Source organism: Orcinus orca, chromosome X (genome assembly GCF_937001465.1).
Source record: "Orcinus orca chromosome X, mOrcOrc1.1, whole genome shotgun sequence".
Taxonomy (NCBI): Eukaryota; Metazoa; Chordata; class Mammalia; order Artiodactyla; family Delphinidae; genus Orcinus; species Orcinus orca.
Window position 1 is genome coordinate 42499815 of NC_064580.1, and position 140691 is coordinate 42640505.

General features: G+C 48.0%; 5 protein-coding genes across 20 annotated transcripts; 4 read left to right on the top strand and 1 right to left on the bottom strand.

Moving 5' to 3' along the window:
- Window positions 1-14306: 14306 nt before the first annotated feature.
- Window positions 14307-16670, bottom strand: NDUFB11 (NADH:ubiquinone oxidoreductase subunit B11). The gene is made up of 3 exons (XM_004282001.3): window positions 16318-16670; window positions 14689-14819; window positions 14307-14534 (listed from the first exon to the last, which is right to left on the bottom strand). The coding sequence occupies exons 1-3, from the start codon at window positions 16522-16524 to the stop codon at window positions 14408-14410; spliced, it is 465 nt and encodes a 154-aa protein (XP_004282049.2). The 5' UTR covers window positions 16525-16670; the 3' UTR covers window positions 14307-14407.
- A 479-nt stretch (window positions 16671-17149) lies between these two features.
- On the top strand, window positions 17150-46605 carry RBM10 (RNA binding motif protein 10). 11 transcript variants are annotated; one of them, XM_033409679.2, is made up of 24 exons: window positions 17150-17607; window positions 19457-19598; window positions 31398-31623; window positions 33099-33329; window positions 35183-35252; window positions 37166-37239; window positions 38653-38739; window positions 40810-40870; window positions 41014-41190; window positions 41572-41732; window positions 41908-42005; window positions 42091-42178; window positions 42784-42970; window positions 43074-43216; window positions 43303-43420; window positions 43505-43596; window positions 43684-43848; window positions 44840-44989; window positions 45086-45151; window positions 45227-45415; window positions 45492-45566; window positions 45857-45963; window positions 46039-46168; window positions 46243-46605. In XM_033409679.2, the coding sequence occupies exons 1-24, from the start codon at window positions 17292-17294 to the stop codon at window positions 46363-46365; spliced, it is 3276 nt and encodes a 1091-aa protein (XP_033265570.1). In that variant the 5' UTR covers window positions 17150-17291; the 3' UTR covers window positions 46366-46605. The 11 variants fall into 11 exon arrangements, with proteins under 11 accessions (XP_033265570.1, XP_033265567.1, XP_033265571.1 ...); XM_033409676.2 differs by having other exon boundaries at window positions 46263-46605; XM_033409680.2 differs by having other exon boundaries at window positions 42856-42970; window positions 46263-46605.
- Window positions 46606-51932: 5327 nt separating this feature from the next.
- On the top strand, window positions 51933-74429 carry UBA1 (ubiquitin like modifier activating enzyme 1). 2 transcript variants are annotated; one of them, XM_004281996.3, is made up of 26 exons: window positions 51933-52086; window positions 60003-60119; window positions 60249-60307; window positions 60408-60576; window positions 60664-60798; window positions 61762-61868; window positions 62128-62218; window positions 62325-62457; window positions 62942-63039; window positions 63134-63280; window positions 63410-63586; window positions 63712-63816; window positions 63904-63984; window positions 64351-64506; window positions 66172-66337; window positions 66511-66707; window positions 68709-68773; window positions 69015-69210; window positions 69932-70006; window positions 70126-70315; window positions 71675-71763; window positions 72056-72148; window positions 72276-72467; window positions 73656-73757; window positions 73862-73962; window positions 74100-74429. In XM_004281996.3, the coding sequence occupies exons 2-26, from the start codon at window positions 60003-60005 to the stop codon at window positions 74233-74235; spliced, it is 3177 nt and encodes a 1058-aa protein (XP_004282044.1). In that variant the 5' UTR covers window positions 51933-52086; the 3' UTR covers window positions 74236-74429. The 2 variants fall into 2 exon arrangements, with proteins under 2 accessions (XP_004282044.1, XP_004282043.1); XM_004281995.3 differs by lacking the exon at window positions 51933-52086 and adding an exon at window positions 55314-55518.
- Window positions 74430-74570: 141 nt separating this feature from the next.
- Window positions 74571-89790, top strand: CDK16 (cyclin dependent kinase 16). Of its 5 annotated transcripts, none has more exons than XM_033409717.2 (16): window positions 74571-78206; window positions 83070-83277; window positions 83881-84014; window positions 84116-84241; window positions 84330-84386; window positions 84485-84599; window positions 85305-85399; window positions 85498-85560; window positions 85826-85949; window positions 86152-86272; window positions 86382-86479; window positions 86564-86669; window positions 86751-86793; window positions 86945-87035; window positions 88332-88409; window positions 88501-89790. In XM_033409717.2, the coding sequence occupies exons 2-16, from the start codon at window positions 83076-83078 to the stop codon at window positions 88536-88538; spliced, it is 1491 nt and encodes a 496-aa protein (XP_033265608.1). In that variant the 5' UTR covers window positions 74571-78206; window positions 83070-83075; the 3' UTR covers window positions 88539-89790. The 5 variants fall into 5 exon arrangements, with proteins under 5 accessions (XP_033265608.1, XP_033265607.1, XP_004282039.1 ...); XM_033409716.2 differs by having other exon boundaries at window positions 88815-89790; XM_004281991.3 differs by lacking the exon at window positions 74571-78206 and adding an exon at window positions 78222-78647.
- A 145-nt stretch (window positions 89791-89935) lies between these two features.
- USP11 (ubiquitin specific peptidase 11) lies at window positions 89936-108425 on the top strand. The gene is given in 22 exon segments (XM_004281993.4): window positions 89936-92814; window positions 92816-92976; window positions 100339-100448; window positions 100622-100752; window positions 101098-101215; window positions 101354-101499; window positions 101623-101684; window positions 101809-101908; window positions 102268-102441; window positions 102524-102682; window positions 103068-103292; window positions 103434-103517; window positions 103636-103730; window positions 104467-104673; window positions 105349-105401; window positions 105589-105831; window positions 105922-105992; window positions 106146-106258; window positions 107215-107364; window positions 107453-107568; window positions 107741-107829; window positions 107903-108425. Coding segments are annotated over 22 exon segments (2862 nt in total). The 5' UTR covers window positions 89936-92697; the 3' UTR covers window positions 108041-108425.
- Window positions 108426-140691: the final 32266 nt, after the last annotated feature.

Below are 140691 nucleotides of genomic sequence, written 5' to 3' on the forward strand. Positions count from 1 at the left end.
ACATGCTGTGGAGCAACTAATCCAGTGTGCCACAACTACTGAACCTGCGCTCTAGAGCCTGCGAGCCACAACTGCTGAGCCCATGCACCACAACTACTGAAGTCCACACGCCGTAGAGCCCGTGCTCCGCAACAAGAGAAGCCACCGCAATGAGAAGCCTGCACACTGCAATGAAGAGTAGTCCCCGCTTACAGGAACTAGAGAAAGCCTGCACACAGCAACGAAGACCCAACGCAGCCAAAAATAAATAAAATTTTTTTAAATGCTCTGTAAGAGTAGATTTCAGGGGCTCGTAGCACACATACACAAAAAGGTAACTATGTGAGAAGACAGATATGTAAATTAGCTTGACTGTAGTAATCATTTCACTATGTATATCTAATTGCCTAGTGGACATTAACAATGGCCTATGAAAAAATATATATCTCCAAAAAGAGAACCCTCCTACACTGTTGGTAGGAGTGTAAATTGGTACAACCACTATGAAAAATAGTATGGAGGTTCCTCAAGAAACTAAAATAGAGTTGTCATATTATCCAGCAGTCCCACTCCTGGGCATATATCTGGACAAAACTATAATTCAAAAAGATACATGCACCCCTATGCTCATAGCAGCACTATTCACAATAGCCAAGACATGGAAACAAGCTAAATGTTCATTGACAGATGAATGGATAAAGAAGATATGATATATATACATACACACACACACACACACACACACACAATGGCATACTACTCAGCCATAAGAAAGAATGAAATGATGCCACTTGCAGAAACATGGATGCAACTAGAGATCATCATACTAAGTGAAGTAAGTCAGAAAGAGAAAGACAAATACCATGTGATACCACTTGTATGTGGAATCTAAAATATGACACAAATGAACTTATCTACAAAACAGAAACAGATTCAGAGACGTAGAGAACAGACTTGTGATTGCCAAGGGGGAGGGGAGGGAAGGATTGGGAGTTTGGGATTAGCAGATGGAAACTATTATATATAGGATGGATAAACAACAAGGTCCTACTGTAGAGCACAGGGAACTATATACAATATCCTGTGATAAACCATAATGAAAAAGAATATGAGAAAGAATGTATATATATGTATAACTGAATCATTTTGATGTACAGCAGAAATTAACACAACATTGTAGGGACTTCCCTGGTGGCACAGTGGTTAAGAATCTGCCTACCAATGCAGGGGACACAGGTTCGATCCCTGGTTCGGGAAGATCCCACGTGCCGTGGAACAACTAAGCCCGTGCGCCACAACTACTGAGCCTGCGCTCTAGAGCCCGTGAGCCACAACTACTGAGCCTGCACTCTAGGGCCTGCGTGCCGCAGCTACCGAGGTCGCGTGCTGCAACTACTGACGCCCGCATGCCTAGAGCTTGTGCTCCGCAACAAAAGAAGCCACCGCAATGAGAAGCCCGCTCAACGCAACGAAGAGTAGCCCCTGCTCGCCACAACTAGAGAAAGCCCACGCACAGCAACGAAGACCCAACGCAGCCAAAAAAAGAAAAACAAAACAAAAAAAACCCCACAACATTGTAAATCAACTATACTTCAATAAAATAAATTTTAAAAGAAAAAGAAGTCCAAGGATCAATATCAGTATCAGACAAATTTTAACATAATATCATTTCAAGTTAAATAAGAAAATAACATCATGTAATAATATAATAGATGTCTAAAAAGTAATTGCTAACATTTAAAACCAAATCCTAATAAATGCATTTTACAATATAAAAAAGCCACTCCCTATCCACACTGTTACCCCATCCTCCAAGTCCTGAATCCATAGGGGTTACCCCAGTGTATTACTGTCCCTATTCCCCCAAATTGTGTATGGTCTTACACTACAGACATGCTGAGCATTTTCCACAATAATACTAAGATATTATACATTTTATATACTATATGTATTATATATTATCTCCATCTTACAGATCAGGAAACTGAGGCTCAGAAGGAATAAGGAATTTAACAAAAGTCAAACTATGTTGGTGTGAAATAAAGGAAAATAAATATATTGGTCTCTGCCCCCAGTTCCTGACACAGAGCTCCTGAAACCCTTGTAAATTCCTACGTGATAAAAGCATTAGCAGCACCTTTATTTTACTGAGGCGACTCTGGGTGGGCTCCCGGATGGTCACCAGAAAGACCAAACCACGATTAGGAGTTTGGCATTTTCAGCCCCAGGCCCCCATCCTCCAGAGAGGGGAGAGGGCTGGAAATGGAGTTAATGATCAATCATGCCTACGTGGGGAAGCCTCCATAAAATCCCAATAGCATGGGGTTCCAGGAGCTTCCGGGTGGGTGAACACATCCACATACCAGGAGGGTGATGCACCCCAACTCCACAGGGACAGAAGCTCCTGCACTAGGGACCCTCCCAGACCTCACCCTATGTATCTCTTCATCTGGCTGTTCATCGGCATCCTTTATCATGTCCTTTAATAAACTGGTAAATGTAAGTAAGTATTTCCTTGAGTTCTGTGAGTTGCTGTACCAAATTAATCCAACCTGAAGAGGAGGTCGTGGGAACCTCCAAGTGCAACCAAATCAGACAGAATTTGTGGGTAACCTGGGGACCTACTACTTGCAAATGGCATCTGAAGTGGGGTGGGGGGCAGTCTTGTGGGGCTGAGCCCTTAACCTGTGGGATCTGATGTGCTCTCCAGGTAGACAGTGTTAGAATTGAGTTCAATTGTAGGATACCCAGCTGATGTCACAGAGAATTGCTTGCTGTGGGAAAAACCTCCACATGTTTGGTGACCAGAGTGTCAGAAATGCCATCCTCTCCCTTCCCTGTGTCTCCCTGAAGTAAGGGAGACACAGGGAAGGGCGCGGGTGGGATATTTTTTCCTATACGCAAGAGGGAGAACTGGGTGATTTTTTCTAACATAGTTGGTAAGTGGTAGAGCTAAGTAACAAATGCAGGTAAGTCTGAATCTAAAGGGTGACTATTATCTAAGAAAAATCCTATCCCATATCTTCCTGAAGATTGCATATCTTCCTGAAGGGCAGCTGTATTTCTCACAGGGTCCTCCAAAATCTCCAAACACCAATGACACACAGCCCCAAACACTGACCCTTAAAGAATCCAATTAAGGAGCCAAAGAAACCCCCATCAGAGTGTCGCTCGTCACTGGCCCACATAAACACGAGCAGCACAGCCGCTCTCCCAGTGATCGACAGTCACGTATCCTCAATCAGCAGCCTCGCAGGCCTCAATCACTATTTCCCTCAGGACTCACTAATGGAGCCACATTCCCAACATCACTGGCAGCTGATCACTGACCTTCCAAAACTGCCAATGGCCAAATCATAGGGACTATCAGAGTATACAGAACAATCCCTCAGTCCTTGACTGTCAGGGTCAAGATATTTTTGTAAAGGGTCTGAGATTTTACCCTCTTAGAAGACAGCAAGTTTTAGAGATGCTGACAGAAGACATGAGATTCCTGGGGCAGAGACAAAGGAGTTTGCTATTCACGGAGCAGCAAGCAGCACGTACATCATATCGGCACCCCATGTCCTCGAAGTCCCACAGGGGTGACATAGAGGGACCCTGGTGGATGCTGCACACACAGTGGGTTTACATCACAGCCATGAAAAGCTGAATTTGGGGAATCCAGCCTGCTCTTTGTCCCAGAGGGAGATATTACCTCATCCCTCAAGGTTCCTCACTGTCAACACAGCCCTGAGAAATGGCCAAGGTATTAAGTGGTCAGAGTCCATCTTAGACAACCAGGAAGTAGTCTATGGTCAGGCTATTATACTGCACCCAACACAAAGGAGCTTAGACTGACTTTCGGATGTTTGGTGTCAGCATCAATAATGACAGCATCCAAAAGCAAACCCCATCCCCAGTGGAGAGACGTTCTATGCCCCAGTCTTTCCTCCATATACAAACACATAACCCAAAGGAACACAGTTCATTTCAGTTCAGAATTTGTTGTTAGACTTGACTGGGAACACCATGACATTGGTTTGGTGAAGTCCAATAGGTGGTAACATCAATCGCTAAACACAGCATAATCTGAGACCATTCAGGTGTTGGGGGAAGCAGATGAATTTGTATCGGTCAGATCTAAACAAGGTCATGCTGGCCCATGTGTTTGTACAGTTATGAGGGAGGTCTGTCTTCAGGAGTTGACATTGATGGCCTCGGGCACAGTAGACTAGTTTAGGACCAGCCATGTTCTCATGAGTTTTTCTGTTTTTGTCATCCCAAGGAAGTGATGACACACCTGGTAGCAGGTCAGATTGCCAGCTGTCTGCTTGACTCGGGGAAACCACACGATTGTTTTGCCAGGCTGTAGTGCTCAATCTAGGGGACAAAGAACATTAATTGGCTCCCCATCTCGCACCTCTCAGGGTCTAAGATGTTCCTTCCCCAAGTACACTCCTTCCATAGCCATGAAATCGCTGTGTCCCATCCCAGTGCCTATAACTTCACTTTTATTCAATCATTTCCTGTTTGCACACAGACCTTTCATCCAGATGCAGGGTCAGGTGCAAGAGGACAAAAGGCATTTTTATAAAATTTACAGAGTTTTTTTAAAATGTCTTCTATCTTGGCCCCTGTGGGCCACTGGAGGGGAATTCGGTAAGCAGTGTCTTCAGTCAAGTGGTCAGTGTTGTTATGATCTACAACCACGTCCATCCAACAAAAGAATCCAGGTGACTGAACCAGAATGAAGTTCAAATCCCCTAGGTCCCTTTTGGGCTGAGTTGCCACCCCTTTTGTCCTGACCATTACCCAGAAGGTATCCAATAGGCGATGATCCCTCTCTGGTGGCAGCCACATCCAGTGACCAAACTGACTTACTTAAGTGTGTGGACCAGAAAGAGGTAGAGAGAGGTAGAGTCTGAAATCCTTTTGAGTCCATTTTTGAGGAGGCTGTTCAATGTTCAACAATATAAGATACCTGCTGATGGTAGGGAGCACTGTTGGGTGCACCACTGTCAGACTGCAAACAGTCTGCATCAGAAACATAGCGATTTTTACTTTGTACCCAGTCTCTGATGGTGGATGTGTTACCATGTCCAAGGGACAACGGCAGTGATCTGAGCAGCACAGACTCCATCTGCTGCTTGATTCTAGTTGGTCTCATCAGAGAACAGGCCCATACTATGGGCGTCTACATCAGTCACCCAGACTGACCTCAACCACTCACCATCTATTACAGATTCCCACAGGCCACCATCATTGTCCTCAGAAACCCCCATTCACTCTCACCAGAGACCCTCTATCAGACAACCTCCTCCATCACCATCTCTCAAGCCCTAAAATTCAAATCAAGTTCCAATTCTATGCCAACTGCTGTTCAGCTGCTTCTGAGAACCACTTCCATTTCCAGATCACCTTTTCTAAGGGCTGCTCTTTTTTTCACAGGTATAGTGAGGCCACCATTTCTGTCCAGCATGAGAAAGCTAAATTGCTCTAAAGCTGTGATTTTCCAACTTTTTAAAGTATCATAGCCTTTTCAAAAACAGAAAAGGGGAAAAAATTAAAATAAAAAAATAAAAACAGAAAAGGGGGAGTGCTACTTGTGGAATTTGGTTTTCCTCGTTGAGCAAAACAAGGGTCAGTCAAGGACAAGACCCTGCCTTTTCTGCCACTAGCCGCCCCGCCCCCAGCTCAAGTAGACCTGCTTACTGGATGATAAATGTGTCAGTCAAAGCAAGACCCTCCCCTCAACTGCCAATAGACCCGTGCTACGCAGGGCCCCGTGGCTCAGACATTCTGACTCGTTGGAAAGGCTATCAATCAAGTCCCCACTCCCGCCCCCTGCTCGCAGATGAGCGGCGGGTCCAGAGCCTGCACTCACAAACAGGCTGGCTGGTCAATCAGTCCTCCACCCTCTCGCTCAGCACACCCAGTGCCCCAGGAGCAAGAGCTCTTGATTGGCCATCTGCTGCCCTTTCAGATGGAGAATCCACCCTCTAAAGGTGGCAAAGCTGCTGTGATGAACAGCTGATTAACCCAAGGGCTGTCACTGGCCCACAGATCTGTCACGACTGGCTCCACCTCTTCCCAGACATCTATTGACACGAAGACGGGCGTGCCTGCAAACAGGCTCTGCGCGCATCTCAGCTTCCCTCCGCTGGTCCTTTTAAGGTGTCCGGTTTGGAGCCCAGTCTCCACCAGGGAAGAGAGACCGTGGCGCAGTGTAGGTTTCCCAGACTGTAAGAGCGCAGAGGGAAAGAGTCCCTACGCAGCCACATTCTGGAAAAACAAAAACCTGGGGGTGGGTCCAAAACACTTTTAAAGATTAACTCAGCGAGCTGCTTCTTTGGAGTTCTCACCTAGCGCTTAGGTATTGGCTTTCCTTCAGACTGCATGGGAAATTTTACCTGCATGTGTGCATGTCTGATTTTTTCAAAATATATTTGAACTTTCTGTAATTGTGTTTTCTGTAAGATTCTGTAATATGGTAATGGTGGTGAGTAATTCACTTACAACTCTAGTTTGAGTTGAAAAACAAAAGTAGTAAAAATAACCATAACTACAATACTCTTATTGGTTACACAGTGTAAAAAATATATAAACTGTAACATCAAAAACCTAAATTGTGAGGAAAAGTGTAAAGTTTAGGAGTGCTATTGAAGTATCAGCTAAAAATAGGGTGTTATAATTTCAAGATAATTTACGAGCCTCGTGGTAACCATAAGGGAAAAACCTGCAGTAACTACACAAAAGAACATGATAAAGAAGTCAAAACATACTGATACTGAAAGAAATCAAAACACACAAAAAAGACAGCAGGATAAGAAATAAGGAACAATGGATCTACAAAACAGCCAGAGAATAATGAAAATGGCAATAGTAAATCCTTACCTACCAATAATTACCTTAAATGTAAATAGATTAAATACTCTAATCAAAAGACATAGATAAAATAGATTAAAAAATACAAGACCCAACCATATGCTGCCTGCAAGAGACTCACTTTGGTCTTAAAGACACATATAGACTGAGAGTGAAGGGATGGAAAAAGGTAATTCAAGCAAATGGTCACACACACACAAAAAAAGGCAAGTGTAGCTATATATCAGACAAAATAGACTTTAAATTAAAAATGGTAAATTTTATTAATCAAAAGCCTTTTTCAGGGTCAGATCCCAAATGGCCCCTCTGAGCTTGTTTTTTCAAAATGAATCTCCCCCCAAAGAGGCCACGTTTGTAGGGCAAGTGGAATTTTCTGAAAAAGGGAGAAAGTGGATTCTAGGTTAGAAAAATAGCGGCCCAGAGGTTGTTATGACTTAGAATCTTGGCAGAAACAGAGGCTGGAAACTGTGCAAATAATGTTTTTCATTTAGATGGAATTTGTTCAAATACACACACACACACACCAAACCTCGGTGTGACACCTGGCCCCAAACCACCATTCCTGCCACGTCTTGATGGGTTTAGGGTTTTTGAAGATTTCCTCCATCTCCCCTTCCTCTCTCCTCTTTCTCCTCTTCCTTTCTCTCTCCCCCTCATTAAAATAACAACCTAGTTTATTTTTGTTTAATTGCTGGTAGCATGACCTCAATTACAAGGACAACACAACTAATGCAGTTTGTGTGTGCTGTGGGGGGAAAAAAACTCCAAAAGAAAAAAAAAACCTAGAGAATGAATAGTAAGGGGGATTGTACCTTTAAACGAGGGGAGTCCTCTTTGAGAAGCTGATGTTTAGCAAAACACTTGAAGGAGGTGAGGGAGTTGGAAAGAGGATAAAAAGACAAGGCTACAGCATTTCAGGGCCCCAGTTCAGGGCCTCTAATTGACACCTCGTGGCATTTGTTGATGGCTGCTCTGCTCTTTTCCTAAAGTTCAGCTGAAACCCTGGATCCTCATTCTGACCCTGTCAGAGTTCCCCAAACTCTCTCTACCTTTGAAGCAATTGACTCCAAGAATCCTGCAGCTTTTCTGACAACTGCTACCTAAAGTACCTGACTGGCCTAAGTAATTTTTCAGACCTTGCCTACAGGAACCACAACTTTCAATACCACACCCTAAACCTCTCAGTAGTGACTGCCAGGTTTCCAGAACCACCTTCCATACCGAGTCCACAATCTGAACATCCCCAAAACCATAGTTACCACAAGTTCATTTTATAGGGCACTTCCATGGCCATTACATTAATATTAATGAGGATTCATTCATTCAACCAATATTTACAAACACCTAATCTGTGGCAGGCAGTGTTATAAGTACTCTCAGATTAATCCTCTCAAGATCCTTAGGAGGTAGTTAATGTCATTAGCCCGAGTTGATAGAGGAGGAAAATGGGAATATAAGGTCACACATTGGATGTGGAGAGGGCTGTGATTTGAACCCAGTCTGGCTCTAGAATCCATGCCCTTAACCCCTGTGACTGTCTTGCAATCATGGGTCTTGTTTCAAAGTTCTCTCTTCAGTTAGGCACTTCCCTTATGTCTTTCTTAAATGTCAGCTCAGTGAGGCCTTTTTCATGGCCATTCTAGCTAAAATTTACACACACACACACACACACACACACAAACACTCACTATACCCTTTCCTGCGTCATTTTTCTCCTTAACATTTATCACTATATTATACATTTTATTTATCTAGCAATTATTACCCCAAATTGTTATTTGTTCTTTACATTTAATATCTGTGTCCTGCACTAGAAGTCAGCTGCAAAAGGGCAAGGATTTTCGCCTGTTTTATTTGCTGCTGTATCCCTTGTCACACAGTAGGCACTTGGTAAATATTTGTGGAATGAATGAATGAACCCTTCCCTTGTGGAATGAAAGAATGAATAAGTGAGTGAATGAACCCTTCCAATGATGGCTGATTCCAGGCTGCCTTGCTTGGATCCTGGTTGGCTCTGGATTCACCCCTCTGACTCCCATGCTTTCGACCGCAAGTGTATTGGCTCTGTTTACAAATGTTAACGTTTAAAATCAGAATTATACCAATTCAGATTAATTTCTATTGAGGAAGTTTGCCCTGGAGTTAATTCTGAGTCAATGTAAATTCTTGTTCAATGCCGTACAGTGGCGAAGTTAACCCAAAGCCAATTTTGTCCATTTTCACTTTTCTGAAATTGTTTTCAGTGGGATGAATCATTTTCGGGTTAATATTTACAGTGATTATTAGATCCACACATCAATATTCTTATCTGTGTCATATTTCAGCAATAATAGCTTTGCCCCTGATATCTCCTTGCCCTCAGGCTGCTCTTTGAACAGCTCAGGCACATTCTTGCTTTGGGGACTGTACTGGTTGTTCCCTCTGCCAGAAATGCTCTTGCATCTGTAGTTCATCTCTTTCTTTCTTCACATGTTTTTCCTCAAAGAAAAATCGCCTTTCAACAAGTCCTAAGCAGACTACCCTATTCAAATACAATCTTCTCCCATCCTGCACTCCTGATCCCCCTTACTGCTGTTATTTATTTTTTTATTAGATATAATTGATTTACAGTGTTTCAGGTATACAGCAAAGTGATTCAGTTATATATATATACATATGTATACATATATATGTACGTATATATTTCAGATTCTTTTCCATTATAGGTTATTACAAGATATTGAATATAGTTCCCTGTGCTATACAGTAGGTCCTTGTTGTTTATCTATTTTATATATTGTAGTGCATATCTAATCCCAAACTCCTAATTTATCCCTCCCCCACCTTTATTATTTTTTCTTTTTTGTGGTACGCGGGCCTCTCACTGTTGTGGCCTCTCACGTTGCGGAGCACAGGCTATGTCTGAATTGCAAAAAGTGGTAGCTCCCTTGATATCTTTTGAACGGAATGTTGCTGACAACAGGCAAAAGTGGAATTCAAGAGGGAATCTTATGCTAGAGAAAGAAACATTGTTGCAATAATTCAATTCTGTCTTCTTTTTTTCTTTTTCTTTTTTTTTTTTGTGGTATGCGGGCCTCTCACTGTTGTGGACTCTCCCGTAGCGGAGCACAGGCTCCGGACACGCAGGCCCAGCGGCCATGGCTCACGGGCCCAGCCGCTCCGCGGCATGGGGGATCTTCCCAGACCGGGGCACGAACCCGTGTCCCCTGCATCGGCAGGCGGACTCTCAACCACTGTGCCACCAGGGAAGCCCCCCGCCTTTATTTTTAATTTAATGCATACTTATCACCTCCCAATACACAGATATAATGTAATTTATTGTCTTGTTTATTGTCTGTCTCCCTCTGCTAGAATAAAACTCCACAAGGGCAGGAAGTTTTGAATCTTTTGTTCTCGGCTGTATCCCCACTACCTATAATAGTGCCTGGCACCCAGTAGGCACTCAGTAAATATTTGTTGAATGAATAGCTCCTGTTCTTCTGAGCTTTATTTGTGGCAAGTTTTCACCAAGTCTAATATTTCAAGATTGCAGTTTGCAGGTTCATGTTTGGTTGAGAGCATTGGTTCTGTTTTCCCTTAACACATTTTAAAGTTCACGGTTTTAGCTGTTGTCAGTTTGTTCTGCAGTGATTATGTCTATCAGTAATAGTCATTGTGAATCCGGTAAGATATTTTGTTTTTATTTCCTGGGTAATCCAGGAGAAAAACTGTACGCAATCCCCTTAGACAGTCCAGAATTGTCTGGGATGGGCTTTGCTAAGCTGGGTTTTCAGTCAGCTTCTGGTCAACTTTGTGTAGTGTGTAAAATCTAAACTCCTTCCAACAAGGACCTGCTGTCTAGCACAGGAAACTGTATTCAGTATCTTGTCGTAACGTATGATGGAAAAGAATCTGAAAATATATATAACTGAATCACTTTGCTGTACACCTGAAACTAACACAACATTGTAAATCAACTATACTTCAATTTTTTAAAAAAATCTAAACTCCTTCTAACCATGGCCCATGGGGCCCTACAGATCTGGCCCATGACCATCTCTATAACCTCGTTTCTAACCACTCTTTTGCTGGATGATTCCAGTGATTCTAGTAAGCACAGTATTCCAGCCACACTCGCTTTCTGGCAGAATTTATCTCATCTGTTGGTTTCCATGCTTGTTTATCCTCTGTCTCACCCACAGCCTTGAGGTAAAGTCCATGAGGACAGAGACTGTCTTAGTTTGGGTCCTTCCAGAAGCTGACCCTGAGACAAAGATTGAAGTTAAGTAGTTTATCTAGGATGTGATTCCAGGAAGCACCTGTCAGGCAGTGGGGAAGTGAGGAAGTGAGACAAAGAAGGGAGGGCAGCCGATGAAGAGTGTTATTAAACGACTTAGTGCTGTGGGCAACTGGGACTTGTTCCCACTGTGGAGTTCTGGAGGCCAGTGGAGAACACACAGCTCGGGGATGTCCCATCTGAGGGGCAAGGGGGCAGGGGTACTTATCTACCAGCTCTCGTCGGTCATTGGCTGAGGGCTGCTGCCAGGAGGTGTTCATTTCCTGGCCCCTACAGCCTGCCAGGCCCAGAGGCAGAATGGCCTTATGCAGCTTGAGAGAAGCCCTCCAGCCAAGAGATGCAGACCCTGGCAGTTGGCAGTTGGCCAGTGCACACCGGAGCAGTGAGGGAGCTGACAGTGTCTGCCACAGCGACTATGGTTAGGGAACTGACAGTGTCTGCCACAGGGACTGTGACTGTCTTGTTCACTGGGCCTTGCACATGGTACGTGCTCTATTAGACTGAAAGGTGAAGCTGGTTCGTACCTGTTATTTTGCCAGAGCAAAGCTGGGCCCCATACATCAAGGTTCAAATATCCTTGGGGCCAAACAGTATGGTGAAAACATTGAGTGTAAGGTCTCTGACCACTCACACTGGCCTCCACTCCTACCCTGGGAAATTCCTGAGGACAGGGATCCTGGTATCTGTCATGCCTGGCACTGTCAGGGTTTGACACATAGTAGGCACTCAACTTCCACCCCTTCATCCCAATGTGGTCCTTAGAATGTCAGTCAGTCACCAGAATGGCTACAATGAAAAAGATGGGGAGTGCTGAGTGATGCTGAGGATTCACCACTGGGGAAGTGTAGATTGGAGAATTGGCATGATTTACAAAGCTGATCGTATGTCTACTCCCATGATTTAGTAATTCCATTCTTAGGTATATGCCCAAGAGAAATGAGTGCATATATCCATCAAAAGATATATACAAGAATGTTCACAGAAGAATTATTCTTAATAGCCCCAAATAGAAAACTACCCAAATGCCCATCAACAGTGGAATAGATGAAGTGTGGTCTATTCATGGCAGTGCAAGAGAATACAGCAGTGAGGATGGGCAAACGACTAGTTACATAACAACGTGGATCCATCTTGCAAACATCATGAGATTGAACGTTGTTAGAAGTCCAGAGAGTGATTACCCTTGGGGGAGGGGGGTGGACTTGAAGGGAGCTTCTGGCGTTTGTTTCACATTCTCTTTCTTGACCTGGGTGCTGGTCATATGGGTGTGTCTAGTTTGTAAAAAGTAAATGAGCTCTGTAAACTTACGGTGTGTACACTTTTCTGTATGTACATTTTAATTTAATGATTTAAGAGGTGGCCAGTGTGGCTGGGGCCCATGAAGGAGAGGAAAGGTTGCTGTCAGAAAGGGGGCAAGGACATGAATTTTAGGATTTGGTCTAAGTGCAGCTTCTTGTTTGACCAGAATGGAGGTTTCTTGAGAGCTTGAGAGCTTGATGAGGAGGCGGGGGGGGGGGGGGGCAGAGGGGGTGATCAGAAATGCTCTTCCTCAGGGGCTGTAAGCCTGAAGGGCATTGATGGTAGGGAATGGCACCTATACCAGAGGTAACAATACCAGTGTGTTGCAGCACATACTGTGCCAATCCCTGCTCTAAGTGAACAGATATACCCAAATACCTGCCCTCGTGGAGCTTACATCCTGGTGGGGGTTAGTGGGGGGACATATTCTCTGGGCCAAGGGTAGCTATGGCTGCAACAGGCTGAGGTTTATTATGGGGGTATTCCCCCCATATACTCAGGTACTTGGTGGCTGGGATAACACGCCCCTTTCACTTCCACAGTCCCCGTAACTGTCGGCTGGAGAGTGGAGAGTGCTCGCTTTACACATTAGTACTCTCTGCTTTGGAGCTGCCCTCGAGTTGGGAGACTGGCTCCACAAGGAGCATTCAGGGAGTGACACTGCTCACTTGCAGGAAGGTTCACCTGGATATCACTCCCACCTTAGCCTCATACAAGTGAACTAGGACTCCTCCTGACTCAGAAGCTAGGGTTAGGGGCATCACCTGTAGTGGTGGGTCCATCAGGCCAGATGTTCTTCCGGTAGCCAGTGACTGGGGGCTCCTGCCCTCTCCGACACCCCAGGCAGGGACATGCACAGAGATGGCAGCAATGAGCATGTGATATGGGAATCTCATAGTGTGAGCTGTGGAAGGGGGCCACAGGGGAGAGGGCAGAGATGCCAGGGGCACGAAGGGGAGCCCAGATGCCCAGACTTAACGGGGATCTAGGAGAGACTCCCTGGAAAGAAACAAAGAGCCAGAGCAAGTGTCCAACTCCATCTGCCAGATCCAGAGAGACGGAAACAGAGAGAGCCTGAGAATGAGCCCCTGACGCAAGGACATGGCCTATTCCCAGAGAAAAAGAATGGGGGATGGGGTGGGCAGTGGAGAGAGACTTCCTGCTCGAAAGAGAGACACAGAAAGACACAGAGAGAGATAAGGGGGCAGGGAGAGGAACAGACACACATGCACACACACAGAGATGTGCATCTTGAGTTAGAGACCATCCAGATTGGGGCAGAGGGGAAGAGAGAGGCATCCACACTCACCAAGACACAAGACGGAGGCAGAAACCCCAGAGATGAGAGAAACAGAGAAGAAGGCAGGGAGCGAGACAAACACTCATCCTCAGCAATAGAAAAGCCCTGCTCTGACCCACCACCCTCAATCCCTGGTCACCCTGGCCCTTCTTCCAACATAGGCGGTCCCAGTGTGGTAGCTTTTTTCTAAATACGGCTGCCGTCAATTTCTTCTCATATGCTACACCTTGATCCAGAGAAGGCCTGAGCCACCACATAAAAAGCCCAGGCTACTCTGCTGGAGAGAGAGGCCACATAGAAGACTCAAGTACCAAACATGGGAATACAGAAGTCATCTTGGATGTCCAGCCCAGTTGAGCCTCCAGATGATTCCAGCCCAAGCCACCCAACACCCCAAGAAGGACCATCTAGTTGAGCCTGGTCAACCACAGGACCATGAAAGGTAATAGTAAATTGTCGTTTTAAGCCACTGAGTTTTAGGGTGTTTGTCACATGGCAACAGATAACCAGAATACCCAGAAAAGGCTTTTAAAGCCTGACATCCCACTCCCACATCCCCCTTACAACAAAAGCAACACCAGCCAGTCACAGTTTCAGTCCCTTTAATTAGGTGCTCTGAAGAGAGGGCAGAATGGCAGACAAGGGGTGGAGAAGGTGGTGCTTCTTAAGCCCCTTTCAGTAACCGGTCAGTCCTCATCCTCTGGCAGCTGGATCTTGCTGGGGTCGAAGCAGTTGGAGTCCATGATGGGGAGGCCATTGGCCTCTCGGTATTTTACAAGCCTCTCAGCTTCCCGGCGGGCCCACTCCTGCATCCTGGAGGCAGCAGCATGAGGGTAGACGTGAGGGAGCTTCAATGGACACCAATCCCCATCTTAGCTCCCCAAGGACAGGATTTCTGGCAGTCTCCTTCAATCTCCACCCCTGCTTCTGCCCCGACCCGTCCCACTCTCTTTGACACCCCATGCACCTGTAGTCAGGCAGATAAGCCACAAAGGTGCTGCCAAGGACCAAGATGATGGAGAAGCCAAAGAAGAAGACGACCCGCATGTTCCAGAGGTCCACAGCAGGGTCCCTGTCATAACCGTGGGAGTCTGGGTTCTATGGCAAAGAGAAGAAGAGGTCAATGAGGGCTTCCTGCTGCTCCACAAAGCCTTATGCTGGCGCTGCATAACCTGGTCTCCAATTTCACCTTGGACCAATCTCCCCTCCCTCCCTAAATTCCTCTCTATTCTTAGGACTTGTCAAGCTCCTTCCCACCACAGGGCCTTTGCACCTGCTGTTCCCTCCGCCTGGAAAGCCTTTCCCCCAGATCTAGTCATGGCTGGATCTGTCTCCTCATTCAAGGTTTTGGCTTCATCATCACTCCCCTTAGGAGGCACTCCCTAGTCACCTTATCTATTAAGTTGAACTACAGAAAATTGCCATTTTTACAGGTCAAAAATGGCTCAACCTATTAACTCCCTACCCCCAAGTCACTCTCCATCCTCTTACCTTGCTTAACTTTCTAGCATTTACTAGTTTACCAAAGTAGCATATCCTCCAAATCCTCTGATCACATCATCTTATATTATTGATTACATACTCTATATTACTGTTTTCTAACATTTTACATGTTTATTTTCAGTATTCTCCACTTCCACGTAAGCTCTGTGAAAGCAGGGGCTTTATCTGATTTCCATACTGCTGAATCCCTAGCACCCTGAACTTAACCTGGCATTACAGCAGGCCCTCAATACATAGTTACAGAATGAATGAATAAATGAATAAGCATCCTATATATCACAGCCCCTCAACCAGAGATTAGTATTAATGAAGTACCTATTATATGCCAGGCCTTTTCACAAGCACAAACTGCACAATATCCCAGTGAAGTGGAAAGTGGCAAGAATAATTAACACCTTCTAATGGTGAGTACTTACTAAGTGCCACCTGCTGTTTTGAGCATTTTGATTCATTTAATTACACGAGGCAGGTGTACTGTAGTATTTTATTTTTTTAGAAGGTGTCCTAACACTTTCCCCATCTTACATAGAAATTGAGGCACCAAGGGGTTTAGCTACTTGCCCAAGGTCACTGCCTGTATTCCAACTCAGGCGTTCTGATTTCAGTCTCTGATATCGGTATAGCACAGCAGACCTGGCTCCACCACACATTCAGTTATGTGAGCTTAGACAAGTCACTTAACATCTTTATGCTTCAGCTTCCTCATCTGTAGAATGGGTACACTAATACTACCTACCTCGAAATAAGGTTGTTATGAGGATTAAATGAGTTAATATATGTAAAGTGTTTCAAACACCTGAGCAAGCACTATATCAGTGTTTAGTATTACTGTTGTTATATTGCTTCAAACGTGTTTTGAGCACTGTCCACTTCAGGGTTGATATCTGTCTGCAAAATAAGGCCAATCTCGCCTCTGGCCCTGAACCCGAAGGTGATCAGGGGACAAAGGAGGAAAACAAGCTAGGCAAAATTCCCAAATCTTCGAGGATTTCGCCGGCTGCGCAATCTTCAGCCGACTAAGAACGTCCTCTATGGCGCCCATCCGCCGGTCTCCGATTGACCCTTCCGGCGTCCCGTATCCCCTCCCTCTCACCTTCTCGTAGAGGTTTTCGTCCTCGGGATCTGGGTCCTCTTGCCAGCGTAAAGTCGGTTCCGGCGGCCGCTTTCCCGCCACAGCGGACGGGGCGATCACAGCCCTGGAGGAGCTGGATTCCCAGCGAACACGGGCAGCCGGGAGCCCTCGCTTCGCCGCCACAGCCAAAAGGCGGCGGCCGCACAAACCTAACATCCCGGCCACCATGACAGATCGTTCTGCAGCTTATCGGGGGCGGGGACGGAAATGTGACTGCGCAGCTGCAGCTGGTCCGAGCGCGAGAATTGTCGCTCCGCCCCTACCGCAATAGGTCCCGAGTCGAGATTTTGTTTTCAAAAGGGCGAGGCGTCCTCTTTCCCTCCCTCTGTCACGGCCTCACGGAAGCAACCATCTTCTTATCCTCTCGATCAGGCTATGGAATTTCTGACCGAAAGGCTGTGGAATTTCCTTGAAAATAAAGCGGTAGCACGCGTGTGAATTCCGTTCCCAACCAATCGCACGGAGAGCTCCCTTGCCCTCTGGCGAGAAGGGCGGAGCTTCCGTTGCTCTTTCATCTTAGAAGGAAGCCAACCTTTTTTTTTTTTTTTTTTTTTGCGGTACGCGGGCCTCTCACTGTTGTGGCCTCTCCCGTTGCGGAGCACAGGCTCGGGACGCGCAGGCTCAGCGGCCATGGCTCACGGGCCCAGCCGCTCTGCAGCATGTGGCATCTTCCCGGACTGGGGCACGAACCCCCGTCCCCTGCATCGGCAGGCGGACTCCCAACCACTGCACCACCAGGGAAGCCCGGAAGCCAACCTTTCTTAAAAGCGCCTCGCCGGATTGGCCAATTGCTGCTCCTTTTCTCGACTTGTGGGAGTTTGCATGGGGAGCGGGGAAATGGCGTACACTTGCCAATCAGAGCAAGCCGGGGCTGGCCGACGGCGGACGGCGACCAATAGACTGGGCAGGCCAGAGCGCGCTCCCTTAGTAGGTGGATGGTGGTGGAAGCGCCGGCTCCCGTCTTGTCGTCGCCATTTTGTGCTGGTGATCGCGGCCGGCTGGGAGTAGGCGGCAGTGGGTTTCCAGGAGAGGGTAGCGCGCCTCGCGCTTCTCCCCTCCCTCCCATCTCCGCCCTTCCCCCCCTCCTCCGCCCTTCCGCCCCTAGCCTCGGACTTGGTAGCTGCGCGGACCGGCTCCGGCTGAGCTGCGAGAGTTGGAGGAGGTGGCGGCGGGCCGAGGTGATGTCCGAGAGCCCTCCCTTGACAGCCCGGGCCGAGAAGGTGAGCGTCGACGCTGGTCGTGGGGGCGGAGGTAAGGGGCCGGGGTGGGGGAGGGGGTGCGTAGAGGAGGCGGGAGGGCGGACTGCGGGTGGCGGATCTGGGCTTCGCAAAGAACCGATCGATGCTTGCACGGTCTGAGCCGGGGAGGGGGTGTCTTTTTGTTTTTTGTTTTTCTCCTTTAGAGAGCAGAGGCGCGTGCGCGATTGGGACACTGGATGGGTGCACGCGGGTTGGGGGAAGGGAGGGACGAATGGGAGTGGGCTACTGTGGCTCACTGTGTCTGCGACGCCGAACTTTATCCGTGGGAGGCGGGTGTCTGCGACTTTGCTTTTTATTCATAGAAGTGTGCTCTCTGCAATCGTGTGTGACTTTGGTACTTACCTACCCATGGGGAAGTGTTTTGTGGCTCTGGTCCTTATTCTTGGGTGGGGGAGGAGGGAGAACGTCGGTATGACTCGGGTCTCTATCCTCGGAGTGTGTGTCTGTAACCCTGGTCCTTATCCATGGGGAGGGGTCCTTATCCATAGAAAGTCTTCTTACGATTGGCCCTAATCCACTTACTGGGTGGGGGCGGGGAGTGCAAGGAACGTGTGTAAGACTTATTTCCCCGTCTTTTTTTGGGGGGGGGGCTTCGTATCTGTTACTCTGACGCTCATCCTGTGAAAGGGGGCCTCAGTGTGTGATTATGGCCCGTGTTGATTGTGAGTTCCTGTCTGTGATTTTGGCCCGTAGTTATTTGGGGCTCGAGTCTGTGACTTTGGTCCCTATCTGTTTTGGATACCAGTGTATGACTCTGGCCCCTTTGCCAGATCTACTGAGGGTTTTGTCTCTGGCTCTCATCCACTGGGGCCCCTGGTTGTGATTCTCTTACCCATCTGGGAGCAGGTAACTCTGGTTCCCTGTGGCTTGAAGAGGAAGAGAAAATTGGTGTGAGTGTATACAAGGAGGAAAGGTGTGGTGGCAACCTAGTGTTGGGCAGGTGCTGTTAACGCCTGACTTTGCCTGATTTTTGTTTAGAGGGTGGGGCCTGAAGATTCTGGGATACTTCGTGGTGACCCCTGGCCCGGTCACATGGCTTTCAGGCCTTCCTTCGTTCTCACCGCAGCCCTGAGGGTTGCGGGAAGGGACTGCCCTTCCGTCCCAGCAGAGTAACAGTGGTTCAAAACAGGCTCCGAAAGGGCTCCTTATTACCTCTGAATAACTTGGGCCCAGAGCCCTGGAGAGGGAGCCGCCTTGGGGGACCTGGCTGTGCATAAGAGACAGGGCTCAGGGCTGAGCCAGTTGCCCTGTGAGGGCCAAAACTGTGTTAGCCGGGAGCCTAGGGAGGCGGCAGCTGTCTCATTGCCAAGTTACCCTTCACCCCCTGAGCCTTTCGTGGTCTCCTGCTGTCTCATAGTGGGCAGCCAGCATCTTCTTGGGAGGATGAAATGGCACCTGAGGGCTCATGGAAGAAGCCTGGTGGGTGCCTGGGACTCCCGCTGTGAAGTCTCGCCTCCATGCCTAATGTGCCTGATCTCAGACAAGTCATCCAGCACTTAGAGCCCCCTGGGCAGGTAGCTCCGGGCTTGACTTGTCTACCAGTCTCAGGTGGCAAAGCCCTGATCACAGAATTGGTGGCACCACCGGGTCTCTGCAAGATGCTGTCTGCTGAAGGCCATGCTGTTTCTAGGGCGGCCGGCTCTAGCCTCATGTTTGTAGGGAAACGAAGCAGCAGGCCAAATAGGGACTGCCTTCCTGCTCTGGTCCACAGGAGCGCTAGGAGTTGGGAAACAGCGTCGCTGAGCTCAGGGACAGCAGAAAGCCTTCGCAATAAGCGTTTCTCAAGGAGGCCCTCTCTGCCCCAACTGCCTTGACCCCTTTCTTCCTTCTGCTCTCTCCAGAGTCCCTGCAGGAGGCATCACCCAGGCTGGCAGATCATGGTGGCAGCAGTGGGGGTGGCTGGGAAGTGAAACGGAGCCAGCGGCTGAGGAGGGGCCCCAGCAGCCCCCGCAGGCCCTATCAGGACATGGAGTATGAAAGACGGTGAGTTACCTGCTCCCACCTTTGCCAAGAAATCTAGGCTTGTCCCTGTGTGAGAGTTGATCCAGGAAAGTGCTAGGAGGGGGCTTTTGTGCAGAAAAAAACAACAACAACAAAAAACAGCACAGCAGATAATTGGTTTCTTTTCAGCAGACATTTACCTTGGCACTTGTGAGCCAGGACCTGTGCTAGGCTCTGGGAGTGCATTGGTGAATTGAGACAAATAAGATTGTAGCCTTCTCCTTACTTAGGGTCTCACAAGGGAGACCACACAGTTTACAGATCATTACAAAACAGCTTGATAGGTGCCATGTTTGGTTGCAGAGTGGGAAGGGATCCAGAGAAAGGGAGGAATGGAGACTGATGCCTAGGTTTCCAGTTTGGATGAGCCAGATAGGTATATGGTGCCATTCACCAAGGTGTGGACAGCCACTGCAGGAGGAGAGGCAGAGGTGCATGACAGATGGGCAGTGGGTGGGTTGTAAGTGCTGTGGATTCTCAGGAGAGAGGTGTGGGCTGTAGCTTTGGGTTTGAGGGATGAAGAGGAGTGGTGCCTTCAGAGTCAGGAATTTGCCCAGAAAATGTATGGGGCAAGCCAGGTCAGATAGTATTACTCAGCACTGCATTTTTAAGATTTAGGATTCAGGGACAGGGTGGGCTGAAGTTGCTGTGATACTTGTCTTGGAATGGGACACTCTTATACAGTTATTTTTAAACTCTGGTACGAACAAGAAACAGTTGGGACACTTGGTGAAATACAGAGATCCTGGGCCATACCCTTACCATACGGGTGGATCACCTCGCTTGATTCTAACGAAGATGATTTGTTCCTGACTTTTAAAGGTTGTATAGGAAAGTAGACCTAATTGTCCCAGAGAGCCTCTATTAAGAGTCAGTAGATTTATGAAAAGTCAGGGAGGAAATAATTTTTTTAATGTCTTACAAAGGGTTTCTGCTACCACCACCTTTTCAAAAATATAGAATTATAATATTTTGTTTCTGAAAAGTGATGAGCCCAAACTTGAGGTGTGGTCATCCTCTAGTGTTATTCAGCCTTGACCTTATTTCAGAATGTCTTTTGAAAGGCATTCGATTTTGGATGGTATTCACTGGAAGAGCTCTGTGGCAGTTTCTGAGTTTGAGTAGGTAAGATACTTGCCTCAGACTTTATTACCAAATAAAGCCACTGGCTTTCTTTTGGCTTTTAAAGGACCTCAAGTGCAGAGGTTTGAGTTAATCATACTTTTCCAGTTCAAGGTACATTTCTATCATAGGTTGGTACAAGACCTTCTCTTGCCATATTTATTTTTTCCTTTTTTATTTCCAATACCCATAGCTGTAGGCAGCTGCTCTGTTGTGTTTGAAACGTATCCTTCTAAAATATGTAGTGTTGTTTCGAGTGTGTGTGTTTTCAATTTACACAAATGGCAGAGTATTACAGTCTTCATTCTGTTTCCTGGACTTTGTATTACTCAGCCCTGCATTCTTAAGATCTGTCTGTATTGCCATGTGTATGTTAGTGCTTTGCTTCTAGTTGGTCCCAAAGACACCATGGGGTGTGCCTACTGCCTTTTACTTAATGATTCCCTCAAGGATGGATACCTGTTTTTAATTTTGGTGTGCTGAAATTCATCACTTTTTGTCCTATAACCTTTCCTTTCAGAATCTTCTCTATTCCTATCTCTGGATCACAAAGATTGTTCTCACTCTATAGTTTTACCTTTTGCATTCACATCTTCAAATCCATCTAGAGGCCACTTTTGAATATGTTATAATGTAGGTTCTGGTTTTATTTTCCTCCATATACTGGGCAGTTTTCCCAGTACAGCCCCCCAGATACTTACTTTGTAAGTAGTCATCTCATCCTCTGAAACAGGTCACAAAGATCTATAAAATTCGTTTAAAGGACATAAAAATCTGAATAAACCAAAATACAGGTCTTTGGTATTCCTTTTTTTAAAATTGATATATAGTTGATGTATAATATTATGTAAGTTTCAGGTGTGTAGCATAGTGATACAGTTTTTAAAGATTATATATTCCATTCATAGTTATTATAAAATACTGGCTATATTCCCTATGTTGTACAATATATCCTTATAGCTTATTTATTTTATACATAGTGGTTTGTACCTCTTAATGCCCTACCCCTATCTTGTCCCTCCCCTCTTCCTTTTCCCCACTGGTAACCACTAGTTCTCTAATCTGTGAATTTATTTCTGTTTTGTTATAGTCATTAGTTTGTTTTAAGTTTTAGATTCCACATATAAGTGATATACAGAATTTATCTTTCTCTGACTTACTTCATTTAGCATTAATACCCTCCAAGTCCATCCATGTTGCAAATGGCAAAATTTCATTCTTCTTTATGGCTGAGTAGTATTCCATTGTATATATGTACCACATGTTCTTTAGCCATTTATCTGTTGATGCACACTTAAGTTGCTTCCATATCTTGGCAGTTGTAAATAATGCTGCTGTGAACATTGGGGTACATGTATCTTTTTGAATTAGTGTTTGCATTTTTTTCAGATATAGACCCAGGAGTGGACTGTTTTTAGTTTTTTGAGATGCCTTCATACTGTTTTCCACAGTCGCTGCACCAGTTTACATTCCTACCAACAGTGTACGAGGGTCCCCTTTTCTCCACATCCTCACCAACGTTTGTTGTCAGTGTTCTTTTTGATGATAGCCATTCTGACAGGTGTGAGGTGATACCTCATTGTGGTTTTAATTTGCATTTCTCTGATGATTAACGATGTTGAACATCTTTTCATGTGCCTCTTGGCCATCTGTATGTCTTCTTTGGAAAAATGTCTATCAGGTCTTCTGTCCCTTTTTTTTTTTTTTTTTTTTTGCGGTACGCGGGCCTCTCACTGTTGTGGCCTCTCACGTTGCGGAGCACAGGCTATGTCTGAATTGCAAAAAGCGGTAGCTCTCTTGATATCTTTTGAACGGAATGTTGCTGACAACAGGCAAAAGTGGAATTCAAGAGGGAATCTTGTGCTGGAGAAAGAAACATTGTTGCAATAATTCAATTCTGTCTTCTTTTTTTCTTTTTTTTTTGTGGTATGCGGGCCTCTCACTGTTGTGGCCTCTCCCGTTGCGGGGCACGAACTCGTGTCCCCTGCATCGGCAGGTGGACTCTCAACCACTGCGCCACCAGGGAAGCCCCTTCTGTCCATTTTTAAGTTGGGTTTGTTTGTTTCTGTTTGTTTGTTTGATATTGAGTTGTATGAGCTGTTTATATATTTTGGATATTAACCCCTTATTGGTCATATCATTTGCAAATATTTTCTTCCATTCAGTCGGTCGTTTTGTTTTGTTGATAGTTTTCTTTGCTGTGTAAAAGCTTTTAAGTTTAATCTGGTCGTGTATTGTTTGTTAAAGTAATTCCTAGATGCTTCAGTAGTTTTTATTCGCATCTTGTCTTTTTATTTTCCAAGCTGATATTTACTGGGGTAGAAGAAAGCTGTTGGTTTTTTTAAGTTATCTTATCTCTGCTGTGTTCCATTGTTATTTCTACTCATTCATTGTTGACTTTGATGGTCTTTCTAAGTAGTTAGCCATGTTTTATACAAACCAATCCTGGCTTTTCTTATTTCTTTTTCCTCACTTATAGCACTGACCAGAACTTTTGATACCATGTTAAATAGTATCTGTGATGCTGATTAAGATTCATTTTAGTTAAGAGTCACAAGTATAGATTCATTTTGGTAGGTTGTAACTGAAAATCCAAAGAATAATGGCTTAAACAATATAGTTTATTTTCTTTCCCATAAAGGACATCTGCAGACAGACAGTCAGTCCAGGCCTGATAGGCAGCCCCTTTTGTTTAGCCATCAAGTGTGATGTGTACTGTAGGCTTTTAGAATATAGTCTTCAATAAATCAAGAAAATTCTCTAGTTTTAGTTTGCTAAGACTGAACAGAAATGAGTATTGAACTTCATAATTACATGCTTTTTTCCCTCCTTTTGTCCATCAACTTCATAAATTGCATTCAATTGCATCCTTGATATTATTGAGATATACCCTCCTTGATCATGGTATGTATGTGTATGTTTATAACTTCTCATTTTGAAAAAACCTCAGATTTACAAAAAAAAAATTGCAAGTACAACGAACTCCCTTAATCCTCTACCCAGAACCACTAATTGTAAACATTTTGCCACATTCGCTTTACCTACCTACAAGCCTACTCCTTCCTCCTTCCCCCTCTTTTTTCTCCCCTCTCCCTTTTCTCCTCCCCTCTCCCTTCCCCTCTTCCTTCTCCCTTCCCTCTACCCCTCCTCCACTTTCTATACATAACATTTTTTTCTGACTCATTTGAGTTAGTGGCAGACATGACCGGTAAGTACTACAGCATGTTCGTCCCGCTTTCTCTTTCATAATCACAGGATGCTTATCAATATCAAGAAATTTAACATTGATACAATACTTTTGTCTTAAAGTCTATATTCAGATGTCATCAGTTCTTCCAAAAATGTCTTTTATAGCTGTTTTTCCCTAATCCAGTATCCAATCCAAGATCACACATCACATTGAGCTACTTTGTTTTTTAGTCTCCTTTAATCTGGAATAGTTATTCAATCTTTGTCTTTTATGAACTTGATGTTTAAAGAGTACATGTCGGTTGTTTTGTAGATGTTTCTCAATTTGTGTTTTTCTCATGTTTACTCATGAATTTTTGGAAGAAAAATTATTTAAATAATGTGTATACTTTTAAAACACTGTTACATTTAATTAGATAATTGTTTTATTTAGGATATTTGCATCTGTGTCCATCAGTGATGGGGTCCTATAATTTCCTTTTCTGGTATTTATCTGGCATTGAATCAAGGTGGCCTCATGACATGAATTGGGCATCTTTTGCTATTTCTCTGTTTATTGGAGGAACTCATAAAAGACTTATCTGTCCCTTGAAAGTTTGGTAAAACTCACCTTTAAAGGGGCCTGGGTTTTTGATTATCATTTTGTCTACTTCTGCCAATTATGGCATTTTATGTTTTCCAGAAATATACTCATTTTGTGGAGATCCTCTTATATTGTGATTCAGTCCAGCTTCCTAGAAATGTATTATGAATGGGGACTACCTTTGGAAGGTATTTAGTCAAAGTGCTCTGTGGCCAGTGAAAAGTATCCCTTACTATCTAAATCTTTTCCCTTCCTGAGTTTAGATAGCAAGAGTTCAGTATTCAAATTTATTTGGTTTAGATGCTGGGTGTCAGTTAAGGATTTCATCTGAACATTTATTCAACTCTATTCGGTTGTTTTGGTTTTTATTTTGTTTTTTGTTTTTTGTTTTTTTGGCTGTGTTGGGTCTTTGTTGCTGTGCGGGGGCTTTCTCTAGTTGTGGCGAGCGGGGGCTACTCTTCGTTGCGGTGTGCGGGATTCTCATTGCAGTGGCTTCTCTTGTTGAGGAGCACCGGCTCTAGGTGCGCGGGCTTCAGTAGTTGTGGCACACGGGCTTAATAGTTGTGGCGCATAGGCTTAGTTGCTCTGTGGCATGTGGGATCTTCCTGGACCAGGGCTCGAACCCGTGTCCCCTGCATTGACAGGCGGATTCTTAACCGCTGCACCACCAGGGAAGTCCCCAAATCTGTTCAGTTCTTAGATTCTGATAAGTAGAGTCCAAATATCGAGGAATACCTACATTAAGCAACAATGAAAAGCATTGTTCATATCAAAAACCTTAAAAATACTCATCTCTCTCACACCAGCTGCTTCTTGTCTAGGTATTTATCATTAAGGAAACAATTTGGGTTCTAAGCCAAGCTCACAAGGACAGAGACTTCATTTTGTTCACAGCAGTATCCTCAGCACCTAGAATAGCACCTGACACATAGCAAATGTTACATTACTATTTGTTGAATGAATAAATGAATGAACAATTTTGAAAAATTGCAAACCAACTGAAATGTCTGGAAACATTTTATTTTTCCCATTTGTTAATTACCTTTTAGCTTTTTGGGGGTTTTCCAGTATTTTATTATGAAATTTCAAGCATACAGCAAAGTTGAAAGAATTTTACAGTGAACACCTCTATATCCATCCACTGGATTCTACCATTAACATTTTATCATATTTGTTTTATCACATGTTTATTTGTTTATGGTATTTTTTATACTCTAGATATTTAAAATTTTTTATGAAGCCAGATTTATCTTTTTTTTAAATTTTATGACTTCTGGGTTTTGCCTTACTTATAAAGGTCTTCCCCATTCTTGAGGTAATCAGTTTTTTCTTACATTTTCTTTCTAATATTTTTAAGGTGTCTATTCAGGGACTTAAATTTTTGATCCATCTAGAATTTACTTGGTGTAAGAAATGAGGTAGATAAACAACTTTATTTTCTTAAAGGTCAACAAACTTTTTCTGTAAAGGACCTGATAGTAAATATTTTTTGGCATCGAAGACCATACAGTCTGTCACAACCAGTCTGCGGAAAGCAACCACAGACAATATGTAAATGAACAGGTATAGCTGTGTTCAAGAAAACTTTATTTAGGTGACTGAATTTGGCCCCCTGGCTGTGGTTTACCAATTCCTGAGCTAGACAGTTATCACAACTAGTATTTATTGACTAATCCATTTTCTCCTTGTTCATTTGAATTGCAACCTTTGCCTGATTCTAAATTTCCATATGTGTGTTTGTGTACTATGAACTCTGATTTTACCGGATCTGTCCATTTGTGTTTCAATTGCTCCACCTTTATAATATGTTTTAATATTTGGTGGGGTTCCTCTCTCCATCATTAGTCTTTTTTTAAACAGAATTTTCCTGACTCTTCTCTAAGTTGTTTCTTGTCCTTTGCTGTTATAAACAGTGTTGCATTGAGAGTACTGTTTCTGTATATGTGCAAGTGTATCAGTACATTAAATTCCCAGAAGGAGAATTGGGGGTCAGAGAGTATATAGATTTTTAGTTTTGCCAGCTATTGACAAATTCTCCTCCATGAGGATCGTTCCATTTTCACTCCTACTACCAATATGAGAGTGCCTATTTCCCATACAGCCTTGCCAACAGTTTGTTGTCAAACATTTGGACTTCTGCAGATTTGTTGAGTTAAAAACATTCGATCACAGATCTTCCTTACAGAAGAATTCCAAATAATATATGTAGATACTCCCCACTCTAAGAAGTAGAGCTTAATTTTCCTCCTCTTGAGTGTGGGTTGATCTTAGTGACTCGCTTCTAAAGAATAGAGTGTAAGAGAAAAAGAAACTTTACAGCGGAGAAACCGGGCAGACCCCACCATAACCAGATGATCAAGTTCAGTGTCACCAGTGGTAAGTCACATTGATAGCATGCCCCTGAGATCTGATGTGATCAGAAGGGCACCTCTATTGTATTCTTCAAAAAACCATAACTGACCAGTATGCTTCAAAATTGTGTCAAGGTCATAAAAAAACAAGGCAAGACTGGGAAACTTTCACAGGCCAGAGGAGACTAAGGGGGCATGATGACTAAATGCAATGTGGTATCTTGGATTAGATCCTGGAACAGAAAGGGGATAGTAGTGGAAAAACTGGTGAAATGCTAATGAAGTCTACAGTTTAGTTAACTTTTTAGTTCTGGCAAATGTACCATGGTTCTCTTCACATTAGAAGAAACTGGGTGAAAAGTATATGAGAATTGTATTATCTTTGAACTTTTCTGTAAATCTAAAATTATCATTTCTTTCTTTTTTTTTTTTTTTTTGTGGTACGCGGGCCTCTCACTGTTGTGGCCTCTCCCATTGCGGAGCACAGGCTCCGGATGCGCAGGCTCAGCGGCCGTGGCTCACGGGCCCAGCCGCTCCGCGGCATGTGGGATCTTCCTGGACTGGGGCACAAACCCGTGTCCCCTGCATCTGCAGGCGGACTCTCAACCACTGCGCCACCAGGGAAGCCCAAAATTATCATTTCTTAAAAATAAGTTTGACTTTATCAAATTAGAAACTTTTATACATCAAAGAATGCTATTCAAAAGAATGAAAAGACATCCCACAGAATGGGAGAATGTGTTTGCAAATCATATATCTGATAAGGGATTAACACCCAGGATATATAAAGAACTCCTACAAGAGCAACAGAAAAACCTAATTCAAAAATGGGCAAAAGACTTGAATAGACATTTCTCCAAAGAAGATGTATAATTGGCCAATAAGCACATGAAAAATGCAAAATAACAAGTGTTAATGAGGATGTGGAGAAATTGGAAGCTTTGTGCATTGCTGGTAGGAATGTATAATGGTACAGCTGCTATGGAACACTGTTTGGCAGTTCCTCAAAAAATCAGTTACCATAGGATTCAGCAATTCCACTCCTGGGTGTGTACCCAAAAGAACTGAAAGCAGGGACTCAAACAGATACTTGTACACCAGTGTTCATAGCAGCATTATTCACAATATCCAAAACAACCAGTAGGTGGAAACAACCCAGGTGTCCATCAAGAGATGTAGCATATACCATACATACATATATGGCCATAAAAAGAAATGAAATTCTGATGCATTCTACAACCTGAACCTTGAAAACATTCTGCTAAGTGAGATAAGCCAGACACAAAGGGACAAATGTTATATGAGTCCACTTTTATGAGGTACCTAGAATAGGCAAACTCATAGAGACAGAAACTAGAGTAGAGAGTGCCAGGTGGTGTGGGGAATTATTGTTTAATTAGAGTACAGAGTTTCTGTTTGGGGTGATGAAAAGGTTCTAGAAATAGATAGTGGTGATGACTGTAGAACATTTTGAGTGTACTTTGTGCCACTGAGTTGTACACTTTAAAATGGTAAAGTCCTTGGGCCTCCCTGGTGGTGCAGTGGTTAAGAATCCGCCTGCCAATGCAGGGGACACGGGTTCGAGCTCTGGTCTGGGAAGATCCCACATGCCGCGGAGCAACTAAGCCTGTGCACCACAACTACTGAGCCTGCGCTCTAGAGCCCACATGCCACATCTACTGAAGCCCACGCACTCTAGAGCCTGCGCTCCGCTGCAAGAGAAGCCCGTGCACCGCAATGAAGAGTAGCTCCCACTCACCACAACTAGAGAAAGCCCGCGTGCAGCAACGAAGACCCAACACAGCCAAAAATAGTAAATAAATAAAAATAAAAAAATTTATTTAAAAAAATGGTAAAGTTCTTGTTATATATATTTTATCACAGTAAAAATGATTTAGGAAAAATATACAAAAATAAATTTTAAGTGTTATAAAAATGACCTATCCAGTATAGTTTTAATTTTCATCTTTCATTATGAGTGAGATAGAGCATCTTTTCAAATATAAACCATCTGTACAGTTGACCCTTGAAAAACACAGGTTTGAACTGCATAGGTCCACTGATACACAGATTCTTTTCAATAGTAAATACTACAATGCTACAGGATCCATGGTTGGTTGAATCTGAGCATGTGGAGGAACCACAGATACAGAGGCCTGACTATAAGTTATACTCGGATTTTCAACTGAGCAGAGGGTCGGTGCCCATAACCCCTGCATTGTTCAAAGGTCAACTGTATTATTTTCTGTGAATTCAGTTCCCTTTTTCTTTATCCCTTATCTTTTCCCTGTTTATTGTTTGTCTTGACTTGGCTTGTGACGGTTTTTGTTTTTTCCAAGCAGAAATGTTTTATTTTTATGTAGTCAGATTTAATAGTCTTTTCTTCTGTGGCTTCTGGATTTGGGTCATAGTTTACCCCATTTCAAGATTATCAAAAAACTATCTCGTGTTTTATTCTTCTTTTCCTCTATGGTTTCATTTCTTCCATTTAAATCTTTGACCCATTTCAAATGTATCCTGGCTTATATGTGTGAAGTATAGTCATAAGATCTTGCACATGTCTAGGTATTTAACCTTTTTGATGCAGTGATCCTTGGGATCTTCCTATTTCTGAACAGTGGCTCTCTGAATACAAGCACAATATTTATTTCTGTGTATTAATTTTGAACCCAGCATCTTTACTGATTTATCTTATTATTTATAATCAGTTCTCAGTTGATTCTCTTAGGCTTAGGCAGATACATTCTCATATCATCTACAAGTAATGGTAATTTTACCTTTTCCTTTCCAGCTCTTAATCTTTTTTTCCCTTTGTTTAATTGTTTAATAGCGAGTATCTTAGAATAATGTTAATAATGGTGTGGATAATGGATATTCTAGTATCATTTCTGACCACGATTGGGATCCTGCTAGTAGTAGTCTATGGTGATGTCCATTTTTGTCTTGTTTTAAGTAGATATGTATTGGTTGCTTTTAGAATACTTTTAGAGGGAGTTTCCTGGTGGTCTAGTGGTTCCTCAGTGCTCTTTAGAGTCATTATTTTATCAAAGAATAATTATTGGGCACCTGCTGAGTATTAGGCACTAAGCTAAGCTTTGGGGAATAGGGCAGTGAACCGAACAGGTGGTTCCCTCATCTCCCAAAACTCAGTCTAGTAATTTTTTTTTTTTTTTGCGGTACGCGGGCCTATCACTGTTGTGGCCTCTCCCGTTGCGGAGCACAGGCTCTGGACGCGCAGGCTCAGCGGCCATGGCTCACGGGCCCAGCCGCTCCGCGGCACGCGGGATCTTCCCAGACCGGGGCACAAACTCGCATCCCCTGCATCAGCAGGTGGACTCTCAAACACTGTGCCACCAGGGAAGCCAGTCTAGTAATTTTTTAAATCATCAAAGAAATGCACATTAAATCAATGTTGAGATAATTATTTTACAGTTATTGCAGTAGGAGAAATTTTAACAAAACAGCTGCCAGGGGCTTCGCTGGTGGTGCAGTGGTTAAGAATCCGCCTGCCAATGCAGGGGACACAGGTTTGAGCCCTGGTCCAGGAAGATCCCACATGCCGCGGAGCAACTAAGCCCATGTGCCACAAATACTGAGCCTGCGCTCTAGAGCCCACGAGCCACGACTACCGAGCCCATGTTGCTGAAGCCCGCATGCCTAGAGCCCGTGCTCCGCAACAAGAGAAGCCACCGCAATGAGAAGCCCGCGCACCACAACAAAGAGTAGCCCCTGCTCGCTGCAACCAGAGAAAAGCCCACGCGAAATACATACATACATACATACATACATACAATGAGAAGCCCACGTACCGCAACGAAGAGTAGCCTCCTCTCACCGCAACCAGAGAAAAGCTCACGCGAAATAAATACATACATACACACAATGAGAAGCCTGCATACCTCAACGAAGAGTAGCCTCCGCTCGCCGCAAGCAGAGAAAAGCCCACGCGAAATAAATACATACATACATACATACAATGAGAAGCCTGCGTACCGCAACAAAGAGTAGCCTCCGCTCGCCGCAGCCAGAGAAAAGCCCGCACAAAATAAATACATACATATATACATACGTGCAAACAGACAGCTGCCAGTGCTAGCAAGGTGACCGTGGAACAGGGGGGCAGGGTAGCACAGTGCACGATGAGGTGGAAGGAAAGAGGTCAGCAGGGACCTCATCCCGCAGGACCCTGCAGACCTTGTAGGACCTTAGTGAGCATTTTGGTGTTTTGTAAGGAGCAATATGGTTGGGCTTGATTGACTTTGCCTTGTGAAACCCTCACTCACATTTGGGGTATAGAGAGTAAACTAGGGGAGGCCTGGGTGGAGGTGAGGAGACCAGTCAGGGTTCCACATCTAAGGGCCCAGTGAGGGAATGGAGAGGTGGGGAAGGGAAGGAGAGAAGTGGGTTGAATTTGAGGGAGAGGTGGGAGCCAGTTGGCCCCACGGGGTCAGCATGTAGGGATCCCTGTCAGGGGTTGGGGCTGAGGGTCTAGGGAGGGGGGTGGGTGGGGTCACTCTCACCTCTTGCACCTTTCAGAAAGGATTGCCCTCTCTTCCCTCCCCATCCTTCTTTCCCCAGAGGGGGTCGTGGAGACAGGACTGGCCGTTACGGAGCCGCCGATCGTTCACAGGATGATGGTGGGGAGAACCGCAGCCGGGATCACGACTACCGGGACATGGACTACCGCTCATATCCCCGCGAGTATGGCAGCCAGGAGGGCAAGCACGACTATGATGACTCGTCCGAAGAGCAGAGTGCAGAGGTGAGGGCAGGGGAGGGCCAGCTCCTGCAGGGCCTCTGTCTGGCTGTAGCACCGTGTGCAGGTAGCTCTCAGCTCCCATGCCTTCAGACTGTGCTCGGTGGCTTTGCCTCACCTGGAGGGTCTGTCCCCACTCCCCTCTCTGAGGGCTCCTCTCCCAAGTTGGGTCTCCCTAACTTCCACGTGCTTGGCTCTATACTTCTGAGGGCCCCTGGCCACCACCTGTCTCCCTTCTTCCCTGTTGTTCAGGGTTCACTGCAAGCCCTATACTGCCTGCTCCCAGCCAATTTGGGGACCCGGCATCTAGGGTTGGGAGGGCACTTGGATATCACTTGGATATCACCAAGCAAAGCAGCTCTGGGGGGCTGACCGTGGGCATTCCCAGTGGTGGCAGAGCCTCTAGACAGAAGGGGAAGTCCCCTCAGGCCTCTACTTTGAGCTCAGAAGCTAGCCATTTCCATGTTGTATAGTTAGCCCTGGCCTGAGTGGGGAGGCATGATGTTCACCATCAGGGAGCCCCCATCTGACGGGAAGCAGCAGCCTTGCCTTACGGGAACCCCAAGTTGAGGGGGCGTCAGGGCCCTGGTCCACACAAGCAGACAGCTCTCCTTTCCAGTGGGAAGCAGAGTGTGGGCTGCCGGCCACCCTCTGGGGGGTCCAATGGAAAGACCCCTGTGGTGGGCAACCAAGCTTCCTCGATGGCAGCTGTGAGCTGTGCCTGGATGTCTCCAAGCACTGGCTGGGCCCTGGGTGGACCAGGAAGAGTGGAGTGCTGAGTTATCTGGCCTCCGTGAGGGCAGGAGGGGTGTGGACCCAGGCCTGGCTTGCTTAGTCCTGAAAGGATGGTTTGGGCAACGCCCAGGAATCCAGTGACCACACCCTGTTAGGAGAGAGCCTGGTGGTGATGGAGGACTGGCCAGGCAGAGGATCAGGGACCGGAAGGCAGCGCTGTAGCCCTCGCACCTTTGCCAGGCCCTGCTGGCTGGCTCTGGCTGAGGTCTTAAGCTATTCCTAAACCCACGACTTGGTGGCAGGGCCCAGGCTGGGAATCTTAAGCGAGGTGTGGCCTTCCATGGCACAGGGAAAAATTGTGCACATGCTAGCTGAGCTGGCGAGGGAGGAGGGGGGAGAAACAGAGCAGGGTTTAGTGTGCCAACCCCAAATGGTCTCTTCCCAAGGAGGTTTTAAATGGTGTCTGGTCACCTGTCTGTGGGAGTTCCTCTCCCACACCAATACTGCCACCGGCCTCTCCCCACTCCCCACCAAAGCAGCCCCCAAAAGCATCCTGGGGAGAATCTCCAACCCCAGAAGGGTTGCAGTCCAGGGCCTGCCCACATTGCCTGCCCCAAGCCTTTAGCCGGAGCCCGCCCACCCCTGGCTTTCAGAGCCTGCCTGCCTCGGAGAGCCAGCGGCCAGCTCCTAGGCCCACCCCAGACTGACTGCCCGTCTGGTGTCTCTCGTCTCATTCTGTTGGCCAGGATTCCTACGAGGCCTCCCCGGGCTCCGAGACTCAGCGTAGGCGGCGGCGGCGGCACAGGCACAGCCCCACCGGCCCACCAGGCTTCCCCCGAGACGGCGACTATCGGGACCAGGACTATCGGACCGAGCAAGGGGAGGAGGAGGAGGAGGAGGAGGAGGAGGAGGAGGAGGAGAAGGCCAGTAACATCGTCATGCTGAGGATGCTGCCACAGGCAGCCACTGAGGATGACGTACGTGCCCCCCGTGTCCCTGGGCAGGTGGCAGAGCAGGAGGCCAGGCTGGGTCTCCTCCAGGGCCCTCAGCTTCTCCCTTACCCCCAACCTCAGCACTTTTCATGCCTTATCCCCACTAGCTTCTGTCCGCCAGCACTGATCCGTCCCCCGATAGGCCTTGTTGTCTCCTAGTCTGGAAGGGAGGAGCGTTGGATAGGCTGACTTGGCCCAGGGGCTGTGGTGGTGGGTGGGGGAGGGAACAGAGCATTCCTTCTGCACATTCCACTGGCCATCCATCCATTCTGCAAATGTCCATCAAAGGCCAGATGCTCACCAGTCCCAGTGCCAGATATTTCTGGTGACAGAGATGTTGTGGAGACCCTGCAGCCTGGGCGGTGGGGTGGTTCCCCGTGGGATTTTCTGAGGTTTTATTCTCATTCCCCGCCCTCCACCCTCTTTTGCCAGCAGCATCAGATCTCCTCACTGGCACGACCACAGAGCCTTGGGTTCTCCTTTGACTTCATTGCTGCTGCAGCCTTCCCACCCTGTTTTCCTGTGTGACGTTCCCTCCGATCCTCCTCCCTTCTCGTGCAGACCTCTCCTAGAGAGCAGGAAAACCCCAAGTGGGCCACTAGAACAGCCTCCTCACTAGCCTCCCCAGTTCTCCGCCTCCTCCCCACTGCCCGTGAATTCTCTGCTCATCTCTCCTCTGAAACCTGCTGGCTGCCTATGTTGTCGCAGAGAAAACCCCACCTGTGTGCTTGAGAGCTTTCAGGTCTGGCCCACCTGCACTGTTCAGGGTCAGACGGTAACTGAGTGCTGACATCTGTGGAGGATTTATCACAGGGTGGGCCACATGTCAGGTCTGATTTAATCTGCACAGCCACCCTGTAGGGAAGGTACTCTTTGTATTTTCATTCTACGGATGAGGAAGCCAGGCCCCCAGCAGTGAAGCAGTTTGCCTCAGGTCCCACAGCCGGTGAGTGGCACAGCAGAGTTGGGGTCTGAACCTGGACAGCTGAACCCCAGAGCCCACATTCTAGCTGTTTCCTGAGCTCTCCCTGAGTGTTAGCAGTTCTGATCTGCTCCTCTGTGTCTTTCTTTTTCATCCTTGTATGTGTATGTTTAATTTCCCTTTTGTTGTTGAACCTGATGAGGAAACAGGCCCAGAGGCATTAAGGCTGCTGCCCAAGAATGCCCAGCACAGGCTCCCAATCGCTTGTGAGAGGCACCACTGGCCTAGAGACTCTGCCTCGCCTGGTCCAAATCCCAAATTGCATCTGCAGCTTCCCTCTGGCTTAGGTCATCCAGGAAGCTTTCCAAATCCCACGGCCATGCCTTTTGGTTTCCACCCCAAGTTACTGCTCCATTTATGGTCTAGCACACATGTTTGGGGTTTGCTCAGACCCCAGTCCTTCCCAGTTTCGTACTTTTTGTCACGGGTCTCTCTTGATGCAAGCCGGAGGGCAGTCCCTTTGCAAAGGGCCAGAATTGCTTGCCAGCTTTCCTTGCTCTGTGGCTGCACCAAGCCTGTTGTCAGACCACCCCTGCCCACCATTCTTGAGCTGCTGGCTCGCTTGCTCTCTTGCTGTTCTCCATCCCTGAGGGTTGTTATGCTGCCATGCTTCACCTTGCACCATGCCCCTTTTTTCATTTGACTCACTCTGCAAGTCTGGGGCTGAAAGCTGAGACTGGGTACTGGTGTGGGGCTGGGGCTGTGGTCACTTGGGGGAAAGCCCTGAGAGAGGGAGAGGAGACAGTGTGTGCACATCCCCTATGACCCTCTGGGGTCCTGGAGGCCTCCAGCCAGCCTCAGGTACCCAGTAGCCCCCTCGTGCTGAGCTTGCTCCAATCCGTATCGCCCCGTACAGATCCGTGGCCAGCTGCAGTCCCACGGCGTCCAAGCACGGGAGGTCCGGCTGATGCGGAACAAATCCTCAGGTGAGCTTTTGTTCTAGTACCTTCCTCTTCCACTGGCCAGCCTCAGCCTCCGAGTCTCCCTCCTGCCTCTGCCTTTTCCCTCACCCTCCCTACCCTGCCTTCCTGCCACAGCTGGGAATGGGCAGCTTGGGGGTACCCTCTTCTTCTCTCCCCCTCATCCCACTCTCCTCACAGCTCCGGCCAGTAGCCTCTTGTGCGAGGCTGTCAGGGAGGGGGTGCAGCTCTGAGATGAGCTGAGTGCTCCCCGGGGGCAGGGCCAGGGCCAGGCTCCGGGGAACCTCCTCTTTGGGACTCTGAGTATCTGAGATGGTCACCCCGTCCCCCCAGTAGCCTCCCTTCCCTCCCCTTTCTTCTCCTTCCCCTGCCCCTTGCTCTCCCCCACATTTTTCTGGTAACAGCCTCTGACCAGAAAGAGGTCTGACACGGCCCCACCCATGTGTCCCAAGAGGGGAGGCAGGGGGTGGCTCTTGTCCAAGGGTGCATCCCAAGGAGCAGCCAGGATCGCTGGCCTCGCTTGTTCCCTCCCTCCCTCTTGCAGGCTGCTTGGAGCTGGCCTGAGGTTAGTAGGGTGGTGGGGGGTTGTCTCTGCAGGACCTCTGGCCCAGGCTCCCCAGGGCAGGCACAGTGGGGCCTCGTTCTGCCTGGGCTTCTCTCTGCATCTCTCAGTCTCTCTCCTCCCCACGCCTCCATCTCTCCATCTCTCTCTCTCTCCATCTCTCTCTCTCTCTCTCTCTCTCTCTCTCTGTCTCTCTGTCTCTCTCTCTCTCTCTCTCTCTCTGTCTCTCTCTCTCTCTGTCTCTCTCTCTCTGTCTCTCTCTCTCTCTCTGTCTCTGTCTCTGTCTCTGTCTCTGTCTCTCTTTAATTATACCATTCCATCCTCCTGTGCATCCTAATGGTTATTCTTTCGGAGATCAAGCATGCCCCTCAAGTCCCGCCGTGTCTAAGCCCTCCCTGTGTGTGCACCTCCAAAGAAGGAGCTACTTTCCCCTGGTATCAAGCCCTGGATCCTTTTCCCAGCCCTGGCCAGGCCTGGAGTCTCTCTTCATAGCATGTAGGTCTTGCTCTGCTGTACCCCAGCCAAGCTGACAGGATTCTGGTCTCCCTGAGGCGCTGTCCCAGGTGCAGCCCTCTCTGTGGCCCTGGGCGCTTCTCCCAGGCACCTGCTGATTCCTTAAGATCTACCTGGACGATCCTGGCCCCCATTCTCCTGCTGTCTTGGAGGACTTGGACTGTAGGTGGCTGTAATCTTCCCAGCTTGGCCCTGAGGTGGCTCCCTGGTGAGGCCAACCTTCCCTGGACTGTGGTGAGGCTGAGGTGACCTTGTGTCCCTAACTCCCTCTGGTTCCTGTTGGGCCTAGAGCCTTCCCAGCCTCCCCGAGCAGCCTGGCCCAGCTTCTCTTTTGCTCCTTTGATTAAACACCTGTTACAGGACCCCTCCTGGGCTGCCCTGGCCTTGTGCTGGGCCCCACCATTTGGTTATTTATTCTGGCCCATGTGAAGCCAGCTGCCTGCCCATCTGTCCTCCTTCCTTCTCTGGAGACGTCTCCTTGTACCCTTTCCCTCCCAGCTCCTTCTCTCCATCTCTATCACCCCAGGCTGTCCGGGCAGGTGTGCCTGAGCCCCATCTCTCTGTCTTTCTTCCCAGCTGGCGTGTGTGTATCCCCTGCCCCCAACCCCTCTCCAGCTCTGTTTTCTTCCCTCCCACTTGCCTCTTTCCTGCCCCTCCCGACCATCTACCTTGCCTCCCACACCCTGGTCTTTCTTTGCTTCTCTCTCTCCCTTTCTTCCTTTTTCCTCTCCCCACTTCCCTCTCTGCCCCCCAGTCCTCTCCCCTCGGGTCCCGCCCCCGGGAACGCCGTGTGTCCAAAGCTGTTGACTAACCCACTGCGTCTGTATCTGAATGCTGTCTCCAGGTCAGAGCCGGGGCTTCGCCTTCGTCGAGTTTAGTCACTTGCAGGACGCTACACGATGGATGGAAGCCAATCAGGTTGCTTTGCCGCACTTGAACCCCCCCCCCAAACAAATACTACTTTGTAATCGAGCGCTCCCCATCGCCTGATTCTTACGGACACAGTTCCCTGCCCTGTGGCCCTGTGTCCCATCCCCCCACCCCCTCTCTCCCCCTTCCTGACCCTCACTATCTCCTCTTCCCATCTCTCGCTACCCACTGGGCTTCCCATCAGGAACCCACACTCACCACTGGCCAGGCACTAGCTCTGCTTCTCTTCCTCTCCTGGCTGAGCTTTCAGAGAAAGGGCTGCCTTGGGGGTGGGGTGGGGGTGGGGTTCTTCCACCTAAGTTCCCACTCCCCGGGGGACCGCCCTGCTCTGGGGTCAGGCAGAGCCAGGACTCTGTTCCACTCTTGGGCACCGCTGGAAGTCCAGCCATTGGGGAACTTAGCTGTTGGCACACTAACTAGCAAGTCCTGTTTTGCCAGCTCTGTCCCTGCATGTGAGTTTGGTCCTTTGATTTCCATGGGACAGGCCAGCACTGCTCTGTTGATCGAAAGTACCAGTCAGGAGTGATGGTTTCATTCACCAGGACTCACTTCGGTCACCCCACCCCTCCCACTGCACCTGGCCCCCACAGGAGTCACCACTTGCCCCACTCCGCTAGGGACAGGCCTGCCCTCTCAGCGAGGAGCCGTGCTGTCCAGAAGGGAGGGGAGCCTGCTCCCCCAGCCTGGCACGGGCTCCCAACCCAGCAGCTTTGGGACCTTCAGAGACCCAAAGCTTCTGCTCGCGCACCCAGAGCCCAGCTCACTGGTGTGGGGCACTGAAGGAAAGCCTCAGGGGAGGAAGGGGCAATGTGGTGGAAGGGAGGCTCAGCAGGGGCGGCCCTGGGGCCATCTCTGCCGGTCCACAGGCTAGTGCCATGGGCCCAGGACCCAGCCAGCCACGGGAAGACAGCCTCACAGCAGGACCGTCCATCTTTTAAATATGGCTCTTTCTTTTTCCCCTTCTCCAGCACTAGTGCGCGTGCGCTCTCTCTTTCTCTCTTTCTCTCCCCTCCTCTCCCTCCCCTCCCCTCCCCGTCCCCCCTCATCCCAAGTGTAGCCTGTGTAGTGCTGGCCCTGGGTGTGGCCTGGCAGTGTCAGGGCCGAGTGGGGGTTTCCCCCGCTGTCCGGCAAGCTTCGGGCAGCCGAGCGCTGTGTGCCTGGTGGCGTGTGTTCATGTGTGCGTGCGCGTGCCCGGAAAGGCAGCAAACAGCTGCGCCCGAGGGCTGTGGCGCTTTCCCTCCCTCCTTCCCTTCCTTCTTCCCTCGTCAGTTCTCCGACCTCCCTCCGTTCCCTGTCCCTCATCCATCCAGCTGAAGGGCTCGCTCACTCTCTTCTCCTGTGCTGAGACGGTGCGTGGGGCACTGCTGCCTAGGCCTCACTGTGCTCTGCTTTTCCCCGCAGCACTCCCTCAACATCCTGGGCCAGAAGGTGTCCATGCACTACAGCGACCCCAAGCCCAAGATCAATGAGGACTGGCTGTGTAATAAGGTACAGGGGCGGTGGCAACGTCTCTGTCTCCCCGGGGCCTCTGAGTGGTGTGGGTGTGGAGGACTGGCTCAGCTCAAGCAGCGCTGCTCCTTGCCACCCACCCACCAGTTTGTACTGAGCTTTCACTTGGTGCCAGGCTCTGCCCTCATGCGGCACGATCTTGCCTGAAGCCCCAGTAGACTTGAAACAGTTGTTTATGTAAGTGACTAGTGACAGTGGAGGCATAATGTGATCCATAAAATGTGGGCTTCAGAACCAGACTAGCTGAAGTTAGACTCTCCCAAATCTGCCTTGATTTTCGTCAGGGTATTTAACCTCTCTTTGTCTCACTCTCCCCATCTCTATGATGCAAATACCAATGACCCCGCTCCCCAAAGGTGGTTGGGAGGATTGAAATGTGGTGATGAGAGGGTAACACTTGGAACGACACCTGGCCCGCTGTTAACAATGTTCAGTGTCAGCTCTTGTCCTGAAGGAACGTGTAGGGTGTTCTGAGAGCCTGTGTCAGGTGACCCAACCTCTGACAAAGCCATGTCCGCCTGAGACTTAGGGTACAAGCTGTAGCTCTTTGCAGTCATATTCCCTAAGAGGAGGCTGAGGCTCAGAGAGATGGAACCTTGAGTTGTGCCTTGCTCCTGATCGTGGGCCATGGATGCCACCGTGAGTTCAGATCTCCCCTGGGGCCAGCCTCACAAGCAGCCTTGGGACTCTATAGCCTCACCTCCTGCAGCCGTCTGGCAGCCCTGAGACCTAAGGGGAGACCTGAGAGCTTGCGGAGGCCCTCTCCCCAAGAGGAACTCTGCCCAGTAAGGGGAGTGGTTCCTGCTTATTTCAAAACCGAAAAATTAATATCAGAAGGCGGGTGTCCAACCTCTCTGGAGAGGTAGGGACAGAGTGACGGGAGGACTCCATCCCTCCTGTATTTTCAGATACTCCTTGAAACTAGGGGATTCTCTTTCTTTTCTCTCCTTTATCCACCACATGCTGTTGCTCTCCAGTCTTGTCACTTCCATCACAGAAATGCCATTCCCACTGCTCAGGCCAGTCCTCACCTCCTCCCCCACACAGTCGCCCCAGGCCCCTCTCTGGTGTGCTGGCCTCTTGCCTCTTTCTCCCACTCCCTCACTGGTGACATTCCTCAAAACCACTTCTGACCACGTCCCTCTTCCTCTGCTGAAAACCCCCACAACTCTGAGCTTGAGTGTGACTCCCCTCTGTGATCTAGTGTCACCTTCCCTGTCCAGCCTTTGCTTTTGCCTCTCTCCTCACCCTCCTACACAAAATCTCTTGCTGCCTCCGCCAGCAGTCGCTTCCCAGCAAAACCAAACCAAACTCTTGGACCTCCCAGATCAAACAGCCCTGCTGACTATACCCAGCTGAGTGATCTGGGCCTCTAGGCCCGCTCCCCTCCCACAGCCCCTGGGGGGGACCATTTCCACAGACTCACCTGCTGCCCCTCTGTGCTACATCTGCTCCCCACTGTTAGGCCAGGAGGGCAGAGGCCATATCCTGCACGGAGCCTGGCGCGGGAGCAGTGCTTAGTACGTGACCATGGATCACAGACAGAAATGTGGTGAAAGCTGGGCATCTCCAGAGGCTGCAATATCCCAGGCAGATTTATTTCTCAAGAGCGGCAGGATCCAACCCAGTCCTCGAGATGAAGGAGGGGTGGGAGTCTGGCAAGAGAGGGGCTGCTGGCTTTGAGGGATAGAAATAACGAAGGTTTCTGAATAGGGAAGTACATTTTGGGAAGAGGAACCTACCAAAGGGACTTTGGAGGTGGGGGCATTTCTGGGAGTTGGTACCTCGGAGCAGGCGGCACTTGGTAACAGAGGTGGGGGAGTTATGGATCCTGAGTTGAGGGGTTGGCACTGAGGACAAATTTGAGACCATGTAAAGGGAAGATTCACGGGATCGAGGAGGACAGCCAGAGCCCCAAAGCCCCCTGCCACCCCTGACCCTGGGACCTTCCCGGGGCATGGCGGGTTCCCTGGGGGATCTCTGGATCCACGTTTGGAGGGTGCAGTGGAAAGCCCCACCCCCTCTGATAGCCTGGCCTGTGCCTCACAGTGTGGCGTCCAGAACTTCAAACGCCGTGAGAAGTGCTTCAAATGTGGTGTGCCCAAGTCAGGTATGGCCCTCCTACCTCCCTCTTTCCCGGGACGTTGCTGGGAAGAGGGAGAAGGGTGAGGGGCCAGTGCTCTGGGAGGAGGGAGACCAGCCTGGGAGCCCCTCCCCCTTCGTCATTGGCCTGTCTTCTGCCGCCCCTGACAGAGGCAGAGCAGAAGCTGCCCCTGGGCGCAAGGTTGGATCAGCAGACACTACCGCTGGGTGGTCGGGAGCTAAGCCAGGGCCTGCTGCCCCTGCCACAGCCCTACCAGGCCCAGGGAGTGCTGGCCTCCCAGGCCCTGTCACAGGGCTCGGAGCCGAGCTCAGAGAACGCCAACGACAGTGAGTCAGTTGTTCCTTCCTTCCTCCTGCCCTAGGGTGTCTAGGCTGGGCTCTCCAAGGCCAGAGAGATGGTGGTGACCAGGACTTCATCCTCCCAGGGGCCTCTGCCTGGTGGGGGGACACACATGTAATGTAGGGAGAGCAGAGGAAGAGCATTGCCAAACTCGACTTTGGGGGTGTGTTGAGAAGGTTCTCAGCAGGTGGGTGACTGAGCTGGGACTTGGACTGACAAGCAGAGTTTATCTGAGAGGAAGAGGTGAGGGGAAGCAGTGGGCGCAAGGACGCGGAGGCCTGGGGAGAGGGAGCAGAGGGGAGCCACCAGAGGGTAGGGCGGGAGCGGAATATCAGTGGTGCTTCCTAATGCTGGGCCCCTTCCTGCAGCCATCATTTTGCGCAACCTGAACCCACACAGCACCATGGATTCCATCCTGGGGGCCCTGGCACCCTACGCAGTGCTGTCCTCCTCCAACGTACGCGTCATCAAGGACAAGCAGACCCAACTGAACCGTGGCTTTGCCTTCATCCAGCTCTCCACCATCGTGGTGAGGGCGGCACAGGGGGGGGCCGGGCAGCCAGGATCCCGGCCCCCGGGGCAGGGAGGAGGGACCCTGACCCTAGCCCCCCACCGCGGCCCCAAGCCTGGAAATGGGGCAATGGAGCCGGGGACCTCCCCGGGCCTGACCCTTCTGCCCCTGCCCCCGCCACCTCCTCCCCCAGGAGGCAGCCCAGCTGCTGCAGATCCTGCAGGCCCTGCACCCGCCGCTCACCATCGACGGCAAGACCATCAACGTTGAGTTTGCCAAGGGTTCTAAGAGGTCAGGGCCCCACCTGTGTCCTTTCCCAGCTTGCCCCCAGCTTGGGGCCTCCTGTCTCACTCCCAGTCTCTGACATCCTCCCCAGGGACATGGCCTCCAACGAAGGCAGTCGCATCAATGCTGCCTCTGTGGCCAGCACTGCCATTGCCGCGGCCCAGTGGGCCATCTCGCAGGTACTCAGAGACTCCCCTCCACCCCAGCATCCCTGTACCTGGGCCGCCTCCACCCTCCCGCTCCCTCTCTGCAAACAGGAGGGCTGGCTTGCTGTTTTGGCTTCCTGTGGCCCCGAAAACCTCTCACAGTGGTCGCCGGTGGGGGCTATGGGGTCCGCGCTGCAGCTCCCTTCCCAGGCACCTCCTCCCAGGCTTTCCTTTTCAGCGCCGTCGCGGCTGCTTTTCTGTTCTGTTTGGTAGCTGTATATCATCCTGAATTGTTACAACCTTTCTTGGTAAAAGGGAATTTATAAGTGGCTGCAAGAAAATTGGCAGATGACAATAAAGAAGGGGAGGATGGTATCTTCCTTGGTCTGACACCCAATACATATATCACGCAACACATGTACCAGTGTCAGCCCTAGGAGCGTTTTGGCGCGTGTCTTTGTTCCAGTCTTGTTTTTGTCACCACCCTGCTCTGCTCTGGCCGGGTGGCCCTTGTTTGAGGGCTGCATGCTTTCTGTCAGCAGACACTTGCTTCACTTGTGGGCAGACGTCTCTTAGCTGGTCCCCCTCCCCTCTGTGCCCCCTCCTCTGCTAATGAACCCCTCCCACCTGCCCCTCAGGCCTCCCAGGGTGGGGAGGGTGCCTGGGCCACCCCCGAGGAGCCACCGGTCGACTACAGCTACTACCAACAGGAGGAGGGCTATGGCGGCAGCCAGGGCACAGAGTCCTCTCTCTATGCCCATGGCTACCTCAAGGGCACGAAGGGCCCCGGCATCACTGGAACCAAAGGGGACCCAGCCGGAGCAGGTTAGCCTCAGCATCTCTCCCTGAGCCCATGGTGGGGACTGGCAAGCATAGGGTCCTGGGCCCTGCCGTTCACGTTCTCCTTTTTCCCTGTCCCCCTTTACAGGTCCCGAGGCCTCCCTGGAGCCTGGGGCAGACTCTGTGTCCCTGCAGGCTTTCTCCCGCACCCAGCCTGGTGCCACCCCTGGTGTCTACCAGCAGTCAGCAGCTGAAGCAAGCGGCAGCCAGGGCACTGCTGCCAACAGCCAGGTGAGGAAACTCAAGGGGAGGTCCTGGGGGCCATGGGGGCACTGGTAGACACTGAGCCCTGTTCCCCTGTCTTGCCCCGTGACTAGTCATACACCATCATGTCACCCGCTGTGCTCAAATCTGAGCTCCAGAGCCCCACCCATCCCAGCTCTTCCCTGCCACCAGCCACGAGTCCCTCTGCCCAGGAGTCCTACAGCCAGTACCGTGAGTAGCCATGGCCTACGGTGAGGGGTGGGGAATTCCTTAACAAAGCAGAGAGGAGTGCGACCCCCTCTTCTCACTCTCCAGCTGTTCCTGACGTCTCCACCTACCAGTACGACGAGACATCTGGCTACTACTATGACCCCCAGACTGGCCTCTACTACGACCCCAACTCTCAGGTGATAGGGCAGTCTGGGGAGTGGGCAGGGTCTGCAGTCCCCTCCTCGAGGTCTTCCCTCACACCCCTTCTCCCCCACCTCCCCCAGTACTACTACAATGCTCAGAGCCAGCAGTACCTGTACTGGGATGGGGAAAGGCGGACCTATGTTCCTGCCCTGGAGCAGTCAGCTGATGGGCATAAGGAAACGGGAGCGCCCTCAAAGGAGGGCAAAGAGAAGAAGGAAAAGCACAAGACCAAGACGGCCCAACAGGTGAACACTGGGAGTCCAGCAGTCACTGGCTGGCTGTTAGGTGTCTTCTGATGAATGCCATTCTGTCATCTGTTATCCTCCGCTGCCAAGGGAGGGGATGGCGGTGGATGTGCACGTGGGCAGTAGTTGTGCCCAGGAGAGACCAGGCTCCCGGTCCAGCTCTGCTCTTTGCTGCGTGACCTTGAGCCAGGGCCGTCTCCCTACCAGGTACATGGTAGGGCTGCCCACCTCCCTGAGGTGGCCAGTGCCATCCAAGTGTACCCTGTCTGCTTTCCCATCCCCTGGTGGGAACCTTTGTGCTGTTGGTGGCAATGTGGGCTGGTGTGGGCACGCCTGAAGCCAGGCTAGCCCTGCCTGTGGAAACAAATGCGCATGCATGCTCCTTTGGGCCCAGAACCCCACCTAAGGGTGTGTCCGTGTCTGTCTGTGTATATATACCCCAGAGAACTTCTCGCGGGCCCATCAGGGGGTGGGCAGGAAGACAGCCATCGCAGTGTTCTGTGGTGGTGGGCAGTTGGAGGGAACCTCAGTGTCTTGTCTGTGGAGGAAGAATATGACAGTCTGGGTGCAACACTTAGAAGCAAGAACTACGTGTTCCTTTGGCAGCCTGGTAAATTCTAAAAATGGTGTTGTGCCTGGGGGTCGGGGTTGGGCAACGACATGGAACGTGGCATAGTATCACACATGTAAATTAAAATTATACACAGAGCAAGCCATTCTATGCATTTTAGAACGATAAAATGAAAACACACGGCAAACCTAATAGCGTGGGTGCCCATGAGGAGAATGGGGGCACAGCTGGGGAGGGGCTTGCTGAGGAGCACTGATGACAGGACGACAGAGAAATGGGGACTTTCACTTCCGCCTCTCTCACCTTCTGCTTGAGGCTGCAGGGCAGGAAGGGGCGGGCTGCTGCAAGGGCAGAGGTTGGAGTTGGCGACCCCAGCAGTCGGAGGATTCCTAAGAGCCTCACCCCCACCCTCGCCCCTAGATTGCCAAGGACATGGAACGCTGGGCCCGCAGCCTCAACAAGCAAAAAGAAAACTTCAAAAACAGCTTCCAGCCCATCAGTTCCCTACGAGACGATGAAAGGCGGGAGTCGGCCACCGCAGATGCTGGCTACGCCATCCTCGAGAAGAAGGTGTGTGTGGCTGTCCATCCGCGCCCTGCCCCCCAGTCTTGTCATCCCTTTGGTCCTTCCGTGGAATCTCTGAATTTCTGTGTTCCTCCACCCCAGGGAGCACTAGCTGAGAGACAGCACACCAGCATGGACCTCCCAAAACTGGCCAGTGATGACCGCCCAGTGAGTGCCCAGGGCAGAAAGAAGGGCAGGGCTCTGAGCTAGCCAGACCAGACCTCTCACCCTCACCTTTTTCAGAGCCCACCGAGGGGGCTGGTGGCAGCCTACAGCGGGGAGAGTGACAGTGAGGAGGAGCAAGAGCGCGGGGGCCCGGAGCGGGAGGAGAAGCTCACTGACTGGCAGAAGCTGGCCTGTCTGCTCTGCCGGCGCCAGTTCCCCAGCAAGGAGGCGCTCATCCGCCACCAGCAGCTCTCCGGGCTCCACAAGGTGACTGAGGGAGGCTTGGCTGGGAACCCTGTCCTGGCCCGGCCCAGCCGCTTCACTCCTCCTGTCCTCCTTGCAGCAAAACCTTGAGATTCACCGGCGAGCCCACCTGTCAGAAAATGAGCTGGAGGCACTTGAGAAGAACGACATGGAGGTGAGGTGTGACCCACTCCTGGGCTCCATCCCTCGGTCCCTTACCAAGCGCTCCATCCGTGTAGGCAGCTGGCGCTCAGGTTCCTCAGCTAGACACAGCCTGGCTGCCATCAGCCACTTCACCTCCTTTCCCTGCAAGGCTTCTTCCCAATTCCCCCCATGCTGGCTGCTGGCATTCACAGGACCACAGATCTGTTCGCTAGATCTAGCTCCCTTTGGGGGCCCCCCAGCTGTGCCCATGTTTCCTGCAAATAGCGATCAGCTCCTTCATTCTCACACACACTCTTTCAGCAAATGAAGTACCGGGACCGCGCAGCTGAACGCAGAGAGAAGTATGGCATCCCTGAGCCGCCGGAGCCCAAGAGGAGGAAATATAGCGGCATGTCTGCGGCCTCTGTGTGAGTGCCCGGGGCCAGGTCGGGGGCCTGGGGCCGGCAGGCCAGTCGCTCACGCTGTGCCACTGTCTCCTGCAGGGACTTTGAGCAGCCCACGCGGGATGGGCTGGGCAGTGACAACATTGGCAGTCGCATGCTCCAGGCTATGGGCTGGAAAGAGGGCAGTGGCCTGGGCCGCAAGAAACAGGGCATTGTGACTCCCATTGAGGTGAGTCTGTGGGGATCCCATCCCCATCCTCCAGTACTCTCTGCTGTAGCCCTGGCCCCCGCCCAACCTGACAGAGTCTGCCTCCCTCACACAGGCCCAGACACGGGTGCGGGGCTCCGGCTTGGGTGCCCGAGGCAGCTCCTATGGGGTCACCTCAACCGAGTCATACAAGGAGACGCTGCACAAGACAATGGTGACCCGCTTCAACGAGGCCCAGTGAGCAGCTGCAAGACCTACTTATACTTATGTTGGGTGTCCAGCCTGGAGCAGGGGAGGATGAAATGTTGGGTGGTCAGAACAGGGGCCCTGCACCTGTTGACTGGCCTAACTCCGCAGCCAGAGAGGCCCTGACCAAGTCAGACTTTTGAGTTGGTGACTTTTATTGGAAAACTGGGCTGGGTTCATGTCTTTCTTTTTGTAATAAAAGCTGAAAAGTCCGCAGCTTGCATGTCTCTTTCTCATGTCCCAGAGTGGTTTGTGGCCCACACAGATACAGGGACATAAACACAGATGGACAAGATCTTGGTCACAGCCCCTCACCATTATCGGGTCCAGCAGGTCATGCTGTACCAGGAAACCAAGCACCACCAGGGCACCGTCAGGCTTGAAGACCCTCTGGGTCACAGCCAGGACTAGGAACCCCCCATCCCCTGGCCTTGCCACCCTGCAGCTGCACTTGCTGTATGGCTGCAAGGCTAAACTGTACTTGGGTCTGGGGACAATGCCTGAGGGCACCTCTGAGTGAACAACGATAGGCACTCTGGCGCCAGTGGGCCCTGTGCCCTCAACAGGCTGATGACCCCAGAGGTGTGGAGATAAGAGAATCAGCCTGCCAGTCCCAGGGATGCCCCACTAGTTGGGTCCACCCTCGTCCTCATCCGCTCCACGGCTTTTACCACAGCACCAGTCCCACTAACCAGTCTCCACCCTGTGATTCACAAGTATGCGTGTGCTCTCAGCACAGGTCTGAGTACAATGGAACACGAAGCTGGGGCTGCCCTCTCCGGGCCTTGGGGGGGCTGGGCTGTGAAACGGGGCCAGGAACCGCCCCTCCCCAAAACATACATGCTTTTAAGACAAGAAGGTGGAAGGGAGGTAGTGTAGGAAGAGCAAGTGGTTCAAAGCCCTCCTTCCTCACTTAGTAGTCTGCATTATGACATCACCCTACACAAGTTGTAAGGAGAGGGATGAAAAAGCGAGGCTGGTGTAATCTTGATCCCCAAAACAGATGAGATAATTCAAGAAGAGAACATTTCAAGCCACTTACACCTGTAGATTAAAAATCCTTAATAAAGTCTTAGCTACGGTTTCCCTGGTGGCGCAGTGGTTAAGAATCCGCCTGCCAATGCAGGGGACACGGTTTCGAGCCCTGATCCGGGAAGATCCCACATACCGTGGAGCAAGTAAGCCCGTGCACTACAACTACTGAGCCTGCGCTCTAGAGCCTGTGAGCCACAACTGCTGAGCCCGTATGCCACAACTGCTGAAGCCCGCATGCCTAGAGCCCATGCTCCGCAGCAAGAGAAGCCACCACAATGAGAAGCCGCTCAAGGAAGAGTAGCCCCCGCTTGCCGCAGCTAGAGAAAGCCTGCACACAGCAACGAAGACCCAACACGGCCAAAAAGAAAGAAAGAAATTTATTTTTAAAAAATGTTAGCTAAATGAATCCAATATTATATTTAGCAAATATGTTTGGATCAAATAGTTTATCTCAGGAATGCAAAATTGAGTCAACATTAGAGAAACTATATATGTAGTGCTCTACATTAACAGACCAAAAGTAAACAAACGTAATAATCTCAACCACAGAAAGCATTTGATAAGGTTCAAGAATCAATAAATCCATACTTACAGAAATTAATGGATAAAAGAATAAATACATGGAGGAGAAGAGAAATATCTCCTATACAGTAGAATGTCAACTAATAATCACGGCACAATGATGATGTTCTGTTAATGTTATGAAATCTCTGGGTGCTAAAGCTAGCGGTTACACTTTGATGTAAACAGGATATTTACACAGATTCAAAGTATCTCTCCATGAGATATATGTTAGTTAATTCCAAAGGGGGAAAATAGTATCTTTACAGTAGAGAAACCTGGCAGATACCATCTTAATGAGGGGAACAAAGTGAACATTATCAGTATTAAAATCCTGAGCCATCTGATAGGATGAAATGAGGAGACAGCATCACTTTTGTGATATTCCCAGGCAATATGCAGAACACGAATCTAACCACAAGGAAACATCAGACAAAGCCAAACTGAGGGACAGTCTACAAAATTCCTGGCTTATAATCTTCAAAAGTGTCAATGTCATGAAGGTCAAGGGAGCACTGAAGAACCGTTCCAGATTGAAGGAGACATCCCATTTGAATGTTCAAATGTTACCTCCTGGCTACCCCATTTAAAGTTCCAAACTCTCCCCTGCCATACTCCCTATGCCCCTTTCCTTGCATTCTTTTTCTCCATGACATTTCTCAATTTCTAACATACTATAAGTTTTCTTTCTTTTCTATAGTCTCCTTCACTAGAATGAAAACATCACGAGGGAAGGGACTTTTGTCTGCCTTGCTCACCACTGTGTCCCCGATGCCTTGAACAGGGTTTGGCACATACCGGACCATGGAAGCATGAATAAATACACACACCACAACTGTTCAAATCATTCTCATTCTCAAGACTCCATTTTTTTTAAAAAATGGCTAATACATAAAGAGTCCTTAGGGACCTCCCTGGTGGCATCGTGGTTAAGAATCCACCTGCCAATGCAGGGGACATGGGTTCGACCCTGGTCTGGGAAGATCCCACATGCAGCAGAGCAACTAAGCCCATGCGCCACAACTACTGAAGCCCGCGGTGCCTAGAGCCCGTGCTCTGCAACAAGAGAAGCCTCTGCAATTAGAAGCCCGCGCACTGCAACGAAGAGTAGCCCCTAGAGAAAGCCCACACACAGCAACGAAGACCCAATGCAGCCAAAAATAAATAAATAAATAAATTTATAAAACAAATAAAAATAACGAGTCCCTAAAAATCCATAAGAGGTACAACCCCAATAGAAAATGGATAAAGGAAACAGAAAATTCCCAGAAAACAAGAACTGCAAATACCTCTAAATCTATGAAAAGATGCCCAAGTTCACGCCTAATAAGAGAAATACACATTATAATTACACCCGATTGGCAAACATCCAAAGGCTTGACAATCTGCTCAGTGAGGCTGTGAACCAGCTGCACTCTCATACGTGGCTGGGGGCAATGCGAATTGTACAACTCTCACCCCCACTTCCCCTTTCTCCCTGCTTTCTTACCTCCACAGGCTTTTGTTCAAGCTGTTCCCTCCGGCTGGGATGCCCTTCCCTCTCACTTGGGAAAGTCCAAAGTCCAAATCCTGCCTCAATTACTCCTACTGATCCTTTTGAAGGCAATCAATTCTTCAGAGAAGTCGGCCACACCCACGGCTTCAGTTGCCACCTCTGATGGCCCCTAAATCCATCCACAGAAACTCAGATCTAGTCCCCAAACTGTTAATTCGACCAACACATACCAGACCATGGATATCTAACAGGCATCAAAAATGTAACACATCTGGGGACTTCCCTGGTGGCGCAGTGGTCAAGAATCCGCCTGCCAATGCAGGGGACACGCGTTCGTGCCCCGGTCCGGGAAGATCCCACATGCCGCAGAGCAACTAAGTCTGTGCGCCACAACTACTGAGCCTGCGCTCTAGGGCCCACGAGCCACAACTACTGAGCCCGCACACCTAGAGCCCCTGCTCCACAGCAAGAGAAGCCACTGCAATGAGAAGCCCGTGCACCACAACAAAGAGTAGCCCCCGCTTCCCCAAACTAGAGAAAGCCCACGTGCAGCAACGAACACCCAACACAGCCATAAATAAATAAATAATGTAACGTCTGAAAACCAACTCCTGATTTTGCCCCATGCCTGCTCCTAATGGAGTATTTCCCCTGTCAATGACAACTCCATCCTTCCAGCTCAGGCTAGAAACCCACGGGTCAGCCAGGACTCCTCTCTATTTTTCATGTGCTGTATCCGATTTCTCAGCAAATCCTGGTGTCTTTACCTTCAAAATCAACTCAAAATAGAACCCCACACACTTCCTTTTTCACCACCTTGGTCTGACCCTCTCTCATCACTACCTGGACTCTTGCAGTAGCCTTTTCACTGGCCTTTCTGCTTCCTCTCCCCCCCACACACACAGTTTGTTCTCTCTCCACAGAGAGCAGCCGGATTCTAAAATATAATTTAAATAATGTGACTCCCCTACTTAAAATCCTTTTATGGCTCCCCATGGATCTTAGAATAAAAACCAAACATCTCACCCTGGCTTACAATGCCCTGCTTGATATGGCCTCGAATCTCATCTGCCAGTGCTCTCCCTTCCTCACTCCTCTCCAACTACACAGACATCTGTGCTCTTCCCAAACATTTCAAGAACTTCCAGCCTCAAGGCTTTGCCCCTGATGTTCCCTCTGTCTGATGCTTTCCCCCCATGTTACACATGGTTTGCTTCTTCACTTTTCACAGGCCAGGCCACCTCCTCAGAGAGTCATTCCCTGACTACTTCGCATGGGGTATCAGGGGAGGTCTCCCTGAGGTGAGGCAAACAATAAATCAGAAGGAAAAGATCTGATGGAAGAGCGTTCTTAACTATTGCAAGGGCAGTAGTCTCCTTTCTATGTTCTTTGCTATGTTCCCAGTGCCCTGCACTTAGTAAGCATTCAATAAATCTTTTTCAAATGAGCAAATGTGGAGGATTTGAGGACAGGATATGTGATACAGAATTTGGGATAAGGTGATAAAGGCATTTTGTGTTAAATACCTTTGCTGTAACATCACCTTCTCAGGGAGGCCTTCCTTGACCACACTATCTAAAAATGCAACCTGTCCCCCACAGATTTCCCTTTACCTTGTTCTATTTTTCTCCACAGCATTTAGCAGTTATCACATATATATGACATATTTACATATATATTTAATTGTATATTCACATATGAATATAGGCTATACACAATGTATTTAATATGACATTTATTATATACAGATGTAACTTTTTTTTTTTTTGCCACAGCACATGGCTTGTGGGATCTTAGTTCCCCGACCAGGGATTGAACCCCGGCCCTTGGCAGCGAAAGCGTGGAATCCTAACCACTGGACCGCCAGGGAATTCCCTACAGATGTAAATTATTTACATATTGACACTGGCTATCATGTTATGTAAACTGTGTAATATTAACATGTACATTTTATTAGACACAATTTATATTATATTCACATGTATCTAATATAATTTTTACTTATTTGTTACATTTATGGTCTTGTCTCTCGCTAGTCTGTCAGCTCCGTGAGGGCAAGGAAGAATCCCTGGCGCCTGGCCCACAGCTGGAGCTCCAAAATGTCAAATGAATGAACTCCCTTGGCCACCTGAGCCTCAGCTTTCCCCTCTGTAGGATGGGTGTGCCTTTCCATCTGGAGGTACCCCCATGTTCCGATCCCTTTTCCTACACCTCCCCCACTCCAGAGGGCTGCTCCCGGAACTCCGCAGCCCAGGTTTACATTTTCCCATACCCTGGGCGTTCATGCCCACCACGTGCACTAGGCGCCGGCCCGACTGGACTACCACCCCCAGCATGCCTCGCGCGTTCGTGAAGTACCACCACAACCCATAGGGGTATCTGGGTCTGACAAGGGCCCTGACGCCGCAGAAGCAAGGGCGCGCGCCCCTCTAGCTAAGCATCTGTGGTACGTTCCAAACAGGGGGCCCTCCAAGGCCCCGCGCTTCCGAGCCCCGCGGAAACTCTGGCTCTTCTTGTACAACGGAGGTGGTTCGCTCTTCCGTTGCCCCGTGGCTTCGGCTCATCTCCAGCAGGAAGGCGAGGCTTCCGCCCGGCGCAGGGGGTGAGCTGGAGCACGGTACCCCCAACCCCCTGGACAGCATTTGAGGGAGGGGGCTCAATTTCGGGGATCCCCGAATGGGCATATTTAGAGGCTCTGAGCCCGGTGTGGCATTTAGAGGTGGCTGTTTTTGAGGGGACCCTTAGCAAGTGGCGTTTAGGGACTCCGGGGTGGGACTTGGGAGTCTGTTTTAAGGAGCGTCCCTCGGAGGCAGGGTTTATACCCCTCGGAGACAGGGTTTAGGGGGATGTTTGGGGAGACCCTTAGGGTTCGTGTATGAATACTCTGTCCACGAGGCAGGATTTGGTGTGCTTCCCCAAGGTAGAGGCAAAGTTTGAGGTTCCTGAACTCAGGGCGGAATTTTGGGGGGCTTGTTTCAGGAAAGGTTCTGGTGACGGTGGGAACGTTTGGGACCGACATGGCATGTGGACCTATCGAATGGCCTTTTTGGCCTCTGGTTCAGTTATGATGTCTCACCGCGGAGAGACTAGACACATCTGGGCCCACAAGTTTTTTTAGGAACAGGAACACCCAGCCCAGGCTGTGGAAGTAACACCGGAACCTAGTGTGCTAGGTTCTTCCCGAGGGGACAGTGTGCCACGGGGCCTTCATGGACCGTGGCTTTATTCGTCATTCATAAGGAGGTGGGCTGTTGTGGAAGACCTTTTTTTTTTTTTTGCGGTACGCGGGCCTCTCACCGCTGTGGCCTCTCCCGTTGCGGAGCAGAGGCTCCGGACGCGCAGGCTCAGCGGCCATGGCTCACGGGCCCAGCCGCTCCGCGGCATGTGGGATCCTCCAGGACCGGGGCACGAACCCGTGTCCCCTGCATCGGCAGGTGGACTCCCAACCACCGCGCCACCAGGGAAGCCCTGTGGAAGACCATTTTTGCCTTTTTCGCACCTGGTCCATTGGAAGTGTCAGCATATGAATTATTCACGAGGGGGTGGATCAGCGTGCTGAAGGGGTGTGCTGAAAGGGGCGTTCTGCGGTCTGCCGGGCAAATTAGATCTCATTTATTAAGCGTAAAGGTGAGTAGCACCCCGAGTTTTCTGTGGCTTTTCTAGGGGCATTGTGCATAATTCATGAGGGGCGTAGCTTTTACGGCTTCATCTGCATGATCCGCTGTTAGCTTTCCCTTAGAGGTTTCAGGATTTAAATTTTGCGTCTCAGCGAAGGGACGAGGCCTCGCTCATTGTTCATTCCTTACGGCCCAGTAATCCCAGATTATCAGCAAAGGCTCTAGATTCAAGTCCCATCGATCCTTGCCAGCTGTGTGATCTTTGGCAAATTTTTCTGTGAGCCTGAAAAAATGAGTAAGAGCATAATGATGATCAGATTAGTTTACACTCATTTAGCACTTTATTAGCCTGTTTAATCTCCACAACAATTCTAGGTGGTAGGTTATTATTGTCCCATCTTATAGATGAGGAAACTGGGACACCGGGAAACTAAGTAATTTGCCTAAGGTTACTCAGTCAGTGAGTCTGAGTCTACAGTCCTGAGTCTGTAGTCTTAATCAAATGTCATAATGTCTCTCTCCCATCTACCCAATTCAATGGTACTACTACTACTGTTAGTCATGTAGCACTGCCTGCCAGGCACTGTTCTGAGACCTTTCTACATATTTATTCATTTAAGCTTCATCACAAGGTAGTTTACTATTGTTCTCATTTTATGGGTGGGGAAACAGTGGCCCAGAGAAGTGAAGTGCCTGGTCCCAAGTCACACAGCTAGTCATCGGTGGATGGAAATGATTTTTGTGAGGGTTTAAGAACTCTCTAAGGAGGTCACCTTTGAGCTGAGACCTGAAGGACAAGAAGGAACCGATTTCCTGCTCTGCATTCCTGAGACCAGTGGTGCAGTGCATGGAAAGGACACACAACAGGAACCACCACATAGTGGGCGATCAGTTAATGTGATCTATTATTATTTGACAGAATCGTACTGGATGCTTATCGTGTGCCTGGGGCTTTGGTATACAGTCGTATCTCTGGTGACCTGGTAGTCTCTCCTACCTATTTAATGGACATTGGTGGCCTTAGCACTCTGTTTTCCAGTGTAATTCTGGAAGGGTGTTTCAAGGCACTATTTTTTAGATAATGTCCCAAGTTGGGGGTTTCTCTAGTGGCTGGGTACACCCTCACCCATAAGTAATTTTATATTAATATAAAATATATTTACATATCACCTTTAAATTAATATATAATACTCAAAAAATTTAGCGTTGCCCTGTGCCAGCACTGCTCTGAGCTCATTCCGTAGTTCATATTCTCTGGTTTTCACAGTGACACATTTTGCCTTTACGATGTAGATGGGTTCTACTACTATCCCCATTTTACAGTTGTAGAAACTGAGGCACCTGCCAGCGGTATGTGGTAAACCTGGATTTGGTTGGACCAAGGCAGCCCCGGTGCAGTTAGTTAAGGGAGGAGGCAGCTGCACTTCTCTTGGGTTTCCCCTGTGGTTCTGCAGCACCTTTCATCATTCATGAACGGGAAGGGGTGACCAAGTTGCCTCGCCTGGAGGACCATAATCCCTACTTGCTGGAGAGGGCTGTCTTGAGTGTATCTGTCCATTCAGGCTCATGCATAATTCATGAGTAACTGGGTGGGACCTTTCTTGACCTCTCTGAGTTTCCAGGTTGGGCTGCTGCAGCATCACCATTCATTATTCATGAGCTGGGGGAGTGTGTTTTCCCTGTGTTAGCCCTATTTCCCTGCTTACTGGGTATTAGATGCAGTAATGGGCGGACCTGTCTCTTTTGTTCTTGCCCACCGGGCCTCATGCATTACTCATGATAAGATGTGGCCTCGGTCTCCTTGGCTTACAGGCTGCAGCAAGATCATTCATTATTCATGAGCATTGGGGTGTGACTTCCATGTTTTAACATTGGCTTTCTGGTTGCAGGGTGTTAGTCAACCAGCCACCCGGCCTCGTGCATAATTCACGATCAGGAAGTGTGGACTTGATGTCCTTTCTTGGTTTCCATGGTAGCCTGGCTGTAACAATGTATTCATTATTCACCTTCCATGGGCGTGCCCTCTATGTCGTTTTACCTGTTTTCCTAGTTACTGCTATAGTAACCACCAGGTGGCGCTATTCGCCTTCGAAGGAGTCACAGACAGGCAGGGGCCGTCATGCATGATTCATAAACGGGCGCGGCCTGCCTGCATCCGGGTTTCTGGGGGTGGGGCCCAAGGTTTTGTTCCGGCCCCGGGCTCAACGGCCGCCATCTTGTGTCGGCGGCGGCTGACGGTAAGGAGGTCCCAGGGACGAGCACAACCACTACGGCCTGAGGAGGAGAAGGCAGCGACGGCGATTCTAGGCGGCCCAGGCGGCAGGGAGGAGGAGGAGGAGAAGGAGGAGGGTGGCGGCCGGGCTTGGCTTCGGCTCCTAGAGGAGTTGGCGGCGGCGCGACCCGGGGAACCGGCATTGGTAACAAATGGCCTTTCTCAGTTCCTTGGCCGGGGCAGGGGCTTCGCGAAGCATTGGAGGGTCTTGGGTCGGCGCAGGGCTAAGCTGACGTTGGGGCGGGCGGTGATGACTCGGACGCAGGAATCGTTGGAGAAAAGGGGGGGGTAGATATTGGGGCGGGGCCGACATTTCTCATCCGGGACCAGCCCAGTCCCTCGGGCTCCAAAATCTGACCTTAGAGTCAGACCCCCCAGAATCTGCTTTTAGAGACTCAGGCCAACATTCCTAGTCAGTGACCTGACCCCCATCCTGAGCCTTGCATCGCAGACCGGAACTTCCCCCAATCAGCAGTAGAGACTTACGGGATCGATATTCCTGGTCAAAGCCTCCTACCAGTGTATGTCATTAAAGACCTTCCCCAGAATCTCTCTTCATTCACTCCTAGTTCCTCAGTATTTGCCCTCGCAGCTTTCAAGAGGGGCCAGACCTCAGGGAGGGTCCATTTGGCTTCATTTCTAAAAGAGTCTTTTCTAGCATCTTCCTTCAGAACCTACCCCCCCAACACACACACACACACACACACACACACACACTCCCCCCCCACCCTCTGCCTTCAGCTTTGAAGGAGTCTAGACCCTGTGAAAGGCCATTTGCGCTTGGCCTCCATGTCAGAGAACACTCCCCCACATCTCAGAGGTCTCCCAACCCACCTTGGCCCAGCATCTTCCCTCCAAAACCTCTCCGGGCCAGCATTTCTATTCAGAGGTTTCCACATAGCACTCACCTTTAAAGACTGCTTTAATTCCTAGAATCTGCCCTTAGAGACTTCCTTTACTTTAAGAGAATGCACCCTTTTTTATGGTCCCAGTATTCTCTTCAGAGAGTACCTCTTGCAGGCCTCAGCATCTCCCCCATCAGACACTCATAACCCCCAGTATCTTCCCTCAGAGCCTCCCAGGGGACCAGACACCAGGGAGGAACTGTTTGGACATATAATCCTCCATCAGAGATCTCTCTGCCAGCATCTGCCCTTGCAGACCCTGTTGGCTCCTAGCCCCTTCCATCAGAGTCTTGCCTCAAATCCCACGCTTCACTCAGCCTCTGCCTTCAAAAGCCAACCGGGGTTCCAGCTTCTCTCACAGACCCCTTAACCTCACATCAGGCCTAAGAATCTGCCCTCAGAGCCTTTCAGGATTCCAGCATCCTCAGTTAGGCTTTCAGCTTCGTAGGACCCCAACATCATTGTCAGTTGTCCCTTCCCACAACAGGTCCAATTCTCCATCAGAGTAGGAAACCCCTTTCTCTGCATCTACTCTCCGAGCCTCCATGGGGTCCCACATAATTGGTCAGAGAAACCCAACCCCACCTGGGGACCTAGCCAGTATCTGCTTACTGAAGTTTTTAGGGCCAGAACTGTCTGGGCTCAGCCTCCCCTTTCCACTCCTCAGAGCAGCTGCAGTACCTAGCACGTACCAATCAGAGATCAACACAAGACCTTTGTACTCCATTAGAAATCCCTCCACGACCCCACCCCGGGCCTCAGCATCCACCCTCATAGCCTCCTGGGACTCTGACATCAATGTCAGAGACACCTTTTCCCTGCAAGTCCCAGTTATTTTTGGTCAAAGATTTCCCTCTGCCACCAGTGAAGACCCCCCAGGGCCCCAGCATCCCCCTGATGGAGAACACCCCCACCCCCAGACCCCAGCGTCTTCCCACAGCCTCCTTGGACTGCAGAGTCCCCCACCCATTCCCTGTGCAGCCGCTGGGGCCTCAGGTGCAACTTCCTGGCCCTTTCGTAAAAACTCCTTTTCCAAGGACCCAGATATGAGTCTTAACAACCTTGCCCAGCACCACCCCTCCTGCCCCCCAGGGCTTCTAACATCCCCTTTCCCATCTCCCTCTGAGCCTCCAAGGGCTCAGACAACCGTCTCCTGACTCTTTTATATTCCCAGGGACCTCTCAGTTAATCCCTCCTAGGAGGCTTGACAGGCCCCAGCATCCTGTGCCCTAGCTTCTCTCTATCCTGATAACTTGACCCTGTGTCTGCCCTCTCTCAGACCTGCTCCAGGACTCCTACCTCAAACCTCCTTCTCTGGTTTGGGTGGTAGACAATGCTCAGGCTTCAAAATCAGCAGATTGGAGACCTCAGGCAGGTTCTGAAACTCTAAGCCTCAGTTCAGCTTTGCTGAACAATTGATAGTGTATGTGTTCTAATTGGGGCCTGAGCATGTGTTGAGAGAGAAAGGTTTCGAATTTATGCTGGGGGTGGAGGATCTTAGCTCCTCTCTGGGGTTTCTGCCCCAGACCCCTTCTGCTTGCCTTGAGACTGGCCTGTTCCAAATCTCTGCGATTGAAATCCACTCTCAGACCCTCAACCAAAACCTGCTTAGACCCTTGTTGCCAGCATTAGGGGTCCAGATGTCAAAGGTCCAGATAGCAGAGATCTCTCTGGCCCTGGATCATCTCTGATTTCGGAAGTGGGAAGATGGTGTGTCCCAAACAACCAAATCAGTGACAAGGCAAGGCGATAACTAAGTAGTGGAGGCCTCTGCAGGTGCCCAGGGAGGAGCTTATGTCCTTAAGCCTCTGAGTTCTGACCACAGACCTTGACTCTTTTAACCTCCCTAGCAGCCCTTTGAGGATATTTGTTTGCCCCTGCTTTGGGGGAAAAAAAGGGGGGCTCAGAGGAAATGAGATACCTATCACGCGTCAGGAAGTCAGTAAATGGAAAAATATGATTTGCCTTGGTCTCCCTACTAACTCACCAAGCCTCTTCTACCCAAGTTGGTTCTTGGCGTTCCCAGCAGTTCAGCTAGATGACTTGGACCTAGCCAGCCTCCTGGGTCCCCCTCCCTCACCCCTCATCTCTTAGCCCTGTGGGCTGGGCCCTGAGCTGGGTCCTGACTCTGTTCCCCCAGGAGGCATTGGCAAACAGTCCAGCACCAGCTGCATGACTGGGCAAGTGACTGGAGTTCTCTTAGCCTTTGTTTTCTTACTTGTGACATGGGTATAAGGTTATCTGGTTCATAGGCATTGTTAGGATTATACAAAGCCCTTTACTCTGAGATTGACAGGCAGTAAGCTCTTGGTAGATGGTAGAGAGCTCCTGTCGTCTTGCTTAGTGCTAGCATGTGACAAGCGCCAAGATGGAATCTTAGATACAGTGGGGGTACTTGGTGTGATTGGGTGTCAGAAAAGGCTGTGTAGGAGAACAGAGGCTCAGAGGAGCATTGGGGGTGGGGGGGAGTGATTGGGGGTCCTGTTGTCTCCAGCGTCTGGAACCAGTCCCCCCCCGCCCCCCCCCCCCCCCCCGCCAATTTCACTTCCACAGCAGCCTGCATTGTTCTGTCTCTGGGACCTAGTCCTCATGAGCTCAGGTTTTTCCATTTGTCTGGCAAGGACATTCGGCCCTTCCTTGCAGGGTCAGGACCGTTGAGGGGATGAAACGCCATAACATCAGGAAGCAGCCTGGGCCTCAGGGTCAGCAGATCCCCGGGTGGTTCCAGCTTGGCCACTCTCTTTGTGGGAACCTAGGTCAAGTCACCAAACTTCCCTGAGTGAGTTTCTTTTCCTCCAGTGTGAGTTGCGAGTGTTACTGATAGTAGTCCAAACCCCACAGGGGTGCCCTGAGGACAGAGTGAGGCACAGATCATAAAGTGATCTGTGTTTGACATTTGGCCCAGGGAGGACTCCTAATAAATATTCGTTTATCATTATTGTTGATCTGTTTTAGGGACTCCACACTCAGACAGGGCTTGGGAAGTGTGTGTTTTCTCTCTCCCTGCGACCTCTTTTATTGGCCCTGGGTGTTTTCCCCTCCCAGAGCTGGGGGTGGTGGGAAGCAGATTGGATTTTGTGAAACTCTCCTCCGTGAGCCCCCCTGGGAACTGAGTTCTCAGCACAATATCTCCTGCCATCATGCCACCCTGATGGATGTCCAAGCCGCGTTTCCCTCTCAAACCCCTGTCACTAGAGTTAAGGGAGAGGAGGGCTGCTTGCTATTGCCTACCTGTTCTGTACCAGGCTTTTTGGTCTGTGTTATATCTCGTCACATCAACAGCTCCATGGGGTAGGTAAGTGCTCTTCTCACCCCTGTTTTACAGGCAAGGGAACCGAGGCCATAGGGGTTAAATGATGACTGTCAAGGAGTGCCAGGGTCTGACCTGAAGCTACATCCTTTCTCTGACTTCCTGACAAGTACATTCTTGTCACTCCTTTCCCCCCACAGTATTGGAGTCTCTCGCTCATTATGCTGGGCTGGGGAGAAAGGCGAATGGCCTAGTGGTTAGCAGCATGGATTGCAAGCCAGACCACCTGGGTTCAGATCTTAGCTCTGACAGCTGTGTGACCCTGGGCAAGTCACCTCACCTCTCTGTACCTGTCTCCTCTTCTGTAAAATGGGGATATTAGCCCTTACGTCTTCCCTTTCCCCACAATCACCACTAACCAACAGGAACACCCACATGCCCTAGGCTCATCTCTGATCTCTTTTTTCCTTCCAGATGTCCAGCTCGCCGCTGTCCAAGAAACGTTGCGTGTCCGGGCCTGATCCAAAGCCGGGTTCTAACTGTTCCCCTGCCCACTCCGTGTTGTCCAAAGTGCCCTCGGTGCCAACCAACGTGAGTGTCTTCTTCCTGGAGACTGGCAGGCGGGGTGGTGGGTGGGAAAGTCTTCTGTATCGCTGTCCCATCTGTCCCTCCCCTCCTCCTGCATGTCTCCCTGAACCTGTTCTTCCCCTCCATCTCTAGGGAATGGCGAAGAACGGCAGTGAAGCAGACATAGATGAGGGACTTTACTCCCGGCAGCTGTAAGTGGGGCCGAGGTTGGACTGTGAGGTGGGAGGGGGCACTGAGTGGATAGGGTCAGAAGGGCCTGGCCCTGACCTGAGACACCCCCTAACCTGGCAGGTATGTGTTAGGCCATGAGGCAATGAAGCGGCTCCAGACGTCCAGCGTACTGGTATCAGGCCTGCGGGGCCTGGGCGTGGAGATTGCCAAGAACATCATCCTTGGTGGGGTCAAGGCTGTCACTCTGCATGACCAGGGCACTGCCCAGTGGGCCGACCTCTCCTCACAGGTACCTCTTCCCATCGCCCTTCTCTGCTGAGACCCCATCCCCCAGGCTACACAGCCAGTTCATTTCTTTCCTCATTCCCCTTTGCAGTTCTACCTGCGGGAGGAGGACATTGGGAAAAACCGGGCTGAGGTTTCCCAGCCCCACCTGGCTGAGCTCAACAGCTACGTGCCTGTCAGCGCCTATACTGGACCCCTCGTAGAGGACTTCCTCAGTGGCTTCCAGGTACCTTGGGCCACCGCCCGACCTCCTGCCCAGTTCTCTCAGAGCCCATCTCTGGTTTATTCATATGATCAATATTTAATGGACTAGCCCGGGTGCCAGGTTTCATGCTGAGGCTGCAGCTAGGGGATGCGAGCAGGCTTTAGACGCTGGACCTGCCTCTTCAGGGGGAAGATGTGAGCCAGCAGACAGGACAGCATAGTGCACAGACTGGAGCCAAACCGCCTTGGCACAAGTCTCTCATTGTACTGGTGTGACCTTGGGCAGGTCACTGAGTCTCCTGTGCCTGCCTTTTGTCTGTTTGTAGACATGGGAATGGTAATAATGCCGACTTCATAAAGATTTTGTGAGGGCTAAGCACTTAGAATAGCAGCTGGTTTTTTATTAAATAAAAACCCTGGGCTGGAAAGAGGAGCTGTGGGAGCTGAGATTGTGCCCTGGGGTGTCCCAGCAAGCCAGGACACGGCTGCCGAACCCTGATGTAGCTATGGGAGCTCACCCTGATGGAATGGGTGGGCATTCAGGCAGAGAGCTAAGTCCCAAGGATCATGGCTGAGCAGGTGTTGTCCTGAGAATTGGGAGCAAGTGGGTGTGGTAGGAGTGAGCTCAGACTTTGGCTGAGGATGAAGTTTTACTTCTGTGTCTTGCAGGGCATGGCAGGGTTGTAGGCAGGCAGCAGTGGGTGTTGGCAAATGAAGGAATCAGCTGTTGTCCAGACTCTGTCCTCCCAGCTGCCTCTTTACCTTGCCTGCCATAGTTTAGGGATTCACATTTCTCTTCACTGAGTTTCACCTGGGCTGAATCTGATACATGGTAGATACTTTGTATTTGTGATAGAGAGCTGAACCAGCAAAGCCTTAAGGACTCCCTGAGGCCTCGCACCAGCCTTCCTCCACCATCTCCCCCTTTCCCCTTTCCCCTTTGCCCTGGTGCTGGGCCCTTGCCTGAGCTGCCATCTCTCCACAGGTGGTGGTCCTCACCAACACCCCCCTGGAGGACCAGCTGCGGGTGGGTGAGTTCTGTCACAGCTTTGGCATCAAGCTGGTGGTAGCAGACACACGGGGCCTGTTTGGGTGAGTGCCCCCACCCTTTTCCCCTGACCCCTGCCATGCCCAGGAGAAGACCCCCAACCTCTGACTGCCCTCAGCCCCCCTCAGCCCCTTGGGTTTTGGATGTTGTGTCTTTACCTCACCCCATGTAGCATGAGTGCCATCTGATTCCCAGCAGTGATGGGCTGAATTTGCTCAGCAAGTACTTGCTGCATCTTGAGGGACACGTGGGGTCCCTGAGCGCATGGGACTCGAGCATCAGCCCTGTTGCCTCCCTCTACAGGCAGCTCTTCTGTGACTTTGGAGAGAAAATGATCCTCACAGATTCCAATGGGGAGCAGCCGCTCAGTGCTATGGTTTCTATGGTCACCAAGGTGAGGAGGGCAGCCTCAGGGGTCCTGGCAGGCAGATGGGCGGCAGGCCTTCCTGTCTGCTCCCGGTACCCTGGGCCTGCCTCTGAGGTACTCCTCCTTTAACCAGGACAACCCCGGTGTGGTTACCTGTCTGGATGAGGCCCGGCATGGCTTTGAGAGTGGCGACTTTGTCTCCTTTTCGGAAGTACAGGGCATGATTGAACTCAATGGAAGTCAGCCCATGGAAATCAAAGTCCTGGGTGAGCTAGGGCCATGGGGAATCATGGGAGATAGGAGGTGTTTCCCTGGACTCTGCGTGAGGGGAGACACATCCTGGGTGTCTGAGATGAACCAGAGACAGAGTCCCCTGGGGTCCACCCAGAGCTGGGGACATGGGGGAGAAGTGCTGTCTCGTGTTTGAGCTGTTCCTAGAAGAGGCTCCTGGTATCTACATTGAGGGGGAAAAGGTCTCTGGTGTTTGAACAAAGCAGATCAGAGGATCCACTCATGTCTGACTGGATTCGGACAGGGAGCAGAGAATGTCTTCTAGTGTAGACTTGGGGTCAGGGACACAGGGTCCCATGGGCTCTGAGCTGGGCGAGAGGGTAGATGGTTTCTGAAGTTCGAGTGGAATCGATTACTCCTGATGTCTGGGCTGGGTCAGGGATGGATTTTTCCTCATCTTGTGGGTGTTGTGGGTTTTAGGAAGGGTGGGTAGCCTGACAGTTTCCCTGTCTACCCTAGGTCCTTACACCTTTAGCATCTGTGACACCTCCAACTTCTCTGATTATATCCGTGGAGGCATCGTCAGCCAGGTCAAAGTACCCAAGAAGATCAGCTTTGTGAGTGTGGGGAGTAGTGGGCTCTGAGGGTGGTGCCAGGCATTTCCATGTTCTCCATTCTTCTCTTCTGGTTCTGATGCTCCGCCCCCCACAGAAATCCTTGCTGGCCTCCCTGGCAGAGCCTGACTTTGTGATGACGGACTTCGCCAAGTTTTCCCACCCCGCCCAGCTGCACATTGGGTTCCAGGCCCTGCACCAGTTCTGTGCTCAGCATGGCCGGCCCCCTCGGCCCCGCAATGAGGTGGGTAGATGGGTGAGCCAGCCAGGGCAGATGACCTTGGCATCGAAGGCCCACAGTGCCTCTCTACCTAGCCCCCCACCCCCCACAGTGGCCTCACAGGCATGCTCTTGGTTCCTTCTGCCCCACCAGGAGGATGCCACAGAGCTGGTGACTTTGGCCCGGGCTGTGAATGCTCGAGCCCTGCCAGCGGTGCAGCAGGACAGCCTGGATGAGGACCTCATCCGAAAGCTGGCATATGTGGCTGCTGGGGATCTGGCACCGATAAATGCCTTCATCGGGGGTCTAGCTGCCCAGGAGGTCATGAAGGTCAGCACAGATGGAGAAGGACAGGGTTGGGTTGGGCCAGACACCTCCCTGATTCCATCGCTTGTCCTTCTGTGTCAGGCCCCAGTTAACCACTGACCACTTGCCCTGTCCTGCCCAATCCCCAGGCTTGCTCCGGGAAGTTTATGCCCATCATGCAGTGGCTGTACTTTGATGCACTGGAGTGTCTCCCCGAGGACAAAGAGGCCCTCACGGAGGACAAGTGCCTCCCGGTATGTGAGTGGGGCCCTGGGGGAGATGTCATTGGGGGCATTTCTGGTGAGGCCTTTCTGTGACCCTTCTCCCTCTGCATTCCTCAGCGCCAGAACCGTTATGATGGGCAGGTAGCTGTATTTGGCTCACACCTGCAAGAGAAGTTGGGCAAGCAGAAGTACTTCCTGGTGAGTGATCCACTGGGACAGCCACTTTCTTCATCTCCTGTGGCCTCTGGCTACCTCTTAAGGGGTCTCCTTCTGCCTCCTGAGGGCGGGTCTTTGGTTCTTATATCTCTACCGCATGACTTTTGCCATTTTCTTTTATCTTGAGGGAAAGCCTGGTGTGTCCTTCTGTTTCCACCATCTTGTGCCTCCTCCCTCAGATGCCTGAGTTATTTCTCATAGCCCTGGCACTTGAGGATGTGGCACTAGACCCACCTCTCCCCTCTCTTGCTATCTTCAAGGGGAGTGAGAGTGAGGAGTGATGAGTGACTTCACACTGACCTGCATCATCCTGACTAGCCTCTTTCTCTCTTCTTGGCTGTCTTCTAGGTGGGCGCAGGGGCCATTGGCTGTGAACTGCTCAAGAACTTTGCCATGATTGGGCTGGGCTGTGGGGAGGGCGGAGAAATTGTCATCACAGACATGGACACCATTGAGAAGTCAAATCTGAACAGACAGTTTCTGTTCCGGCCCTGGGACGTCACGGTGAGAGTGGTGGGGGTAGGAGGTGGGACTTTGTCATCTTGTTTTCCTCTTTTGTTCTCATTCTTGGAAAAGGGGCTTTACCACCTTTTTCTTTCCTTCACCTTCTCTTTGTCACTCGTTCAACAAACATTGAGTACCCTTCCATCGAATCTACCGTTTTTTATCTCCTTTTTTTTTTTTTCTTTTTCCTTGACTTCTTATGAGTGCTGGTTGGGACAGTGTGTTGGGGGTCCCAAGTTCAATGATTCACTAGTCCCCTAGGACTCAGCAGTACTCAGCATGTAGTTGTACTCACAGTTAACGATTTCTTCTGGCAAAAGGATGCGTAACAAAATCAGCAAAGGGAAGTGGCTCATGGGGTGAAGTCTGGGGGAGACCAGGCACAAGTTTCCAAGACTCCTCTCCCAGTGGAGTCGCACAGGACATGCGTAATTCCCCTAGTAGCGAGTTGCAACAGCACGTGAAATGTTGCCAACCAGGGAAGCTCGTTAGAGACACAGTACCCAGGGTTTTTACTGTGGTCTGGTCACATAGGCACCTTCTGCTGGTAATGTCCCCAAATTCCAGACTCCCAGAAGGAGAGCAGGAGTTCAGCATAAACCACAGGGTTTGCTTAAGCAGTCTAGGCACAGTGAGAAGCCCTTACCAGGTACTGAATGGCAAGAACCCTCCAGAAGTCCAGGTTCCCAGACTGCAGCCAAGGGCCAACCTGGCCAGCAGGCCTCTTTCCTAGGAGAGTACTTGTGCTAGGTTCACTCTTCTCTGCACAGATAGAAGCTGGGTTATATGGTGATCTAGTTAGGAAGCCTTCTGTAGGGGACAGTGTCATTGTTGCCTGGCCAGGATCGATTCCCCTTTTGTTCATTCATTTATTCACCAAGTAGTTATTGAGTAAGTTCTGTTCTAGGTACACCAAGGAAACAAAGATTTTAGTGGACGGGGACAGACAGTAAACAGCACAGTACAATAGCGAAGTTTATAGTTAACGTCCATAAGTGCTGTGCAGAGGAAACAACAAAAACAAGATGAGGGAAGTGGGCAGGCCAGGGAGATCGGTTTGCAGTTTTGATTACAGTGGTTAAGGAAGGGCTCATTTCTGCCGACTTGGAGGGCATGAGGGAATAGAGTCCCTTCTTCTGGGGAAGAGTGCTCCAGGCCAAGATTCTGAGGTGGGAGGGTAATAGGAGATGAGCTAGAGGAAACGGGGGCCAACTCATTTTGCCTTCAGTGGAGGTGGGAGCCAAGGGAGGGTTTTCAGCAGAGGAGGGACGTGACCTGATTTGGACTTTGAAAGGATCCTCCTTGTCTGTGTGCTAAGATTCTGTTTTGTTTGGGGGAATGTTCCCCAGCCCTGGGTGCCGTTAACTGCAAGAACAATAGAAGTTGGGTAGGCAGAAGAACAAGTGGCTGGCCTATCGTCTCCAGCCTGTGTCTGTGCACTGCTTCCCTTTTCACTGAGCCCCTGCCATATCCGTCACAGCCCTAGCCATGTGGTACTGTCACGAACTGTCTCCTGCCAAACCAGGGAGCCTCCTGAACTCAGGGCTTGGTTCTTCCCAGCATTAAATAAGCCAGCCTTCAGGAGGACAGCTCTGTGGAGGTTCGCTGGTGCATGCATGAATAACTGAGTTCTGTTCCCCCATTCCTACCCGTGCCCCCCCCCAGAAGTTAAAGTCTGACACAGCTGCTGCAGCTGTGCGCCAGATGAATCCGCACATCCGAGTGACAAGCCACCAGAACCGTGTAGGCCCTGACACCGAGCGCATCTATGATGACGATTTCTTCCAAAACCTGGATGGTGTGGCCAACGCCCTGGATAATGTGGATGCCCGTGAGTTTGGAGGCGGGAGAGGAGGTCAGGGGCCAACTTGCGTGTGTGTGTGTGTGTGTGTGTGTGTGTGTGTGTGTGTGTGTGTGTATGTATCTTGGAGGTGCCTGTCTTCCATTCTCCTGATGTCCATTTCTTGGCACTCACGTTTTGTTGTGACCCCTCCCGCCCCCCAGGCATGTACATGGACCGCCGCTGCGTGTACTACCGTAAGCCACTGCTGGAGTCAGGCACACTGGGCACCAAGGGCAATGTGCAGGTGGTGATCCCCTTCCTGACAGAATCATACAGCTCCAGCCAGGACCCGCCTGAAAAGTCCATCCCCATCTGCACACTGAAGAACTTCCCCAATGCCATCGAGCACACCCTGCAGGTGATCAGCATGGGGGGAGAGGGCAGGGGTCAGGCACCCGGCCTCGCGGCCACTGGCCCCTGTGCTTTTTCTTTAAACCTTCCTCTCTTACTTTCTATCTTGCAACCTTGGTTTCTAGAATGATTCATTCTTTTTTTTAAAACTTTTTTTTTTTTTTTTTTGTGGTACGGGGGCCTCTCACTGTTGTGGCCTCTCCCATTGCAGAGCACAGGCTCTGGACACGCAGGCTCAGTAGCCGTGGCTCACAGGCCCAGCTGCTCCGCGGCATGTGGGATCTTCCCGGACCGGGGCACGAACCCGTGTCCCCTGCATTGGCAGGTGGACTCTCAACCACTGTGCCACCAGGGAAGCCATTTTTTAACTTTTGTTTTGAAAACTTTTCAGCATTTAGACAGATACAGAGAATAGTGTGGGGAACACTCAAATACTCTTAGATTTAACATTTGTTAACGTTTTGCCACATTCTCTTCATAGATTCATGTGACTTTTTCTTGTTTTGGTGAAGTATATTGTGGCCATCACAATGCTTCACTCCCTCTGCTTCTTCGAAGGGAGGATGTATTCGCACATAACAGGGTCTCAACTTCAGCACTGGTGACAGTTGGGGCCCGATATCTCTTTATCATGGGGGCATCCTGAGCACTGTAGGATGTTTAGCAGAATCCCTGGCTCCTACCCACTAGATGCCAGTAGCACCCCCTTCCATTTGTGGCAACTAAAAATGTCTTCAGACATTGCTGGATGTCCCCTGGGGGCAAGATCTCTCCCAGGTGAGAACTGCCCCCAGGTAAGAACTGCCGTGTCTAACCAAAACACCACCTTCGTGCTGAACAAAGTTAATGGTAATTCTTACTGTCTCTCCTAGTTACTTATTTGTCTCTAATACTCAGTCCATATTCAGGTTTCCCCTGCTGTTGCTCAAAATGGGTTTAATAGCTGGTTTTCCAGGTTGATTTTGTTTGCGTGATGCATATACATACAGAATACAGAGCAGTGCACATATTATCTGGCTGAGTTTTTTACAAAGCGAACATATCTAGGTTGTCCAGCACCTAGGCCTACAGACCAGAACCTAAGGATAACCATTGTGTTATCAGATGATTCTTAGTACAGTCTTTGAGAGCAAACCATTCAGAACGTTTAGTAAAAGTATGGGGCGGTGGGAACAAAATAGGGAGGGGGGAAAAAACAGTTCCCTCTATCACTTTCCCTTCTGCCCCTGCAGTTCCAGACTGGGTGTCTTTGTATTTGTGCACCCACCACAGACTCACTAGGCCATGAGTGACCTTGGACTTAGCCTCTCCATGCCTTGATGAAATGGAGGTGACAGTAGTATATACTTTATGGGGTTGTAAAGCATTTAGCATTCACTATGTATCTAGTGCTGTTTTAAATAAACTTTAAATATATACATACTTGGCAACCCGTGAGGTACATACTACTGTTACAGTATCTGTTTTGGAAAGGAGGGCACAGAGTTAAGTGTCACTGTGTGTCCCTGAAGTCGCAAAGCTAGATACTGTGTAGCGGAGCTGGTTTTGATCTCTGACATCTATATCCTCCAAACCTCCTCACCAGTGACAGCACTTACTGTTCTAGGAATTCTCAGAGGGCAGAGCCTCTGTCCAGTTTGCTGCTGAGTCCTCAGGGCCTGTATAGGACCGTAATTTTAAATATGTAATGTAATTTAAAAATACACGTAACTGAATTATTTCTTTTTTATTGAGGCATGACATACCTCACGTAAGGTACACAGAACTAAATTTTTTTCACGCATTCACTAGTGTAACTGCTGTCCAGATCAAGTTCATTGGTTTTTCAAATTGAGGTGCTGGGGGCGGGTGGAGTGGGGAAGGTTGGGAACAGTGATTGCGGGGCTTACCTTCTGCCAGAGCAGCTTTGTTCATCCTGTTTGATTTGTTCACTGATGGTCTTTCTGATGCCTCCAGAAGCCCATTTTGTCAACCATCGCCCCCTGTAATCTGTTTGCTCTGTCTGCAGTGGGCTAGAGATGAGTTTGAAGGCCTCTTCAAGCAGCCGGCAGAAAACGTCAACCAGTACCTCACGTAAGTAACCAAATGCCCCCTCACCCCACCCACTGCCCTCCAGCCAGAGCATCCTGTCTGCTTTCCTCACCAGTGTGACACCCAGCACCAGGCACACTTCTCAAGTGAGTCAGTGAATGTTGGGGCCTCATTCCACTGGGGGTCAGGACTAGCTTTCCGTGGAGAAAGTGGGGTTGCCCTGGAGCCCACGCTTGGGGCCGCTGTGTAATCCTGCCCTTTTGACCCCTCCAATTCCTGATAGAGACCCCAAGTTTGTGGAGCGGACCCTGCGGCTGGCGGGCACCCAACCCCTGGAGGTGCTGGAGGCCGTGCAGCGCAGCCTGGTGCTGCAGCGGCCATGTACCTGGGCCGACTGTGTGGCCTGGGCCTGCCACCACTGGCACACCCAGTACTCTAACAACATCCGGCAGCTGCTGCACAACTTCCCTCCCGACCAGGTAACGCCCACTTGCCAGGTCCATTTGGTGGGATGCGTTTCCCAGAAACAGGAGCCTGCTGTGCGTTCTCCGTGTGGCTCCTTTCGGTCATTAGTCCAGCTGTGGCAGATGCCCCAAGCATGGGGGTCTCACACGAATGATTAAACTCGACCTGTTTTTGCTGTCCCCTTTCCTTTGAGCAAGAGACTTCACTTCTGTTTCCCTTACCTGTGGTGTGGGCTGACTCACCCACCTCCCAGGACTGTAAGGATCATAGTGGAGAGATTTTGGAGTTAAGAGCTCAGGAATCAGTGGGGGTTCAAATCCCAGCTCCATTTTCATTTGGGCAAGTCACATACCTTCTCTCTGTACTTCAGTTTCCTCATCAGTAGAGATAACAGTAATCTACCTCATGAGGGCTTTTGTGAGGATTTATTAATATTAGCTTAGTACAGTGCCTAGCAATTCATAAGAGTTTGTTAAATGGCTGTGTGGCTAGCACAGAGTGAGTGCCAGGAGTTTTTTTTCAGTGAGGTGCCCCTGTTTCATTCAGCCTGGCATCAGCACTTCCATCTACAGGACCCTGCAGTCTAGGTTGTTCATGATCTATTCTAGCCCCCTGCGCGTGCCCAGCCAGGAATAGTGAGTCAGGGCACATCCAGGGCCAAGGTGAGAAGTTAGGATTGTTAGAGAGGACTCCAATCTCAGGTCCTGCTCCTCAAAATTCTCTCTACTTCCTTAGCTCACAAGCTCGGGAGCTCCATTCTGGTCTGGGCCCAAACGCTGTCCACACCCGCTCACCTTTGATGTCAACAATGTAAGTCTCCTCCTTGGGGTCTCCTAGGGTCAGGTGGAGGGTGCGTGGGTGGGAAGGAGGCCGAGACTCCCCAGGTGAGGGTGGACGTGCTCACCCTTCTGGGCCCTGCCTTCTCCTAGCCTCTGCATCTGGACTACGTGATGGCTGCTGCCAACCTGTTTGCCCAGACCTATGGGCTGACAGGCTCTCAGGACCGAGATGCTGTGGCAGCGCTCCTACAGTTTGTGCAGGTCCCCGAGTTTACCCCCAAGTCCGGCGTCAAGATCCATGTCTCTGACCAGGAGCTACAGAGCGCCAATGCCTCTGTTGGTGAGGATGTTTGGCCAGTCGGCCAGGAGTCACCACCCCAACTTGTCCCCTGCCCAGTCCAGCCTTCTCTGCCCCTGGCACTGCTCTGCAACCCCTGGCCTAAGGCTTCCCCACACCTTCCTTTGAGCCTCCCTTGCTCTGAAATGAGGGTCGGTTGGGTTAAATTCTATCCCTCCTGCCTCCTCCTCCCCACTCCCTGGCCCTCAGGAGAACTAGCTGTTTGTTTCTCTTGCTCTGTGTGTGTTTCCCTTGGAAAGAACAACTTTTCTCTGTTTCTTCTTGATCTGTTTATCTGGAGGGTGTGATTTCCGCCAATGGTCTTGCTCCCTTGGTATCTGCCCCATCTTCCCACCGCCATGTTCCTCTGTCTGCATCTTTGCCATGGTATTGCTCTCCACAGTTTTCCTCATCTCCCTCTCCATATCTCTGCCCCAGTTCCCCATCTCTCTCCATCTCTTTCCCCCAGCTCATGCTGTATATCAGGGGTAAGGGCCAAACAGTGACTCTTCTAGGCTTTGCAGGCCATATAGTGTCTGCAGTTAATCACCTCTGCAGTTGAAGCACAAAAGCAGCCATACACAACATACAAATGAACGAATGTGGCTGTTTTTATTTTCTCCCATGTCCCCATCTTCCTCCCCAAATATATATCTGTCATGTTCCTCTCTGTGTATTTCCTCCATCTTGTTCCTCATATACATGCATACGTATGTATCTGTGTGTAATACATATAAAACATATGCAAGGTCTATGTAAAATATATATAAACTTTGTGTGTGTGTGTATATATACACACACACACACACACATACACAGCATATATAGGGTATATATAAGATGTATCTATCATGTGTATAAAATTTTTTCTCACCTATCTCATCCTCTGTATATGCCCCTATTCTCCACTCTTCATATATTCTTTCCCCCAGTATCTTAACCTCAATATCCACATCTGCATATTTCTCCCAACTTCCCCTCTATGTATCTTCCCCTGCCTTTTTCCCCTGTATCCTCTTATGTCTCCCCACCTCTCTCTGCATCATTCTTCCTGAGATCTACAGCTCTCCCATCCTGATCTGTCCATCCCCATTTTCTCCTAATGTCTTCATTTTCAGTTCCTTAGAGTCTCTAGAGATACCTCTCTTTTGATATACCTGCCCCCTGTCCCCTGTCTTATTCAGGTTTGTACTCTGTTGTCCTGCTCTCTCTCTCCCCATTGCTCCTCCTCCCTCCCAGGATGTCTTTCCTTTTCAAATCCTTTATCTACCTAAACACCTTTTGCCCCACCTGGGCTCCTGTTTCTACCTTAGACCCTGGCCTGGGGTCTAAAGGGTTGACGGTGTTCCTCTCTCCCTGCAGATGACAGTCGTCTGGAGGAGCTCAAGGCCATACTGCCCAGTCCAGAAAAGCTCCCTGGGTTCAAGATGTACCCCATTGACTTCGAGAAGGTGCTGGGTGGGGGCCCTGGGCAGGCAGGGGATGGGCTAAGCACAGATGGGCAGGACAGAACAGGTTCTGGGGATCTAGAGGCAGCCCCAGGCCTTTGTGGGATTGGATCACAGGCCTACTATGGGGCCCTGAACGAATAGATGTTCCCAGCCATGCTTTGTGATCTGAGAGCCCAGCAGGTAATTGCAGTGGAGGATACTTGTGTCTCCGGAGGCCAGGAATCCTCTTCCTCCTCTGATCCTCTCCTTATTGTCTCCCCACCCTCCTCCCTTAACCTCTCACTCATAAAAGGATGATGACAGCAACTTCCATATGGATTTCATTGTGGCTGCATCCAACCTCCGGGCAGAGAACTATGACATTCCCCCTGCAGACCGGCACAAGGTGAGGCAAATCTAGACTTGACGTTTCACCCCCTCCCAGGCTGCAGTTGCCCACATTCTATCCCTTCTGTAGAATATGAGCTTCTTCTACCCTTAATTTCCTTCCTTGATCCTTTCCTTCCTCACAGAGCAAGCTGATTGCAGGAAAGATCATCCCAGCCATTGCCACGACCACAGCAGCCGTGGTTGGCCTTGTGTGTCTAGAGCTGTACAAGGTGGTGCAGGGGCACCGACAGCTTGACTCCTATAAGAATGGTTTCCTCAATTTGGCCCTGCCTTTCTTTGGCTTCTCCGAACCCCTTGCAGCACCCCGTCATCAGGTGAGGGCCTGCATCAGGGGAAGTGGATTTGTGGGTGGGTGTTGCTCTGTAGAGCTGGCTCTAGTTTGCTTCATAGCCTGTCACCGGGAGAGGGTTTCTGTCAGTGTGTACCTGTTCCTTTTGTTTACCCCCTTGTTCATTTATTCATTCATCATATATATATATATATATATATATATATATATATATATATATATATATATATATTTTTTTTTTTTTTTTTTTGCGGTACGCAGGCCTCTCACTGTTGTGGCCTCTCCCGTTGTGGAGCACAGGCTCCGGGCTCGCAGGCCCAGCGGCCATGGCTCACAGGCCTAGCCGCTCCGCAGCATGTGGGATCCTCCCGGACCAGGGCATGAACCCGTGTCCCTTGCATTGGCAGGCGGACTCTCAACCACTGCGCCGCCAGGGAAGCCCCATATTTTTTTTTTTAGTATTTTCTATGTGCTAAGTACCGGTCTGATTCTGCTTGTGGAAGACCTCAGAAAAGATATTTGAATAGTAGATTATGATTAATAACTGCACAATAGTAGCACCCAAAATTTATTGGGTGCTTAGTATGTGAAATGCTTTTGCTTGCTTCGTCATTCACTCAGATATTTACTGAGCACCTACTGCATGCTAGGTACTCTTACAGGTGCTAAGGTTATATTCCTGAAATAGAGTAACACAATAAATGATTTTGGAACCCCAAAAAAAGAACAGGATAAGGAGAACTTGAGAGTACCAGGTGGTGAAGGGATGGGTTTGGGATTTTAGCTGTGGGATAATCAGGAGTGGCCTTACGGAGAAGATGACATGTGAGTCCAGACTTGGAGGAGGTGAGGAGACAGGCCATGAAGGATTTGCCGGGAAGGCATTCCAGACAGAGGGGCCAGTCTCTGCGGGGATATTGAGGTAGGAGTGTGCCTGGGATGTTTGAGGAAGAAGTCGTTAGAACAGAGTGAGTGAAAGGATGAGGGGATAGGAAATGAGGAGAAAAGAATAGGATTCCAATGACTTAAGGCCTTATCTCCATTATCATAAGGGTTTCATTCTTTACTCAAGGCAAGACAAAAGCCATGAGAAAGTTTTGGACACAAGAGGCTTGTGATCTGACTTAGCATGTCTGCATGAGTGGAGGGGGAGACTGATGGGGCTGCGCCCTCTGGTGGCCCCCATCCCATTGGCCTGCTCCTTGTCCCACAGTACTATAACCAAGAGTGGACATTGTGGGATCGCTTTGAGGTACAGGGGCTGCAGTCTAATGGTGAGGAGATGACCCTCAAACAGTTCCTTGACTACTTCAAGGTGAGACCCCTTTCTCTCTCTCACCCCACTGGGGGCGGAGTGTGCAGGTGACTGGCTGGCCTGTCCACCCCCGTGACACTGCTGTCCTCCCCCTTCTCCTCCAGACAGAGCATAAGCTGGAGATCACCATGCTGTCCCAGGGTGTGTCTATGCTCTACTCCTTCTTCATGCCGGCCGCCAAGCTCAAGGAACGGTTGGATCAGCCGTGAGTTGGGTAGTGGGGACCCTCAACTTGGCAGCTGTCCCACTCCTGCTCACTGCCCTTCACCTCCTCTGCCCTCAGCTACCTGCCCCTCTTCACTTACTTTTTGCCTCCCTGACCCTCTGCTCCCCCGCCCCCAGGATGACAGAGATTGTAAGCCGTGTGTCGAAGCGAAAGCTGGGCCGCCATGTGCGGGCCCTGGTGCTTGAGCTGTGCTGCAACGACGAGAGTGGCGAGGACGTTGAGGTCCCTTATGTACGATACACCATCCGCTGACCCCTATCCTCTCCTACAGACTGACCCCAGGCCCCCTCTCCAGACCCCTTCCAGCCCAGGGCTCCCATTTGGCCTCTGTCATCGGCCCAGCTACCCAAGCCTGGTGTTCCCTCTTCGTCCCTCTACCTGAACCCTCTTGCCGCTGCTTCCTACCTTGTTTGGAACCTGAATCCTAATAAAGCGTTGTAAACCCAGATGTGACATAGCTGCTGGTTCCAGGGAAAGAAGGGACTTTCTGGAGCTGTCTGGTTCAGATAGTAACCAAAAGGGCTCAGCCTCACCCCAGCTGCCAGCTTCCTGGGCAGAGAAAATGTGGGAACTGTCATGTCTTCCTCCTGCCCTTCCTGCTTAGGAAGAAATGGAGGCAGTAGTGAAGCTGTGGAGAGCAGGTACCTAGGTCCTTGTGACTTCACTGGAGGTGGGTTCAAATTCACTTTCTCCATCTCTAGCTCCTAACTCCCTGCCATATTGATTTTGAGAGGTAGTTAAGAGCAGTGTTTGGGCAAGTCCTTTAACTTCTCTAACCTTGTCCCCCCTCTGTGAAGGGAAAAGTTATGGCAACCAGTTGGCCAGGGCTTGGTCACTGTGGCTTATGTCCTTGGGGCACATCTCTTCCCACCTGGACCGAAGCACTCAGACCCTGGACAGGCCTTTAGCATCATGGTTCCCAGTGCTAGGAATGCCCGTGGTGTCCTTAGTTCAACTTCCCTGCTGCAGAGGGGCCTCAACAGCTCTGCTTGACTGAGGAATGCCAGTGTTTGTGCACACTTTGCAGTTCTGATGAAAATATTTGGCTGAGAACATCTGTAAAGGAAAAGCCTCTTTCCTGTCCCTCAGGCCTGGTCTGCTTGTCCTGAGGCCTCCCACCTGTGAGAAGAGAGCGGCTGTGGGTTGTTGACTGGTTGGAGCAGACAGTAGGAGGCTCACCACAAGCCCCACCAGGACTGCAGAACTGCCCGCACTCCGTCTTTAGTCTCAGCTGAGCACTTCAGACAGTTGAAAGCACCAATCGGACTGGCCACCTGGTGCCTGAGGATGCCACTCATAACCTCTGTCCTTCACCCAGCCAGACTCCAACTTTTTCCATTTAGAAACAGACCGCTCATTCCTTCACTCTAACTCAAGTACTGGGAATCACACAAACTGGCCTTACCCTGACCTGTCACCCATCACAGCCTGTTCCCACATGTGCTGTCTCCTGGGCCAGCTCCAGACTCCAGGCACAGCATTGCCCTTGCCCCACCTCCCTCTGGTTACTTTTTTTTTTTTTTTGACCACATTGGGTCTTAGTTGCTGCGTGCGGTCTAGTTGGCGGCGAGCAGGGGCTTCTCTTGTTGCGGAGCACAGGCTCCAGGCACGCAGGCTTCAGTAGTTGTGGTGCACAGGCTCAATAGTTGTGGCTCTAGAGTGCAGGCTCAGTAGTTGTGGCGCACGGGCTTAGTTGCTCCGCGGCATGTGGGATCTTCCTGGACCAGGGCTCGAACCCGTGTCCCCTGCGTTGGCAGGTGGATTCTTAACCACTGAGCCACCAGGGAAGTCCCTTTCTGGTTACTTGTTTTTTCTTCGCCTATTCTGTTTGGGTGACCTCATCCTTCCATACTTCCTTTCATTCTCCCCCAGGACATTAGGGACTGAAGTGCTTTATCTCTGGCATCCATTTAGTGGTGATGCTAGCTATCTAGGTCAAGTGGAGAGGTTTTCCCGCCACAGGTACTTTTTCCATTATTGCTGCTCTAGAGTACCCCCAAACTCTGCACGTCTGTCCACTGTTGCCACCATTTCCACCTCAGCATCTGAGGCTTGCACACAAACTTGATTTCTCTGCTTCTACTATCCTGGGGCCTTCATGGGTACTCTAGACCTTGTTCACTGTATCCCCCCACCCCCCACCATTACACCTCCTGACTCCAGACATTGCTGTCCCTTTCTTCACCACCACAGCTCCTGGATCCCCTTGCTACCTAATTTTCACAAGGTTTGAGAACAGCTTCTTCATCAAGAACCCATGTTTTCTGGTTGCATTTCAGTTCCCCACACATGCCATTTCACTTCTCTATCATTTTTGTCTACCATTATAACACCAGGGCTCAGTGGGCAAGGGCTGGGTCACTGCACTGAGCCCCCTGCACCCAGCAGGCACAAAGGACAGGGTGGGACAAGGTTGCTTCCTCTTGTCTCTGCCTAGAACTATTTACCATCAGGCATTCAACAAACATTTGTTGACTGCTTACTGTGTGTCAGGCTCTATTGTAGGTGTTGGAGATAGCAATAGATAAAAAACATCCGTGTCCTGGGGTGGGTTGTGTGTGTGTGTGCATCCGCGTGTGCGCATACTTATGTTTTGCTAGGGCAAGACCTAGAATAGACAATAAACACAGTGAGTAAATTGTATGTTAGAAGTTGATCAGTGCAGTTCAGAAGATCTGTAGAGCCAGGTCTGGGGAATGATGGGGGGGTGCAGGTAGGCAGTTTTAAATAGGGGAGTCAGGGAAGGCTTCATGAAGAAGGTGACATTGAAACAAGGACTTGGAAAAAGATGAGGCAAGTGGATATCTGGGGAAAGAGCATTCCAGGCAAAGGGAACAGCAAGTGCAAAGTCCCTGAGGCTGGACTGTGCCTGCTTCATTCAGGAACAGCTAGGATACTAGTACGACTGGAGCCGAGTGAGGCGGCTAACAGATGAGGTCTGGGAAGTGATGGACGCGATCATCTATCCCGAGGTGGACTTTTGTCTTTGTGAAATATTTCCACTCCCGACATGCTCCGGTAAATCCTCGTTAATATGAACTGGTGTGACCAAGGGTACCATAAGGGGAAGCCCAGAAGAGATGGGGAAGTTGGCTTTGCACTGGGGTGCCGTGTAAAGATGTTCCAGATGGCCTGCCGGACGGAGTCTGCTGCCATTTAAACTGGGCTTGGTGATAGTGTAGGAGTTTTGCAGGCAGAGAGGGGTGAGGGATTAGGTTGGTTTGTCAGTGCTTGACACACAACAGGCGCCCAATAAATAAAATGAAAAACCGGAGAGCCCAGGAGGTGGGGCAGGGGGAACCACGGGCGGGGCTCCGGCGGGCCAGAAGAGGTAGTTGAGAGGTGGCAGTAAAACCCAATTTAGGGTACAAATCCTCGCGTGAGGCGGAAAAGAGCCCCCTTTCCAACCCAAAGTCCCAAGCATGCGTAGTAATGCACTCGCTCCTGTAAAGGTCCATCTTTCCCTTCAGCCTAGGCTCCACCCCGTGAGCTTCGCTGATGGAGATGGGAGGGGTTAAAGGCGGGACGAAATTAGATTGAAAGACCTTTTGACCAATCACCTTGCGAGGCATTCGACCCATGGTTGAGAACAAAAAGGAGGCCCCGCCCCCTCGACGGTGAAACCAATGAAAACCTGGCAGAGGCGCGGCCGGGGCAGCGAAATCACGCCTCTCCAGCCAGGCCACGCCCTTTATTCTTGCTCTGCCTCACCCCAGGGAGCAAATCCGATTGGATGGGCGACAATCTCAAAGGGCGGGGCCGCATACATTCACAGTGGGAATGAGCTCGCGTTTGGGGAGGAGCAGCTGGGCGGGGCTAGACTCTGTCCTATCTAAGGTGGTAGAGGCCAGTGATTCTCCAGGCCGCTTCTCCTAGAAAAGTCATCTTCTCGCGAACCTTTAAAGTCCCTGCCTCCGGAGGCACCTCAAGGGACTAGGACTGACTGCCTTATCTTTTTCCTCCTTCCCAAAGTCCCGTTTGCTATCATGGGGATGTACCAAGTGAGACGGAGTAGGGGGACCGAGTGGTGACCGGCACGCTGGTCACTGTCTGCTGCCCACTTCAGCGTTAGCAAACTTCTAGCAAGATCGGAACTGAGTACTAAACAACCTCTACACTTCCCCCCTGGCGCCATTCCAGGGCAGCGCCACATTCCCCAGTGGGCGCGCAATGGCCGCGCCCCCTCCCGCTGCGGACGGGTCTTTTGGTACATCCAGTCCGAGGTGAGTCCCTTCCCTACCACTTCACCCTTTCCAGCGCGTGCGTGCGCATGCGCGGAGCGCGGCGCGCGCAGCGGTTGGGCCGTTGGGTGTTCGGCTCTGGGATCTGCCGCGTCTCCGCGAGCAGTCGGCTCTGAACCGCGAGCCGCCGTGAGCTCTCGGATTCTAGCCGGCGCCAGCGAGCCCAGGGGCATCGCCCGCAGCGGCCAAGCTCATGGCCGGCTGAGCGGGACGCCGCCTCCGCCTCAGCCACCGCCGCCGCCGCCGCCTCCTCCTCCTCAGCCGGCGGCGGCCCGGGCCCAGCAGCCATGGCCGAAGACTACTGGGACGGGCGCCTGCGGCGAACAGGAGGAGAAGGAGGTCGCGCGGCCTCAGCCCGGGCCGCCGCCCCAGGCGCCGCCGCGCCGGTCCCGCGGCGTTGAGGTTGCTCGCGCGCCCCCGCCGGTGAGCGCGTCCACGAGGCATGGGGTGGGGGCTGCCCTTCCTCCTACAGAACCAACCCAGACCCCGGGCGTTGCCGGGCTGCACTGCTGGCATGTGCCCCCTCCCCCAGCGAGTTTCCCAGAATGCGCCGGGCCGGGGGTCATTTGGGGCCTCCCTGACCTTGGCCCCGCCCTGGGCCTGGTCTGGGAACTGGGGATGGGAAGTACTGTGGGTGCTAATGGGGAGCAGGGTAATCGAAGGACCAGAGGGTGTGTAAATGGGTGGCAGAGTGGTGAAAGACTCGAGGTTTGCTAACGGGGGCCTGAGCTGTGGAGGGGTCGGAGCATGTGGTAATAAGTCTTACCGCTTTGTAAGGTTTTGAGGCCCAGTGTGTGCTAACGGAGGGGCGGTGCAGGGCGATGGAGGGACCTGAGGATGTATAACAAGGGAGAGGACGTCGGAGGAGTGCTGAGATATGCAAATGGGGTTATAGCTGTAGAAAGGCCCCGTGTGTGTTACTGGGGGATAAGGTGGTAGAGGTACCAGAGGGTGTGCCAGTAGGATCGGGGTTCTTAGGCCCTGTGTGTGGTAAGGGGGGGGTGGTCAGGATGGTGTTAATATTGTGTATTTGTCCATGACGGACTGCGAGGTGTGAGGGTGCAGAGTGTGCTCATGGAGGACAGGGTAGTGGAAGAACTCCAGTGTTGAGAGGGTACTAATGGGGGTCATAGCTCTCGAGGGTATGTGCATATGATAATAAAGGTCTGGGTAGTATGAGGCCCAGTATGTGCTAATGGGGGCAGAGTAGTGGAAGCCCTGAGCCTGTGCTAATGGGTATCAGAGTTGTGGATATATGTGTGTGTGGGTTGGGGGTGAGGGAAGTATCTAAGCACTGTAAGAGGTTCAGTGTATTAAGGATCAGGATGGTGTGAGATCAGTGTGTGTGGGTCCATGAGGTCAAGGGATGTGAGACTCTAGGACACCCTAAGAAGGAGCAGGGTAATATATGAAGTTCTAGTGACTATTAATGTGGATTTAGAGTCATGGAGGCGCTTAAATGTGTGCCAATGGGGGGGAGAATCAGAGCAGTATGAGTTCTGGAATATGCTAATGAGCGTCTGAACATTCTGAAGACAGTGTGTTCTTGGGTGACTGAGGTGCGTTGAGGTTCCAGAGAGTGCTAAAGGAGGGTAGAGCTGTGGAGGGGATCTTGTGTACAATAAGGAAGATCAGCGCTGTGAAGTGATCCAGTTGTCAACCGACAGGGGTTATAGCTATGGAGGAGTTGAAACAAAGAGAAATAAAGGACAGGAACGTGACAGTCCAGGTGTGCTAAAGTGGATTAGTGCCATGGAGGGCTGAAGTGTGTTAATGGGGTTCTGGGCTGAATGAAGATCTGTGTGCACTAATGAGGGTCAGGCCATTATAGAACAGCATGTTTGTGTGTCCCTGGGGACTAGGGCTGAGTACAGGTTCAGGGTGTGGTAATGGGGAGGCATTGTGAGGCCCGGTGTGTGCTAATAGGGGTCAGGGTGAAGTGAAGGTCCAGCCTGTGCTGATGGGGTATGGGGGGACAGGGTAGTGGGAGGACCAGAATATGTGTTAGTGATGATCATAGCTGTGGAGGGGTCTGAGTGTGGGCTAAAACAGGTCAGGGATCTGCAAGATTCACTTTGTGTTCATGGGATTCAGGGTAGTGTGAAGGTCCAGTGAGTGCTAATGTGGGTTACCAACCTCTACTGCTGTAGAGGGTCCCAAGTGCATGTTAATAGGGGTCAGAATCATGTTGGGGGAACAGTGAGTGCTGTGGAGAAGAAAACAGGCAGCATGTGGTGCTAAGAGTTAACTTAGAGGGGCCAGTGATGTGCTAACAGAGCTTAGTGCTCTGTTGAGGCTTTGTGTGCTGATGGGGGTTAGAGATAAATAGGGAAATTGCGTTGCCGATGGCAGTTACAATGCAGAGAAGCCTTCTTGAGGGTCCAGTGTGTACTGAAGGAAGCAGGACACTGAGAGTCCAGTGTGTGCTTATGAGATGTGCCTGAACAGAATGAGGATGGTATGTTCCTATAGGAGTTAGTAGAGTGTGATGACTGTGTCCTCAGTGGTTGGTGTGATGTGAGGTGGTGAGTATCCTTGGGTGTGGAAGTATTCTGAGGATGGAAGCATCCCCTCAGGGGGTCAAGACGGACATGTGCCCTTCTCAGAGTGGGGTTGTGTATCCAGTTTCTTGCTCCTTCAGTATTCTAAAACCTAAAAATCTCAGAAAACTGAAATGATATTTAAAAGTTTTACTGCAGATTAATGTTCAAGTGTCTCTGTTCACAGGGCCCTGTCCAGGGTCCCCCTGCTGGGGGCGTTGCATGATACACAGATTTTGTACCCTGTCTCCCTAAAATCCCCCCAAAACTGAACTCTGGAATATGTCCAGCCCTTGGGGTTACCGCTTAGAGGTCATGGATCCATGGCTCCTTCGGGTTCCTTCCTCATCCTCCGTCCAGCTCTACTTACAGTCCCCCCAGCTCCCCATTCCCTGCCACAACAGGCAAAGCGACTGGGTATCCATGCCATATGGACGTATGGAAAACAGTCTTTGGGGGCTGGCCATGCTTCACCTTCCTCAGCCTCAGGTCCAGTGTTCAGCCTCTTGGGTCAGGATTTTTTTTGTTATTGTTATCTTGGGTTCTTTGGATGGACTTCATCCTCTTTACTGGATCTTTCTGCTAGGCTGGGCCCTCTACCCCTTCTGGGGGTGATGAGCTCAGGCAGGCAGAAGTGGGGTATGGGGATCGCTAGGGTAAGCACCTGATTTCAAGGTAACAGATGACCCACTTCTCTCTCTTTCGAATCCAGCCCCAGCCTCATCGTCAACCTTCTATCTAGCTCCACTTCCCGTGGGCCCAGGGCCATCTTAGGCCCTGCTGTGAGTCCAGATGGTTCCTGGGCCAGGTCTTTCCCCCTCCTTGCTGGCCCAGAGCCCAGGAGGAAGCAGAAGAAGACTGGCCTAAGCCTTTTGGTGGCCCCGTTCCCTCTAGCAGCCCCATCTTCTTGCTGATACCAGTGTCCCTGGGTCACCTTGTCTGGGGTTGTTCATGAGTAGCAGGGACTGACCCTGCTCACCCTGACAGATGTTGGTCCTAGGCCCTTAGCCCCCTGCTTCATTAATTTCTGCCACAAGCACTTTTTGAGCATCTACTCTGTGTCAGTCACTGTTCCAGGTCCTCAGGATATAGCCGCGACCTAAACAGACATAAATCTACCCTGGCGGAGCTGATCTTCTAGTTATGGTGGTGAGGAGACAGACAGTAAAGAATAAAGAAACCAGTAACTAGATGGTGTCATTTCTGAGGAGGTGATAAGTGCTGGGGGGGTAATTGGCAAGGTGAGGGGGCTCAGAATGATTGCGATTTTAAATAGGGTTATTCGTGGTTATCTGTGAAAAAGGTGATATTTGAGCAATGGCCTGAAGGGGATGAGGGAGTGAGCTATTTTGAAATCTAGGGGAAGGGTCTTCTAAGTACCAGGAACAGCCACTGCAAAGGCCCTGAGGTGGGACTTTTGGGTGCGGTTTCAGAACAGCAATTAGCAACGAGGGGGCGGTGAGGCCAGAGAGGTAATGGTGTGAATGGGGGCCTTGTGGGCCACATTAAGGACTGAGACGTTTATTTGGGGTGATAAGGGACATGTGGTATGTTCTCAAGTAGAGGAGAAATGTGACCTGGCTTGTAAAAATTGGTAAAATCTGGGTTCAACCTGATGGAACCAGGACAGCTGGTAGACTTAGATCCCCCCGCAACCCCACCCAGTGGTTGGGTCTGGGCAGGACTCTCCCTCCCTCTCCCTGCACCCCTCACCTGGGTAGCCCACTGGGGTAATCCTTTAGCCACCTTGACCATGGCTGCTGGGGGAGGCAGGAGGGTGCTTGTGGTCGCGGGGAGCGTTCCGCCTTGGCAGTTGGGGGTGATGTGAGCTGGTGCCAGCAGAACATGCCATTCTGTGGGCGTGCCCGGGGCCGTGTCAGTGGTTCCGGCGTCCTGGGCGAGCCCCCCGCTACACCAATGGCTAGGTCCATCAGTGCTGCTGCACCCGAGAATGCCTGCTGTGGAGCCTCTGCTTCCACAGTGAGGGTGCCCCCATAGAGGCCAACACGCCACCAGTTGGGCCCTTTCCCTCAGCCAGCCACCCAAGCCTCAGTACCCAGGTGGGCTCCTTAGGAGCAGGGTGCCCTGGGGCTGGTCATCGTAGGTGGCAGGCACTGACAAGGGTCTCCATCCATGCCAGGTTTCTAGGAATCCTGAGTGGTCCCAGGACTCCACAGTGGTTGAGTGGGCACTGACACAGGTTCATGTCAGTGCACCTCACTGGGTTGTCATGGGTTTTAGGGGGCCTATGGGTGTCAGGCAAATGCTAATGTGGGACCCATTCGCATCCATACCCCCTGCGCAGGTCGCCATGGATCGGATGAAGAAGATCAAACGGCAGCTGTCAATGACACTCCGAGGGGGCCGAGGTGTAGATAAGACCAATGGTGCCCCTGAACAGATAGGCCTGGATGAGAGTGGCAGTGGCGGCGGCAGTGACCTTGGAGAGGGCCCCACGCGTGCTGCCCCTGGTGAACCTCGCTCTGGACGGGGCCCACTCAGCTCTGCACCAGGTGGGTCCACTGACCATTCCCACTCCCAGACTGGTCCCAGGGGTGCTGCCTTCCAACTGAGTTCCTCTTAAACTTGCGTTATTTTCATTTTCCTTTCTCCATTTTTTCCCTCATCTCTGCCATCCTCTCTCAACACCCTCTCTCTATTGTCCATCTGTGTCCCTTTCCTTGGCTTTGTGCCCAGGCCTCAGCGGGGAGGAAGGGTGCCCCGCCTGCCACAGCTGCCCCAAGCCTCCCTCTGCCCTTCTCCTGCGCTCTGTGACAGCCCCCTCAGGCCTCCTGGCACCTGCCTGCCCTGGGCCTGCCTTCCCAGGGCATTTGGCTACTTCTGCTGCCTGCCCACTGGCTCTGGGCCAGCCGCAGTTTCAGCTCGCCGCTGACGCGGGGTGCTCCACTAGGTGACTATTGCCCTCCCAGTTCAACCTGTCTTGACCTGTGTGAACCTCCCTGGGCCTTCCCACCCTCTCCATGAGGGACTCCAGGCTGCTCTGGGGGCCATGTGCACACGTGTGTGATGAGGGAATGTGTTACGGGAGGGTGGGGGGATTTGTCCTGGGGCTTCTGAGCCCACCCGGCCTGCCCTCCCCCTGTCCCCACTACCAGAGATTGTACACGAGGACTTGAAGATGGGGTCTGACGGGGAAAGTGACCAGGCTTCAGCCACGTCCTCGGATGAGGTGCAGTCACCAGTGAGGGTGCGCATGCGCAACCATCCCCCACGCAAGATCTCCACTGAGGTGCTGAACCCCCTGTCCGGGCAGTGGCGGGGCTGGAAAAGAGGGTCGGACCTGGGGAGTTGGAGCTCATGGTCCTGTTTCTCCCCTATCTTGCCTGCCAGGACATCAACAAGCGCCTATCACTACCAGCCGACATCCGGCTGCCCGAGGGTTACCTTGAGAAGCTGACCCTCAATAGCCCCATCTTCGACAAGCCCCTCAGCCGCCGCCTCCGCCGTGTCAGCCTGGTGAGCGTCTTCTCTTCCTGTCTCCTCCTCTTCCTCCTCCCAGTCCCTTCCCCTGAGCTTACTTCAGCCTGCCTCCTTTGCCCCACAGTCTGAGATTGGCTTTGGGAAACTGGAGACCTACATCAAGCTGGACAAGCTGGGAGAGGTGAGAGACAGCCAGGAGGCCCATGGTGGGGCTGGGGGTCCGTGGGAACTCCCTGCAGCTTCATAGCTCGTCTCCTGTCACTCTTCCTCACATTCCAGGGTACCTATGCCACCGTGTACAAAGGCAAAAGCAAGCTCACAGACAACCTCGTGGCACTCAAGGAGATCAGACTGGAACACGAAGAGGGGGCACCCTGCACCGCCATCCGGGAAGGTACAGGCCCCATCTGATCTGCCCCAGGCTTCCCGGGCTCTCCCCATGGTGTGCGCGTGCACGCACACACACACACACACTTGCACACACACACCCATAGTGAGGACAGGGACTAGGGGTTCTGGGACTTCCCTCCTGACGTTCTGGGCTTCATGAGAAAGTGCCCATCAGCCACATATCCAGATAATAAATCAGGGTAACCAGGAATCTTCCTGTGTGGAGAAGAGGTAGGTGAATTGTAAAGCAGGGTGCTTGCTTTGGTTCTGAGAATATCCCTGAAAGTGCTCACCAGTTTACTTGACACAATAGTTTCTAGTCAGAATTTCACATGGAATGAATCTGAATTGCATAGTAATTGAGTGTGCAAACTCATTTTCACACGATGCTGCAGATCTGTGTACTGAGGATTGGAGCAAGGGCGCTTTCCAGAAACCAAAAACTGGTTGTGAAAATCTAGTGTCACATAAGCCTGGGGCTGCAATCCCAGGTTCTTGCTCTATACTCTTCTCTGAGCCTTAGTTTCCACATCTGGAACTTGGGGACACACCTTCTTCCTGGTATCAGGTGGGTTAGAGCCGGGGGCTGTGAGCCACCACCCCAAGCCATCTGGGCTCGACCCGGTCTAGTCCTCCTGTCCTCCTCCTTGCCTCTGTTCTGAGGGTGGGCCCTGACTCTTCCCCTGTCCCACCCCCCTGCTTCCTGCAGTGTCCCTGCTCAAGGACCTCAAACACGCCAACATCGTCACGCTACACGACATTATTCACACGGAGAAGTCCCTCACCCTTGTCTTTGAGTACCTGGTAAGGTTGGGTGGCAGTGGGTCCTGGGGGGAGGTGGGGAGATGGCCAGGAGCCACAGGATGTGACCCTCTTTCCTCTACCTGCTCTTCTTTCCTCAGGACAAGGACCTGAAGCAGTACCTGGATGACTGTGGGAACGTCATCAACATGCACAATGTGAAAGTGGGTGTGGGGCAGGAAGCAGGGGCACAAGGGGGCCCCTCACTCACCCACTCCACCCCACAAATCTCCCAGAAACAGACTTTTCCTGTTTGACCTTTTTGCCAAAAAAAAAGCTGGGAGCCCTTGGAGGGCATTGGGACCCTATCCTCTTTTGTGAGACAAGGCTCTGGGCTCAGAGCCTGTCTTTGGGAGGGGGAGCAGTGCCTGCTGGGGGTCAGGCTGCTGGATACTCTTTGACCTCTGCCTGCCGTTCCTGGGTCCCCAGCTGTTCCTGTTCCAGCTGCTCCGTGGCCTGGCCTACTGCCACCGGCAGAAGGTGCTACACCGAGACCTCAAGCCCCAGAACCTGCTCATCAATGAGAGAGGAGAGCTCAAGCTGGCCGACTTTGGTACCCCTGGCCTCTGCCTTCTTCCCAGTGATCCCCCAGCCTTACTCTCCCAGCCTCCCCCTTCCCCACAACCACCTGGTCTCAGTCCCTCCCCTTCAGCCCCTCCAGGCTTTGCTTAGGATGCCCTCAGTCCTAACTGCATTCTCCCCAATACTGCCCACAACCTCCTCAATCCCAGCTGCCCCTTCTCTCCACCTACCAGGCCTGGCCCGGGCCAAGTCAATTCCAACGAAGACCTACTCCAATGAGGTGGTAACACTGTGGTACCGGCCCCCCGACATCCTGCTCGGGTCCACGGACTACTCCACTCAGATTGACATGTGGTGAGGACAGGTCGAAGTGTGGCAGGGGCCATGCGGTGAAGGGGGGTGGCTTGGTCACAACAGCCAACCGGCCAACTGCCTACATATTCACTGTGCCCTCCCTGCCCAGGGGTGTGGGCTGCATCTTCTATGAGATGGCCACAGGCCGGCCCCTCTTCCCGGGCTCCACGGTGGAGGAACAGCTGCACTTCATCTTCCGCATCTTGGGTGAGGAGGCATGAGCCCTAGGAGCTGTGGGGACATGCAGGGAGGCCCTGTGAGATGTTTAGGATAACTCCACTTCCCCGCCAGGAACCCCAACTGAGGAGACATGGCCGGGCATCCTGTCCAATGAAGAGTTCAAGACATACAACTACCCCAAGTACCGAGCCGAGGCCCTTTTGAGCCATGCACCCCGGTGAGGCTGGTGGGTAGGTGGGTGTTAGGGACCAGAGTACCCAAACTGAGTTTAAAACAGGTCCCCTTGTCCTTGTGGTAGACTTGACAGCGACGGGGCTGACCTCCTCACCAAGCTGCTGCAGGTGAGACGATCTTCCTGGGCCAGCCTTGGGGCCTAGCGGATTCCAGGTGTGGGGAAACAGGGAGCTACAGGGGCAGGATCTGGGGCGGGGAGGAAGAGAAGCCTACTTGTTGAAAGTGTCAATACTCCCCCATCCCAACACACACACTCAGTTTGAAGGTCGCAATCGGATCTCCGCAGAAGATGCCATGAAACATCCATTCTTCCTCAGTCTGGGGGAACGGATCCACAAACTTCCTGACAGTGAGTGGAGCTGGGGAATGGACCGGCTGGTGGGGGGCTTTGGGGAACAGGACTGCTGCAGATAGCTGGGCAGGTTGTGTTGGGCTCTGGCTCTGCCACCTTGGATGGGGTGGGGTGGGGTGGGGTGGGGGGGTATGCCCTTGTTCACGTGTGTGATGTGTTGTTCATTACAGAAGAGTTTTTTAGTTTTCAGTTCCTGGAAATTTTCAAACATACATAAAAACCGATGGAACATCGCTTTACCTTTTAAAAAAAAGTAAATGTTGTGAAATAGATACTGAGAAATGATAGATCATAAGCATATAGCACAATGAATTTTTACAAACTAAACACCCGTGTAACCGGCATACAGGTCGAGAAATAGGATGTGAGAAGCTCCCCTGAAGTGCCCTCTTTTCTCCTTCAGTTATTCCTGGCATCCCCTCTAAAAGTTGCCACTAGTTTGACTTCTAAAGCATAGATATGCTTTCCCTGTCCCTGTCCCCTACAGAAATGGAGGCACATGGCGTGTTCCGTTATGTCTGACTTTTTAAAACTTTTTAATATGGACGTTTTAAAGTTAGATATATTTATATATTAGACCAAATAATATGATGAGTCCCCAGGTACTCCAACAAGTGATCAACTCATGGCCAATCAGGTTTTATCTATAATCACTCTGATTATTTTGAATCAAGTTCCAGATACATCATTCATCTATAAACAATTTCAGCATGTATCTCTAAAATATTTTCTTAAGCGTAACAGTAATACCATTATCACGCTAACATTTGATTGGATTAATCTCAATCAAATCCCAAACACCGGGCTTCCCTGGTGGCGCAGTGGTTGAGAGTCCGCCTGCCGACGCAGGGGACACGGGGGTTCGTGCCCCGGTCCGGGAAGAGCCCACATGCCGCGGAGCAGCTGGGCCCATGAGCCATGGCCGCTGAGCCTGCGCGTCCAGAGCCTGTGCTCCACAACGGGAGAGGCCACAACAGTGAGAGGCCCACGTACCGCAAAAAAAAAACAAAAAGAAAAATCCCAAACACCATCCATTGTCTAGACTTTATAGGTGGTAATCGCAGTATCACTGTCGCACTTGACAAAGTTAATGATTTCTTGGTGTCATGTAATAGTCTATATTCCATTTTCCCTGGTTGTAGCTGGTTTGTGTGTGGGATTATTTGATGGATGAAAGTCAAGGCTCTCAAAGAAAAGGCAGCTTTTTCTAATTTCCCTGACGGGGCCACATGGGAGGTGGTCCTAGGTGGCCTCATGGGTCATGCCCCACTCCTGTCTCTCCTCCACCCACAGCTACTTCCATATTTGCACTAAAGGAGATCCAGCTACAAAAGGAGGCCAGCATTCGGTCTTCGTCAATGCCTGACTCAGGTAAGTGTACTTGTGGCCCTCACCCTCTTCCCTGCCCCGTCCACCTACCTGCTTGCTCACCAACAGCCATCTGCTCTGCTTTCCCCTGCAGGCAGGCCAGCTTTCCGAGTGGTGGACACCGAGTTCTAAGCCACAGACCGAGGCCCCAGCAGGCAGCAGCTGGAGGGATGCCATACCCCTCACAGGGCAGCCCCCAACTGCATCATCCTCCCTGCTTGCTGCCTGCCTACCTGCCTGACTCATGCTCGCCTGCCCACATGTCCCCTGCTGCCTGTCTGAACACCCGACCATTGGCCTGTTGGCCCACCCATTGGCCTGTCTGCTGGGTGCTAACAAAGTTCTCATCGTTCCTTCGCCTGATCTGTCTGTCTGTCTGTGTGTCTCTCTCTCTTTCTGTCTCGGTAGTTGCCGGCGGACAGCATGGCCGTGCCAGCCTCCCACACTGAGGCCAGGCCTATACCCCTCCCCATCATGCCCCACCCCCCGCAGGACCACTACCCCACGGCAAGCCAGGGGTCTGGAGCTAGCCCAGGCTGGGGATCTCGACTCAGACAAGACACGGTGATGCCTTGGGTCTGAGGCTCCCCTGTCTGCTTTCCTGCCTGCCCCACCTGCCTCATGTTGTGTGGGCCTTTTTCTTTTTGTTTGTTTCATTCATTGTTGTTTTTTAATTATTTTAAATGAGGTTTTCATTTTTTAAATGCAATATCTCTGTATACAGGCTGGCTGGGCCCCACCCACTGTGTGGCCCTCCCACAGTATTTTGTGCAATGAAGCCCCGCTCCCAGCCTTTCCATGGCAGGGACACAACCCCTATTCAAAACCCTGACCATCACCAGACCCTGGGGTCAGCTAAGGGAAAGCATGCCTCGACCACTCGCCTTCCGACCCCCACCTGCCATCCCCAGCTGCAGGGGGATTTGGGGACTACTGGAGATTCTCTGGGAGATGGATGAGGTGGGGGGCCCCCACTCTTTCCCTCCTGCAGTCCCATAGCAGGGGCCTCCTTCTCAGGGTCTCCCTAGCCCAGCCCTCCTGCCCCCATCCCACTCGGTGCTGTTGAGTAGGGCCCCTGCCAGGAACTGACCAACTCAGCGAGGAGCCATAGTGTGTATATGTACACAGGCAGGGACAGAGGGGCACATGGTGGGGGGGGGGTGTGCCCAGGCGTTACCCCCTAACCCCTGGGGAAGATGAGGCAGGGCAGGGACAGTCTCTGGGGTCAGTCTCCAGATGGGTGGTTACCTCCCCTTCACTCTAAACCCTGGGGCCCTCAAATGGGGTGGGAGGGCAGGGGCCTTCCTAGGGCGGTTTGGGAGGGGTGGGTTCCTGAATGCACCATAATCGCTGTATGAAATATTAAAAAGTCTAAAGTGAAAAACCTGATTGCAAATCCCTGTGGGGGTGGGCTCAACCCAGGGTGAGTACTGGGACCTTGGAGAATTCATACCTGGTCCCCATCGTCTAGAAGAGCACTGGGAGTGGGCCAGGGACACGTCAGGACTATGAAAAAGGCATCTGAGGGGTTGCACACAACGGTGGAACATCGAGTTGAAGCAGGCAGGGCAGGCTGTATAAGAGCATAGGCTAAGGAGAGAGGAATCAGATTTACCTGAGAATATGCGGGAGCCAGATAGAGGGTAGACTGGTGGGTGTAGAGAGGCTGTTTGAAAGACACTTGGAAGGCCCAATAAAATGAGTTGGGGAGATGAGGCAGAGAGGCCCAGTATGACCAAGACATGTCTGGCTGGGAGCATGAGAAAGGCCAGTTGGAGAGGGAATATGAGAGGAGGGTAGATTTTGAACCACTGAGTAGATAGGGGAATGCTTTTAATACATGGATCAAATTCAGGAGTAGGGCCATTGATGGAATTGGATGTTTAGATTACTGGTGTCTAGGAAGTAATGGAAACCATGGACATGTATGAGATGACCCTGGGGAGGATGCAGTGGTTTGTGAGAGGCTAGAGGTCAAGAGACAGCCTGGGACTTGGTCTCAAGTCGAGGCTTTGATTTCCTCTGTCCTGGGAGTTCTAGCCCCTGTCCACCATCTTGGGCAAAGCCTAGGATAGACTTCCAGGCAGAAGAGGTAGGGTGGGCAGGCAAATGCTACAGGAGATGCAAGCTTAAGTGACTGGTTACTGAAGTCTAGCGGTGGCAATGGCCGACGGACCTCTACTGTGTCCCTGTAAGCACTTTGGTGATAGCTTGCAGCCTTATAGTTCCATGATGGCTGCCATGTCCCCAAAGATGGGAAAGCAAGCAGGGAAAACATCACCCTCCCTACCTGACCGCATCCTTGTAACAGGGCTGAAACTTCCACAAGCTCGTCAGCGGACTTATGCCATCATTTGGCTAGAATCAGTTGACATGGCCACCTCTGGCAGCAAGGGAGGTGGGGAAAACGAAGACCTTGCAAAAGGGGACAAGATTGCCAGGCCGGACTAGAATTCATCCAACTGCTCTGGGAAGTGGTAGGGTACCTGGTGTGGGCAGATGTTGGTTTCTGGAAAACGGAGAAATCAAGTTTAGGCCTAGGGAGGGAGGCCTCTTGTTGGATTGTAGGAAGGATGGGCTATCAATTAAATGCGGAGGGGGAGTTTGCAGAGGGGCAATAAGAGTCAATTCAGAGAATCTGACAAGCTTCAGCTGGGCCTGAAGAGCAGCTATCTGCCATGTGCCAGACAGAACTCCAATGCCACTTCGGGGATCCCCAGGTGAAAGGGCTGCTCCCTTTCCTCCCTCAAAGTTTGCACAACTGAGTTGTGACCCCCTCACCTGTGCCAGGTCTGAGCTGGAGGCTGGAATCACAGTAATATACAATCCCTGCCCTGCAGAAGTTAACCGAAAACAGGTAAATCATAAGATCATGTGTATGGGTGGTAGTGGGATTTGAAATTGTGCAGGGAAAGGGTATTCTGGACCTGTGTGTGCCTGGGCCTAGGTGTGGAAAGGCAAGGTGTGTTTTTGCCTGTGGGTATGGGTGGTGATAGTGAAGGAAATCACTGAAACAGACCCAGAGTCATGAGCCTGTCTTGGGGAGTTTGTGATATGGTCAAGTGGGGACAGCCAATAGGCAGGTAGATGTAGAGAGCCAAAGAGGGAAATTTTAGTTATCACCAACATGTAGGGCTGGGAGTTCTAGCAGAGAAAAGGCTGGCATAGTCTAGTGCACTGGTTCTCAGCAGGAGATAATCTCCCCCACCCCCAGAGGACATCTGGCAGCGTCTGGAGACACTTTTGGTTGTGCCAACTGGTGGATGCTAGCGGGCAGAGGCCAGGGATGCAGCTAAACATCCTACAATGCTTCCTACAACAGAGAAATGTCAACAGTGCCTAAGCTGAAAAAACCCTGGCATGGTGGACTGGTTCTCAAACTTCTGGTCTCAGGATCCCTTTATATTCTTAAGAATTGAGGACATCCAAAGAGCTTTTGCTTATGTCGTGCAGCCTCTGGAAAATTCCACCGCATGTGCAAGAGAGAATGACCATGAAAAAGTATTGTTGTGAATAGTTTTGACTTTGTGAACCCCCTGAAAGGGTTTCCTGAACCGGTAGAAAGCCTAGGACCACAGTTTGAGGATCTCTGGCCTGGTGTTTTAAGGTGCCAACTCTGGAACTGGAATTCCTGAGTTCGAACCACAGCTCCACTACTTACTAGGTGGGGCAAAGTGAATTAACGTTTCTGGTGCTCAGCATCCCCATTGTTGCCCATAGGCAACCTGCTGCCTAAGACTACTATTTACGTGCAATAAAACACCTAAACAGGGTCAACTATTATTAGTACTGCAACTCCAACAAATATACCTGGCCTGGGGCTGACTTGCCTTCAACACGTTTATCAAGGGAATAAATCTAGTTCACCCAGGGAAGAGGCCCGAAGGGCTGGGCGGCGCCCTGGAAGTGGTGACCTCTTTTGCATTAGGTTTTGATGGAAGGGAAGGGTAGTGCAATGAAATAAGGGTATTCTGGTCAGGCTAGCAAAAACGCCGCTCCCAGGATAGGGGCCCGCGGTCCCCAGCAGAGCATGGGACCGAGAAGACCTGGAACCTTTGTGTTCCTCTGAGCGCTCCCCAATACATGTCCTCGTCCACCCCGGGGACCTCTACCTGCACCTTCCACAGAACCGTTTGCCCCGACTCAACATGGCGTTAGAATCCCACAAGACACCTTTGTCTTTAGTTCCCAACTGGAGGCTTTACCCCGCCTATTCGTCGCAGAGATCACCGCCCAAGGTCCGATGCCCGCCTAGCCCCTCGACGCGTCCGAGCGGGGCTCCCTTTTCAAAATGGCAGTAGCCCCCCGGCTGTTTGGGGGGCTCTGTTTCCGTTTCCGGGGACAGAAGCCGGAAGTAGCATTTATGGGGACTTTTCCTATCCCCAGCTGCGATGACTGTGAGAGGAGGGAGAACGGCCATGGCGGCGGTGGCAGAGAGTCCGGCGGCTGCGGCTGCGGCCGAGGACCGAGAGCCACAGCGTAAAGCGGTGCCGGGCCTGGAGAGCCAGCGGCGCCAGATCGAGAACGGCGAGAATGGGCGAGGGCATCCGCTGCGGGCGGGCGAAAGCTGGTGAGGCGGAGCTGCGAACGGAGCCTCGGCTAGGGGGACGATGGGGGCGTTGGGGAAGGTGGGGGACGGGGCGGCGAAGGTCCGCAGGAGAGGTGCCGTGGGGCGGAGTGGCCTGTGAGACTGAGGACAAGAGACGCGGGGAAGTGCCTTGTCTGTGAAAGAGGCGGGGCCGGGCCTGTGTGGTGGAGCCTGCGGCCTGAGAACCGGATTGTTGTGGAGAGGCAGGGGGTCGGATATGTATTTTTTAAACATCTTTATTGGATTAAAATTGCTTTACAATGGTGTGTTAGTTTCTGCTGTATTACAAAGTGCATCACCTATACGTATACATATATCCCCATATCTCTTCCCTCTTGCGTCACCCTCCCACGCTCCCTATCCCACCACTCTAGGTGGACACAAAGCACCGAGCTGATCTCCCTGTGCCATGCGGCTGCTTCCCACTAGCTATCTATTTTACGTTTGGTAGTGTATATATGTCCATGCCACTGTCCCACTTCGTCCCAGCTTACCCTTCTCCCTCCCCGTGTCCTCAAGTCCATTCTCAATGTCTGCGTCTTTATTTCTGTCCTGCCCCTAGGTTCTTCATGACCACTTTTTTGTTTATTTTTTGGATTCCATATATATGTGTTAGCATACGGTATTTGTTTTTCTCTTTCTGGCTTCATTGTGTATGACAGACTCTAGGTCCATCCACCTCACTACAGATAACTCAGTTTCATTTCTTTTTATGGCTGAGTAACATTCCATTGTATATATGTGCCACATCTTCTTTATCCATTCATCTGTCGATGGACACTTAGGTTGCTTCCATGTCCTGGCTATTGTAAGTAGAGCTGCAGTGAACATTGGGGCGCATGTGCTTTTTTGAATTATGGCTTTCTCTGGGTATATGCCCAGCAGTGGGATTGCTGGGTTGTATGGTAGTTCTATTTTTAGTTTTTTAAGGAACCTCCATACTGTTCTCCATAGTGGCTGTATCAATTTACATTCAGGGGGGCGGATCTTGAGAAGAAAGGGCCACGGCGGCGGGGTCAGGCTCGCGTGGTGGAACTAAGAACCTGGGAAGGAGGTTTTCTCAGCAACAGAGCGGGGCAGCGTGGTCTGCGCGACGTAACGTAGCATTTGGGGGCGGCCCGCGGTGCTCCGCCGCGCCTGACAACGGAGGCGAGGCGGGTGATGTCAGGCGGAAGAGCGAAATCGGAGCCGAAAGGCTGAGGGGGGAGGGGAGTCGGAGCCTCCGTGACGGAGGGAGCTGGAGCCTGGGAACGAGGCTTGTGACGTAGGCCGAGGGGCGTGTCCTGGGGCAGAGGAAAGACTGCAGAGGGGAGGTGGTACCTTGTGAAGCAGAAAATGGCGCCTGCGAATGAGCAAAGTTTGTGACGCGGCGAGGTTTTTGCCTCTGGCCGAGCCCTTCTTCCCAGGACGGGAGAAAGTGCAGGTGATTGGCACGGGAGGGGCCTTCGATGTTACATTTGTTTTCTGTTTTGTAATGCTTTGTTTTTGTAATCAGGAACAAATAGCTTTTTAAAATGTCAACGCGTATCTTGATAAATCGGCTTGTTTAATTGATTTCTTTGCTAACCAGTGCTTGAAATGTACTGTTCCTGGGTTCATTTTATTTCTCGCCGAGTTGTATCTCGTTTTTTAAGTTGTGAAATACGTAAGACCTGTAAAGATTATATGAAACGTTTACGTAGCCCAGGTTGATGGACATTCTATAAAAATAAACGGCCTGTGCTCTTCAAAAATTTCAAGGTCGTGAGAGACAAAGGATGAAGAACTGTTCCAGACTGAAGAAATTAACGGGATTTAACGAGTCATGATAACTAAATGCAAAGTGTGATCCTGTGTTGGATCCCGGAGCAGAAAAAATAAATTATTTAAAAATAAGTTTTTTCTCATAAAATGAATTTTCTCTCTTTTACTGTAAAAGATATGAATGGGGAAATTGGTAAAATTTTACTAAGGTCTGAAGATTAGCTATTAGTACTGCTAATTCCTTGCTTTTGATAATTGTATTTTGAGTATGAAAGGGAATATCTTTGTTTTTAGGAAATACATGTCGAAATATTTAGGGGTAAAGAACCATCGTGTAAGCAAGCTTACTCTGAAATCGTTGAAAGAATGGCATATATAAAAACGTATTTAAAGAAATAATCGAGCAAATGGGTAAAATTTTAAATTTGGAGAATCTGGATGAAGGGCACGCGGGAATTCTTTGTATTATTTTTGCTATTTTTCTGAGTCTATTTCAAAGTTAAAAATTTAAAGAATAATAAAAAAATTTGTGAATTAATCACCTAGGTTAAGATTCAGACCGTTACCTTAAGAAATCCTTCTGTGCCCCTCCCAGATGAAGATCCCTCTCCCTGCCAGGGGAAGTTATTACCCTGAATTTTTAATTTCGTTAACGTTTCCCCACCATTGTATGCATCCCTAAATAGTATTTGTGGTCTAAGCTTTCATTTTATTGAGGATATATATGAAATCAGACTGGATGCACATGGTGTGCCCTTTGCATCATGTCAGATGGGTACTCTGTATTCACATGACGTCATTGGTGATGTTAGCCTTGATCACTTGGTGAAGGTATCTGCTGGGTTTCTCCACTGTGCAGGTACTGTTTTCCTCTTTCCGTACACAGTAATTCTTTTTAAAAATAATTTATGTCCATCCTTTCCTCAAAATGTTTTAACAGTCTTCCTATTTTATTCAATGTAACTGCTAAAATTCTTACAATGACTTGCAAGGCTTTAGGATTGCGAGGCTGGTCCCTGGCTCTGATCTTCTCCCATGCTCTTCTGATTTCCCTCCCCCTCACTTTCCCCATCCAGCCATGTTGGACTCTTGCTGTTCCTCGAACGCCTCAAGCATGCTCTCGCCTGAGAGCCTTTAGGAGTGAGGTTTGCTCATTTTACAGAGTTATTTAATCACAGTACTAGCAAAATATATATTCCTGTTACTGGAGAGACAAGTTGAGATTCCCCAAATCGGAAATATGGAACTGAGCAGTTTGTTTTACCATTACACTATAGCTCTCCAGCAAGGCAAAACCTCAATCCATCCTGAGAATAAACAATAACAGGAACGTTTTTATAGCCCACTTGGAGGTGTTCAGAAGGGCGGGGGGGGGGGCCTTTGGTTTCTGCCCCATCCTACCTTTACAGCCTTGTGACAATACCCTTTAAAATTATCCCACCAGTACCAGCTTTCCTCTTGGGGTGCTGAAAATGTTTTGGAAGTAGATAGAGGTTGTGGTTGCACAATGCTGAATGTACTAAATGCCATTGAATTGTTCACTTTTTAAATGGTTAATTTTATGTCATGTGAATAAAAAATTATGCTCTGTCAATAAAAAAAATTTATCCCATCGATGTTGGTTCAGTGAAGCCAGTTTATCTCTGCTTTTGTGGATAATATGCAGCATTTTTCCTTAGCTCCATTTTTTAATGCTTATCTAGAGCAGAGCACCTCAAGATTCTTTAATTTGCTGTCTATTTTATAGGGGTTTGCTGCAGTGGTCAGGAAATTTGTGCTTATAAAGCATTTCAAAGTCATGGACTAACCCCAAATCATATACCTAATATCCATATTAATATTTGCACCTTCTATCTTTTGTCAGCTGGCAGATTTGGGTGGGGGCATTTAATTAATTTGGCCATCTAAATTGATTTAATTTCTAGGAGAAGCTTAAATTTTAAGAGAAAATTCAAATCTGTGATAGTTTAGCCTCCTTGGCAAATTTTCGAGGATGAACCATCTAAAACAAATCTGGGATAGCTGGAGTCTCTAGGTCTGTGCAGGGTGGGGATAGTTTCCTAACAGAGGTAAGCAAGCATGAGGTTCTCTTTGCTCAGGTTAAGGAAGGTGGGTGGCTGGGTTCAGTATTGCAGAATCGACTGTGATGTGTGAAGGGGAAGCAACGTCTCACTGGAGTTTAAGAGACTAGCCTAGAAATGTTGAGGGTTTTCTGTCAATGGAGAAGTCTGCACAGCACGGGGAACCGTTACCTTTAATGAAGACCCTAGAACTAAACCGACTGAAATTTTCACACGTTTGGTTGGCGATTGCTGCTATAGCTCTTACACAAGGTAAATATGCTTTGGCCACTGGATCTAATGAAAGACTGAAAAAAACAATAGGCCTCTGACAATTCCCCTCTAATTGAGTCGGCACCCTTAGTACCTGTTCAGACTTTTTGTGAACCAAAAAGGGAAAGGAGTTTGTGAGTCTAGCGTCCTGGAGGGGGGAGCTTTTGGTAGACAGTTACTGTACTAGTCTTTGTTGCTTGAACATTATGCTTTTTAGCTTGAAAACTATGCAGTTATTGAAAGATATTTATATTAGTATATCTAATTATATATAATTAATAACTAATCTAGGAAGATAAACTTTCTTTTTGGTTTGTCATTTTTAAAAATATCAAGTTTGAAAAATGAAAGCTTTTCTGAAATTTTCAAGTTAATTAAAATTGGGGGAATTTTGGATAAACCTAATGATGCTATTATCATTCCTTTTATAGGGCAAAGGAGCAGATCTTTGTGGTATCTCCCAGAGATAGTTTAGACAGAAAAGAACATCTTAACAGTGTTATTATTCTGACTTTGGCCTGAATTTGTGAAAGACAAAGGAAGAATAGTTGTTTTTTAACAAGATATAAATTGAAGTAAAGACAAGAAATATTTATAGTCAACCTCGTAAAACACAGTGATAAATAACAAAGATTATTAGGAGCTTAACTTTTTTTTAAAGCAAGAATTCTTTTTAAAAAATGAGCTAAGGAGATGTCAGAAGGTACCAAGAGTTAACAGTAATTTGGTGACAGAAAAAGGAACTTCCAGTCTGGGCATAAATTAATGTAGTCATTTTACAGAAAAAGGCCCAAATTCTAATTTTTCTCCTTTGGTACATTATTCATGTAACAATTTATAGAAAGGATTTATTTATATGCCTGCCTTCTTATTTGTGTATGTAGGCTTATACAGATATATAAATAATAAATTTAGAACAATGTAATAGCACATTTACCATCTGAATAAGCTAACAACCTTTTAATAAAACAAGTAGGAAACCATCTCTTAGTTTACATCCATATTTCTATTTCTCTGTAATTATTATACCTAGTGTAATGATTAACCAGAATAACCAATATTTTCTCCAGACACAAGAGAAATCTAGAGGACAGACAATATTTTTAGTAATTTCTTTCCATAAGCACATATTTCATATCATTTTAACAAATTTGAGGAAACACAAACATAAGTGACTTTAGGAAGATCCATTTTATTTCTGTATACTAGCAACAAGACATTAGAAAGTTAAAATTTGAAAGATACCATTTACAGTAGCAACCAAAAAAAATTGAAGTGTAGGAGTAAATAACAATGTGGTGCTTTTTCATTAGACAATGACAACTCTGTCATGACTGCCACCTGAGCTGACAGATTATGAGCCATCCCAATTCAGAGATGTTAAAAAAGTTTTTGTGTCTTTGAATTGAAAAAACATGCTAGTGATACTTTGTGAAAATTTATGTAAAACTTCAGTCTTCTATGATGGCTTTAGAAATCCAGGTTGTAGCCAGGTCTGGAGGTTTTGCTTACCACTCTAAAAAGTGATTTTAATGTTAATCTTCCTTAAAAATCTGCTTTTAAAAAAACCCATTGAGCTGTGGCTCCTTTTGCTTCGAAGGTCCCATTAACAATAAACTAGCTTTACTGAGTAACCTCATAGACCATCAATGGAGGCAATTAAAACCTTGAAGGGGAGGTGAAGGTACAGTGGCAGAGGGTAAGGTCCGCAATGGGGTTTTCTAGATGAGTGATGGGAAGTGTCTGTGGCTTGAGCCACTGGAGTGCGGAGGGTGTGTGTTTCTGGCATGAATGAAGTACGGGGTCTGTGGGGGTCACTGCAACCCCCAAAATAAATAACTGAATAAAAAACAACCCACAGAAAAGTTTGCCTATTTGGGCAACATGTGACTATTCCAGGGTTTTTCTGTCTCCCCATCCCCCTACCTTTCTGATCCTTTTTTAAACAAAGAAAAGTTGCCATTTTAAGGAATCCAATTTATAGAGTTAAATCGCTGGAAAACTGTTACGTATTTTTTATCAGTTTTGTAATTTTTTTAAAAAGTGTTTATTTGAGGCTGTTAAATACTTGGGACAGCCTTTTATGTGTCAACAATTCCATAGCAGGGACTTCCCTGGTGGTCCAGTGATTAAGATTCCGCACTTCCACTGCAGCGGGCAAGGTTCGATCCCTGGTCTGGGAACTAAGATCTTGCATGTCACGGGTGGGCGCAGCCAAAAAAAAAAGAGAAAAAAAATTCCATAGCAGAGCAGGTTTGTGTTGGAGTTGGAGGGGGGAAGGAGGATTACGTGTACATGAACTTTTTTGTCTAAGCCCTGGGATCAGAACAGTAACAGCTAATGTTCATTTAGCACTTATTATATGTCAAGTATTTTGCAGACTTCAGAATTTCTCATGACATTTTACAAAGGCAGATTTCAACAGTCCTAAATGTTTATCCTAGTAGTGCATATAAAAGTCTCCTTTAAAAGAGAATAGGTCAAACTGCACTTAAAGGTGGTTCAGGTGGTAAATTTTATGTTTTAACCACAGTTTTACATAAAGAGTGAGCTAGTCACCATACACTTAGAAATTTACTCTAAAGCCAAAATAAATCCTAAATAAGAAATTATTTTTAAGATGGCAGTATACAGTTTTTGAAGGAAAACTTTATGATTCCTTTAGCAGTTGAAATTCTTTTTGATTTCTGAGCGGGTTTTCAGAATTTAACAATCCATTTCTTAGCTGAAGATTTTTGTATCCTTTACAAACACTGCACATTTAACAAATGGCTAAGTCTTACAACATTAGCTGCAAGTAAGTTATTTTGAACCTAATTTGACTGTGTTACCCCACAGACTAATACAAGTGAATTATTGTTTATTCCATAATAAAATCTCCTGTTTTCTGGCCCCATGGGTATGGATATGGGTTTTGGTTTTTTTTTTTGCCGTTATTGAGCACACTTTCTGTTTTTAATCATCAAATCTCTTTTAGTATCCTAAGAAGTTAAGCATTCTATCCAAATCTGGATTTCACTGAATACATTTTGCTTCTAATTTATTTTTATATGATGCTGAAAATTTTTTTAAATGTTGAATTCTGGGAAGAATTTCTTTTTTTAATCGGAAATATAGTTGGCGTATAGCGCTGTATTAGTTTCAGGTGTTCATGAAACTTGTCATCTTGACTTGTAACATGTTGATACTTTTAGTCTAATAACCGTGTGAAGTGGTACCACTAACCCCCAGATAGCCGTGTGACACCCCTGTCACCTGTCTGGTCCAGGTTCCTCGTGGAGCAGCACTGGTACAAGCAGTGGGAAGTATACGTGCAGGGAGGAGACCAGGACCCCAGCACCTTCCCTGGCTGCATCAACAATGCTGAGCTCTTTGAAGGTACCAGGCTTCTGCCTCCCAACATCAGCCAAGCCTGGACTTCTTGTCATCTTTGTCCCCGCAAATGATCATGAGCCCCTTTTCTGTGCTAGGTCATTGGTGAGATGGCCAGAGTGACTCATCACTTTCCTTCCCTGATTGTTCCTCTGCCACCTCCCCCCGCCCTCCTGCAGACCAGGTAAACTGGCGCCTCAAGAAGGGACTGGTGGAAGGTGAGGACTATGTGCTGCTCCCAGCGGCTGCTTGGCATTACCTGGTCAACTGGTATGGTCTAGAGCATGGCCAGCCTCCCATTGAACGCAAGGTATAGTGGGTGGGGAGGGTGCTGGGGGGTGGCTTTTATAGGGCGGGGAGCGTAGGAGGAAGGCCTCCATAGGCCCAGGATGGGTCCAGACCTGTGTGTTCACGTATGCTGTATCCATACACCTGGGTCTGCCCTCTCCTCCTCTCCCAGGTCATTAGATGGTATCTTGCTGTGTCCCCTGCATTTGCTCGCCTGTGTGTGCTCCCCTCACAGAGCCTCGTACGTGTGTCTATGCCATGTGTGTTTGTCTGTGTGGATGTTCCTCTGATCTCAAAGGTCGTCGTTCCTGTGTCCATGTGTGTGTTGGGTGGGTACACCTGTGTGTGCATCCTTCCCTCCTTCCAGGTCGTGGAGCTGTCCAACATCCAGAAGGTTGAAGTGTACCCAGTAGAACTGCTGCTCATCCAGCACAGTGATATGGACACAGCTCACACCGCTCAGTTCAGCCGCACAGATTCTGTTGGTGAGTCTAAGGGTCGTGGAATGAGTTGGCATTCCCAGCCACGGTCACAGCTCGGTGACCTAAGGAATCTGATGCCAAGATGGGTGGATCCTGCAGGGTCCCAGGAAGACCTTGAATGTGCTCCATCACCCTCCACAGACCTAGTTCTGCGCACCGCTCAAGAGCAGTTTCTGGTGAGCCCCCAAGAAGAGACACGGCTGTGGATCAAGAACGCGGAGGGCTCTTTTGAGAGGTTGTGCAACACACGTGTCACAGTGCTTGACGCCGCTCTCAAGACTGGGCAGGTAAGGGTGGGGAGGACTTCTTGGCCCACCACCCGTGCTCAGGTTGGGGGAAGTGAGGGCTAGGTGTCCGTGGACCCTCCATGAATGCCTTTCCTGATCTTTACTCCTCTTCCTCCAACCCAGGTGGTCATCATGGAGACCCGAAACAAGGATGGCACTTGGCCCAGCGCACAGCTGCCCGCCATGTGAGCCCTTGGGGTTTCCAGTCCAGAGTGGGATCCCACAGTAGGCAGAACAACTGAGCCCAAGAGCACATTCCACCCACAAGTAGTAGGTCCTCAGCTGATAAGAGTTTCTCATCCGTCCCAGGAGCAGCGCGTCGGAGGAGGATGAGGACTTCCAGGGCCAGCCGGGCATCTGTGGTCTCACCAATCTGGGCAACACGTGCTTCATGAACTCGGCCCTGCAGGTTGAGCCATTAGGTCTAGGTCTGGCACTGCGCAGGGATGGATTTGAGCGTTGGAGATTGGGGACAGAGCTAGGGGGGTATTGCAGGGCAAGGGGTCAGTTGGAAGCTGGGGCCCCACAGTCTGGCTCGACATGCCCACATTACTTTCTGAAACGTTAATGCCTCTTCCTTCCACTTGCTCCCTGCTTTCCCTTGTCTTCTCTCCTTCGTCACCACATTCTTCCTTCTCCTGAAATTCTTCTCTCCCCTACTTCCCTGCCCCTTCTCTTTCTTTCCCCTTCCTCCTGTCTCCCTTTCCTCTGTCCCCACCTTGGTTACCTCTCTCGCCTCTTCATGCACCTGGCCCCTGCCTTCTGCAGTGCCTCAGCAACGTGCCACAGCTCACCAACTACTTCCTCAAAAACTGCTACCTGGAGGAGCTCAACTTCTGCAACCCACTGGGCATGAAGGGGGAGATCGCAGAGGCCTATGCGGACCTGGTGAAGCAGGCGTGGTCCGGCCACCACCGCTCCATCGTGCCCCACGTGTTCAAGGTGTGGCTCAGCCCTGGCCGGTTCCTCTGTGCCCCCACCCCCCAACTCCCTCACGCTCTGACGGCCCTGCCCATCTTCTCAGACCAAGGTCGGCCACTTTGCGTCCCAGTTTCTGGGCTACCAGCAGCATGACTCTCAGGAGCTGCTGTCGTTCCTCCTGGATGGGCTGCACGAGGACCTCAATCGTGTTAAGAAGAAGGAATATGTGGAACTGTGCGATGCTGCTGGGAGGCCAGATCAGGTGGGCGCTCCTGGAAGACCCCCATCCTGAGAGCCTCATTAAAGCCACTAGGGCCTCTGCCTCAGGAATTTTCTGGCCTCCCTGGAGTATCCCGCACACCACCATTTTCTATTAAGCTCCTCTTCCCTGACCTCAGTCCCAACCTTGGCTCCAACGCCACATCTGCGCTCACGCCCAACCCAGAGTTAAACCCCACCTGGTCGCCTGCCCCAAATAATCCCCGGCCCCGACAGTGAACGCAGTCTCCAGATAGCCCTCACTGTAACTCTGCCTCTGGACTTTACCGGTGGCCGTAACCTTAACTTTAATCCCATGCACATCCACCCCATACCATGGTTTTCCCCGGCCCCGGGCAAGCCTCACCACCCACCATGACACTCAACAGGAGGTTGCTCAGGAGGCCTGGCAGAACCACAAACGGCGGAACGATTCTGTGATTGTGGACACTTTCCATGGCCTCTTCAAGTCCACGGTGGTGTGCCCTGATTGTGGCAACGTGTCTGTGACCTTCGACCCCTTCTGCTACCTCAGTGTCCCATTGCCTATGACCCACAAGAGGGTCATGGAGGTCTTCTTTGTCTCCATGGACCCCCGCCGCAAGCCAGAGCAGGTACGGGGGGAATGGGGACAGGGGACGTAATGAGGGACATGTAGTCAGAGTTCGTTTGATTACTCTGTCGTACCTCAGGGTTTCCTTCACTAACTCACCACACATCCTTCTGCTCTTTTGTGGATACCGTTCCTCCCTCAGCACCGGCTCGTGGTCCCCAAGAAAGGCAAGATCTCGGATCTGTGTGTGGCTCTGGCCAAACACACTGGTGTCTCGCCAGAAAGGGTGAGGCTCTGCAGATAGAAGGAGGGTGGGATTCAGGGGCAGGGGGGCAGAGAGAGGCAGAAGGGCCTGGGGGAGACCTGGCAGACTGACCGGTCCCCTCTCTGCATCCCATTCTCAGATGATGGTGGCCGATGTCTTCAGTCACCGCTTCTATAAGATCTACCAGCTGGAGGAGTCTCTGAGCAGCATCTTGGACCGAGATGATATCTTCATGTGAGTGAGAGGACGAGGGGAGATGAGGGCTTCTCAGGAACCTCCTCCGTTAACCACCTTCCCTCTCCCTTCCTCGGCCTGATTCACAGGGCACCTGCACAGCTCGGGGCTTCGGCCATGTGCCTTAGTGGGGCAGGGGGCTAGGGGCTGTCAGTGAGTGGGGCGACACATCCTTATACAGGGCGTCCTTGGGTGTTTTCCTCCTTGTTATGTGAGGGAGGCTCCTGTTTCTTTATTTTATTCAGCACTTAACTAGTACCTTGTATGTACCCGATGCTGATCTGCACTCCTTACTCACATTGCATGCCTCAAAAACCAAGTGATTTTTGAAATGGGGAACACTAAGATGCTTTCTGAACATAAGAACATTCAGAGCAAGTTTGAAATCTTTGGGTAACTAAAATAGAAGATGCTTTATGAGTAGAAAAATTTTTGTAAACCAAGCAGTTTAGTTTTCCAAAAAGAAAATGGTTTTAGATCCCTGTGTCACAAAAAATTTTTGTCAACTCCCTCAGTGCGCTGATAACACCAAAGTACTTTATCTAACATCACATAAACAAAGGGCTGTGTAAATCATCCAACAGTTTGTAAAATACAGAACCCTGGGTAACTCTTCGGACCCTTTTAAAAATATTTTCAGGCTGTGAGTGGTGAGTGGCTGGAGCAACTGGGGTAGAATCCTCGAATCCCTCTTGGGTGTCCTGATCAGGCATGACCTGATGTCCATCCCCCACAGATACGAGGTGTCAGGCAGGGCTGCTATTGGCGAGAACTCCAGAGAGGACGTTGTGCTTCCTATCTACCTGCGGGAGCGCACCCCAGCCCGGGACTACAACAATTCTTACTATGGCCTGATGCTCTTTGGGCACCCGCTCCTGGTGTCGGTGCCCCGGGACCGGCTCTCCTGGGACGCCCTGTATCACATCCTGCTGTACCGCCTCTCGTGAGTCTGCTGTTTGGGGTCAGGCAGGGAGGTGGGGTCAGAACTCAGATCCGGGCGTCTAGCTGCTTAGTTGCCACTTCCCGTCTGCATCCAGAAGACAGCTCAAACTTAACATGGCCAGAGAGGAACTTGTAGGCTTTTTTCTTTCTCTAAATTTCTGACTTTGCACCACTTCTCCTAGGTGCTGGGGATACACAGAGGTGAACAAGACAGACAAAATGCAGACTTCATCTTGTACTTAATTGTCTCTTCCTTGGAGAGGCTTGGTTGTTTGTGTTTTTACTGATAGATTTTCATTGTGCTTAAAATCCAGAGTCCTTACCAAGGCAAACAACAGTGCGTTATCTGACTTCACCTCTCTCTCATGTTGCACTTACAAGTGCTTCTCAGAGGCCTTCCCTGATGGAAATTTACAGCTGATTGTGTGCCTGTTTACCAGTGGCTTATCATACTTAAGATCCACGCTCCTTAACTGTGGCACACAAGATCCTACATTGTCAGGCTGCCTCTTCCCGTGTCCCTCTGGCATCTCCTGAGACCTTCCGGGCTCCTCCTTAAGAACTGTTTGTGTGTGGGTTTACCAGTAGCTTCCCATCATAAGCAAAGTAGGATTCTGGGCTCTGTCCTCCCTGCCCTCGGGTCCCTCCTTGAGAGTCTCCTCTGCTCTGTCGGCAGACGCTATGTGACCAGACCCAGCTCGGATGACGAGGATGATGGGGATGAGAAAGGTGAGGAGGAGAAAGGAGAGAGGATCGGCAAGGATGAGGGTCTGTACAAGCAGTCCCATGGCCTGAGGGAGGGTCAGGGGGTTTGGGGTCGGTCTGGCCCACACAGGGTCCACATGGATGTGTATTGCAGCTCAACCCCCTGGGGCTCACACATTTCCACCTCTGACATCCTCTCCTGTCCCAGCAGACCTGGAGGATAAGGACAACCTCCCTAAGGCTGGACATGTGGCTGGGGGCAGCTCCCAAGACCCTGGGCCGGAGCAGGCTGGGCCCAGCTCTGGAGTCGCGGGCGGGAGCCGGGCCCCCGTGGACAACTCCCCTGGACCATCCCACTGGCCCCAGAGAGCACGGCGCAAACACCTCTTCACCCTGCAGACAGTGAATTCCAATGGGACCAGCGACCGCTCGACCTTCAACGAGGATACCCATGGTGTCTCCTTCAGCTGTGAGCCAGGGTTGGGGAGGCGGGAGGGGGGTGTGCTTGGCAGCAGGGCCCATGACCACCTCCCCTCGCCCCCAGCCCAGCCGTACATTGCCATCGACTGGGAGCCAGAGATGAAGAAGCGTTACTATGACGAGGTGGAGGCTGAGGTAAACGAGATCCTGGGGATGGGAGGCACTTTCACCTTGCGCTACACACAAAGTCCATGCTCTTAACCACTCGGTGTGTGTCTTCCACCCCGACTCCTTTTTATCCCCCACAACCCCCATCCTCATACCTGGCTGTCCATTCCCCCAACCTAGGGCTACGTGAAGCATGACTGTGTTGGGTACGTGCTGAAGAAGGCTCCGGTGCGGCTGCAGGAGTGCATCGAGCTCTTCACCACCACTGAGACCCTGGAGAAGGAAAACCCCTGGTGAGGGCCCAGAACAGGGCCTCTGGGGGTGCAGTTGGGTGGGACCACCTCCCCCAGTCCGTCACCACTAAATACACCTCCTTCCCCCTCCCCCTCACTCGAAGCCTTCCTGCCACTCTGGCCACCAACACCCCAAGCCTATTCCTACCTCAGAGCCTTTGCCTGGGCTGTTCCTTCTCCCAGGGTCATTCTTCCTCTAGTTATCTACAGGATTTGACCTCCATTTTGCTCAGGTCTGTGAGCAAATGTTACCTCCTCAGAGAGACCTTCTCTTACTCTTCTGTTAAAAGCCACTCCTCTCCCAGCCATCAGCTCCCTCCATTCCCTCTTTCTAGCTCTGTAACGCCACTTGATGTCACCTCCTAGATCCCCTTTTGCATCGCTTTTTTGTATTTTCTGTTAGAGTGAACCCCTTAAGGGGGAAGACTTTTAAGTTCACTGTGTGTCTCTTCTCACTGATTATAATGGTGTGGGCTGTGCAGTAGATACTCATTAGATCCTTGCAGAATAAACAAAACAGAAAAAGAGAACCAAAAAAGACAAAACCAGTCTAAAAAATAAGAGCGGCATCTCCATGGAGCAGAAAGGGAATAGAAATACAAAGTAGTGCCAAAGGACTCAACAGTAGACCGTCAGTAAATACCTGGCGAGTGAGTCAGTGAATAAAATAGAAGAAAGAAAACTGGAGTGAGAGAGGCAGGCTCTAAAAGAAGACTAGTGTCTCACAGACTGGAAGCCAAACAAAAACACACGCCAGTACAAAAGTGTATACAGTGGGGAGTTGGTGAGTACTTGGTAGGATTTTAACGTGTCAAGAGAGCAAACTAGAGTAACAGGCAGGCTGAGTAAGAGCAGCATCTCTGGACGAGACGTGGCCCACGAAGGCCGCACGGCACAAAGAGCATGCGGTAGGTGCTCAGAAAGTGTCTGTGTCCTGACTCGGGCTCCATCTCTAGGTACTGCCCCAATTGCAAGCAGCACCAGCTGGCCACCAAGAAGCTGGACCTGTGGATGCTGCCGGAGACGCTCATCATCCACCTGAAGCGCTTTTCCTACACGAAGTTCTCCCGCGAGAAGCTGGATACCCTTGTGGAGTTTCCTATCCGGTCCGGGGCCCGGGGAGGCTGGCTGTGGGGGGAAGGCAGGCAATGGGGAAGGGGGCGCCAGCAGTGTTAACCCTCTCCCCACCCACAGGGACCTGGACTTCTCCAAGTTTGTCATCAAGCCGCAGAACAAGTCGGCCCCAGAGCTGTACAAATATGATCTCATTGCAGTTTCCAACCATTACGGGGGCCTGCGGGATGGACACTGTATGTGCCAGGCTGTGGCAGGGCCGTGTGCTGGGGGGTCAGGATGTCCCCAGTGGGTGTCCCCAGATGTGTGAACGGGTGGCGAGGTCATTAGGGTGGGAGGAGTGAGAGCGGACGTGGACGCCTCTTAGGGGCAGGAGGGTGGGTGAGGACAGCTTCCCCTCTTTTATAGACACGACATTTGCCTGCAACAAGGACAGCGGTCAATGGCACTACTTCGATGACAACAGTGTCTCACCTGTGACTGAGAATCAGATTGAGGTGTGATTTCCATCCTCCCTTCTCCCGACACCCTCCTCCCCGATCCACACTGACTCCTGTCCTCTCCTTGCAGTCCAAGGCAGCCTATGTCCTGTTCTACCAACGCCAGGATGTGGCACGTCGCCTGCAACCCCAGCCCAGCTTATCTGACCCCCCAGCGTCCCCAGCCTTTGGTACCCCAGCCAACTCTGAGTTCATGGATGTAAATTGAGGGGCCCTGGCCCTGCCACAGGGAAGGTAGCCATCTCTGCTCTCTTCCTTCCCAGCTCCACCCCTGTCCTCTTACCTGTGTTAGGTGCCCCATGCCAGACGCCACAGGCTTAGTCGTGGCTACTGTTCTCCTGTGCTGCTATATTGCTTTCTCTTGGGGAAGAAGAGGTCATGTCTCCTTCCAGCAGTGTGTTCCCTACCTGTGTTTGCCCCTTAGAGCATTAACCCTCCCTTCTATTCTCTATTTATGGTTGTCCCCTTCCCTCTTGTCCTCAACCTGGGGTGAACTGAGGGGTTGGTGGTGGGATGCACCTGAACACAGAGTGTATTTTCTTATTGAGACTCTGTACTTTCTGCTGTGTACATATAAACGTGCCAGTGTGTTCCTTGGCAGTGTGGGTTTTTTTCTTTTAACATACTTACCAAGCACCAGTTTTATGCCTGTGTGCTTACTGAATGCCAGGTGTGTGATGGCTGCTGCTCTGAGTGCACCATCTCTGTGCCAGGTACTATTCTAAGTGCTTCTGAAGCACCATCTGCGCATCAGACACGATTCTCAGCACCAACTGCATGCCCAGTGTTTCCCAAAGCATTTTGGAAATATCGACTCATAATCCTCACAACAGTCTCACGCAGGAGTTGTCATCGCCAATTTCAGATGGGCAAACAGATACAGAGGTCAAGTAATTGCTCGAGCTAGGTCCAGAGGTCAGTACACCTTATCAGTTACACGGCAGTAGTCCTGGAGGGGACGTTTGACCTCCCTGGACCCAGGATGGAAATCTTTGTGGACATGACCTGCACTACAGGTGATGTGGGAAAGGTGTGCCTGGAACAGACAGGCATCCGTGTGGGCAAATGGGTGGTTTCCGGACATAAAAGATACTAACCAGACCACCTCGCAGGCCCCCAGTAGTGTCCTCTGAGGAGTGGGTACATCTGGCCCAAGCCATACAAACTGACAGGACAGGTGTGCTGTGTTTGTGTTGCCCCTATGCTTAGCCTCCCGCCATGACTGCAGCTCCCCCACCAGGCAGGGTCCCTTCAGCCTCATGCCACAGAAGAGTGAGGTGGTGCACCTAGCACAGAATGGGTGCAGCATAGTGTGTCTGAGCATAAGATGCCACCTAAGCACTGCACAGCCCCCACCTGAGCCCTCCCGTAGGCACCAGCTGTCACCTCTGAGAAACGGCTCTTGTGGGGACAACCTTGGGGCAGCATGGAGTGGACAGATGTGCAGTATCTGGATGTAGACAAGCACCCCAACCCTTCACACTGAGGAAGGGAATCCTGATCAGGACGGCTGAGAGACCATTCCCATGGGAAGGGTCTCCTCATTCCCCTCAGCCTGCTGCCTTTGCACTGGACCTGGCAGCCTCCCCCCGCCCCCACCTCCAGCTTTATCACCTACAAATCTCCGGTCATGCTGTTGACACAGGCAAGAATCGAGGTAGTTGCTGTGAGGAGCTCAGCTCAAACTGACTTAAGCGAAAAGCACAGAAATACTAGTTAAAGGTATGACTGGATCCAGGAACTCATAAGCTGTTGTTTAATCCTCACGAAGACTATATGGTTTAAGCACTGTTACCCCATTTTGCAGATGAGGAATCAGGCGTAAAGAGCTGGTTCAAAATGAGACCTCAGGGCTTCCCTGGTGGCGCAGTGGTTGAGAGTCCGCCTGCCGATGCAGGGGACGCAGGTTCGTGCCCCGGTCCGGTAAGATCCCACATGCCGCGGAGCAGCTGGGCCTGTGAGCCATGGCCGCTGGGCTTGCGCGTCCGGAGCCTGTGCTCCGCAACGGGAGAGGCCACAGCAGTGAGATGCCCGCATACCGCAAAAAAAAAAAAAAGAGCACATTAGCTATGAGTAATCAATCAGTCCTGGACAAAAATCCACCTACAATGAATTCACTCAAAATAACTTCCCGGGTTTAACCAAAGACGTTTCAAAAAGACAACATGCCTAAGAATCAGGAGAAGTAAGAGGCAACAGACGCAGTTACACAGAGACACCTCATATTAGAATCCTCAGACATCAATGTAAAACAGTTATGCTTACTCTGGCCATGGAAATAGAGACGATTACATATGAACAAGAAATTTAAAACTTTTAAAAATGAAAATGAGAAAGAACCAAGCAGAAGTAATAGATCTGAGATAGATAATAACAGTTTGAGAAGTCGATGGATGAGTTTAGCAACATATCAGACATAGCCGAGGAGGGACTCTGTGAATTGGATACAGTTTAAAGTGTACTAAGTAGCGCACTTGTAGAAGATTTTAAGTTAGACTAATACTACATTTCGATAAATTAAGGGTATAAAAACTAAAGAATAGAAAAAGTATAAATTTCAAACAAGAGGAAGGGAAATAGATGAATAATCCAAAAGAAGGCAAGAAGAAAGGAACATGGAACAAGGTGGATGGATAGCACATATGCAACCACTTGCAAATAGTCTGCTCTGCCCTCTCCAGTTCAAGGAAGGGGACTGGGAACTAGGCTGCTGCTTCCAGACCGCAACTGCCACCGTCCCAGGGAGAAGGTGGGGCGAGGGTGAGTAAGAATGCCACAGAACTTTCCCACGACTTTGAAGATGTCTTTTTCTTGATTGGGTACTTGCTGTGTTGCTATAAACCTGTGACTGTTTCCAGAGCACTGACACAATTGGTTCTGACAATTCAGCTTGCTTTCTTTTTTCTTTTCTTTTTAAATTTAATTTTATGTTTTCGTTGGGGAACACAAGCTTGGAGCTTCCTAGTCTGCAATTATGCTGATGTCACTCCCTTTGTGTATTATGTGTTTTTCTTTAAATAGGAAATTTATTGATAGAAATCTCATATTTTTTCATTAGATTACACATCATTTATTACTTGTTCTTTATTTTTTAAAATTAATTTGTTTACTTATTTTAATTTTTTTTGGCTGTGTTGGGTCTTCATTGCTGGGCGCGGGCTTTCTCTAGTTTCGGCGAGCGGGGACTAACTACTCTTCACTGTGGTGCGCGGGCTTCTCATTGCGGTGGCTTCTCTTGTTGTGGAGCATGGGCTCTAGGCTCGCGGGCTTCACTAGTTGCAGCACACAGGCTCAGCAGTTGTGGCTCGTGGGCTCTAGAGCACAGGCTCAGTAGTTGTGGTGCACAGGCTTAGTTGCTCTGTGGCATGTGGGATCTTCCCGGACCAGGGATCAAACCCATGTTCCCTGCATTGGCAGGCGGATTCTTAACCACTGCGCCACCAGGGAAGTCCCTGAATTAGGTATTTTAAAATGATTCCACTTTATCTCTTTTGTTTGCCTATTAGCTCTTACTCTTAGTTTTATTTACTGATTGCTTTAGGGTTTATATTATACATCTTTAACTTATCAAAGTCTACCTTCAAGTGATACATACTACTTCACATATAGTATAAGAACTCCACAATAGTGTGCTTCCATTTCCCCCTGCTCAGCCTTTATGCTATTGTTATCATGCATTTTACTTTAACATGTTATAAATCCCAAAATACATTGTTATTTTTATTTTTTAAAAAAATATTTATTTTTTTTACATCTTTATTGGAGTATAATTACTTTACAATGGTGTGTTAGTTTCTGCTTTATAACAAAGTGAATCAGTTATACATATACATATTTGGTTGCACCAGGTCTTAGTTGCGGCATGGGGGCTCCTTAGTGTGGCATGCGAACTTTTAGTTGCAGCATGCATGTGGGATCTAGTTCCCTGGTCAGGGATCGAACCCGGGCCCCCTGCATTGGGAGTGTGGAGTCTTAACCACTGTGCCACCAGGGAAGTCCCTGTTATTTTTATTTAAGCAGTCAATTACTTCAAAGAGATTTAAATAATAAGAAAAGGAATCATATATGTTTACCCACATAGTTGCCACTTCCAGTGCTCTTCATTCCTTTGTGTAGGTCCTGATTTCCATCTGGTATCATTTGCCTTCTTTCTTTAACATTTTTTGTAGCGCAGGTCTGCTGGTGATGAATTCTCTGTTTTTGTATGTCTGAAAAAGTCTGTATTTCACCTTATTTTTTGAAAGATATTTTCATGGGTCTAGAATGTTAGGTCAACTGTTTCTATTTCTTTCAGTACTTTAAAGACATTCCTCCACTATCTTCTTCCTTACATTGTTTCCTATGAGAAATCTGCTCTCATCCTTATCTCCGTCCCCCTGTGCATAGTCTTTTTTTCCCTCTGGCTGCTTTGAAGATTTTCTCTTCAGCACTGGTTTTGAAAAAATTGATTATGATATGCCTTGGTGTAGTTTCCTTTTTTTCTTCTTCCAGTTTTATCGAGATATAATTGACATACAGCACTGTGTAAGTTTAAGGTGTACAACATAATGATTTGACTTACATACATTATGAAATGGTTACCACAATGTTTAGTGAATATCCATCATCTCATATAGATACAAGATTAAAGAAATAGAAAAAAAATGTTTTTCCCTGTGATGAGAACTCTTAGGATTTACCATCTTAACAACTTTCATATATAACATACAGCAGTGTTAATTATATGATGTTGTGTATTACATTCCTAGTAGTTATCTTAGAATTGGAAGTTTGTACCTTTTGACTGCCTTCATCCAATTATCTTCCCCACCATCTTCCTGCCTCTGGGAACCACAAATCTGACCTCTTTTTCTATAAATTTGTCTCTTTGTTTTTGAAGTATAATTGACCTTCAACACTATGTTAGTTCCTAGTACACAGCATAGAGATTCAATTTTTCTATGTATTTCAAAATGATCACCAAGATAAGTCTAGTTACTGTCACCATACAAAGATATTACATAATTATTGACTATATTCCCCACACTGTACATTTCATACTCATGACTCACTTATTTTGTAACTGAAAGTATGTACCTGTTAAACTCCCTCACCTATTTCTCTCCTCCTCACCTCCCCTCCTCCCTGGCAACCACCTGTTTGTTCTCTGTTTATGTTTAGTTATGTTTGTTCATTTGTTTTGTTTTTTAGATTCCACATATAAGTGATACCATACAGTATTTGTCTTCGTCTGACTTATTTCACTTAGCATAATGCCCTCCAAGTCCATTCATGTTGTCACAAATGGCAAGATTTCATTCTTTTTTAAGGCTGAGTAATATTCCATTGTGTATATATATACCACATCTTTATCCATTCCTCTTTTGATGGGCACTTAGGTTGCTTCCATATCTTGGCTATTGTAAATAATGCTGCAGTGACCATAAGAGTACACATATCTTTTCAAATTAGTGTTTTCATTTTCTTTGGATAAATACCCAGGAGTGGAATTGCTGGATCACATGGTATTTGTATTTTTTATTTTTTTAGGAATCTCCATACTGTTTTCCATACTAGCTGCACCAATTTGTATTCCCACCAACAGTGCACAAAGGTTTCCTTTTCTCCACATCCTCACCAACACTTGTTATTTGTTGTCTTTTTGGTAATAGTCATTCTGACATGTATGAGGTGATATCTCATTGCGATTTTGATTTGCATCCCCCTGATGATTAGTAATGTTGAACATCGTTCATGTATGTGCCTGCTGGCCATGTATATGTTTTCCTTGAAAAAATGTCTATTCAGGTCCTCTGCCCATTTTTTAAATCAGGTTGTTTGTTTTTTTTAACGTTGAGTTGTATGAGTTCTTTATATATTTTGGATAGTAACCCCTTAGCAGATATATTGTTTACAAATATCTTCTCCCATTCAGTAGGCAGCTTTTTGTTTTGTTGATAGTTTCTTGCCTTGGTGTCGTTTCCTCATGTTTCTTGTGCTTGGGGTTCCTTGAGCTTCTTGGATCTGCAGGTTTCTAGTGTTCATCAGATTTGGAAAAATTTTGGCAAGTGTTTCTTTATATGTTTTTTTTTTTTCTGAAGCTCCCTTCTCTCTTCTTTATGGACTCCAATTACTCATATATTAGGCTGCTTGAAGTTGTCTCACAGCTCACTGATGCTCTTTTCATTTTTTTTTGATTCTTTTTTTCCTACGTACTTCATTTTCAGTAGTTTCTATTGCTGTGACTTCAAGTTGACTAGTTATTTTCTTCTTCAATGTCTAATGTGCTGTTAATCCTATCTGGTGTATTTTTCAACTGGGGCATTGTAGCTGTTCAATTTGGGTCTTCTTTATATCTTCAATGTCTCTACTTAACTTTGAACATATGGCATACAATAATAGCAATAACTGTGTTAATGTCCTTTTCTGCTAATTCTAATGTCTGTATCAGTTCTGAATCAGTTTTGATTGATTATGCTCCTTATTATGGGTCATGTTTCCCTGAAAAGGCATTTCTGATACTCTTTGGTTGGATCTCAGACATTGTAAATTTTATCTTACTAGTAGCTGGATATTTTTGTATTCCTACAAATCTCCTAGAGCTTTGTTCTTGGATGCATCTAATTTTCTTAGAAATAGTTTCATCCTTTCAAGTCTTGCTTTTATGATGTTAGGCAGTTCCAAAGAAGTGTTTAATCTAGGGTTAATTATTCCCCACCACTGAGGCAAGATCTTCCTGAGTCCTGTATCCAACGACCTGAGAATTACGAGTGTTTCCAGTCTTCCTGGTTGGATCAGCCACTGGAACCACCCTGTGTGAATGCCAGACCTTGTTCCCTATAACCCTTTTGAATGGCTCTTTCCCCAGTCTTGGGCAGTTTCCTCACACAGATGCACTGCTTGATACTCTGTTGATTGCTCCAGGAAGACCCTCTGCAGATCACCAGAGTTCTCTCTGCAGCTCTCTCCTCTCTGGTACTCTGTCCTAAGGACTCCAGCTGTCCTGGTCTCCACAGACTCTCAGCTGTGTCTCTTCAACTCAAGGGCTCTGCCAGGCTCTGCCTGGGTTCCCCTGCCTGAGCAGTGGCCTGGACAATTCCTCCAGGCAGTAAGCTGGGGAATTCACCTCATCTGCTTCCTGTTTCTCAGGGGTCACTGTCCTTCATTTCCATTGTCCATTGTTTTAAAAACTGTTGTTTCACATATTTTGTCTAGTTGTATTGTTGTTTCAGGCAAGAAGGTGAGTCTTGTCTCTGTTGCTTCATCTTGGCTGGAAGCAGAAGTGCTCTCCCACAACTTTGTAAAACTTGCTGTTTAGCTGTTCTTTTCCTCACTTCTTGAGATGAAGGCTTAGTTCATTAATTATTCTAACTTTTTGCCTTGATATGTTTGTACTCCTAGATAATAAAAAACAGAAATATGGATTGTAAAAACCCCATGTAACTAGATTTATTACTTTTGACACTGTTGGATTCTTTAAATTCTTTAAATAAAAAAAGTAACACATTTGTGAAATGCTTACAGTTTTTTGGTGCCATCATAGACCTCACCTTGAAAAAAAGTTTCCTTAACAACTGGAAAAAATGTATATAAACATGGGTATCTCTATATTTTAAAAACTTACTGTACCTTTAAAAAATTGTACACTCTTTCTGTGTGGAAAGGAGATAGCAGAGAGAGCAATCTGGAAGTTAAAAAAGAAATATGGAAGGTAGAAGAAAGCAAGGAGAAGAGGGAATAGAAAAGTAGGAAAAATTAGTAGCACATGGATGAGGTTTACAGAAATGGCATGTAACCCTCACTGTTTCTAGATCTTCAGTTATAGTTTCCATAGACTGCAATGCATGGCTGGTCATGGTCCACTTGCATTCACCAGCCACCCCACTGAGCGGACCACTGCCTGTGTTAGCTACTCTATAAAATGGTAAAAACAGTATGTAAATACACTGTAGAAGAAGACTTAATTGTGAATATAGTTTTTTGGTATGTTTAACAATGGACAATGTCTGAAGTCAGGGTTCCAAGGGAGCATCCTCTTTTTCTTCTATTGCCGTGTAAGATCCCTGTCCTATTCTCTGAGCAGCTCTAAAATCTTGTTTCTTTCCAGTCTAGATCCTAACAAAATCTTGGATTTGGTTTGCTCTAGCAGTTACAGTCACTGAGGTGCTTTTCTCTCTCTCCTTCCCTCAGTTAATAGGTTTCCTGTGCCCAGTTGGAAATGGGGCAGGTTGGAGAGGACCATTCCTCTTTCCAAATGGAGACTGTGCTGAAAGCAGCAGATTTTGTGTCCATTTGGTATCACTGCTGCCTCTTCCCAAGCTCCTGTCCCTGTCATCAGCTGACCCTTTCTTTCTGTGATGTATGAATAAGGCTATGAATTTCAGTGAAGGTAAAATATGTGTTTTCAAACAAAATCTGTTTTTGAATCTATCCTGGGGACAAAAATACTTTCATAATTATTAAATACTGTGTGCTGGTCTAATGTCATAAAAACAACAATATGTATAGGACTTCAGAAATTACAAAAAAGCTTCCAGATACATTCTCATTTGCCCTCTGTGTAACACTGTGGGACGTGGTATTATCATTGCCATGTCGTAGATGATGGAGCTGCCGTTGAGGCAGGTAGGCATTTTGCCCTTGCCCAAGGTCATATAGCAAATAAGCGGTATCTTTTAGCCAAGTCTTAGCTCTACAGCCCCACTCTTTCTACTACTTTATTCCTTCTAACATGTGCCGAAAAGCATTGTTATTTGTTTAAAGAAAAATAAAGTACTTTCACTCCTCCTAATGAATTTTAAAAAATATTTATTTATTTATTTGGCTGTACCGGGTCTTAGTTGCGGCAGGCGGGATCTTCATTGCAGCATCCTTGTTGCAGCATGCGGGATCCTTAGTTGTGGCATGCAAACTCCTAGTTGTGGCATGCGGGATCTAGTTCCCTGACCAGGGATCGAACCACCCAGGCCCCCTGCATTGGGAGCATGGAGTCTTAAACACTGGACCACCAGGGAAGTCCCCTCCTAATGAATTTGAACATGTGTAAGCTTTTTAAAAAATAGAAATGTGTTGGGAATTCCCTGGTGGTCCAGTGGTTAGGACTCCATGCTTCCACTGTGGGGGCATGGGTTCCATCCCTGGTTGGGGAACTAAGATCCCTGCAAGCCGCACGGCATGGCAAAAAAAAAAAAAAGGAAATGTATTACTATAATTTGAAAGAATGAGCCATGTTAGTAAGCCAGCTCTTTAGAGAGCAGTTAATTATTTTAGACCATCTCATTCCCTAGCTTTATCTCTTTGTGCCCTGCCATGGTGGGGTTAATGCCATCCTGGTTAGTGAAGGGCTCTCCATCATAGGGTGGGCAAGGGAGGATGTCTCAGGTTCAGGGGATTTGCTACTTTTTTAGTGGTTCTGGCATAAGGTTTGAAAGTGAGCAGTTTAACAAAGCTGACTTTCTCTAGGCATTTCCTGCCCCCCCGCCCCCACCCCGTCCCCGATTTCAGCTATTTTTGGTAGCTCTTTGTTTTAACCCAGTATCAAAAAAAGAAGAGGGTGGTTATTTTGTTGCTCAAGCAGAGATTGAACATCACCTGTTTTGACTGCTACAGTGTAATTGACTGCTACAGTGTAATTCATCCATGTCTCTCTCCATCCCTATCTTTGGCATGTTCTGAGGACTCCCATCATGGAACCACACAGGGCTGCTTCTCCATTTTTACAGGATACAGAAATATTGGAAGCTTCAAATTGTGCTGTTGTATTCAGGTGAAGTAATTTTATTCACAGGAATACAAATTAAAGATTATTTTGTGTTTTTGGAGAATGGAGAGTTTATAATAACCATAATCCAAAGCTTACATCTTTTCTGATGCTAAAACTCAGCAGAAAACTCCAAAAGAAATTGTTTTGTTAGAGATAGGACAGGGAACTGCCCAAGGGAGTTAGACATATCAAGTAGGCTACTTTTATTGAATGTATTGAATTAGATGACAAGGAAATGTATTAAGTGCATATATATTACCTGTCACTGACTACATCTGAAGCCCTGAATCTCTTAGCAAAGAGATCTGAGCATGCAGGGAAAGTGAGTGCTGAACCCAAGCTGGTGTGTTTGTGGTGGTGTGTGTTCTGAGGCCTTTTTAAAATTTTTATTTATTTTTTCTTAGTTTTATTGAGATATAATTTACATAGAACATTGTATTCGTTTTAGGTGTACAACACGATGATTTGATATACACATATATTATGAAATGATCACCACAAGTTAACACCTCTCACCTCACATACTAAGATCTTTTTTATTGAGTTATAATTAACATAAATATTATATTAGTTTCAGGTGTACAACATAGTGATTTGATATTTTATACATTATGAAATGACCACCACAATAAGTCCGGTTACCACCCATTACCATACAAAGCTGTTACAATACTGTTGACTATATTCCCTATGTGTACCTTATATACCTGTGAGTTATTTACCTTATAGCTGGAAGTTTGTACCTCTTTATTCTCTTCACCTATTTCGTCTGTACTCCCAACCCTTCCTCTGTGGCAACCACCAGTTTGTTCTGAGATCTTTCCGAAGACAGAATAGATATCTTTAATTTCTTATTGCAATGCTGGGATGTTTCTTATTTTTCCCATGGTATCCTTCTAACACCCCTCCTTATCCCCTCCCCCACTTTTCCTCCAACACTTTCCTAAAGCAGAATTTGTGGAAAACCTATTCTGTTTTACTTATTTATTTATTTAATTTATTTTTGGCTGTGTTGGGTCTTCGTTGCTGCGAGTGGACTTTCTCTAGTTGCCGCGAGTGGGGGCTACTCTTGGTTGTGGTGCGCGGTCTTCTCATTGCGGTGGCTTCTCTTGTTGTGGAGCACGGGCTCTTAGGCACGTGAGCTTCAGTAGTTGCAGCACACGGGCTCAGTAGTTGTGGCTCACGGGCTCTAGAGTGCAGGCTCAGTAGTTGTGGTGCACGGGCTTAGTTGCTCTGCAACATGTGAGATCTTCCTGGACCAGGGCTCGAACCCGTGTCCCCTGCATTGGCAGGCAGATTCTTAACCATTGAGTCACCAGGGAAGCCCCCTATTCTGTTTTTAAGTTAGAATTTTATAAGCCAGCCCCTTAGGTGATAGCATTCCCAAAAAATCAGGAGTTATGTGTCTATTTTGGAAGTACAATTTTTAAAACTGCAGCGATCACTTATTAATTTCACTGAAAGCATAGAATCAAAAAGTGATATTTGCACTTTTAAAGCATTTTTAGATGATAAAATTAGAGATAAAGGCATAATTCACATTCCAGAGCTCGGTAATGTCTTCACAATAGTGCTTTCTGTATGATAGACATCAGTCTCCAATGTCAAAGGGGACCTCCTTCACCAGAAGTTAGCATTTTCTGGGGGTCTCTTCCATGCCATCTTACTCTAGGGACAAGGAGTGCACTTGGGGTCTAGTCAGAAGCCTGCTCCTAATTCCCATCTCAGGCTTTGACCTCGTTTTCTACAGCTGCAACCATAGTATGTTGGGTGAGGCTCTGGATACAGAACTCTTGCAGCTCTGAGTTTCCATGGTTCCAAGAGCACAGATGAAATAACAGCATAACCTAAATTTTGTTGGAATACGTTGCTTGACTGTGTTTAGCCTGTGTGCGTGTGTGCACACACGCACACACATGTCTGAGTATTCTAGGAATAATATAATTATAGTGGATGCATTCCTGAGCAATGATGAGCAATAATGGGGAACAGTATGGCTGACTGTCTCTATGATAACCTCAGTTAACTATGTGTATGCATATTTTACTTATTTTGGTAATTTGTATTTTATTTAATTTATTTATTATTTATTTATTTATTTGGCTGCACTGGGTCTTAGTTGCGGCAGGCGGGATCTTCGTTGCCACATGCAGGATCTTTAGTTGCTGCATGTGGCATCCTTAGTTGCGGCATGCGAACTCCTAGTTGCAGCATACGGGATCTAGTTCCCTGACCAGGGATCAAACCTGGGCCCCCTGCGTTGGGAGTGCGGAATCTTAGCCACTGGGCCACCAGGGAAGTCCGGTAATTTGTATTTTAAAGTATAGATAATTTTATGTTCATGATCGTGCATTTGTGACCATCAGTTACTTGTGATCGCAGCGATTATTGGCCATTATTTCTGCTGTGGAATTGTAAGAGCTGTGGAGGAGGTGGGTAGAGGAGACACAGGGAGAGAGATGACCCATTTTAACCTTTTCTGGAGCAAACAGGTGATCACATCAGAAAAAGATGCTTTTTAGTATTTATTTCCCCTTCCCCCCACCCCCAAACACCTTTATCAGTGATGAATGACTGCCTTTCTGTGTTGACTTTGTTCTTCAACCACTGCCTTCAATCTGGTGCTTCTTTTCAAGTGCCTTGTAGACTTGAGAGCACTTTGCATTTAAGTGAGTCTGAGGCAATCTTTTCAGCAGAGATGCTCAGTTATCATATGCTTCTTGGGGACAACTCTTGGAGGTCCTCATTTGCTAAAGTCTCATCATGAGAATTTAAGGACTGCTACAGAGCATCTTCGTTAGACTTATTAAGCCACATGGCTGAGGGAATTCCCTGGCGGTGCAGTGGTTAGGACTCCGTGCTTCCACTGCAGGGGGCACAGGTTCCATCCCTGGTCAGGGAACTAAGATCCCACATGCAGCGCATGTGGCCAGAAAAAAAAAAAAAGAGAGAGAGAAGGGTTCACAGAAGGCAGGAGTCCCTCTGTGATCCATGTTGGTCCTAGGAAGCATGGTTTTATTTTGTTTCTGTGTTGCTGAGGACCAGGAGTTGAGTGGCCTGAACTGTTGTCACAGAGGTGATGGTTTCTTAGAGGTTCTTTTCATATAACACCTGAACAACCATGAAGAAAATGCTAATTAGCTGCTCTCCAAAGATATTTTCAAAAAATGATGCTTTGCCAAGGCATGGAAACAACACAAGTGCCCATCAATAGACGATTGGTTTAAGAAGATGTGGTATATATATATATACAATGGAATATTACTCAGCCATAAAAAGAATGAAATAATGCCATTTGTAGCAACATGGATGGACCTAGAGAATATCATACTAAGTGAAGAAAGTCAGACAGAGAAAGAAAAATATTATATGATATCATTTAGGGACTTCCTAAAAAAAAAAAGAAAGAAAATTATTTTTAAAAACCCAAAAGAAACGGAAACAGACTCACAGACATAGAAAACAAACTTATGGTTACCAAAGGGGAAAGGGAGGGAGAGGAAGGATAAATTAGGAGTTTGGGATTATACAAACTACTATACGTAAAATAGATAAGCAACAAGAATTTACTGTATAGCACAGGGAACTATATTCAATATATTGTAATAACCTATAATGGAAAATAAAAATAATCTGAAAAAAAATAGAACTGAATCACTTTGCCATATACTAGAAACTAATACAATATTGCAAACCAACTATACTTCAATTTTTAAAAATGCTGCTTTGGGTTTGAATGCCCCATCATACATTTCTTTTCATCGAGAAACCCTAGGCTTTTTCATTTTATTTATTTATTTATTTTTTGTGGTACGCGGGCCTCTCACTGCTGTGGCCTCTCCCGTTGCGGAGCACAGGCTCCGGACGCACAGGCTCAGCGGCCATGGCTCACGGGCCCAGCCGCTCCATGGCATGTGGGATCTTCCCGGACCGGGGCACGAACCCGCGTCCCCTGCATCGGCAGGAGGACTCTCAACCACTGCGCCACCAGGGAAGCCCAGGCTTTTCCATTTTAAACCTCCCATATTTCCCAAAGTGAGGCAACCAGTCTTCATTAGTCTCAAAGGCTAGCAGAGCTTTTCCTCACAGAGAGCTATGGACGCTGAAGGGTTCAAAAGCAATTATAACATATTCAAGGCTCTCTTCCTTATGGTTCCAGCAAATATCTCTGCCATATGTCTGCCTGCTTTTTCTGTCACTGCTGAAATTCTGACACCATGCTCATGGTCAAAGCCACTCCTGTGACTATTTGAATTTATTTCCTGCTTTTCTCATTCTCTTTCTGTTTTTCATGCTGCTATCAAACTCACCTAGTTATTCACAGTAATTCTCTTAGTGAGAATCAATTAGAGGTTTTGATTCTCAAGACATATAACCTGATTTTTCTGCTTGTTCTGACATATTTTTCCTTGTCCTTGTTACTGTACTTAGACCCAGAGAAGTAACATTTTCTTCTGCATTTGTAAAAATCTCTACTTTTTCCCCCAAAGATATTTCACCATAGTTGACTATTTTAACTGATAACATGTAGCATGTACCATGCACTCCTTTCCTTAGTCCTTGAAAATAATTTTCAGCTTTTGTTCTGCTATATCGTTATTCCCAGATACTTTTTTGGCAGTACATACAATGCAGTAACTTGCTACTCTTTTAAAGGCCACAGTGATTTTTTTTTCTTTTTTATCTCTTTTTTTTTTTTTTTTTTTTTTTGCAGTATGCGGGCCTTCTCACTGTTGTGGCCTCTCCCGTTGCGGAGCACAGGCTCCGGACGTGCAGGCTCAGCGGCCATGGCTCATGGGCCCAGCCGCTCCGCGGCATGTGGGATCTTCCCGGACCAGGGCACAAACCCGTGTCCCCTGCATAGGCAGGCGGACTCTCAACCACTGCACCACCAGGGAAGCCCTTTTTTCTTTTTTATACAGCAGGTTCTTATTAGTTATCTGTTTTATACATATTACTGTATATATGTCAATTGCAATCTCCCAATTCATCCCACCACCACCCCTCCCCCTGCTTTCCCCCCTTGGTGTCGATACGTTTGTTCTCTACATCTGTGTCTCTATTTCTGCCTTGCAAACCGGTTCATCTGTACCATTTTTCTAGATTCCACAAATGTGCGTTAATATACAATATTTGTTTTTCTCTTTCTGACTTACTTCACTCTGTATGACAGACTCTAGGTCCATCCATATCTCTACAAATGACCCAGTTTCGTTCCTTTTTATGGCTGTATATATGTACCACATCTTCTTTATCCATTTGTCTGTCGATGAGGTAGCTTCCATGAGCGGGCTCTTGTAAATAGTGCTGCAAGGGCCACAGTAATTTTAAAAATCCAAAACTTTCTTTTTACCACCTAAAAAATCCTAATGCACCCAACAAGGATTTTGAAATGGCCTGGGAACAGTTCGTGATACACAAAGGATATCTCTGTTTCTTAGCAAAGTGATAGAACATAAACACCTGCAACTCAACAGACTTGTGAGATACTTTCTTAATTGTGAAATAACGTCTAAATTATATTGATTTAGTGTTATTTTTTGCATTCAAATTCTCTGAAAAATTAATAATCCAAGTGGGGTATAAAGGGTACCATTTTATTAATTAGATTAGTGGGCTGCCAGAGTCGAATATTCCCCACTTTACCAAGCACAAGTGCTTCCTGTAGAATTCTACTAGACCAAGACAGGCCTTTCCTCTGAGCAATAGTGATAAAGTTGTCTAAATATGTGAACTGCAATGTTTTTGTTTTCTTCAAGTAAAAAGTTGAAAGATGTGTTGGAGGATTTTGCGAGCAGACCTTTTGTTTCTTAATGACTATTCTGCCTCACAGAGAGACTGAGTGACTTGGCTGCTCTCAGAGGTGGCAGAGGCCCACGTGGGGGGTTACAGCCCTCATTTGCTGGGCTTGGGGCAAATATTCAATGAATATTCTTTAGTAATGAGTGTTAGTACCGTTCCAACATTTTTATACATTTTAAGGTTGGCCCTTTGAACATTTGGATTTCATAGAATATATTAAAATGGTTTAAAACTCTATGGAGGTGGGCTTCCCTGGTGGCTCAGTGGTTGAGAGTCCGCCTGCCAATGCAGGGGACACGGGTTCATGCCCCGGTCTGGGAAGATCCCACGTGCCGCGGAGCGGCTAGGCCTGTGAGCCATGGCCGCTGAGCCTGCGCGTCCAGAGCCTGTGCTCCGCAACGGGAGAGACCACAACAGTGAGAGGCCCACGTACCGCAAAAAAACAAACAAACAAACAAAAAAACTCTATGGAGGGACTTTCCTGTTGGCACAGTGGTTAAGACTTTGTGCTCCCAGCGCAGGGGGCCTGGGTTCGATCCCTGGTCAGGGAACTAGATCCCACATGCATGCCACAACCAAGAGTTTGCATGGCACAAATAAAGAGCTGGCGAACTGCAACTAAGGAGCCCTCGAGCCACAACTAAGGAGCCTGCCTGCTGCAACTAAGACCTGGTGCAACCAAATAAATAAATAAATATTAAAATAAAACTCTATGGAGTAAATATCTACCCCTTCCCCCATTTTTGACACTATAGCGAGATATTTTGAATTGCAAAGTGCCCTTCTTTTTACTTATAACATTTTATAATTATGTAACAATGGGAAAGTGTTCAGAATAAGTCCTTCCTTTTATGTTTTTATGTTGTGTGAACACTATGGAATAAATCGATTTCTGTTGCCATCGCCATAGGTTTTTCTTATCACATGTGGTTTTTCCAGTTACTAAGCACATAGCATAATTTAAACCATTCAAGCACTGGAGTCAAGAGAACTGGTCTGAGTTCCAGCTTACTAAGCAGGTGATGCTCAAAACACAGCCATGGGCAAAGGGCCACAGAAGTCCATTCTCTGAAGTTGGTGTGTGATGTGTTAATTTATAGCCTAATTCTCCTGTTGACTTCTCAATTCACTGCATCATAAAGATTTTAGCTGCAGCTAAAAAAGAAATCCAGAGACTGATACTTTCCTCATAATTTCCAGAGTTTTAACATGCAGGGTATATATAAAAAGTATACATATTTGGATTTCATATTATATCTGTTCCATATGACACATATAACATACATATGTGACACATATACATAGAAAACATATTCATATGATAAAACTGTGGTACAGACTTCAGTAATTCATGTACAACCATCACTACTTTTGCAATATCCATATACCAAATGAACGTTATTACCTAATATGTTTTTTTTTAATCTTTATTGAAGTATAGTTGATTTACAATGTTGAGTTAGTTTCTGGTGTACAGCAAAGTGATTTAGTTTCATATATATATATATATATATATATTCTTTTCATGTTCTTTTCCATTATGGTTTATTACAGGATATTGAATATACTTCCCTGTGCTATATAGTAGGACCTTGTTGTTTATCTATTTTATGTATAGTAGTGTGTATCTGCTAATCCCAAACTCCTAATTTATCCCTCCCCCACCCCTTTTCCCCTTTGGTAGCCATGAGTTTGTTTTCTATGTCTGTGAGTCTGTTTCTGTTTTGTAAATAAGTTCATGTCATATTTTAGATTCCACATATAAGTGATATCATATGATAGTTGTCTTTGTCTTACTTCACTTAGTATGATAATCTCTAGGTCCATCCATGTTGCTGCCAATGGCATTATTTCATTCTTTTTTATGGCTGAGTAGTTTTCCATTGTATATATGTACCACATCTTCTTTATCCATTCATCTGTCAAGGGAATTTAAATTGCTTCCATGTCTTGGCTATTGTAAATAGTGCTGCTATGAACATTGGGGTGCATGTATCTTTTGAATTATATGCCCAGGAACGGGATTGTCGGATCATATGGCAACTCTGTTTTTAGTTTTCTGAGGAACCTCCATACTGTTTTCCATAGTGGCTGCACCAATTTACATTCCCACCACCAGTGTAGGAGCCCTAATATGTTTCTTTAAATTGATGCACATTTCAAAATTTAAATAAAATGATGCTCAGTCCTAAGTGCAGGGTGCATTTATCCCTGGTGGTAATTATGGACACAGCACTAAATAACAGAGAATCACAAGTGAGAGAGATGACCCATTCCCCAGGTTCTTTCAGCCTCGGTAGGCATCACAGTTAGAAAGTCTCAGTTTGGAACTTTTGACAAAAGAAGTACATCTTTTGACAACAGAAGAGTAAGTCTCAGACCCAGAGCTTCCACTGAACAGTAGTTTTTAGCTAAAATTCAGTAATGCTATTTTGTTTTCATTGTAGTGACCCCAGTATATAAAAAGGGGGAAAAAAGCAATAATACAGAAAAAAAAGTTTTGTGATCACATTCTCCTTTATTTATTTTATTTTGGACAGGCTGTGCAGCCTGCAGGATCTTAGTTCCCCGACCAAGTACTGAACCCAGCCCCCGCAGTGAAGGCGCTGAGTCCTAATCACTGGACTGCCAGGGAATTCCCAACATTCTCCTTTAAGAACATAAATTGTTAAAGTTAATTTTATTTAAAAAGACATAAGTGAACATGTGAGAATTTACCATGTTAGTACTACTTTAATTTAATCTAAGCAATTCATAATTATTATAGGGATTTTTCAAATAGCCATGCTGGAACTCAGAAAAGAAGTAGGAACACCAGGTAAAGAAGCCAGGTCTTTCTAGTATTTTGCTTTTTACTCAAATATTGAGACTATTTTATAACTAATTATAAGTTGCTATATAACTATGGTTATGGCAATTATAAGTTTGATTAATGTGTAGGATCAAAAACTGCAAATACAATAAGCTTTTGGTTCTCTTGCTAATTCTCCTTCACAAACCAAGATATACATCTGAATATGCAACAGGCACGGATTGGGTGACAGCCTCAGAACAGAGATTGGGAGCAAGAGGGCAGCCAGGCACAAAGGAGAAGCCATTCCAAACTGGGAGCACCAGCCTGCAGGCAAACGGAGCCCTTCATGCATGCGTGCTGTGAGGAGACTGTGATCTATATACACAGTCATTGCATGACAGCAACTGCCAGGGCTACCTACTGGTGGTGGGGACATTCCAGAGCGCTCCATGCAGTCTCACTTGTGGGGTATGCATTTTCCATAAGAGTGAGAAACTTCATCTATTTGCCTGCTTTCAGATGGTGTTTAACTCTCTGCTTTAACTTTTGAAAGGGGAAAAGAATCGCTAACAAAAGAGTAAGAACATATTGTAGTTGTCCAATGTTTGCTCCAGCAACTATAGCTTGTGAAAGGGGCCCAACTCCATGGAAGAAAGGGACATTGTAAGTCCCAACTCCATGACTGAGACTTTGGGCAAGTTGCTTTACATTTGGGTGTCTCCATTTCCTGACCTGTAAGATGGGTACAATAATACATACCCATCTGACTTAGGCTGTTGTTGACCTAATTAATCTCCAAATACCCTTTTCACTGTAAAATGTCTGTGATCTGCGTCCTAAGCTTACACAGATGAACTAATTTCCTTTCATTGGGGTATTTCTCTAGGAAAATGGTTATGGTTTCCTGTCTTCCCTTTTGGAATCTCTTAAGTAACACTCCACATCTAAGCTCCTGGTGGTGATTTCTGACACACGCAGCAGTGAGTGGTAGCTTGCAGTGAGCAGCGGCTGGGAGCGAGACTATAGTTCTCTGACCGGGAATCGAACCCAGCAGCCAGAATCTAAATCCCCAGTCCCTGTCTACCTTTAAAGGAGGGATCTGACAAGGAGACAAGGTATGGAGGAAAGTAAAGTGCTTATTAGGAAAGAAGAGTACATGCAGAAAGATGCATGGGCGAACTCAACGAGAGAGTCCTGAGAGTCGCACCTTTGGGAAGTTTAAATCCTTTATAAGGGGGCAGTCTTCTGGGTCTTTGTCTTCTTCTTGACCAGTCGTATTTCTTTGACTCCATGGCTTATTTGTCTCAGGACCCTCCCCTGGGTGCGAATGCACCCCTCAGTCAAGATGGTGTTGGTATCATTCCATTGCAAAGGCGTCTGGGAGGGAAAATAGCAAGACTCATTATGGTCTGGCATCCCCTGCCTTTTTGACCCCATGGAGGCTTCCTGCATATGTGTAATGTTTCCCTTGCCCCAAGGATGAGAAGTGTATGACCTCTTGATCTTTTAACAAGGTTTAGTCCCTCTCTGGTCCTGCCATAGAAGTGTCCAATGTCCGGCTATTTGCCCTATTCCTGTTGTTGTTTCTTACATCGAAGTGCAGATCTTGAAATGCAGACAGGAGTCTGGTAGTGAATGTCTGGCCTGGAGCCCATCTTTTTCTCACCCCAAGAAGTATGAACAGGAGGCCAGTTGTAAACTTCTAGCCTGGAGCCCATCTATCTCCTGCCTCAGTGGGTTCACAATGACTAATGTCCTGCCGAGTTCCACAGTCCACACAGGTGGCATCCAGGCGATGTGACTCTGGGAGGTGATGTGGGAAACTGTAAGATAAGGTGACACCGGGAAGATATTTTATCAAAACGCCAAAGTGTGAGAAAGCATATCCTCCTTCACATTTCAACACATTTATGTCACTTGGGCGACAGCTCTTAAGCAGCAGTGCACTGGCAGCTGCTAAGCTGGCTTGTCACATGTCCACGGATTCAGCCGGAAAAGAGACAGTGAAACCAAACTCACTCAGGCAGTGTAGTCCTTACAGAGACAGCAAAAGTAAGACCAGCGTGATGTCAGCTCCCATGTCCTTAGTCCCACAGTTTGACACTGAACCAGAAGGGCCAGATGTTAGACCGTGGGTCGCTCTGTTATTGAAGAACCAACTTTAAACCACAGCCAAGCAATTTTGTAGACTTTACACAGAAGCCTGCAGCTGTACCCTAAGTGTGATCAAGGTGGGAATTCCAGCTGCACCAGAGCCAGGGAGGCGGATGGAAAATTGCCTCTTGGCGGCTCCTCCTCAGGCTGCTTGTCTTGTTATGTCCCAGGGAAAATCCCAGGACATTCTGCCAAGACTCATTTCGGACTTCAGCCAAACCTTGGCCCATGTGGGCTCCATGGAGATGTGCAAGGTCACCGCCACGGCAGAGCCATTCCCCTACACCTGCACTGCCTGACCTTTCATGGATCCAGCTAGCTAAGAATTCTTTTAATTTTATTTTTTATATTTTTTGGCCGCACTGTGGCGTGGCCTGCGGGATCTTAGTTCTCTGACCAGGTATGGAACCTGCGCCCTTTGCAATGGAAGTGCAGCATCTTAACCATTGGACCACCAGGGAAGTCCCTAAGAATTATTTTTAGAAGCACAGACCATCCCATCAGATGCCCCATCAGTCATTGTACTGATAGGGGCTTGGACAAAAACCCTTTCTATTTATTTTGAGTGAAATCAGATGAGAGTGACTGTGGCTACGACTCCCAGTAGAACAATCACACCTGCCTGGAGGACAGACTGCAGCCAGGATCTTGATCCAGAGCCAAGCCAGCCAAATATGTCATTTAATTCAGATGCAGCAAGAGGTGTTGGCAACTGCACACACCCTGACTCAGTGGCCAGCAGGAAGTCCAGGGTGATGGGATTGTCCATCCCCAGTCATGCTAGAGAGTGTAGACTGGTTCATGTGTGGCAGGCAAGTATAGGCTTGATGTCCATGTCAGAAGTGGTACCCTACTGGACCATAAACTGTAGCAGAAGTGTATCATTTATTACGACAGGAGTAAACCAGTTTTATGTCCCTTACGATAGAAACTCAACTAATTAAACAGTTCCTACATCAGCCAGCTCAGCCCCCTGCCACAGCCTGCTCAGGGAGAGCTAGATTCTACTAATAGATTTGTAGCGACCTCAGCAGCAGCATTTTGTTGCCTTGGGGTCTAGGACAAGGTTACCACAGCATTCTGAAATGATAGGACAGGTCAGGGGTCCTGCAGGCAAGAGCCAAGAGAGCCTAATGGTCCCCCGCACCCATGCCAACCCCTGGGTCTAAGGTGTTCCTTTCCCACCAGCCCAGGTTGTCACTCTCCTTTTGTGGTCACGTGATGGGTACCCCCAGTCTCAGAAGCGCCCACATCTTCTAATCTCCCCATGTCTTCCCCACACTGTGGGTCTAGGCTCATTCTAAGATGGTCCAGTGGTTTCCTTCTTTGTATACCTTGTGCCCTCCTAGATCATCTTCCGCCTCCAGACGTGTGCACCCCTCCAGGACCAACTTAGAAATTGTCACCTCATACCTATGATCATCATTAACCCGGAGTGAAGAGAAACACCAAGTTAGTGGCTCCAACCTCCCATCTCTTCTGGGCCACTTGCCAAGTCCCGGCTTCCTGCAGGTCGGTGTGGAAGGGAACAGGCAGAGTGAAAAGGACTACTTGGGTGGTTTGGGTCTCTTACAGTCAGTCTGGGCCCCTTTCCCTTCCCCCGAACTTCATAATTAAAACATTTTCTCCAAATGGGAAGTTCTCTTGTGGAGAATTGCCACATCTAGAGCTCATACTGCCTGTTTTTTGGGTTTTTAAAAAAATTTTTTGCCGCGCAGCACGGCTTGCAGGATCTTAGTTCCCTGACCAGGGGAACTGGTCCCTGCAGTGGAAGCAGGGAGTCCTAACCACTGGACAGTCAGGAAGTTCCCAATACTGCCTGTTTTAAATGTATGCGCCACTGGAAACTGAGCCCTGCTGGCCCATTTATCTTTTTTTAAATTAATTTTTATTGGAGTAGAGTTGATTTACAGTGTTGTATTAGTTTCTGCTGTACAGCAAAGTGAATCAGTTATACATATACATATATCCACTCTTTTTTTTTTTTTTTTTTGGCTGCGTCAGGTCTTATTTTCAGCCCACGGGATCTTTCACTGAGGTGTGTGGGCTCTTCGTTGCAGCACGCGGACTTCTCTCTAGTTGTGGCACGTGGGCTCCAGAGCAGGCGGTCTCAGTAGTTGTGGCACACAGGCTCTCTATTGTGGTGCACAGGCTCAGTAGTTGTGGCACATGGGCTTAGTTGACCCACGGCATGTGGGATCTTAGTTCCCTGACCAGGGATCGAACTCACGTCCCCTGCACTGGGAGGTGGATTCTTAACCACTGGACCACCAGGGAAGTCCCTATCCACGCTTTATTAGATTCTATTCCCGTATAGGTCATTACAGAGTATTAAGTAGAGTTCCCTGCACTATACAGTAGGTTCTTATTCGTTATCTATTTTATATATAGTAGTGTGTATATGTCAATCTCAATCTCCCAATTTATCTCTACCCCTGCCTTCCCCTTTGGTAACCATAAGTTTCTTTTCTACATCTGTGACTGTATTTCTGTTTTGTAAATAGGTTCATTTGTATCACTTTTTAAGATTCCACATATAAGCGATATCGTATGATATTTGTCTTTGTCTGACTTACTTCACTCAGTATGACAGTCTCTAAGTCTATCCATGTTGCTGCAAATGGCATTATTTCGTTCTTTTTTATGGCTGAGTAATATTCTATTGTATATATGTACCACATTTTTTAAAATTAAATGAGTCTTTTTATTTAGACTCATTTATTTTATTTATATTTTCACTCTTTTTAAACATCTTTATTGGAGTATAACTGCTTTACAATGTTGTGTTAATTTCTGCTATATAACAAAGTGAATCAGTTATACATATACATATATCGTCATATCTCCTCCCTCTTGCACTTCCCTCCCACCCTCCTTATCCCACCCCTCTAGGTGGTCACAAAGCACCGAGCTGATCTCCCTGTGCGATGTGGCTGCTTCCCACTAGCTATCTGTTTTACATTTGGTAGTGTATATAACTCAATGCTACTCTCTCACTTCGTCCCAGCTTATCCTTCCCACCCCCAGATCCTCAAGTCCATTCTCTACCTCTACATCTTTATTCCTGTCCTGCCCCTAGGTTCATGAGAACAATTTTTTTTTTTTTAGATTCCATATACATGTGTTAGCATACGCTATTTGTTCTTCTTTTTCTGACTTACTTCACTCTGTATGACAAACTCTAGGTCCATCCACCTCACTACAAATAACTCAATTTCTTTTTATGGCTGAGTAATACTCCATTGTATATATGTGCCACATCTTCTTTATCCTTTCATCTGATGATGGACACTTAGGTTGCTTCCATGTCCTGGCTACTGTAAAGAGTGCTGCAATGAATATTGTGGTACATGACTCTTTTTGAATTATGGTTTTCTAAGTCTCTATGCCCTGTAGTGGGATTGCTGGGTTGTATGGTAGTCCTATTTTTAGTTTTTTAAGGAACCTCCATACTGTTCTCCCTAGTGGCTGTATCAATTTGCATTCCCACCAACAGTGCAAGAGAGTTCCCCTTTCTCCACACCCTCTCCAGCATTTATTGTTTGTAGATTTTTGATGATGGCCATTCTGACCGGTGTGAGGTGATACCTCGTTGTAGTTTTGATTTGCATATCTCTAATGATTAGTGATGTTGAGCATCCTTTCATGTGTTTGTTGGCAATCTTTATATCTTCTTTGGAGAAATGTCTATTTAAGTCTTCCACCCATTTTTGGATTGGGTTGTTTGTTTTTCTGGTATTGAGCTGCATGGGCTGCTTATATATTTTGGAGATTAATCCTTTGTCAGTTGCTTCGTTTGCAAATATTTTCTCCCATTCTGAGGGTTATCTTTGGGTCTTGTTTATGGTTTCCTTTGCTGTGCAAAAACTTTTAAGTTTCATTAGGTCCCATTTGTATATTTTTGTTTTTATTTCCATTTTTCTAGGAGGTGGGCCAGAAAGGACCTTGCTGTGATTTATGTCATAGAGTGTTCTGCCTATGTTTTCCTCTAAGAGTTTTACAGTGTCTGGCCTTACATTTAGGTCTTTAATCCATTTTGAGTTTATTTTTGTATACAGTGTTAGGGAGTATTCTAATTTCATTCTTTCACATGTAGCTATCCAGTTTTCCGAGCACCACTTATCGAAGAGGCTGTCTTTTTTCCATGGTATATTCTTGCCTCCTTTATCAAAGATAAGGTGACCATAGGTGTGTGGGTTTATCTCTGGGTTTCTATCCTGTTCCATTGATCTATATTTCTGTTTTTGTGCCAGTACCGTATTGTCTTGATTACTGTAGCTTTGCAGTATAGTCTGAAGTGAAGGAGCCTGATTCCTCCAGCTCCGTTTTCTTTTCTCAAGACTGCTTTGGTTATTCGGGATCTTTTGTGTTTCCATACAAATTGTGAAATTTTTTGTTCTAGTTCTGTGAAAAATGCCAGTGGTAGTTTGATAGGGATTGCATTGAATCTGTAGATTGCTTTGGGTAGTAGAGTCATTTTCACAATGCTGATTCTTCCAATCCAAGAACATGGTATATCTCTCTATCTGTTTGTATCGTCTTTAATTTCTTTCATCAGTGTCTTATAGTTTTCTGCATACAGGTCTTTTGTCTCCTTAGGTAGGTTTATTCCTAGGTATTTTATTCTTTTTGTTGCAGTGGTAATTGGAAGTGTTTCCTTAATTTCTCTTTCAGATTTTTCATCATTAGTGTATAGGAATGCAAGTGATTTCTGTGCATTAATTTTGTATCCTGCTACTTTACCAAATTCATTGATTAGCTGTAGTAGTTTTCTGGTAGAGTCTTTAGGATTCTCTATGTATAGTATCGTGTCATCAGCAAACAGTGACAGTTTTACTTCTTCTTTTCCAATTTGGATTCCTTTTATTTCTTTTTCTTCTCTGATTGCTGTGGCTAAAACTTCCAAAACTATGTTGAATAATAGTGGTGAGAGTGGGTAACCTTGTCTTGTTCCTGATCTTAGAGGAAACGGTTTCAGATTTTCATCATTGAGAATGGTGTTGGCTGTGGGTTTTTCATATAAGGCCTTTATTATGTTGAGGTTAGGTTCCCTCTATGCCTACTTTCTAGAGAGTTTTTATCATAAATGGGTGTTGAATCTTGTCAAAAGCTTTTTCTGCATCTATTGAGATTATCATATTGTTTTTATCCTTCAATTTGTTAATATGGTGTATCACATTGATTGATATGTGTATATTGAAGACTCCTTGCATGCCTGGGATAAACCCCACTTGATCATGGTGTATGATCCTTTTAATGGGCTGTTGGATTCTGTTTGCTAGTATTTTGTTGAGGATTTTTGCATCTATGTTCATCAGTGATATTGGCCGGTAGTTTTCTTTTGTTGTGACATCTTTGTCTGGTTTTGGTATCAGAGGGATGTTGGCCTGGTAGAAGGAGTTTGGGAGTGTTTCTCTCTCTGCTATATTTTGGAAGAGTTTGAGAAGGATAGGTGTTAGCTCTTCTCTAAATGTTTGATAGAATTCGCCTGTGAAGCCATCTGGTCCTGGGCTTTTGTTTCTTTGAAGATTTTTAATCACAGTTTCAATTTCATTGCTTGTGATTGGTCTGTTCTTATTTTCTATTTCTTCCTGATTCAGTCTCGGCAGGTTGTACATTTCTAAGAATTTGTCCATTTCTTCCAGGTTGTCCATTTTATTGGCATAGGTTGCTTGTAGTAATCTCTCATGATCCTTTGTATTTCTGCAGTGTCAGTTTTTACTTCTCCATTTTCATTTCTAATTTTGTTGATTTGAGTCTTCTCCCTTTTTTTCTTGATGAGTTTGGCTAATGGTTTATCAATTTTGTTTATCTTCTCAAAGAACCAGCTTCCAGTTTTATTGATCTTAGCTATTGTTTCCTTCATTTCTTTTTCATTTATTTCTGGTCTCATCTTCATAATTTTTTTCCTTCTGCTAACTTTGGTTTTTTTTTTTTGGTTCTTCGTCCTCTAATTGCTTTAGGTGGAAGGTTAGGTTGTTTATTTGAGATCTTGTTTCTTGAGGTAAGATTGTATTGCTATAAACTTCCCTCTTAGAACTGCTTTTTCTGCATCCCATAGGTTTTGGGTCATCGTGTCTCCATTATCATTTGTTTCTAGGTATTTTTTGATTTCCTCTTTGATTTCTTCAGTGATCACTTCGTTATTAAGTAGTGTATTGTTTAGCCTCCATGTGTTTGTATTTTTTACAGATCTTTTCCTGTAATTGATATCTAGTCTCATAGTGTTGTGGTCGGAAAAGATACTTGATACAATTTCAATTTACTTATATTTAACAAGACTTGATTTGTGACCCAAGATATGATGTCCCCTGGAGAATGTTCCATGAGCACTTGAGAAAAATGTGTATTCTGTTGTTTTTGGATGGAATGTCCTATAAATATCAATTAAGTCTATATTGTTTAATGTATCATTTAAAGCTTGTGTTTCCTTATTTATTTTCATTTTGGATGATCTGTCCATTGATGAAAGTGGGGTGTTAAAGTCCCCTACTATGAATGTGTTACTGTTGAGTTTCCCTTTTATGGCTGTCAGCATTTGCCTTATGTATTGAGGTGCTCCTATGTTGGGTGCATAAATATTTACAATTATTATATCTTCTTCTTGGATCGATCCCTTGATCATTATGTAGTGTCCTTCTTTGTCTCTTCTAATAGTCTTTATTTTAAAGTCTATTTTGTCTGATATGAGAATTGCTACTTCAGCTTTCTTTTGGTTTCCATTTGCATGGAATATCTTTCAGTCTGTATGTGTCTCTAGGTTTGAAGTGGGTCTCTTGTAGACAGCATATATATGGGTCTTGTTTTTGTATCCATTCAGCCAGTCTATGTTCTGGTTGGAGCATTTAATCCATTTACCTTTAAGGTAATTATTGATATGTATGTTCCTATTACCATTTTCTTAACTGTTTTGGGTTTGCTATTGTAGGTCTTTTCCTTCTCTTGTGTTTCCTGGCTAGAGAAGTTCCTTTAGCATTTGTTGTAAAGCTGGTTTGGTGATGCTGAATTCTCTTAGCTTTTGCTTGTCTGTAAAGGTTTTAATTTCTCCATTGAATCTGAATGAGATCCTTGCTGGGTAGAGTAATCTTGGTTGTAGGTTTTTCCCTTTCATCACTTTAAATATGTCCTGCCACTCCCTTCTGGCTTGCACAGTTTCTGCTGAAAGATCAGCTGTTAACCTCATGGGGATTCCCTTGTATGTTATTTGTTACTTTTCCCTTGCTGCTTTTAATATTTTTTCTTTGTATTAATTTTTGATAGTTTGATTAGTATGTGTCAGCATGTTTCTCCTTGGATTTATCCTGTATGGGACTCTCTGTATTTCCTGGGCTTGATTGACTATTTCCTTTCCCATATTAGGGACGTTTTCAACTGTAATCTCTTCAAATATTTTCTCAGTCCCTTTCTTTTTCTCTTCTTCTGGGACCCCTATAATTCGAATGTTGGTGTGTTTAATGTTGTCCCAAAGGTCTCTGAGACTGTCCTCAATTCTTTTCATTCTTTTTTCTTTATTCTGCTCTGCAGTAGTTTATTTCCATTATTTTATCTTCCAGGTCACTTATCCATTCTTCTGCCTCAGTTATTCTGCTATTGATTCCTTCTAGATTATTTTTAATTTCATTTATTGTATTGTTCATCATTGTTTGTTTGCTCTTTAGTTCTTTTAGGCCTTTGTTAAACATTTCTTGTATTTTCTCCATTCTATTTCCAAGATTTTGGATCATCTTTACTATCATTACTCTGAATTCCTTTCCAGGTAGACTGCCTATTTTCTCTTCATTTGTTAGGTCTGGTGAGTTTTTACCTTGCTCCTTCATCTGCTGTGTATTTCTCTGTCTTCTCATTTTGCTTAACTTACTGTGTTTGGGGTCTCCTTTTTGCAGGCTGCTGGTTTGTATCTCCCATTGTTTTTGGTGTCTGCCCCCAGTAGGTAAGGCTGCTTTAGTGGGTTGTGTAAGCTTCCTGGTGGAGGAGACTGGTGCCTGTGTTCTGATGGATGAGGCTGGATCTTATCTTTCTGGCGGGCAGGGCCACATCCTGTGGTGTGTTTTGGGCTGTCTGTGAACTTATTATGATTTTAAGTAGACTCTCTGCTAATGGGTGGGGTTGTGTTCCTGTCTTGTTAGTTGTTTGGCGTGGAGTGTCCAGCACTGGAGCTTGCTGGTCATTGAGTGGAGCTAGGTCTTAGCGTTGAGATGGAGATCTCTGCTCTCAACAATTGATATTATGTGGGGCAGGGAGGTCTCTGGTGGTCCAATGTCCTGAACTTGGCTCTCCCACCTCAGAGGTTTAGGCCTGACACCCGGCCAGAGCACCAAGACCCTGTCAGTCACATGGCTGCCGAATCAACTAGCCCTGAAAATGCATGGCACTGGAGCGTGGGGTCCATACCCGCCATTGCTGGCAGTCGGAGAGCACGAGAGAGGGTCAGGAGTGGCAATGCAGTGTCCTAAGGTGCTTTTATATTTCTTAAGACTTTACTGTTGTCATTTTCTATATTTTATTGAACTTGTTATATATTCAGTGCTTTTCAATTCATTGCAGTCATTATTTCTTCTATTGCTCAAACTGTTCAGTTTAGAAGGAGCCAGTTGGAACTCTTTCACGTTGGCTTCTGTCTTTTTTCTTTTATTACTGAAATTTTCAAATAGATTTAAAGTAGAAGATAATAAACACACACACACACACACAAAAACCGTGCATGGCTCTATTCCTAAGCTTCAACAATTAATACCATTTTGCCAGTTTTGTTTGATCTTTTCTCCTCACCCACATTTTTCACTGGGGCATATTCAAGCAATCCCAGCCATCCTGGCATTACACAGATAAATACCTCATTCTGTATCCCTAACTCATAGGTACATTATATAAGGAACCACTAGGCCATTATATTTACTTAATAAGATTAATAATACTTCTTTATATTATCTAATACTCAGTCCATATTCAGATTTCCATGATTGTCTTTAAAATGTCTATTTACAGTAGCTTTGTTAAATCTATATCCAAAGGTCATTTACTGCTACTGGATATTTTTCTCTTGAATCTCCCTTCCTGTAAATCCTCTATACACCCCTCCCCCCCAATTTTAAATACCATTGATTTATTGGAGAAACTAAATCATTTGTCTGATTGACAAATGAATTTAGATGATTGCTTCTTTTTGGTATATTTTTTAATATCTTTTATTTTATTGTTTATTTATTTTGTCTGTGTTGGGCTTTCGTTGCTGTGGGTGGGCTTTCTCCAGTTGCGGCGAGCGGGGGCTGCTCTTTGTTGTGGTGCGTGGGCTTCTCATTGCGGTGGCTTCTCTAGTTGCAGAGCACGGGCTCTAGGTTTGCGGGCTTCAGTAGTTGTGGCTCACGGGCTCTAGAGCGCAGGCTCAGTAGTTGTGGCGCACGGGCTTAGTTGCTTCGCTGCATGTGAGATCTTCCTGGACCAGGGCTCGAACCTGTGTCCCCTGCGTTGGCAGGTGGACTCTCAACCACTGCGCCACCAGGCAAGTCCTGATGATTGCTTCTTTAAGGTGTTTTTTATTGTGTTTTCCCCTCCCCATGTTTCCTGTTCACTGGCATTTAGAGCTAGAGGCTTGAGTAGATTCAGTTTAATTATTTTTTAAGGGAAAGAATCATTTCATGCAGTGTTATGCACTTTCTTTTGCATTTCATCATGTGTGATTTTATCTTTTTAACTGATGCTGGGATTGATTTGTGTTTGCAGGTGATCTCAGCCTGATCCCTCCATTGTGGCATTTCCTACTAGCCTTTCTCCTGTTGATTTTAGCAGCCACTGAAGATAATTGTCTAAATTCATTATTTCAGTAGTGGTTGGAAAGTAGTGGTCTAATTCTAGCAATCATTCTGCATTCGTTAGCTGGGATTATTTTATAAAGGAGACCTTTTCCTTACCAGCTACTATTTTCACCCTGAAATATGTTTCATGAAAAGAAAGTCAGGATTTACAAACAGAAATAGACTCACAGGCATAGAAAACAAACTTATGGTTACCAAAGGGGATAGCAGGGTTGGGGGGAGGGAGAGATAAATTAGGAGTTTGGGATTAATGTATGCATACTACTATATATAAAATAGGTAAACAACAAGGACCTACTCTATAGCACAGGGAACCATACCCAATATCTTATAAAAACCTATAATGGAAAAGAATCTGAAAAATTATGTATATAATATATATATATACACTTTCACATATGTGTGTGTAAATGAATTGCTTTGCCATACACTTGAAACTAACACAATATTGTAAATTAACTATAATTCAGTTTAAAAAAGAGTTAATGTTAAAAAACAAAAGGATACTTTTTTATCATTTATTAATTTTCTGAGAATTGGTTTCCTAGAGACCTTCATTGTTTAATATCATTAGGAATTCATGGATTTTTATGTATTTAATGTGTATCCATTGTGATTAAAAAATGTTTTTTACTGTAGATGGTTTACAATATTGTGTTAGTTTCATGTACAGCAAAGTGACTCAGTTACAGTTTTTTCAGATTATTTTCCATTATAGGTTATTACAAGATATTGAATATAGTTCCCTGTGCTATACAGTAAATCCTTGTTACTTATCTATTTTATATATAGTAGTGTGTATCTATTAGTCCCATACTCCTAATTTATCCCTCTTCCCCCCCCCCTTTCCCCTGTGGTAATTATAAGTTTGTTTTCTATGTCTGTGAATCTGTTTCTGTTTTTTTTTAATTTATTTATTTTTGGCTGCATTGGATCTTTGTTGCTGAGTGCGGGCTTTCTCTACTTGAGGCGAGCGGGGGCTACTCTTTGTTGCGATGTACGGGCTTCTCATTGCGGTGGCTTCTCTTGTTGTGGAGCACGGGCTCTAGGTGAGCAGGCTTCAGTAGTTGTGGTTCGCGGGCTCTAGAGCACAGGCTCAGTAGTCAGAAACAGGGAAGCCATGTTTCTGTTTTGTAAATAGATTCGTTTGTATTATTTTTTAGATTCCACCTACAAGTGATATCATATGATATTTGTCTTTCTCTGTCTGACTTTCTTCACTTAGTATGATATTCTCTAGGTCCATCCATGTTGCTGTTGCAGTATTTCATTTTCTGAGCCTGAGTAGTATTCCATTGTATATAAATACCACATCTCTTAAGCCAGTAGTCTGTTGATGGGCACTTGGGTTGCTTCCATGTCTTGGCTATTGTAAATAGTGCTGATGTAAGCATTGGGGTTCATAAGTTTTTTGAATTAGAGTTTTCATCTTTTCCAGATATATACCCAGGAGTGGGATTGCTGGATCATAGGGTAGTTCTATTTTTAGTTTTTTAAGAAACCTCTGTACTGTTTTCCATAGTGGCACCAATTTACATTCCCACCAACTGTATAGGAGGGTTCCCTTTTATGCACACCCTCTCCAGTACTGATTATTTGTAGCATTGTGATTTTTTTGATGCTCAAATCGTGCCATTTTATTTATTTAAAAAATTTTTTTAATATAATTTTATTTATTTGGCTGTTTTGGGTCTTCGTTGCTGCACTCGGGCTTTCTCTAATTGTGGCTAGTCGGGGGCTACTCTTTGTTGCGGTGCATGGGCTTCTTATTGCACTGGCTTCTCTTCTTGTGGAGCACAGGCATACGGGTATCAGTAGTTGTGGCATGTGGGCTCAGCAGTTGTGGCTCGCGGGCTCTAGAGAGCAGGCTCAGTAGTCATGGCGCATGGGCTCAGTTGCTCCGCGGCCTGTGGGATCTTCCCGGACCAGGGCTCGAACCCATGTTCCCTGCATCGGCAGGCGGATTCTTAACCACCATGCCACCAGGTAAGTCCTTTTTATTTTTTTTAATTACTTTTTTTTGGAGTATAGTTGCTTTACAATGTTGTGTTAGTTTCTACTGTACAGCAAAGTGAATCAGCTATATGTATACATATATCCCCTCTCTTTTGGATTTCCTTCCCATTTAGGTCACCACAGAGCATTGAGTAGGGTTCCCTGAGCTATACAGTAGGTTCTCATTAGTTACCTATTTTATACATAGTATCAGTAGTGTATATATTGTCAATCCCAATCTCTCAGTTCATCCTACCCTCTTGGTGTCCATACATTTGTTCTCTACATCTGTGTCTCTATTTCTGCTTTGCAAATAAGATCATCTATACCATTTTTCTCAATTCCACATATATGTGTTAATATAGGATATTTGTTTTTCTCCTTCAGACTTACTTCACTCTGTATGACAATCTCTAGGTCCATCCACATCTCTACAGATGACCCAATTTGCTCCTTTTATGGCTGAGTAATAGTCCATTGTATATATGTACCACATCTTTATCCATTCCTCTGTTGATGGACATTTAGGTTGCTTCCATGTCCTGGCTATTGTAAATAGT

Excerpts from the sequence above, each read along its gene's own strand:
- NDUFB11 (XM_004282001.3), bottom strand. The coding sequence starts at position 16,524 with ATGGTGGCCGGGATGTTAGGTTTGTGCGGCCGCCGCCTTTTGGCTGTG. Across the intron at positions 14,820-16,317 it reads ACGAAAACCTCTACGAGAAG|AACCCAGACTCCCACGGTTA; the intron begins GTGAGAGGGAGG and ends TCTTTGCCATAG. Across the intron at positions 14,535-14,688 it reads GCTTATCTGCCTGACTACAG|GATGCAGGAGTGGGCCCGCC; the intron begins GTGCATGGGGTG and ends TGCTGCCTCCAG.
- UBA1 (XM_004281996.3), top strand. The coding sequence starts at position 60,003 with ATGTCCAGCTCGCCGCTGTCCAAGAAACGTTGCGTGTCCGGGCCTGAT. Across the intron at positions 62,458-62,941 it reads CATGGAAATCAAAGTCCTGG|GTCCTTACACCTTTAGCATC; the intron begins GTGAGCTAGGGC and ends TGTCTACCCTAG. Across the intron at positions 66,708-68,708 it reads CCATCGAGCACACCCTGCAG|TGGGCTAGAGATGAGTTTGA; the intron begins GTGATCAGCATG and ends CTCTGTCTGCAG.
- CDK16 (XM_033409716.2), top strand. The coding sequence starts at position 83,076 with ATGGATCGGATGAAGAAGATCAAACGGCAGCTGTCAATGACACTCCGA. Across the intron at positions 85,561-85,825 it reads TCAACATGCACAATGTGAAA|CTGTTCCTGTTCCAGCTGCT; the intron begins GTGGGTGTGGGG and ends CTGGGTCCCCAG. Across the intron at positions 87,036-88,331 it reads GATCCACAAACTTCCTGACA|CTACTTCCATATTTGCACTA; the intron begins GTGAGTGGAGCT and ends CTCCACCCACAG.
- RBM10 (XM_033409676.2), top strand. The coding sequence starts at position 17,292 with ATGGTGGTGGAAGCGCCGGCTCCCGTCTTGTCGTCGCCATTTTGTGCT. Across the intron at positions 37,240-38,652 it reads GATGGATGGAAGCCAATCAG|CACTCCCTCAACATCCTGGG; the intron begins GTTGCTTTGCCG and ends TTTTCCCCGCAG. Across the intron at positions 41,191-41,571 it reads CTCAGAGAACGCCAACGACA|CCATCATTTTGCGCAACCTG; the intron begins GTGAGTCAGTTG and ends CCCTTCCTGCAG.